General features: G+C 39.5%; 2 protein-coding genes across 16 annotated transcripts in view; one reads left to right on the top strand and one right to left on the bottom strand.

The window, feature by feature from the left end:
* The window catches only part of LOC113412345 (uncharacterized), a 34319-nt gene extending 5181 nt beyond the window's left edge, over positions 1-29138 (bottom strand). The window contains exons 1-5 of one of the 6 annotated variants that reach the window (XM_087949637.1): positions 28966-29138; positions 23650-23782; positions 10616-10678; positions 9537-9588; positions 7961-8599 (exon numbers count right to left, since the gene is read on the bottom strand). In XM_087949637.1, coding sequence (XP_087805763.1) covers positions 8581-8599; positions 9537-9588; positions 10616-10678; positions 23650-23782; positions 28966-29049 — 351 coding nt within the window. In that variant the 5' untranslated portion in view covers positions 29050-29138 and the 3' untranslated portion in view covers positions 7961-8580. Of the gene's footprint in view, positions 1-7960; positions 8600-9536; positions 9589-10615; positions 10679-13754; positions 16459-21533; positions 22153-22189; positions 23016-23649; positions 23783-24036; positions 24074-28965 lie in introns of those variants that run through there. The other 5 variants (XM_087949636.1, XM_087949635.1, XR_015746485.1 and 2 more) reach the window with 5 other exon arrangements.
* A 46606-nt stretch (positions 29139-75744) lies between these two features.
* On the top strand, positions 75745-143308 carry ITPRID2 (ITPR interacting domain containing 2). 10 transcript variants are annotated; one of them, XM_087949627.1, is made up of 19 exons: positions 75745-75859; positions 76534-76911; positions 78191-78236; positions 97199-97248; positions 98258-98314; positions 100960-100999; positions 102213-102308; positions 105150-105358; positions 106354-107027; positions 117471-117543; positions 123295-123386; positions 126501-127700; positions 129607-129684; positions 130922-131049; positions 133560-133710; positions 135227-135292; positions 136454-136843; positions 141237-141360; positions 142156-143308. In XM_087949627.1, the coding sequence occupies exons 2-18, from the start codon at positions 76698-76700 to the stop codon at positions 141345-141347; spliced, it is 3675 nt and encodes a 1224-aa protein (XP_087805753.1). In that variant the 5' UTR covers positions 75745-75859; positions 76534-76697; the 3' UTR covers positions 141348-141360; positions 142156-143308. The 10 variants fall into 10 exon arrangements, with proteins under 10 accessions (XP_087805753.1, XP_087805751.1, XP_087805760.1 ...); XM_087949625.1 differs by having other exon boundaries at positions 102210-102308; XM_087949628.1 differs by lacking the exon at positions 75745-75859 and having other exon boundaries at positions 76419-76911.
* Positions 143309-144179: the final 871 nt, after the last annotated feature.

Genomic DNA, 144179 nt, shown 5'->3' with positions numbered 1-144179 from the left:
GTTGGATGTACATGTACATTATATTATTGGGGTTTACAGTATTTTCATATGTTGAGCAGGAAGTAGGACTTTGTCCTTTTTTCTGCTTTAAAAGGCATTTCTTTCTTGTTCACTTTGTTATCAAATCATTATCTGAAGTTGTGGTTACTTCTCTCAACAGATTTAATTCCAGTTTCTATTTCTTCTACTCCAACCTTTCTCGTGTTATAGAAACTCTTTAAAATGTTCAGATAAATGCTCAGCTTCTGATGTAGGAGTCATACAATTACAAACATGTGAATATTTATGGTAATAACTTCATTTTAAGAAGTTTAGTTATAAACCTTGCTAAGATGTTTAATTACTGGAAATGGACTCTAGTACTATTGAGGGCATTCAGTTTTTTGTACTTAAACAGATACGGTTAATGTAAATTGTTTCTCTGCAAGCACGAAGAATACATTTTTACTTTCTAAACAAAATCATTCACAGCACTTTTCCCTATGGTTATCTGAAATATGGTTTGTCCAAGTAACCCAATTTTGTAGGTTCATATCACACATTGAACCCTTAACTAACAACAGAGGCAAAATACATTCAATATGCTGGGCTAAAATATGGTTGACTAGTTTGTCATTGTAGTGTGCTGTGCAAATAAAGTTGGTGAATAGAAACCCACAGGTATCATGGGAATGTTTCATACTTAAATTTCTTGAAGGGTGGGAGAAATCCCATTGGTTTCTACGAAGCTAATGTGCGCTATGAAGTTTGTAAATCTTCAATTTGTCTTTTCTGTTGGATTTTTGAATTTAATTGCTATGATTAGGGATCCCCCATAAGGTGAACAGTAGAGGAAGAAAGAGGGAGGCAGTCAGAGCAGGAAACAGATTGTGTGGTAAGCTTGTCAGGTCAGATTGGCATGTGCAAAAAACAAGAGAAGTTCTAGGGAAATGAGCAAAGAAGAGAGGCACATGTCTTTTATGAGGGCTGGAAGAATAAGAGAAGATATGCTCCTAAGGCACGCCAATTTTTTTCAACTTTCCATTTCTCAATCTTAGAGGGGCTCCAATGTTGTGACATGCCTTGGGGATTGTAAAGATACTTTGATTACTTTAATAAACTTAGTTTGTGTTTGGTAAGTATACATAAATGTATAACTTTTTAACATTTTGTTTATTTCATTTAAGACAGGTATGTTACAGGTTCCATGAACTGAGCCTGAGATAAGACTACCATGTGACTAACTATCCCCATTTTGGCCATTCTACATTAGATCACTTCCTTTTTTGAAAGCTCCATTTACTGGCAAAATCTACTTGGATTACATTATACCCTGTTTCTCCAACAATATGGCCTCCCCCAATAGGAAGTCCCAGAATGTTTTATAGGCATGAAATGAAATTAAGCCCTTCCCCCAAATTAAGGCCTATATTAAAACGTGCGAAATGGAGGGGAATGGTGGGGGCTTGCCGTTTGGAAAGTACTTTGTTGCACACCGGATATGGTGCTGTCTGCGTTGACCCGATATGAAGTGCCCCACCAATGCCGAGGTCAACACCCAAGCCGTCGCCGCCCGCCCGCCCGAAGATGCAAGGGGGGAATTAAGTCACCCCGAAAAGATGGCCTAGCCATTTTTCAGGGCTCCAAAAAAATAAGACCTGGCCTTATTATATGAGAAACACGGTATATCTGGATGCATGACCCTTTGAGGTAGGTCAGATTAGGAAACCATGCTGGCTAATACTACTTTTATTTGTAAGGTTACTAGAACAGAATCTCTATCAAATCCGAATGCCCTTTTCATCTCCCATCCTCTACCTTTGTGAGCACTAGGGAGGGTCTTTCCTGAGATGGTATCTCAAGTTACAGTTCTGTCCTGCACTCAGATTTCTTTTACTTTGTCTTGATAGTGAATCTTCCTCTTCTTCCTCAAGGTCATTCCTTCTACCCATTACAATGTGTTACAAAACAGGGCAGTGCATCCTTACACCACCACCATCAACATTCTAGCCATTGTCTATCCACTGCAGGATGAAGGCCTCTTCCACATGTTTCCAACCGATATGGTCCTGAGCTTTTTCCCCCCAATTGTGCCCACAACACTTGCTGATGTCATCAATCGGCTTTTTTTAGGTCTCTTTCGTGGATGCTTTTCATGAAATGGGATCCATCCTATGACTGCCCTCAGCCATCAATACTTCTTTCTATGTGACCAGCCCTTTTCCATTTCAATTCTTTTACTCTCTTGATGGTATTGTATACCGATCCAGATGGATCTTGACAGACTAGAACACTGGGCCATATCTAACAAAATGAAATTCAATGTAGAGAAAAGTAAAGTCCTACACTTAGGCAAGAAAAACCAAAAGTACACATATAGGCTGGGTGAAACCAGGCTCAATAGCAGTAACTGTGAGTGGGATCTTGGGAGTCTTAGTGGACAACCAGCTAAATATGAGCCAGCAGTGTGCAGCCACCGCCAAAAAAGCTAATGCAATCCTAAGTTGTATTAACAGAGGGATACAGTCAAGATCAAGGGAAGTACTAATACCACTCTGTAAAGCCTTAGTAAGACCACACCTAGAGTACTGCATCCACTTTTGTTCACCACATTATAAAAAAGATGTTGAGACTCTAGAAAAAGTACAGAGAAGAGCAACCAGGATGATTAGGGTACTGGAGGCTAAAACATACAACGGACGGTTGCAGGAACTGGGCTTGGCTAGTCTAGTAAAGAGAAAGACCAGGGGAGACATGATAGCAGTCTTCCAATATTTGAGGGGCTGCCACAGGAAGGAAGGGGTCAAGCTATTTTCTAAAGCGCCCGTAGGTCAGACAAGGAATAATGGATGGAAACTGAACAAGGAGAGATTTAACCTGAAAAAACTTTCTGACAGTGAGAACAATCAACCAGTGGAACAGCTTGCCCTCAGAAGTTGTGGGAGCTCCATCACTTGAGACTTTCAAGAAGAGATTGGACTGCCATTTGTCAGAAATGGTGTAGGGTCTCCCACTTGGGTGGGGGGTTGGACTAGATGACCTACAAGGTCCCTTCCAACTCTGATTATCTGTTAACAGATCTGTTAACTGTTAACCTTTGTTTGTTCTCTAATCCACGTGCAGAATTTTCTATCTTGTCTTGTGATGCTGAGCGTGTATCTTCCCATGGCTTGTAGCAATTGTGAGGTCAGTATTCATGTTTCACCAGCATAAGTTATGGCACATGTTTGTAGCATTCCTACATCTCTGAATATATCTCTTTATGAGCTCTCTTCTCTGTTGCTGGGTTTTGTTTTTAAAAAGTGCAGGATACACTTGGTCTAAGTGGTGCATTTCAGACCATTTTTAAAAAGGAAAGTGTAAGACCAGGACTGTCACCCCACCCCTAACTTTGATTTCAATCTTAATACATTTGAAATTCTTCTATGAGCTGTGTATATTTGATATAACTGTTCTACCTGTATTTACTATTTCCCTTTCTTCTATCATATTAAGCATTCCAGTTCAGCATCATTTTTGGAGGGTGCTGGTGTTGCCCTTTCCTTTCAGTTGTTTCTATTCCTTCATCAGTAAGAAAATATTAAAGTGGGGTGCACAGACTGCGGCATCCAAAGGGGAACCGCAGTCCGTGCACCCCACCTTAATATTACCTTACTGATGAAGGAATGGAAACAACTGCAAGGAAAGGGCAACACCATCCCTTTGCAAATGTAAATACCAAACGTAGACAAGATCACATGAAGTCAAATATCTGTATAGTTCTCTACCGATCCAATGTGTAGGACCCATCCGCATATGAAATCTTAAGATGAGCAGAAGAGAATCGTAGTCCATAGCTCTGGATTTCAGACCTTGCGTGGTTTAAAATCCTCCCTATGTCAACTAAAAAGATACTCCTTTGGTCTTTTTAGCTGCCAGAAAAAGATGGGAGAAAACAGTGCATTCTTTAAGTACCTAGATAATTACCATGGCAGCCCAAAGTTGTCAGAATGCAAGAATATTACTGGAGAGCGTGTGTCAGCCTTCAAGATTTCTTTCCTTTGCTTTGCATCTTTTGGCTGCCATAGTAATGGGGGAGAGGAGGGGTAAAGAATTGTGGGAAGTGAGCTGGAGGCTTTGAGAATAAACTGTATAACTTGTGGGGAGGGGAGTTTCTTGTTTATGCTTCTTTCCTGTGCTATGTGCAAGTGCAACTCTTTATCAAAATAGGCCAAGGTCAACGGACAGATGCCTGCTTCACCTCCTGAAGATGCCCACATGACGTTATATACAACTTTTGATTGGATGGACAGATTGAACTATTGTGGGTGGGATCGTTACCATCACTTTGTAGATGTGATTTTCGCACTCATTTCCTCAGATTCAGAATTCCTTTGATGCTACCACTTGATTTCCAGTAAAAGATATCTTTTCTCTAATTAATGGAGTCTAAGTGTTTCTTTCTTGGATTTTGAATGGAACACCGGCTGACAGCGTGATTGATGACTCTTGGGGATGGATGTGTCCCATTGGAGAATATACATCCAGTGGGTGGGGGGCAGACCAGGGTCAAGGAGGAAATGAACGATGTATTTAGTATCGGCTGGATCCAGCTAACACCGACATGGCCACTTCTAATAAATCAATTATATTTTCTCTGAGAGATGCGGTTAGAGACTTATGATGTGAATGGGGGTGGATTTGTTGGAGTCCTCACACCTTATCTCACAACTCTGCTAGCAGAAGGCAAGTCACAACAACCTTTAAATTGTTTTGCACCACCAGTCAGGCCAAAGTTTGTTTACACAGAAAGGTTATGTGACTAAGTGGTTATTATGAGCTGGAGAACCAAAGCAGCTTTCAAAGTTTGTTTCAAAGGCCAGCTTGCTTTTCTCTAGGGACTGGAGCTCTTCAAATAATCAGAATTTCACAAGGTAAAATGTCAGGTTGCCTTTCAACATTTCCATTTTCATCCAACACCATCACTGTTTAAAAGCTTAAGAGAAATCTTCCATTCAGAGCTAGGGCTCCCAGATTACCATTCGGTGACTAGACAAAATAAACCTTCTCTGTTCTAAAGCCTACTATGAAACCTGCCCTTGGTGGTATCTGAAACACACACACACACCCTTCCCAGAGAATGTCTTGATATAGCTTGGGAACTTTTCAGAAAACACATCCTTCAGATGGCTTTTTCTATCGGCAGCTTCCAGTGACATAAGTAGTCCTTGACTTACAACCATTTTTAAGCAACAGCTGCAAGTTACAACAGCACTGAAAAAAGTGACTCATGACCTGTCCTCACACTTATGACCATTGTGGCATTCCCCCCCACCCCCCCCCCCCCCAGGCAGGCGCTTGGCAATTGATATAGATTTATGATGGTTACAGGGCCCAAGGATCATGGAATCGTCACTTACAACCTCCCCAGATGGCTTCCAACGAGCCAAGTCAATAGAAGAAGCTGGATTCGCTTAACAACCATGTGATTCACTGAACGACTGCAGTGATTCACTTAACAATTGGGTCAGAAGAGGTCATAAAACCAAGTGCAGAAAAGATCATAAAACCAGGTGCAAAAAAAGGTTGTAAAATCAGGTGTGATTCACTTAACAGCTGCAAAGGGAATTCTGGTCACCACTGTGTTCGTAAGTTGAAGACTATTTGTATTACCTTTGGAAATGGATTGTTTCATTTTTCTAGGCTGCCTTGAGATTTAAATAAACAAGAAAAGATATTTTTTCCATACATAATATTTACAATGATGTATATTTGGTTATAGCCCTTTATGGCCACTGAAAACTTGATCTGCAGAGGGCAAGTAATCTCTATTATGTCAATTGCTCATTGTTGGTTATTCCACCAAGCAACATGTTATGCACCAACCATTGTTCCCAAATTTCTCTTAGGCCAGGAGCCCCCAATCCCTGGTCCATGGCCCAGTTCTGAGCCACAGCACCATTCGGAACTGGGCCTCGAAAGGGCTGGGTAAACGCATGCATGTTTTACAGTGGTGTATTAACCATTATGCAGACTAAGCATGTGCTTAGGGCACCAGGCCCAAAGGGGTCGCCCCAAAGTTGAGAATATGGCTTCATTTGTTGTTCTGACCCAAACCCTTTTCTAAAAAACAAACACGAACCAAAGGGAAGAGAAACCTTTTAATGATTCTTACGAATCCCCGGTTAAAAGGCTGCTGCAAACTAATTAATTTTGATAAGCACAAGCCTCACCAAAACTGTGCAAGGTTGCCAAGAATAACAGATAAGGTTACCTAGAGTCTTCAAATACCAATGAAGATACTGCAATGTCCACGACATCTTTGCTTCCTGCAAAGAACGTCCGATTCACAGCTGGCTTTTATCTTCCTGAAGGGGGGGCATTACTTTGCAGACTTACTCCCAAGTTGCCCATGCTGCTGCAGCTGCTCTTTCCTGCAAGCAGCCCTGTGCGCACGCACACTTGGCACAGGCTCCCTGGGAACCTCCTCATCGCTGCTGCCAGCCACCACAATCTCTGAAGGCAGCAGTCCACTCCCTGATAGTCCTGGCCCCTCATCTGAGTCCTCCCTCTCCTCAGCCGTCTGCACCTGCTGCTGGCTAACCACAACATTTGTACAGTATGTACAAAGGAGAGTGGCACCAAGATTTGTCAGTGCTTAGGGCACCAGTGAGCCTTAATCCACTACTGTTGTACGTGCACATGTAGCTGCATTTGTGAAAACAGGACATGTGTGAAACCATCCCCATCCCACCCCCCACGCTGCTGCCACTGCTGCTTCTGCTCAACTGGAAAGGTGGGAGACCGTTGCCTTAGGTCAGAGTTCCCCAACCTTTCTGGTTTGGCAGCCAGGAGGGGAGCCCGGGGGAGGGGGCGGGGGGAAGAGGGAATGGTTTTGTTGGAGGGGCAGGCGCATGCATGTGAGCATGCTTGTGCACGAATACTTGCTGCTCGTGCAAGTGGGGCCTTGAGTGCCCATGACAACACTTGTGGGTCACAGCCTACAGGTTGGGGACCCCTGCCTTAGGTTATCTGTTTGAAAGCAAATTTGCAGTCTCTCTCTCTCTCTCTCTCCCTCTCCCTCTCTTTCTCTCTGTGTGTCTCTGTCTCCGTCCCTCCTCCCTCTCCCCCTCTCCCCCTCTCCCCCTCTCTCCCCCCTCTCCCTCTCTCTCTCTTTCTCTGTGTCTCTCTGTCTCCCTCCCTCTCTCTCCCTCTGTCTCTGTCTCTCTCCCTCCCCCTCTCCCTCTCCCCCCTCTCTCTTTCCCTCTCCCTCTCTCTCTCCCTCTGTCTCTTTCTGTGTCTCTGTCTCCCTCCCCCTCCCTCTTTCATCCCCCTCTCCCCTTCTCTCTCCCTCGCTCTCCCTCTCTGTCTCTTTCTCTCTGTGAGTCTCTGTCTCCATCCCTCCCCTCCCTCTCCCTCCCTCTCTGTCTCTTTCTCTCTGTCTCTGTCTCCCTCCCTCTCTCCTCTCTCTCCCTCTCCCTCTCTCTCCCCCTCCCCTCTCTTTCTCTCTGTGTGACTCTGTCTCCGTCCCTCCCCTCCCTCTCCCTCTCCCCCTCTCTCTCTCTTTCTCTGTCTCCCTCCCCTTCCCTCTTTCATCCTCCCTCTCCTCTCTCTCTCTCTCTCTGTCTCTTTCTGTGTGTCTCTATCTCCGTCCCTCCTCCCTCTCCCTCTCCCTCTCCCTCTCTCTCTCTCCCCTCTCTCTCTCTCTCTGTCCTCTGTCTCCATCCCTCCCCTCCCTCTCCCTCTCTCTCCCTGTCTCTTTCTCTGTCTCCGTCTCCATCCCTCCCCTTCCTCTCCCCCTCTCTCCCTGTCTCTTTCTCTGTCTCTGTCTCCCTCCCCTCCCTCTCTCATCCTCCCTCTCCCTCTCCCTCTCTCTCTTCCCTGCCCCTACTAGTGGCAGGATGTGCATATGGCAGTGTTGTGTTCTGGCTCCATTCTGAAAGGTTATTCAGAAGCCAGTCTATCCTCTGCTATTTTACACATTAACACTTGCTCTACATATATTAAACACTTTCACAATACTGAAAGCACAAGCCATACTGCTTGTACCTTTTCACTACTCCCCCCGCCCATTAAATACCACGAGTGAGGAGATCTTGAAATGTAGAATTGATTCAACAGCAGTAATGCTGGTGTTTTTCCGAATCTGATAAATCTCACTAATACCTAGGTGTTTACATGAAGTGGTACTTCTGTCTAAACTTCTTGTTTATATTAGCATCCAAAATGAGCAGAAAGTACATGTAGAAGATGTCCATCATCCCTTTGTTCATGTGGCTGTGGAAAGCTATGTTTGTTTTTCATATGTTAAAAAAGAATAAAGGAAAGCAAAAATGAAAGCAAAACCCATCCACAATTCTAAACAAGAACTCTCTTCATATACATGTGATAGAAATTATAATTTGGGTTGTTTGGTGTGCATGTGTATGTATTTCTTTCCATTATTTTAATATAATTACAGAGTAGCATAGTGGCCTAGAAGTGAAGACTCTCGCCTCTCACTCAGAAAGTTGAGAGTTCAACCCCAGGCAGCGGCAGATGTTTCTCTATCAGGGCAGAAAGAGAAAATAATTGCTGTGAACTCTGCGTAGGTGTGAGGAAGGGCATCTGGCCAGTAAATGCTCAGCTTCTTTCAATCACTCTGATTCCATCCCAAAACAAGGTCATCAAAATGAAAAATTCCTATCATCACAATTGCATATCTCTAGGTGGCTGTAGTTTACTCAATAAACCATTTTTAAGCTAATATATTTTACTGCAGTGTGCAAGCTTGGTTAACATGTGAGATAGCCTCACTGCAATGCACAGTTTCTCCTTCCATCTGCCCACCACAATCAGCATTTTACTATTATTCAAATGATAATACATTTTCACTAAGGCTGAGTTACAATTCATATTGTGTATATATATATATATATCTTCCTTCCATCTAAAGTTTAATCATAATAAACATCAGGGAAAGAAATCATCTAGGATTTATTAAACCATTCACCAAGATTAGCGTTCAGATTAACATTTTTCATTATGTGGCCAAGTTAATAAGTTTGATTCTCAGCCAGTATTTACTACAAATCTTCTCCGAGCCCCATTAGTCAGGGCTTTTCCCAAATAATGAGGAATGAGGCCATAAAATAGCTAAGCAAGGAGCTCCACCTACAGGGTAGCTTTAAAAAAAAATCTCACTGAATTAATAAACTGATTTTCTAGGATTTATATCAAAATATCTCATCAGTTTGTGAAATATTTCTTTCTCTACTTTCTCAAGAGGACAAGATTTTTTTTAAAAAAAATGATATCTCTTATAGGTCAAGAAATTGATCTTAGGCTTATTATTATTATCAAGAGTGTTCTCTAAAGCCACAAAGAAGCCAAGAACCTCAGTCTGCATTACAGGTTCCAAACCAACCTCATGCTGCTAACAGAATGGGCCCTTCAATTTCATTTACCCAATCTTGTGTTTATACGATACGTTCACCCACAGTTAACACCATCAGGGTTTACTTATTAACCCAACTGGTTAATCTAACATATTGAGCTACAAAGGAGTTAACCTATTGCCCCAAAGTAGTCTTTCTTACCTGGGGCTCCATGGCAGCACAAGGGTGGTAAGGATTCCATAAGATATCTTGACTGGAAAAAAAAAATAAGCATCATTTTTTAAATGTTAGCACCACACAATAATAGCACTTAATGATGGAATTTTTACTTCGTTTCCAGCCTGCTGCTTTGCTGCTGTAAAAATAAAATGTCAGTTGTGTAGATTAGAAATGAATGGAAATTGTGAATGGGGTTTTTATTGTTGTCGCTGTTGTTTTGTCATTTTCCCAAGACCAGAACATTATTTCAAAGGTTTACCTTCAAGGTAAAATGTTGAGATGAGAAAGGCTGCACTAAGGCCATGATATAGTCTGTTTATATTTGGCTTAATGTAAGGTGTACATTAGTAATGTAAATCACTGGTTGAATTATGGTTTGCAACCAGTGCAGTGCAGTAATTATCTTATTGGATTGGACCTGGAAAGGCCATGCTTTAGGTTTGTCTTCAACTTGTAGAAATTTATTGGATGACTTGAGGTCGAATACTCTCAGCCTAGCCTACTTCATTGATTTTTAATTTTGGAGATAAATGAATTTAAATTCCCATGTAAGTTTCCTGGACCTCCTGAAGAAAAGGGGCTAGTCAGAGGTGGTATTTGCCTGTTCTCCGAACTACTCAAAATTTCTGCTACTGGTTCTCCAGAACTGGTCAGAACCTGCTGAATAACATGTCTGCTGCCATCTGTGGCAACTTATAACATTAGAGGTATTACTTTCCTTTAACCCTTGTATTACTGAACAGATGCTTTATTTGCCTCTTGAAATTCTTAAAGCAGGGCTGTCAGATGTGTCATGTGCTGGCCATGCTCATGTCCGGTTTAGCGAAGGGGAAAAAAGTCATGATACGTCATGTGACAATGCTGTGATGATTCAAGTTTGACACCCCTGCCTGAAAGGGAAATAAATCTGCAGTTTCATTTACTAAAAGCTTCTAATAAGCAGCTTTGGTAACCCTCAAACCTTTTAACACACCTCCCTTTTTAAAGGGAAAAAGCAGGGGTTGTACCATGCTGGCCCTCTGTTCTTTCTTTCCATTTGACTGCTTGGGAACTATACTTACCTATGACAATGGGATAATGAAAAGTCCAGCCTGTGAACAGATGCTTGCCAGATATGTCAGCATCTGGATAAAGAACAGAACTCTCATCAAGATGGAAAATATAACAGGGGTCTAAGTGGAAGGAATGCTTTATAAAATGTAACTAACATAAATATTATAGTAAATTAATAACCTGGCATTCCAAATTATAAATCCAAATGTCCATTTTTTCCTGGTCAAAAAATGTGCCTTGAAATCATCTCACCTTTGTCCCCAAGCAGGCAATACACAGATTTGTGAAAGGAAATTAAATATCTCTTATTAATTTTTCAGCCTCCCTCCCTATTTGCATGTTCTTCTTATGTCCTCAGATGATGCTTTTAACTACTCAGATTAGCATCATTTTGTTCTGGTTGACAAAAGCCTCAAAGAAAATGATAGAATGCCAGAATATCAATGTCACCATCTTAATCTTGACTGTTAAAAATAAAATCAAATGAAAATGTTTATTTGCAAAATAAAATGTTGCAAATCGAGAAGACAACTTTTATTTTTTTAAAAATTCAGACTTGGGCTAGGGCAGTGGTAGCTAACCTTTTTGGGCTCCTGTGCCAAAAATTGTGTGCACGTCTGCATGCTCGTGCTCACATGCCAGCACCCAGAAGGCAATGCGCATGCCCCCATGCCCCCTACGCATGCGCGTGCAATCCCCCCACCATCACCCTGCACTGCACTGCGCCTCACAGCTGATTTTCAGCTGGTTTGAGGCCTTTTTTTGGCCTCCCAAAAGCTTGAGGAAGACTTCTTCAGGCTTCTGCAAGCTTTGTAGGCCAAAAACTAGCCCTATTTCATCACTTCTTGTTTTTCCGAAATAAATGGTAAATACATAAATGAAATAAATAAATACATCCGATTCATTTTAAAATGAATATACTTCATTGATGCTTCGATAACCCAGCTGAGTGAAATCCTGTCTTTTAAAAAAAAATCTATTCAGCTGAACATGCTTCAATCCTATCTTTTCCAACTTGTTTCCAACATCAGCACATGATGTTTTAAAATGCAGTCACTTGGTGGTGCTGTAATAAATATGTTTGTGTTTGACCTTAGTATTTTTTTCCCTTCCTTTTTCTTATCTGTTGGTCGCCGCTAATCTAAAATGGTTCATGTCTCCTTATTTCATGTTTAAAGTAGAGGCACATGGGATTGGTTTTGGATGTTCTTGATACTATCTCAACAACTTTTCATTAAACAAACATTCAAAAGAATGATCACTTGGGAACATTGTCAGTTTAGCAGATTGGATTAATGTTGGGGACTTTCTTGCTAGCCACAAAGAAGACATCTTTGATAAGCATTTATTACAATACGCAAAATTCAAAACACGAACCCATGTAAAAAAACATTTGCCAAGGACAATTGCTTGCAATTGCAAAGCAAGATTAATAGCTTCTAATAGATTTTGATTTTCCTTTTTGGGAAGGAGGATGTATTCCTATTACAGCTGAATTAGAACATGTATTTATGAAAACAATTGCACAATCTAATTTCTGAATATTTTTGTCTCCTAATGTAAGCCTGACATGCCTCACCAGAGTACTCATTACATACCGGTTGACCTTGACTTACGACAATTTGTTTAGTGACCATTTGAAGTTAGAACAGCGCAGAAAGAAGTGACTTATGACAATTTTTTACACTTATGACCATTGCAGCATCCCCATGGTCACGAGATCAAAATTCAGACGCTTGGCCACTGACTCATATTTATGACGGTTCAGTGCCCCAAAGACATGAGATTCCCTTTTGTGACCTTCTGATAAAGTCAATGGGAGAAGCCAGATTCACTTGGACTTTCAATGCAGGAATTTTTTTTTCTCTGTTGTGACACAACAATCATTTATTTTCTAGAAAACACAGAAAATAAGCTTGGAACTGAAGTGCATTTCTCAGCAGCAGAACGCTATAGCTGTTAGCAAACCAGACCTCCACCAGAAGGTTTTAAGCTAGTTGGAACCTATTTGATACAGGACATCAGCTCCTTAAAAAGCGATATTGAGTTTTAGTAGTCTATGCTGGTTTATATGAACTAGAGCTGTGATGGCAAACCTATGGCATGTGTGCCACAGGTGGCACGCAGAGCCATTTGTGCGGGCATGCGAGCCCCAGCCAAACTTACCTGTATTGCGCATGCACGCACCTCCAAGCTGATTTTTGCCCCGTTTGAGGCCTTTTTCACCCTCCCGGAGGCTCGAGGGAAACCTCTGTGGCCTTGGGAGGCTGAAAAACGAGCCTTGTGGAAATACCGGAAGTGCTGAAATGAGCCCGTTTTTCGGCCTCCCAAGGCTGCAGAGGCTTCCCTCGAGCCTCTGGGAGGGTGAAAATGCTTCAAAGGGGCTCCAGAGGCCCACTGGAGGCTGAAAACGGGCACTTCCGGTATTTCTGGAAGGCCCATTTTTCGGCCTCCCAAAGCTGCAGAGGCTTCCCTTGAGCCTCCAGGGAGGCAAAAACGGCCTCAAATGACCCGAAAATCAGCTGGGAGGCGTGCACATGCGCAGTGCAGGTAAGGGTGTGGGCAGGGGTGTTGCACAGAGTGGGGCAGGGTATATTGCATTGTGGGTGCCAGCACACGTCTGCGCTGTCGCAGGCCCACACACTTTCGGCACGCCACAACAAAAAGGCTTGCCGTCACTGAACTAGAGCAATTTTTTAAAAAACTTGTGCAGCTAATTATTTATAGATGTTTTGGGTTTTCATTGTTTGCAATTTACCTCATTTCCTGGCCAGCTGTTACCAAATCTAAATGTTTCTAAGCTTTATCCCTTATTCCTTAGAAAAACCCCTGGAGAGGATATGATACCTCTTGAGGTATGGTACATAAGATGAATGATTGCAGTTGGATTCCTATATTGACCAGACCTTTCTTGGAAATAGTTAAAATATGCGTTATACCTACTTATGAGATAGAAAGTATTGTATACCCAATCTTTAGAAAGGGCAATAAGACTGCTAATTAGTTCCCAATTCGACTTCTAGTTATCTAGTAGAGTAAAGCAAAGAATGAAGTTGTGGAACCTGACAGAAACCTAGAAAGCTAAAGTAAGTAATATCTGTATTTCAAATGGGTTTCTCCTCAGGAATATTTTCATTGGATACCATGTTCTTGATAATTATATTTATTAGAATGATATAATATTTTCCTACTTCTTAACTGCTCATCTCCCTCAGAATACATTTTTCATGAACTGTGTACTTTGGGCCTAGCATGAGGTTGCTATTAAAGTACTATAGTAAGGATGCCTTTTTCTTCTTTTTCTATATTGCAAACTGTGATCATGTGAATGATGAAGACAAGGACTATTAGAGATTAAAGTGTAACTGATAGCTGCATGTTGCCAGCTGTTCCCACAGCAATGTTGAAAGATCTAAATTGATCTCTGTGATTTATCTCCTCCCATTCATCGCAAAGCATGTTGTTTGCTAGCCAGTAGTGCCATGTGGTAAAAGCCTCTGCCATATGGCCCAATAATTTTTGTTTGGAGATGTGAGCTCTTAATGCTGTTGGATGTTTGATCTTCGCATTTCCCTGGCCTCAGTGGATGCAGGGATCCATTTGCAACCTTTCAGTCATTCAAAGTTTTGATTTTAGTTTTAGTTTTAAAAAGCCCTAATCTTTCAGCTTCTGTTTCACACTATATGTAGTCCTCAGTTAATGCCAGTCAAAGTTAGGGCAATGCTAAACAAATGGATTTAGAGAAGTGTGTGCAGTTTGAATATAGGCAAGCACTATCATTTCATGAGCTTTCGGAAGGCTTCAGGAACCTTTCATGAAAGGGCTACTACATGTAATTTGGAGAATGGTAGGCATTCTTGGGAAGAAAATCTGGCCCAGCTTAACACGCTCCCCTAGAGTCGGGCTAGGTGTGCCTTGTCAGCAGAAGAAAAAGAACATGGCAAAGGTCAGCTTGAAGCAGCAGGGCACAAAAAGAACAGGCAATGTCTAGGGCTTTGCTCTATGGTGCTGTGGAAGTTGATTGGGGTGCAGGAGAAGCAGCACTAGCCAGCTGAGATCACTGAAGGCCACAGGCCACTAATTCAGCCCCAGCGCTGCTGGCACTGCCACCTCCACTTGGGAGAGCTGTTGTACAGGGCAGCCAAAAAGGTAGAGAAGTGGGGTGTGGGGAGAGATAAGCAGATGGGGGAGTCAAACAGGAGACAGTCTCTTATGTTACCTCTTCACTTTCAATTGTTGTTTTTTGACATTTCAATTCCTCGCAGCAATCATGAGCTTGATCTTTTTAAGGTTTACTAAGAGGCCAAATTCCTCACTTTCTTCTTTAATCCTTGAAGAGGCCAAATTTGTAAACCTTCTTTTGTAATCCTTTTGATCAGATGTTTCAGGCCTTCTTTGATTTCTGAGAAGAGAGTTGTGTCATCTGCATATTGAAAATTGTTGACGTTTCTTCCTCCATTCTTTACTATGAACTTTGATTCTTCAAATTCCAGCTTTCTCCTTCAGCATACAGCTTGAACAGGAAAGATGAAAGAATGTTCCACACTCCTTTCTCTTCTTGAACCCATCAGTGTCTCCATACCATGTACACACAGTGGCTTCCTGATTTCTGTACAGTGGCTGCAGCAACTTTACCAGATATGTTGGCACCCCAGGTCTTCTAGGCCTATCTACATCTTGTCATGATCAACACAATCAAAGGCTTTCTTACAATCAATAAAGCAGATGTGGATATTCTTTTGATATTCTAAGATAATTTTTTCATGATCCAGTATAGATTTGCAATATGAGTTCAATGTCTCTGAATATCTGATAATTCCTGATGGTAAGTTATAAATACGTTTAACATAGCAACAGAGTGAATATCTATGCAAACACTGTTATAAATTAAAGTTTTACACATCAGTTCATCTTCCACCAAATTTCAACATTTTCTTTCACAGAGATGGGGGAAAACATGCTCAGGATTTCAAAATTTCCAGGAACTTTACATCTCTTACCCCCTCTTACATATTCCAATACTGGTATGTGACCAAAGAGACAAATAAACTCAACAGCTGAGCTTAGATGATAGATATTTGTCTAGAATCTACAGGACAGGAGGACCAATTTCAAATGAATATGTCCCCAGGTTCATAGTTTGTGATGTCTTGGTGAAGATAATTTACCTTATACTCAACTTTATGAATGTCATGGTGCTATTATGAGAGGGAGAGCCTCATGAAGTCCAGGATTTCTATCTCCAAACACCAGCCTTAGAAGACAGCTTGTATCTTGAATCTGAATGAAGTCTCCCAATGCCAAGATATTTCCTTAACTTCTTTTTACGCCTGCACTGCCAATGTACCAGACTGGAGACCCATATAAAAATTAGTTAGGACATTTGTCTTCTTTCAATTGATTAGCTAGTAGAGGGTGCTGTAGTGGCTCATGTGGTTAGGATGCTGAGTCAAAAGACCATTGAGAGGTCGACTGCTCAGCAGTTCAAACCTGAGAATGAGCTGTGTGATGGAATGAGCTCCCATCAATTTGCCTTAGTTTCTGCCTACCTACTAGTTCGAAAGCATGTAGATGCAAGTAGATTAATAGGTACCACTTTTGTGGGAATGTAACAGGGACATGAATCTTCCTCAGGCATTTCCTGGGCAACAGTGATATCACCGGGTAATCCTTTCAACCTGGAAGCCTCTTGGTAGGTGTTTCTGGCACGAATGTAGTAGTAGTAGCCGGTAGAGATCTCGAACAATTAAGAGAACTATTTATAATTTCTACTGGAGCAGAAAATGAACCACACTTGGAGGGTATGATCAGCAGAGAAGGTCCCATGAAGCACCCATAATCTTTCCAACACCTGTGAGAAAAAAAGGATATTTATATTGCATTGAGGAAAATAAATTAATGGAGGAAATGTGGAAGAAGGCTTCTCTCTACCTAAGCTTTGAAATAGTAATTTTGACATTTTATTTGTCAACATTTTTATAGCAAAAATACGGCTGAATTCCCCAATGCTTATAGGACCTAGACTAGCGGTCCCCAACCTGTGGGCCGTGGCTTACTACTAAGCCGTGGCCTATTCACAAGGGGCGGGTGTCGGTGCTTGCAGACCCACTCACAGGAGCAGTGGGCATCAGCACTCACAGCCCTGCTCACACAAATGAAGCTGTATGCAAGCACACACACGCACATGCCCCTTGCACAAAACCATCCCCTCTTCCTCCAATCCCACCCACGATAGATCACAAACCCAGAAAGTTTGGGGAACACTTGCTTAGACTATAAAAGACTGTTTGTTTCTAGTGCCTGAATTTAATTGTGCAGAGTTAAATACTCTACTACGGACCAAAAATATTCTTGATCCTGTTTTCTTCTCCTTTCAAGAGAAAACTTATGCAATTAATCCTAAATAATACTTAAATAAATGTATTAGTTGCAATCAACCATTGAAATGGTAGCATTAATTTAAAGTAAAGGCATTTAAATGTATAGCACTGTACGTCAACATTCCTTTGAAAGTTGTTAGCAAAAAGGGTGTATTTTTGTGTTTATGAAGAAACCCAAAATGCAACAATTCCAATAATTAATGTTTTAAATGAAATTTATGTTCTGTTTTTCTTTTTTAAAAGCAATCCCACGATAGGTTAGAACGGAAATTTTTTTTAGTTAAGTAAGCGGGTAGATCAGGGATGTCAAACTCAAGGCCCGCGGGCCAGATCTGGCCCTCAGGGTACTTAGATCTGGCCCGCGGGGCCGCCCTGGAAATAGTGAAGGACATGTCTGTGGTGTTTCTGCCAGTGAAAACAGGCTCCCAAGCTCTGTTTTCAGCTGCCACAGCCTCCTGCAACCCTCTGTCAATGAAAACGGTATGCAGCCCTCCCACCCACGGCCCTCCTGAGTTCAGTTTTCATTGGCAGAGGGTTGCAAGGAGGCTGTGGCTGCCAAAAACAGATCTCAGGAGCCCATTTTCTCTGGCAGAGCACTTGGCCACCACAGGAGCCCCCGACATGAGTGACATTGAGCTGTCTATGCCCCCCTGCCCCCTTTCCCCCCCGAGGTCAAACACAACCCTGATGTGGCCCTTAATGAAATCGAGTTTGAAACCCTGGGGTAGATTCTAAAAATGATAAAATGGTTACTTGTGAGTGTATTTATTCAGTTGTTAGAAATGTCTTTTGAAATATAGAAGTTTGTAATAAATTAATAAAATCACAGTACACTAAAATAACTATCAGAATAATAACAGTATTTATTTGTTTGTTCATTATATGCATGTGCTATCCATCTCATCCCTGCAAAAAGACCCTGGACTTTGAAGAATTATACTTTTATAACCTCCAGCTTCATTAAATTTCATCTCACATATTAATCAATCAAAACCTCAACTGTTCAATCTAACTATGTGAGCTTATCACCCTTAATTCAGCCTTTCTAAGACTGGCTGTGATAATTGGGGAATTAAAACAATTAAAATCTCACTTCTCTGAAGAGCCCCTCATTGAAAACATGTGCCCTTACTGTAATCCTTATTATTCCACCTATCAAATGAACCTAAAACTTTAGTTGATTAATCTACCAATTAAATAAATTACAATTTGTCCCCCTAGTTCTTATATAATGGGAACATCAATTCTGACAATTTAATTGCAAGGTTTGATCCTTACCTTATTAACCTGATAAACCCCATTCTCATCACAAGGCAGAACTATTCTGGGAATATTCTTGTAATATTTCCCTTGAGGCCCACCTTCTTTTATTGGAATAACCATAGCTGTACTTTTCTGCAATTCTGCCTCATATTTACCCCCAGGGAAAAACTCAAGTACCCATACACGAGTTATATAGAGAACCATATCCCTGTCCACTACCCTTGTACTTTGAAATGGATACCATTGGCAAATCTGTGCAATTTTTTTCCTAAGTTTTTTTTAATGAAATACAAAAACAAAAATGAATACAAAAAAAATATAAAGGGGAAACAGCTAAAAAAGAAACAAATATACCAAATGTGCATTTACAGGCATACATGTATCAGTTAATTGAAGCCATGATACATTACTAACATCTATAAGGGATCTTTATTTAAAACATATTTAAGCATTTTTAAAAGACATTGTAGTTTATTTTGATGTTCAAGGCACAGGCTCTATTTTTTTTTTTTAAAGAGGCCAGTGGATGGCCATTCAATCTCACAAATGAATAGGAGGAAAAGGTGGTGTACAAAGAATATCCTGTCTCAATATCTCTAGCAGCTTTGCCACACCAGACTCTGGGTTGTACATAAGCAAACATCATAGAATGATTTCAGATTAGTTCTCCAGCCAAACATGTTTGAATCCATAAACTGATATTTATTTTTCAGCTGCCGGAAGAGTATTGAAACAAAGCACAAGGGTGAATGATGACGTATCTTAATACAGCAAACATATTTAGGGTTAGGCCTGAATCTTACTTCCTGCCATGATTTTAAGGGCTTTTAATCTCTGTTTTTACACTTAGATGTGCTCTTTGTCCAGCCTGATTTCTTTCCCTCCTACAAACATGATACAGTTCAGGTCTGTGGATTTCTGCCCTCATCATGCTGTTACTAGGAGTTCTAGGACAAATATGTAACCTGCATTTTCGGAAGGTGAAATGCAGTATTGTTGGGGGCAATATGCTGACTCTGTAAACCGCTTAGAGAGGGCTGTAAAGTGGTACATAAGTCTAAGTGCTATTGCTATTATAATTAGCAGTCATAATTAAGAGGAAGATACATGAACTTAATGCTGTGAGAGCAAACAGCTAACAAAAAGAACGATTTTGTCCCTCAGAAAACTACCTAGCTTTTCTCCTCTTCCCAACTTGCAGCTGCCACATAGATTATGCACCTATGCAACTTTACCCAGTTATATTTTAGGACTTTGGAAGATGGTAATAGTACAACACAATCCCTTAACAGAAAACCAGGAACCTCTTTTCCGTTTTAAAAAATAAATAAATTTTATTAAGTTTACAAATTTTAAAAACATAAAATAAAACTTTATACATTATCAACATCATAGAAATAAAAAGAAAAGAAAATGGCAATTAGGAAAAGAATGAGGGAATATGTAAATATCCCATGGAGAAGATTGATGTGTAAGGATAAAATATATCGATTTATAGCAAGAGTAAGATGTAATGGTAAAGGAATAAGTAAATACATATACTGAAAAATGTAAGGAGATGCAAAAAATGTCTTGATGTTGATAATAGGAACCTCTTTTCCTATTGTGGGCCATGTTCCCACAAGAGTGAAATGGGCGGCAAACAAGTGCAATAAATAAATACCAGTAAATATCACTCATAATGTGGTGTAATGCAGGGTGGGATTCAAAATTTTTAACAACCGGTTCTGTGGGCGTGACTTAGGTGGTGGGTGTGGCTTGGTAGTCATGTGACTGGGTGGACATGGCTTCGTGGTCATGTTATTGGCTGGTTGTGGCCAACTCAATATCACTCACATCGAGGCACGCATCTCCTCCCCTGGTCTCTCATGACTGTGGGGATGCTGCAACAGTCGTAAGTATGAAAAATTGTCATAAGTCACTTTTTTCAGTGCTATTGTAACTTTGAATGGTCATTCCACACAAGCAAAGTACCAGCAAAGGAGGGGGAAAAAACTCCAGAGATGTTCCTGAGATAGGAAGTCTAGTCCTGCCAAGAATGTAATAAGGGTTAACGGAGAGGCAGTTTCTGTAAGCAACACCAGAATGTTTCCTTCCTGCCTTCCTTACAGGATTAGGCCAGTAATTTCTTCTAACAACCGGTTCTCTGAACTGCTTAGAATGTTAACAACCGGTTCTAGTGAATAGGTGTGAAGTGGTAGAATCCCACCCCTGGTGTAATGGTGTGTGTGAAGGACGTTGGGAGACAGGAGGAAGAGTTGCAAACTAGACAACTGTCATGCAAAGAATATCTCAGCCCACAGAAGGAAGAGTGGTGTGGGAAGCAACTCAGAAGAGAGCCTCCCTAGAGTTAACATCTCCTAAAGTACCTTCACATAATACTTTGATACCATTCTCGGACTAGTGCCAATCCTGTATGTTCTCATATTGACATTGTGTATGGGTAGATGAACTGACTGAGAGATGATACAACACACAGCAATTCCAGTTTGACTGCATGCGGATTTGCATAAGAAGACAAGTGCCCACATAATCTGTTTTATATAACTTCCCACCGGTATAAAACATCAGATTTTCAAATCCAAGCATTGGTTTGGAAGGCTAAATATAAAATCTCTCCAGAAGTACTTAATATCCACAGCTGGATTTCTTTTTAAAAGAAGTGATTGACATTTAAACCAAACATGCTTTCATAATTCTGTTGAGGTTGTCTCTCACAGAACTTGGGAATAAAAGAAGAAAAAACTTAGGATAATACAAGCCTGAATTCACTTTGCTGGTTATTCTACCAATATAAAGTGTTCCTATCTTTACCCGCTTACAACTCCCCATGTTGAAAAAAAAAGAACAGATGAAAAGAGCAGCAAAATGTAAAAATACTAGTAGAAGGAAATAAAGGATATGTATGATGGATATCCTTGATTAGATGCATAGAAGGTGTCTGAAATTGCTGGGCTATGGACTGACTTTGTGAACAATAGTTATACCACCTATTTTTAGGAATGCCATCTACTTTACCAACCTTTCATACAAACTCATCTACCTGTTTGCTAACATCCAGCCTTCCTTTCTGTTCTTTCTCTTTCTTCCGTTTCTTACTCTGTTCTGTCTTTTAATTGCTGGCTGAATGGCAGACAGACAGACAAACTCTGCAAAGTCTTCCATACAAAGTTTCTTTATTAGGTAACAAGGCATCCTCAAATATAACTCACGGTTATGTCGAGATTCATCTAATGTCCAATTCTTTGCATAGCTGACTTCATAGTGTAAAAATACAGTGAACTTTCATCTCATAACGATGGAGCAAAGGGTAAGACACCAGCACGCTGCTGGGGTCCAAGCAGGAGTAAAGGAAACTCCCCCGACCCAACCAAGGGTCAATTCAGTGACCAATCAGGATTACAGATGTGACCACATGACATGAACTACATTTCCTATGATGCATTAACTACATTTACCATGAGGCATTGCCTTAAGGGGACAGTTCCCAATTCTAAGTTAACTATCTCAATTCCCAATTACCTATATACTATCTGGACAGCACATACTCGCTTCCCTTTTTCTCTCTTCCTTTCTTTTCCTCGATCTGTATCCCTCCTCATCTGTGTCTGCATCCCTCCACACTTCTCTGCAGCATCAAGGCCTTGATTATTTGACAACTACCAATATTAGACAATGCTGAACTAGATGCACCACTTGAAAGAGAATTGAGGGCTACAAAAATGGCTCTTGGAGTGACATATGACTGAGGATAGCTAACAGCTGGATACTTTCTTGAAAATGGCCAGATGAGATAAATGCTATACAATCGTAGATTTCCACATAAAAATATACCACCACCTCAAATTGGGGCCAATTTGCAGCAAATAACTTAGAATCTTCTTTGTGATCTGCTTCTGTACCTTGGAAGGAAAGAAGAGATACCATTTCTTGTCTCAATCTATGAATTAACTTACATATATTTCATGTTTTTCTCGGTGAAACACATATTGAATAGGAGTTGTTCATAAAAACAGGGCTGTGCCAACTTGTTTAAGCCATTAATATAGGGCTCCAGATAAAGCAGAGCTTATCAAAACAATTTGCACAATAAAACATGAACAAGCAGGAGGTAATTTCAGTTTTTACCAAGGCATATACTAGAAACACAAAAGCAGGGAAGAAATTGGTCTCTGTTTTCCAAAAATGCTGTGTTTTTAAAACCATGTTAACAACTCCATAAATATCTCTTGAGAAGTATGAGTCAGCTAAAGAGGAAAGCATTCTGTGGTTTGGGAAGACATCTGGTTTAGTTAGGGAATGCTTTATACAAGCGTCTATCTTATTTAGGAAATCAGGAAAAAAAATCTGTCTCAGAAGAGTGGAAAGAACAAATGCATGAAATCCCACTAGTCTGCCCCAACAAGCATGTTTACTTATTTGAAACAGAAATGAGAATTCAGGAAAAAGCAAGGCAGGTAGAAAGAGGTCCCAAATTAGGAAGTGGGGATCTGAAATGAATTGAAAAGAGGAATCTGATGACATGCTTTACTAAGATGGTCAGATCAATGGAAAGGTAGACGGAACCAGCGCTAGAACCAGAATTTTAAAAAGCATTCACCATTTTCAAGGAATAAAACTGTTTCTTTAAGAAACTGATAAGTTTGCAAGATGGGTGCTTGGCCATAAACTGTTCTCTGATGGATATAATCTTTTGCATAATTTGACTTCTGAATGGCTTTTTTGGAAGGATGTCCCAGAAGGTCCCAGCTAAATCATGAGGGATCTGCCAGAAGTTAACACCAAGAGGACATTAGTATGTTGGAGGAGCTACTGTGAGCAACTATCAGATTTTAATGCATTGATCTGGTTTAAGAAATTTGTTTGTGGGTGTCTGTATTAACTTTCTAATCTGTAATTAATAAACCATTCTGTTTTAAGAGTACTGCAATCTGTAAGAAAGGTAAAAATAAAAAAGTCTTTAATAAAACCTTTATTAAAAGATCAGTTCCTTTTTGTGAAAAATTAAGAGCTAGTTTTAACCTATTTCTTCTGTCAAATACCATAAATAAATAAATATGGAGATTTCTGCAGCACTTGATAGATATATACAGTCTTTTAAAAAAACTTGCAGCTCACTGCTATAAAAATGAAGAATGAATACTTGGAATACTTATTGGAATACTTTATCAAATTCTTCATTTTCTACACCAGTACATTTCAGGTTTTCCTGAAAGAATTTATGTGACATATACTGATGCACCAGAGAGATACTGTAATATTTGAGAAAGTAGGAGATATGTGATCAAATAGAGTACCATTTCTGTACTGCTTGAGAGTTTGTTACATAGATAGCAGCAGAGAAAGCTACATCTCCTCTATATGATAGATCAGTGGTTCTTAAACTGGGGTCCACATACCCCTGGGGGTCCGTGATGTTGTCCCAGGAGGTCCTCGAAGACTTGAAGAAATCTTATGATTTAAATCTTGAGTTAGTCTTGAGACTCCATGGCCATGGTCTGTGGCCACAAAGGTATTTAAAGGGGGTCCATCCTGAAGAAAAGATTGAGAGCCACTGAGATAGATCATTTTGCTGGTGTTGAGGTATAGAAGCAGGAGTTAAGTCACACTGAACTCAGGATTTGGTCTCAAGGGCCTACAAATATTCTATTCATCTCCTATCATCTATGGACCAGGTTAATCCGAAACATGCCAACAAAACATGCGTATACACAGTACATATCATGACCATAACCATGAATTCCAGTGGTTGGGAAAGAACCATAGTTCAATGGTAAAGCACATACATTATAAGGAGAATGTCCCAGGTTCAATCTTGAACTTCTGAAATGAAAAAAAAAAACACATTTTAAATTAATCTGTACTTTAAGTTTAGAGGGTGCAATGTTTCTATTCCTGAGAGCTCCTCTTTATAGAGTGTGGTTAACTTTATAGAGTTGGCGGTACCAAAACAAAGAAGTGGGAAGGATGAGGGCAAGCATTGTATTTGTTTTAAATTCAGTTCAATTTAAATTAACTTTATTCCTCACATTTATATAGTCCCGTATCTCACAAATGTGTCTCTGGGAGGTATACAATAAAAATATTAGCTCATAAAAACCAAACTTTAAAAAGGTTTCATAATAAGAATATTAATATTATTTTAAAAGACTAGGGAAGAACATCTTCAGTGATACAGATAATGTAGCCTTTTCAACAAATCTCTGTTACCAGAGATCCCCACGCCTCTTAACATAAGCACATTTTGAGGGAATTCTGGAAGGGTCAGTCTCACTTCATGGAGAATTATGTTCCAGAGGACCTGTCTCTTGGGTCCTTCCAGTTGCAACTCCTTAATTAATCACACCACAGTTATGTAAAATGTTGACTATCATTCAGCACTACCAATGTAACTTAAAAGCTCTGGGGGCTGACAAGAGTTCTAGAACAATGCTCTGTGAAACCTTGAAAGATAGGAAGGCTCTTTTTCTCAGTCTCTGGAGAGTTTGGACTTAGACATAATTGTCAGACAGAAGACTGAATTATAGACTAGATGATTGACAGTAAAAGCTGCCTACCTTTCTCCCTATACAAGATTAATTATTACATTAATCATTCTGGAATAAATATTTGGTTATGCAGAGTATTTGTTGTGTGGTTTTGTTTGTACACATAACATACCTGAGGGCAAAAACCCAACACATCTGAAAGGCATCCATTTGGATAATATAAATCTGCTCTTCAGCTGCTGTTGCTGCTTCTGTGTCTAGATCAAACTTTAAGCTGCCAGAATGAAGCCACCTTCTTGGCTTTGTTGTTGGCAAAAAATAAGTCATTATTGGTACATGTTTCTAGTAGTAGCCAACATAACAACAGATGGGCAGGACTCTGTCTCTCCCCATTCACATGGTTTTTAGCTAAGCTGTATGAGTCAATTTTGTACTTTCACATTGTGTTATCATGCTTTGTTCTTTTGTTCTTGGTGTAATGTGTGACCCCAGCCATTGTGATTATGTTTGGGTGGTCTGTAGATTCAGCTAATTGTGCCTTAGTTAATAAAATATAATTAAACAAACAAATCACATATATTATTAATACATGTGAATGCTTCCCCTTTCTTTGGAATAAGCTCTATTAATTTATTTGTCAGACTTATTTGCAACAAATAAATGTGGGGACTATTGAATACAGTACCTATTCAGGCATTTGGAAAGCAAAACCATTCTTAATTTTATTAACTGAGTTAAAAGTATCTCACTTAGCCATGGTTTATTTAATCATTATTTGTTGACTCCATCAAAGCTGTTTGGTTTAAAGCTAAATGCTAGGCCAGAAACTATTATTTACAAAGCACATTATCTGGGCTTGTACAATGTACTAAGCAAAAAAGAAAATTATTAATTTTAATACTTTTATTATTACATTTTTACTTATGAAGATAGCATAGATTACATGCCATATATAGAATAAAATAGAATTCTTTATTGGCCAAGTGCGATTGGACACACAAGGAATTTGTCTTTGGTGCATAAGCTCTCAGTATACATAAAAGATATAAGTGATAAATCATGGTCATAGTAATCATAAATACATTCATCATGAATCATAAGATACATCACTTAGTGATAGTCATAGGATACTAAATAAGCAATCAAATTCATACTCGGAAACTAAATAAAACAATATAAATCATAAAGATACAAGCAACAAGGTTATAATCATAAGTAGAAGGAGATAGGTAGGATGAGAAGAATAATAGTAATATAGTCTTAGTAAATAGTTTGGCACTGTTGTGGTAATTAGTTGTTTATCAGAATGATGGCACGTGGGGAAAAACTGTCCTTTTGTCTAGTTGTTCTGGTGTGCAATGCTCTATAACGAAGTTTTGAGGGTAGAAATTGAAACAATTTATGTCCAGGATGTAAGGGGTCTGTAGATTTTCACAGCCCTCTTTTTGACTCATGCAGTATACAGGCAGGTTGGTAGCAATTTTTTTCTATAGTTCTAATTATCTGTTGATGTCTGTGTCTGTCTTGTTTAGTTGCAAAACCAAACCAGTCAGTTATAGAGGTGCAAAGGCCCTCAAACATTGGCTTCATTGCTTCTAGGTAGTTTATGGAGAGAAGGAACATTTGGTGCTCCAGTTCCTAAATTACCACTTGGACAGTGCTATATATTTAAGAAATATATGCCACTGTGTTAGAAACAAGGAACTACACTGGAAAGTTGTATAACTAGTATCAAAAAAGCTATAAACAGAAGCGGTTAATAGAATACCTTGACAACCCCTTGCAAATAAAACAAAAAACAAAATGTTGACCATGCTTACAATTTCTGGTATCTTCCTATTTAATCCTGCAACTTGAAATATCTTAAAATATTCCACATGAAAAAGCTGGATTGAAATCCTATCAAATAATTTTGGGGTTTGCTTTAAATGGAGCTCTATTTACTTGATGCAGACTTTGGCTTTTGATGTTGCTTTGCCTATTGGATATTGTCTCTGCTTCAGTGGACAAGTAGCCATATCAGAAAAAGACACAAATTCTATTAATTCACCATAGGCGCTAAAGTAAGAAAAAGGAATGCTATGCACAATTTTCATGGCATAAGCACATCTGAATATAGGGGAGTCCTTCTGAGTAAAGATGCATAAATTTGTCCAAATTATTGCAGTCTACATGTCTATAGATAAACTGTATCAGGGACATGACTTGTTCAACTCAGTCAACATGACTCTGACTAATGAATGAATAGGTATCTGCAATAATAGGGTAAGAATTTTAATCCATCACACAGGATATTCTAAAATAGTGAGGGGAGCAATGTTTTATTTGGGGACTGCACTTTTTATTCAAAATGTTTTTTCTCCTTATCAACATAGTAGAAAAAGTGGCAATACCCATGAGAGGAGTTTCTTTTTCAAATTATTTGATGGTTTAATCATTTTTAGAACAGTCTATATTTACACTTGTCAGATTTAATATGCCTGATAGGTTTTTTTAATGAGAAAAAGAGGAGGAGGAAGATTGTACATAAAATACGACAAAAGTGCAACAGATCCAAAAGGTGACGTAGGTCTCATCGTGATGTGTTGCAATTAAATGAATTATTTCACGTTGATGGCAAGGTTATTTGTCTGAAATAAGACTTTTTAGGTATCCAAATCTATATATCCACGATAACAAAAGCTATGTAATAAATTGATTGCATTCAGTAAAAAAAGGCAAGATGGTATCAGGTGGTTTTATTTTGCTGCATTAAACTCAAAGCAGATGGAACCATCCACTCCATTACCTAATCGCCAGTTTGCCTGGTGTTTGCTGAGTTTTCCCATCATGAAATTGGATCCAGCCACCTTCTTGCTGAATTTGCATAGACTGCATTTGCCAGAAATGAAATAACTTTTAACACTAAAAAAGGAGACAAACCATTATGCCATTGACACTGGCCACAACATGTTTGTTCACTGGTGTGTGAGAGATCTCTGCCTTTCTTTTTCTTGGGGCAACAGAGCCAATCAGATTAACCACTAAGTAGAACCATCCTTTTTGTTAGATTTTAGTCAAGACATCCAGATCCAAGTTTGATTTCAAGATAAAGAGAAGTACACAAATAGGACTCGAAACATCACCCATCTGCAGAGAGCATCTGAGCAACAGATTGAGCAAGCAATCTTTCTCACTACTCTGATGAGATGCATTTTAAAAGTAATTCTTTTAGTAACTCACATTTGCATTTATACATATCAAACAGCATATGCTAACTGTATCCAAATTTCTGCCCTCTTGGGGAAAAGACATAACTGTCGCTAGAGTTCAAATTGAACACAGCCAGTTTGGAAATTATTGCTGTATTGAATTCACATTGCTGTGTGAAATTATAAAGAGGCTCTTTCCTTCTACTTGGCAAAATCTGAAGAAGATGCATTTGGCTTAAATCTCATCCCAGTGTTATCCCTGATGATAACAACATAAAGATGTATCTGAAATCTTTTCATAGATCCATGTTAAGTTCTAGTTTTTAATGCATTTCTCTTTTCAGGATAGCAGTATGTCAAAAGTGAATAGTGCCAGAGACAAAATCAGCTTGAATAATTGCCCAGTCCTTCTGAGGGAATGTTTTATGTGTTTGTGTGTGTGTTTGTGTGTGTATACACACTCGCTGTTGTCTTGACAGCTCATCATAAATCACTTGGAAAAATGTTTGGATTGCTAAAGAACCCTAGCCTGTGAAATTTAGATACATATTTGTATTTTAAAACAAACTTCAGCGATTTGCAAGTTATTGTTACTATGGTCAGTTCTAGAAAATGGGCTATTGTAATCTGCTGTCTGGGGTAAAGAAATTACTGGCTGAAACAGAATTAATAATAAGGTCATAATTACTGTTTTTCTTTCTCCACTTCCTTGCCCTATCAAAATAAGGAAATATTTTTATGCCTAATCTTTGTTGTACTTAAGTGTTTTTCCTAAAAACCTATATATTGCTTGAAACAGTTCTAGGACATAACAAGATGAGAATGGCACGTTTTATTTTCATTATAATTGTTCTTGAGATTATAAATACATGCATACACATAGTCTTTAAATAATTAAAAAAAAATGTTTTGGTCTTTACGGCACAAAAAAAAAACAACCATAAAAATCCACAGGGGCTTCTTTCAAACATAACATTTACAAATTTATGTGGGTGTTCCTGTTAAAACAAAAACTTCCCATCAAAATGCAACTGACCTGCCATTTTGTATCTCCTTCCATGCATATTGCTCTGTAGTCTTCCAACCTGAGATTTTCACAGCCCATGTGATACACCAACATTGAGAAGGCAGTCTGGGAAAGTTGGGGAATCCGCAGAATTTCACCTATTAAGATTGAGTTGGCTGCTTTGAAAGGAAGAGGAACAGTGAGTTGTGAAAACTCACTGTTACACTAGAGGTCATACTTTGTTTATTTGCTTGGCAAGAGAATATTAGTCATATATTGATGTCATCTATATGGTGGCTAGGACTCAAAAACAACTTGATTGCATAATCAATCAATCCATTGACATCAGGACTGGGAGAAAAGGGTACACCTTTTCTGGCCTGTTTGAAATGGTGGGGAAGTTTAATAACTTATTTGATGCTTATTTATTTCATTCTTTAAATCGATTAAGCAAATTACAGCTAAAATGACAATTTATCCTTCAACTATAGCAACACAATCTTGGTGGGGCTGCAACAATAGAAGCCTGTGCAACCCTGCATCCCATTGTCATGGCTGTAACACTGGGAGCGTTCTTTTATTAAAGTTTTCTTATTATGCTTTTCTTCTCTCCCAATTATTCCCTCTTTGGTTATGTCCTTTTCTGGATTTTAGTAAAGTTTTATTATTTTGAGGGACGCAATTTTATCATGGAAGCTATGACTAGAAAAGGCCTAAAAGCCGAGGCCTAAAATATGGCCTAGACAGCAGTTCTCAACCTTGAAGATGTATGGATTTCAAGACTGGTTGGGGAATTCTGGGAGTTGAAGTCTACACAACTTCAAGCTGCAAAGGCTGAAAAATCCTGGCCTAGAATGTAAGCGCATGGAAATACAGGTGGCAATATTGCTCTTCTGCCCACCCATTAAAGGCTTAAGAGGACAATGGTAAGAATCATTGCCAAGGAAGGCCAACAGGAGCTATATATTCTTCCCATTTAGGATTCATCTGATGTGGGCTACATAAATCTAGAGCACTGCTAAATGGCAGCAAAAAACTATGGGTTTTCTATATCTCTTTGCTGCTATCTACTGGTTGTTCAGCTCTAGTAACTCGATTGTCATTATCCTGGACTTCTGACACTCTTTTAAAAATGTACCTGGTTCCAATGATGCAGGGGAAAAAAGTTTGTGTTGGCTGAGCTAACCTGGTTTCCTGGGATTTGAGAAATTTTAGCAGAATGTATGAGCCTGTGGTTGCTGATTAACCTTAGGGTGATATGTTTGTTAGAGCTGACTCATAAACAGCCCACACTGAACTTGTAACAACGCAGGTGACTCATATTCAAACCAAAAGAGGTTTGTAGCTACAAATCCTCCTCTGCAGTTTTCCCCACCCCTCTTTAAATAACAAATATGCATTGGATTTTCCTTAACACTGAAATATTTACCAAATAATCAGCTTCTGGTCACATTTGATTTCAATACTTTATATTTAATAGTTGGAATCTGGCCATAGTTCCATGTAATGCAAAATGCTGTTTACAGCATGTTACGTGATAGACAGTGGCATTACATTCTAACAAATATATTACCTCAATACTTGTGAGTTTTCGTACTTGACTTGTTTATAGCAGAAACCAATGTGGTATAATGATTGCAATGCCTAATCAGAAATTGTCCTCTTAAAAGTTTACAAATTCATAAATGTTAATATGATCTTAACCCAACTATTTCCTGTGGATTGATGTATCTTGCAGATTAATTTTGTTATCTGGATGAAATTTACCATATAAACTTATATAGACACCAATCTCACAAATGTAGTGCATGTATGGTTAAAAGCCAAACAAAACAGACATAAAATTGAAGCAATATGTAATTAAGGATACTCGGATGAAGCTTAGGAAATGGAGATAATTAAATTAAGTGGAGATGAACATCCATGGCATTTCAAACCCAACAAATCATAAACTACTTATTTCAAAATTGCTTGAAAGCAAAACAGCACATATCTGAAAATCTGCATTTTGGGGGTACGCACATGCATTTTGGGCATTCAGTGCCAAAAAGGTTCACCATCACTGACCTAAACCAACCTTGGGCAATTCTAAAAAAGCTAAACAGGATCTGATCTATTTAGCATTTTTATGGGAGACCACTAAACTCCCTTGGATGTAGGCTAGACAGGGAAGTAGAAAAGACAGAAAGCAAAACCCACCAAATTCATAGTTTCCCAATTGTTAGCCTGATACCTTTAAAGTTACATCAACCCAGCTCTCTTATCTCCACATCTGGACAGTTCAGAAGGTAACCTCTGTACAGGTAGCCTGTAAAGAGATCATTTCTTCTGCTTTTATGTACAAGCCAAAACAAGCAATGAAGCTCTGTTGGCATTTTTGCCTCCTAGTGCTTTTCAGAGAGCTCTAACCATGGTTATTATTCTAACTGCAAGAGCAAGGGAATACTGTTGGGAGGGACCTCAACATGTTTCAGCTATTTTTAGGTCCTTGCAATTCTTTTTAGTGGTTGAAAGAAATGGAGGCAAACCCCACAAGAGGTCTGTCATCCCATCCACTCCCCTCTGCAGTGGATCAACAGCTATAAAGCTCCAAGATGTTACTTCTGGGAAGAGCCTTCTGAACTGAAAGGCTTTCTAAGGGGAGAATATCCTTGCCTCAAATTCAGGACTCTGAATTCCTTCCAGCAGGGCAACCAAACTGCCTAGAAGATCAGTGTTTGAACATACAGGTAGTCCTTAACTTACAATAGTTTGCTTAGTGACCATTCAAAGTTACAACAGCACTGAAAGAAGTGACTTATGACCATTATTCAGTTACAACCATTGCAGCATCCCCATCATCCTGTGATTTACATTCAGATGCTTGACAACTGACTCACATTTATGACCATTGCTGTGTTCCGGAGTCCTGTGATCCCCTTTTGTGCCCTTCTGACAAGCAAAGTCAATGGGGAAACCAGGTTCCCTTAACCACCATGTTACTCACTTAACAACTGCAGGCATTCACTTAACAAACGTAGCAAGAAAAGTTGTAAATGGAGCAAAACTCACTCAACAAATATCTCACCTAGCAACATAAATTTTGGGCTCAATTGTGGTGGTAAGTAGAGGACTACCTCTATTTTAAAATAAAAAGCTAATTTTGCTACATTTTTCATCACACCACAACTAGGCTGGAAATGAATCGACCAGAGTTGATTTAAAGTTAGCCTTGTGACCACAGAGGTCCAAGAACAGCTTCCAAAACTAGGTTGATTCCTCTTATGCATTCATTCCCTTCCCTTAAAATATTTCTAGCAGCATAGCAAAAGTAACATTTAACCCTCTCTCCCTCCCCCCTGTATTGTCAAAGCTACCAAACCTAAGACGCACCCCTCAAGGCCTGACTTTGGACCCGCCCCTCTTCTGGCTCTAGACCAGGGATAGTCAACCTTTTTATACCTACCGCCCACTTTTGTATCTCTGTTAGTAATAAAATTTTCTCTAACCGCCCACCGTTTCCACAGTAATGGTGATTTATAAAGTAGGGGACAAAACCCCCACCGCCCACCATGAAAGCTGGAACGGCCACTAGTGGGCGGTAGGGACCAGGTTGACTATCACTGCTCTAGACCATCCCAGACTGCAGGGAGCCGGAGGACACAGACCGAGGATCTCCAAGGAAGATGCATCTAAATCAGGGGAGGAGTGGAAGGGACTGGCAGAGGGAGGAAATGCAATGTATTATACACCCTGATTTTGATTTATCATTGGGCCCTCAGAAGCGTAGGGAAGGGAGAGACGCAGAGCCAGTCAAGAAAATAACCCGAGCCACTGGGAAATGCATAGAAAACCAACGGCCTCTGTATGTTTCCAAAGACCAACGCGGGGTTTCCAAACCAAAGTATGTCGTCTCTCTCTTGCCCCCTGGTTCGGCGCCTGACGTCTCTCGCTTTGCTTCGTACCGTCCTTTTCGACGTAACGGACCGCACACGACCAGAAATCACCGACAATATCCCTGGGCGTACGCTCCCAAAGCCCTCCCGCCCTGCCTCTCAATCAGCCCGTTGAGAGGCGTCGGTTTCTTCGAGGGAGTCTGCAGGGGATGACGGCTCCCATTGTTTAGTGCGGTGCCGGCCGCTGCAATGTTTGGTAGCTTCGTGGGCGATTAGGGAATGGTGGTGCCTCCTCCCCAAACCGGTGGGGTACAGAACGCTCCCTCAGGCGGGAACGGAAACTTTACAAAGGCGGGAAAAAAAGGCTTTGATTCGGGGACTGGCTTATCTGGGCTTTTGAAAATGGCCAGGGAGGCAATTACGATCGAGGAGTTCTGGGACAGCGGCTCTTGAGTGGCAGGGGAGAAGATTTGTACCTCAGGATTGAACAGTGGGCTCTTTGGTGCTCTTTCTGAGCTTGGGTGGTTTTCTTGCAGACATTTTATTACCGTACTGTTCGGTTGGGTAAGGAAACATCGGCAGGAAAAGCAGTAGAGCACCAAACATCCCACAGAAGTGAAGAAACGCCGTAATGCCCTCCCTCTTCCCCCTCCCCCCCCCGTCCGCGCGCGCGTGAAAGATATACACCCAGGGACAAATGGGGTTCAGAACCACTCAAATCTGCTTGATATATTTCTGAATAGATGAAAATAAAAGCTTAAGCAGTGTTTTGATCCATCCCTAAGTTTATGCTGAACAATAAAACAAAATTATTTCAGGGCTTGCTTATTTCAGGGCTTGCTTATGGTCCTTCAGATACACATCCCTACTCTGTCTGTCTGTCTGTCTATATCTATCTATCTATCTATCTATCTATCTATCTATCTATCTATCTATCTATTATCTATCTATGTATCTATCTATCTATCTATCTATTTATCTATCTATCTATCTATCTATCTATCTATCTATCTATCTATCTATCTATCTATCTATCTATCTATCTATCTATCTATCTATCTATCTATCTATCTATCTATCTATCTATCTATCTATTTATCTATCATCTATCTATCTATCTATCTATCTATCTACACACACACATCCCTACCTACCTATAATAAATACAATATATACTACACAGAGAGAGAGAGAGAGAGAGAGGGAGAGAGAGATTGCTTCCCACATACTGCTGCGCACATAAGAGAGGAAGTAGAAGTGATGATCACCTCTTGGCAGTTGCCATATTTTTAAGGCAACTGTCAGTCTGGGGCATTTTAGGAGATCTAAATCCTCCATTAATTCAAGAGAATTTTGAAAGGCTTTTCTCTATTCTTTAAGAGTAAAGGGAGGGGAACCGAATTCTATCAGTTGTTTTGTTATGATCATTAATATGTATATTGCAATACAGTGTTCACGGAACTTCACAATAACAGGAAAAATATATATACTGTATTGAACAAATAGCCTAAATTTCACCTTGTACAAGGCAAAAGGAGGCAAATTCTTAAATGTGGCATCTGGATTTATACCTTATGCTAAGCCATGATCTAGTTTACCATTGTTTGTTAAGTAAGCTGTTATTAGCAGGTTCACATGTGGCTCCAAACAAAAACCAAACAAGCACATCGTAGCCTAATGTATTAATTCAAAATTACTTCTGAAGATCTGTAATTCTATGCCAAATATTGTTCATTTTGCAGGGGAGAGGGATGAAAGAAGGAAGCATATCCAAGGTATGATGGTAATGCAGTACTCGAAATGATGATCAAGAGAATTATAAAAGAAATATATGTACAAAAAGTATAAAAGTATGAAACTTTTGACACAAGTTCTGAATCATTTGATTCAGGAGTAGTGGTAGAAGTGTCACATTTACTGTAAACATGGGGCTCTCAGATAAACGTCTGGAAGCATCCTAAAGGGATGTCAGCTTCATGCCCCCAAAATTCTGGTATACCAGAAAATAGAGCCATGTAAAAGCCTGTAGCTCAGGATAAATTTTTTTTCCCCTTCTCTTTGTACTACAAGTGTGCTTTGTTCCACTGAGGTACTTTGCCTCAATATTCAAAGAGGTTCTGTTATATTGAAGCAACAAAGCAAGGTTAATCTTAGTTGCTGTTCCATCTTACATCCAGCTGATGTAAAGAACATGGCCCTTCTGTTCCAATGTTTGAAAGTCCTAAACCATTTTCTTTGTTGAAATGCTTTGAAGGGATACTTTGATTTAAACTATATTGAGATGAAATGTGCCTCTGAAACTTCTCATATTTCATTTGTGTGAATAAGACTCTGTTCCATTCTTCACATTTTTGTAAAAAAAATGCACAAAAGTCATTTCCCTGATATGCTAGAACGGATGGAGAATGATAGTCTTTTTATGACTTGTGGACTTCAAATCGCAGAATTCCTGTGCAGACTCAGGAATTCTGGAAGTTGGAAGTCCACAAGTGATAAAAGGGCTATCATTCCCCACCTCTGCCTTAGAAGCTCACCAACAGTTAGGAGTCAACATGATTCAAACAATACAACTCATAATGGCTAGATTTTTTAAGTCAGAAGCAAAAGAACCACATTGTAGCTTTTCTATGACATGTGAACCATGTCATTGACTTGGTATGTTAGGTTCCTGATATGTATTTTATTTTGATGAATCTCAGCCAGATATATTTGGGTTAAATCTCTGGAACCCGCAGCCGTCGTTTAAGGGCTGAACAAAAACAAAAACAGATCATAAGGACATAATTAGGCCTATCACATCATCTTCAACTTCTACAGGAACTATTCTGTCACCAACCTGGACTTGATCTCATTGTTCTATTGTATGGTGGCTAACAGACTGTGTTCTTCTGGCATTATACAAAAGGCCAAGTCCCTTTCTTGTCAGAGCCAGTGAATAGATTGCTTTAAGTTTGCTTGGTATACATATGACCCACTTCAGCGTGCTTTTTCTCTCCCTGCCCTTCCCCAATGACTTCACCATTCATTCCACACCCGAGATGTGACAACTGATACAGGGAGGCCCACAGCCTTATTCTTTCCTTTTCATGAGTCATCTTAAGTATGAGTCAGTAAGTCATTATGTGTTAGGGAACTTGGGAGCTTTTGAAAAACACTGTTGGTTTAGGCCTAATGATTTTCTTCCTGCTAAGGGTGTAGTTTTTCATGGCATTTTTATTCTCAAGTGTTCCCACTCCCCATTAAATAAATAGAGGAAGTAACACTCTTTTCCTCTTTAATTGTCCTTGCTTTTACTTCTACTACTTAAGTCAATCTTAAATTAACAGAACTGAATGATATGTTCTGCAACAACAACAACAACAACAATAATGAACTTCCAATAAGCTGAGATGGAAGCCTCACACTTATCCGTCACTTATTTGTCCTTCTGTAGAAAGATTTCACTTGGAAAGACGTATTCCTGACTTTGGACAAGGTTACATTCTGACTAATAAGTGCCATCTGTCTCCTCCTTTCCTACTGTGAGACGAGATCTGCATTCTTACCTCCTCAGGGTAAAATCTGTTAGAAGGTGTTCAGTCAGCTCTGGCACTCTAGGAGAAATACTGTAAGTGCCAGATGACCATTTGGACTATAGCAGCCATTTATGCATCACCGGAGAAAAGGAAAAGTGCCATTCAAAAATAGGACAAAAGAGGAGACAGACAGAGGTAAAATGGAAAATATAATGGACATCAATCTCACCAGTGGTGGGATTCAAATTTTTTTACTACCGGTTCTGTGGGCATGGCTTGGTGGGCGTGGCAGAGGAAGGATACTGTAAAATCTCCAGTCAGGTGGCATTTGCCGGTTCTCCGAACTACTCAAAATTTCTACTACCAACTTTCCAGAACTGGTCAGAACCTGCTGAATACCATGTCTGAACCTCACAAAATGTGACCCTTGTCATCTTGCTCCATCACTCTGTTGCTGAAGTAAGAAGTGAACCTTTCCATGCTATTTTGGAGGTGGGGGCAGAGTATGTCAGTTTCCTTCAGTTCTTGCTTTTTCTTCTTTAATAGGCCTTTAATCTGGGATGAAGATGAAAACTGGGCACCTAGAGCACTTTTATATTTATATTCTTGCCTTAATTATTTCTGAGTGTAATTGTTTGTACGCAATTCCAGATCTGAAAGTTGGAGTGGTATATAAATATTGTAAGATAAATAAATTAAAACGTTTACTTCACCATTGTGAGTTTTCATTTTCTTTTTGTAATTATGTTTATTTAGGCACAACCTTTCGCTGGGCCTTTAAAATTCTACCTTCTCCTTCCATGGATAGTTAGATAAATACCTTTGCTTCATCCAACTTCATTAGCATTTTAATTATTTTCTCATCCCTGGATGTCTCCTTCTTGACTCATTTTTCTCTCATTCGCAGAAAGAACATTCCTGGAATATCTTTCGCATGGCTGCTATTGTTAGAATGAAGAATTTATATAATGCAAAAAAAAGTCACAAAATATTACATTCTGGACATAGTTATATTAGATTTAAAATTTCAAAATGAATTTGGTGCATTTTGCAATATAATCTCTCCTATCTTTCAAACAATGGCTTTCAGAAGAAGAATCTGTTGGTTTTGGCAACAAGCAATACTTTCTTTCTATAGGTGTGGTCTTATAAACCTTCTATTTTCTCTCAGGCATAGCCTGCTATAGTTAGAGAAGGAGAGGGGTGTGCTATATTAGCATACTCCAAACCCTCGCAACTGATTGGTCCGGACGGACAGCGACCTGATTGGTCGAAACCCCGGCCGTGATTGGAGCGTTAGGAATCTGCCGCGATTGGCTGTGCTGATCGCGGGAGATTCAAAGCGCTGCCATTGGCCGCCCAGCTGCGAGCCAGCCCTATATGAAGGCTGCCGCGGCTTGTGTTCTTTAGACTGTTCTTATCCTAAATAAAGAGCTGAACTCACTAGAATGGTCTCGCGTCTCCTTCGAACCGATCCCCCCCAGATCTAACAAGGGGATTTCTGAAATATTAAGCTATTGGTGGTGAAAACAGTCTATCATTAAAACTTTGAATGTGTTTCCCACAGACAGCAGTGTGTATGATATGCTTGTTCTCAGTTTCCTTTCTGAATTTTTTTAATGGATTAATGAAAATATGTACACATGGCCATATGTGTACACTTATATGTACACATATGGCCACCGAAGTTAGAGTGGTGCTGAAAAAGGAGATTAATGACTGGTCCTCAAAGTTGCAGCCATTGCAATTTCCCTGCTGTCACATCATCCCAATTCAGGCATTTTGCAACTGGCTCACCTCTGCAACAGTTGCAGCATCCCGCTATCATGTGATTGCCACCTACAAACTTCACAACAGCTTCTGACAATCAAAGTCAATGGGGAAGCCAGCAAGTCTCATTCAAGTGACATACTTAACTACGAACGATTCCTTAATGTCTGCAGCTGGAACTGATGCTGTTTTATGACTGCGTCACTTAATGATGGAATTGTCAATCCCAATTGTAATTGTTCCGGGAGGACTACCCATATTCACATAATCAGCATAAAAAACAGCCTTCAGAACGACCTTTTACACATCTCATTTTACAAGCGTTTTTTCAACATTACATTGATGTCTATTATTTCAGGGAACAGTTTCCCAAGTCAAATATCAGCATGCCGTTATTGCTGGCATATACATTGGGTTCCTCTTTTATTTTTTTTAAAAAAATTATTAGTTTTTCTTAAAATCATTTTTAGATAGTAAAAACAATATGAAAAATGTGTGTAAAGAAAAGGGATAAGTAAGTAAGAAATAAAAGAAAAAAGAAATGGCTTCTGATCTTCATAGCAGTTATAAATACTGTTATACTTGCTCCCCTATTTGCATATTCTACCCCAGGAGTGTCAAATTTGATTTCACTCAGGGCCGCATTAGGATTGTGTTTGACCTCGGTGGAGCGGGGGGGGGGGGGCGTGGTCATGGTGCGCATGACACAGGATTTAGGGCCTCCCGAGCTCTGTTTTCACTGGCCAAGGGCTGCAGGAGGCTATTGTGGCTGAAAATGGGACATGGCACACCTAAGCCCCCTGAGCTCTGTTTTTGCTAGCAGAGGCACCATGGGCCAGTCCTTTGATGGTTCCAGATCTAAGCACCCTGGGGGCCAAATTTGGCCCATGGACCTTGAATTTGACACCCCTGTTCTATTCTTTCTAATCCATAAAACATGCTCATTTTCCCCGTTTTCAGCAAAAAGTCCACAAAGGACTTCCAGTCACTGACAAATGTTGTCTTTTTGCTACTCAAGCAAGTTGGTTTTATCATCCCTACAAATTTTCTCATCTTTACCAACTGTTCCTCCATGGTGTGTATTTCAAGGTCTTATCATCTTTGAACGTATAATAATCTTGCTACAGTTATGTACAGAAACAATTGCACATAAGTCTTTACTAGTTGTCTATACATTAATCCTAGCAAGAAAAGTTCCAGCTTAAGCGGAACATTAATCTTTAACATTCTTTGTATCACGGTGTATATTTTAATCCAAAAATTTACAAGTCCACCAAGCATGATAAAATGACCCTTCATGCTTTCCACACTTCTTATATAGATTTGAAGTATCTTTATGCATGGAAGAAAAAATTTTCAGACGTCATATGCAACAGTACATCGTTTATTAAAAATATTTTAAAAATTATAACATTAGTCTTTTCAGTCACATATTTTCCCATTGATCCATCTGTAATAGCTAAAGTTCTTAGTTTGGTTTTTCTTTTTTCTTTTTCACTCTATACTCAGCCTTTCTACATCAGCTAAGCTATAGTTATTAAAACAGCAGATGAGATTAATGTGGGGGTCAGAGAAAGGGTTTAATGAAAAATAATGCCTACAATGCTGTAAGTCACCAATAGATGGCAGTACTTTGAGATAGTCTTTGTCCTTTCATTTCAGCTGGCAGGAAGTTACTGTGATAAAAATGTCTTGCTATTTTTTTGTGAAGTTGAATCCTGCAGTAAGTACTCATCAGTTCTATTTGAAATTGTAATTCAATTCCAATTGAAATTCACTGTTGTATACAGATAGTCTATGATTATTACTGTGTTGATGCAAATTCTGTGTTTTGCTGGGCCAAAAAGGATAAAGAGATAAGATGGGCAGCCAATAAATTTGATAAACAAACAAACTTTATTGGGAAGAACCCATTTCAGTGATCAAGAATTAACTAGGCAATTTGTGACCTCAACCAGCTTTTCAGTAAAGAAATGTTGAAGAACCAATTAAGGATAATCAATGGAGTATTCAAAGAAATTGTTGTCAAACTTGGCATTTCACAGGAATGCTAGGGTCACATAACGAACGTCTTTCAGTATTAAATAGTTCGTGCAAAATCAGCTCCTTCTATGTAAACAGCAGAAATTAAAGAAATTTTATTAGACTACAGGAATAGAGATGGGGAAATTGTTCATAGCATCAAATGAGTTGATCATTATGACCCAGAATTGTACAATCAGTGTATGGAATATCATCACAAAATTTCACTTGTTGTGGGAGGGAGATTCAAAACTCACTTTGGCAGAAAAAAATTATTACAGATAACCCTTGGTTTACCACCACAACTGAGATCAAAATTTCCATTTTTAAGCGAGGTGGTTTTTCTTAAGTGAGTCACATCTGGTTGTTAAATGAATCATGTGGTTATTAAGCAAATAACCACATGATTCATTTAACAACCTGACTTCCCCCATTGACTTTTCTTGTCAGAAGCTGTCTGGGAAGTTTGGAAATGGCAATCACAGGACCCCAAGGTACTGCAATTGTTGTAAATACATGCCAATTGCCAAGCGCCATGTGACCCATGTGACGTCCATAAGTGTGTTTTAGTGCAATGCACAGTATATGAAACATATTTATATATATATTGGGTTAGAAGAAGGCTTAGTGGGTTTGTTTTCCTTTTTCACATCTGCAAGTAACTTCTGTTTCCTGGCAGGGAAGCAAAAAAGAGGAATGAAAGATGATTAATTTAGTGTCACTCCCAGGAGGAAAACCATTTTTCTTTATTAGTTCAACAGAATCATAGCTGTTGGCACAGAACTTCAAAGTATTAACTTTGGGGTGTGGGAGAGCCGAAAGAATGTTGGCAACTAATCTGATTTACTTAATTATACTATCACCCTTCATCAGTTATGTCTAGATGCGCACGTGTATGTATGCATATGAAGCGATTTTTAGAAAAATGAATGTCCCTTTGCTTGTTTTTTTTTTTTTAAATTATCCTGAAAGTTTTCAGTAAGAATGATGAAAAGCAGGCCCAGTTTATTTCCTACATAAAGAATAAAACCTGGATTTGAAGAGATCATATTTAAAGATGGAACAGTTTGAGAACATCTATAGAGTAAATGATTCAGACAAGAACAAGCTTGCATGTAAGACAACTGGTTTGCTTATAGAAAGGAATTTGGCTGCTCTTTTTTTATGAAGGAAGTGAATGTGGTTGACTGAGCCAATTTGTTTGATCTTTTACTAGTTATATACTCTGGAAGAAAAATCCGATCCGGTCCCAAGCCTGGAGAAAGACTCTGGAATGGAGGCAGGCTGCAGGAAAGGAAGTCTATTTGGTAGCCAGAAACTAGTGACAGCAGCATGTTTCTGGGGTGGCTGACAAAAGGGGGTTGAGGGTAGGTGGGCTTTTATACATTCTTTGGGGCTTTGTGACTGAGATGCCTGTTCATGTGCAAAAATATTTCCTTCAATATTTTAATGGCTGTTGCCAGATTCCTATGGGGTCATTTAGGGGTCATGGCTGGCTCTACAGGCAAGAGGGGAAATGCAAATCCTAGGTGTTTGTCTGAGCTAATCTTGTCAGTTTTGGCTTGTCTACTGTGTTGCTTATTTGGGAGTCTCTTTGCTTATGAATAGATTGGCCCAGTCTTTCTGAATGGGTATAAAATCTCCATTCCTAAAGACCAGCATTTTCAAGCTTCTGCTTGAGGCTGTTTTCCTATGGCAGGAAGACTGTGTCTGCTTTCTGCCTTTGTTAAGATTGTTCTCCATTTCTCCTTTCCAGGAACTGTTCTATCCTGCCTCTTTTTCATGTTAAGAATAAAGAATATTTTAATCTGGAGGGGGGCCCTTCCTAGAAGGAAAATGAAAAATTATATGATCCAAACAAACTCACGTAGGCACCATATATAAATGGGTGTTGATTCCTATTTACAATAAGGTCAAAAAAGCAAAGTAGGCATTGTGAAATCATGCCACAAATTCCATCATGTCATTGTGAGGTTTTACCCAAGTACAAAAGAGGCAGAGTTTGTGGCCTGACACACTCATCACTTTCTCCTCCACAGATGCCTATGGACACTTATATCATATCAAATAATGGCAATGAACATTTTATTTATTGAAAGATTTATGAGACTGTACCAGTTTTTTTCTAGTACTGAAAACTTTATTGGGAGAAAATATGGGTTAGAATTGATCAAGAAACAGTATAGTTGTACTTTATGGATGTTCTTAATGTAAATATACAAATAATAGCTAATGCAGCACTTTAAGAAAACCAAAGGCGTCTTTAAGTATTACAAAATTCCAAATCATAAATCACCAACCTGGTAGTTACACCGGTTGGATCCCACCCCTGCCTATGTTCCAGACAAAAAGTGTTGCCAGGGATGGGCTTCAAAAATTTTAGCCAAGGGTTCTGTGCCTGGTTGCTGGGTGGGCATGGCCATGGTGGGCGTGGCCTAGTTGGCCTCCTGCACCATGCCCAGGGGGAGCATTTTTCCCCTCCCCAGGCTCTGGAAGCTTTTCTCGAGTCTCCGAGAGGGCGAAAACAGCTTCCCCGGGCTCCAGAGGTTCTCTGGAAGCCAGAAATGGGCCCATTTCCAGCCGTCCCGAACTTCCAGGAGACCCATTTTTCGCCCTCCCTGAGCTTCCGTGTGCACCCTGCACTTACCTGCATCCAAAACAGGTCATGTGGGGACTTCTGGGCAGGGTGGGTGGAGCCAGCCAGGAGTGGGATTTGGGGGTCTCTGAACTGCACCGAATTTTAGCTAGGGGCTCTCTCCAACCCCTGAGAACCACCAGCAGCCCACCCCTGAGTGTTGCTAAGGAGATTGACTCATATGTTATAGAGCAAAAACCATTGTAGATCTTTTCCATTTTCTCCTTAATAGGTTTTTAATAGGAGGAATATTGAATATAGAGAGCCAGTTTGGTCTAGTTGTTAAGGCACCAGCCAGAAAACAAGAGATCATGAGTTCAAGCCCTGCCTTAGCAATAAAAGCCATCTGAGTAACTTTCTATCAGTCACATTCTCTCCACCTGACTCATCTTACGGGGTTGTTGTTGTGGAAAAAATAGGTGGGGGAAGGTGTGTTGGATATGTGCACCACCTTCAGTTATTTATAACTGAAGGATGTATATAAATAAATAAATTGAAGAAATGATAGGACAACATAGAACAATTAAATATAAAAAATGATATTCTCTAGCTCCCACACATTCCTGCAGAATTATATGGACAAGGCATGGCAATTTTACAACAGTAACCTCATTTCAAAGGATCTACTCATGTCCTTTCATTTAGAAATCAATACTGATCTCATGTAATTTGTGATTACTGTAATACTATTTACATAGAGCTGCCCTTAAAGGCCACCTAAAGCTTCAGCTGGTCCAGAATGTAGTAGAACAAGCATTAATGGGTATGACTCAATATGGCCATGCAACACCACTGTTTGCGAGCTGCACTGGCTGCCAATTTGTTACCAAGTGCAATTCAAGATGCTGGTTGTTACATATAAAGCCGTACAAGTTATAGGACCTGGTTCTATAACTGTGATGGCGAGCCTATGGCACATGTGCCACAGGTGGCACGCAGAGCCATTTGTGCAGACACGTTTGTCCAGCCAAACTTACCTGCACTGCACATGCATGCGCCTCCCAGCTTATTTTTGGCCCTTTGAGGCCGTTTTTGCCCTCCCGGAGTCTCGAGGGAAGTCTCTGCAGCTTTGGGAGGCTGAAAAACGGGCCCGTTTCATCACTTCCGGTATTTCCAGAGGTTCTGAAGAAGTTATAAGGCCCAGTCACTTGAGGGACTGCCTGTTTCTCCTAATATCTCCCCGACCAATATGATCCTGAAGGCTTGCCACACTCCAGGTTCCTTCAAGTAAACAATGTCATTTTCCAGGACCTTGGAAATGTACCTTCTCTGTTGGAGTCCCTGAAATCTGGATGGTTCCTATTCTGTTGTTGCTTAGAAGAGCCATGAAGACCTGGCTTTTCATCCAGATTTTGGGTGAGGGAGAGGGAGACTCCTCGCTTCATCATACTTGCCATGTTTTTATCTTTATTTTTTATATTATTGATTTTATTGTAACTACTCGTATTGTTGTGAGCCATCCGTAATCGTTAAGGGTCAGGTGGCATACTAATTCATTGCTGTTGCTCTTTTCTTACATGCATTCTGGTCATTGTGACTTATCACCATTTTCATTTCACTGTGTACACACGAACAGGAAAAATTGCAAAGAAGGATCTTGACAAATGTTATATAAAATCCCTTTCCGTCAATACAGCTTCTCTTATTATTGTATTAGACATTTTAGCAATTGTTGCCCTAGAAATAACAAGTTTTTGTTTTAAATCTTTAAGGAGAATATACCAGAGAGAGATAATTTAGCTGTGGAAAACAAGAAAGGATGCCATATCCACCTTTTCCATATTTGTGACTTGATTCAGAAACTCCACAGATTTTTGCACAAATGCTCCTTTAAGTCACTGAAGTAAAATGAGTAGACATACAATAACTTCCTTGTTCTTTTAGGAATGGGAGCTCTAAACTGCAGTTTAAAAAAAAAACAAAGGAATAAAGCAAAAGAATGTGAAGACTTCATTTCAGGACTATTCAGCAAAGTCCAACTACAGTACTGTATGATCATGAACCTCTGATACAATATTCTGAATTTATAGCTCTGGATTCTTTTAGACTAGATTAGGGTAGGGTAGGGAAGGGTAGGGTAGGGTAGGATAGGATACGTTAGGTTGGAAGGGACCTTGGAGATTTTCTACTCCAACTGGACAATTGGTCCCCCTTTTTTAGCAGAGGCCTTTTCTACCAATGCAACAATTGTGACTTGATTGAGTTTTGCAATAGTGTCTTACCTACTGTATATGTTTACCGATCACCATTTTAATAGTAATGTAAACCAAAACATTGGCACATTTTGCAGGTTTGAAAATATAAATCACCACAAGAAAGAAATTGTTGTTCTTTCATTAGTACATCAGCCCTACCACATATAAATATTTTCTACATCTTTGGTGGGAAGGCAAGGTTGCAAAGGGGACAGAAAAATTGGAAGGTGCTTTCCAATCATACCAGGTTATGTTTTTGGAATCTGAGGGCAAAATGCCAGAAACAGTTTAGAAGACAGGTGTAGGACCTGTAGCTCAACAAAGTGAAGAGACTTAATATATTGGGTCAGCTCCAGTGATGCTAACATCTCCCAAACTTCTAATTTTTTTAATTCCTCCTTCTTCACTGACAAGCTGAAATAGTATATCTGACTGCATCATATGACCAGCGAGATATGATTCAACTTCTTCTGTATTTCACAACTGGTTTCTTCATATAGCTACTCCAACCTCTGTTATGACCTTTCTTCATGTAATGTAGCTTAAGGATTAAAAAAAACCCCTTTCTTCTACTGTTCTTCCTAATTAATATTATACAAGAGAAAGGATAGTCACATGACAACAACCCTTCAATTTTATCCCCTTTTGGGGAGTTTTTGAGGTGTAGGGGGTGTGGAGGTTGGGGATTGTTTTTGCTATAATTAGTATATAATATATGGTCTACTATTGAAGACTAACCAAAGTACTGAGTTGCACTGGCTTTTAAAGAAGAACATCACTCAACTGAATTTGGGCAGTTTGTTGCCAAATTTCCATAGTATCACTTGATGGGCCCTGGGGGCTAGCTATGCAGAAGGATTTGATGAGTATTAAATCAAACACCCTGCTTCTTTAAGGTGGGGGAAGTGAGATGCAATCATTGCTTCTTGCCATGGAACCACAAAACACTACCTTTCTGTATTGCATACTATTGTAGTATGCTTGGTAACTTTTCAGTTCACTTCAAAAATCCAGAAAACTCTTTCTTCTTCTTCTTCTTCTTCTTCTTCTTCTTCTTCTTCTTCTTCTTCTTCTTCTTCTTCTTCTTCTTCTTCTTCTTCTTCTTCTTCTTCTTCTTCTTCTTCTTCTTCTTCTTCTTCTTCTTCTTCTTCTTCTTCTTCTTCTTCTTCTTCTTCTTCTTCTTCTTCTTCCTCCTCCTCCTCCTCCTCCCTCCTCCTCCTCCTCCTCCTCCTCTTCTTCTTCTTCTTCTTCTTCTTCTTCTTCTTCTTCTTCTTCTTCTTCTTCTTCTTCATCTTCATCATCATCATCATCATCATCACACACACATATACTTCCTTTATTGAAGTAAATAGAGAACAGCCTTCTCTCTTATAAAGTAGGAAATCCTTATAAAGTAGAAAAACTTAGCTTACTTCTAAAGTAGACATTGTGCTGTGAATGTGATTTCTTTAAGCTTCGTCTGTTGAAAATAGTCTATTATTTTCAACTTCCCCTTTGGCCATAGTACACAATGTTAAATGTTAAGGGTGTCATGTACAACTAACATTTATTCCAGGAAGTTTTCCATTTTCAATCTTTCTCAGCTTTCTTTTCTCTCCCCTTCTCCCTAAATTTGCAAGTAAAACAAAGTACAGCATCACTGGGCTTCATCCTGAACATGGTTTGTTTATTTACGAGGCTTTAATTTGATAGTTACTATTTTGATAATTGGAAATAGGTTCCAGTTTCTATTAGCAGAATTTTAATTACAGTCTACAATAAAAGAGAAATTATAATCATATTAAAATAAATAGCTCCCTGAAAGGAAGATGGAAAAAGAACACTGCCAGCTACTCTAGACACATTCACATGGAAATCATTATGTGCTATGGCAAAACACAATTTCTCCTAACTATGTGGCAGGTTATAGTCTAGATCAGTGTTTCTCAATTTTGAAAAATATTATATCCTATTTTGGGGGAATTTGAATTCAACAGGAGCTCTTGTTTTAGGATGTGCTGCTCTTAAACATAAGCCAAATGCTAAAACAATACTGAATTATTAAGTCATAGAGCTCTCAATTAGAGGGAAAAAGACTGATACTCATTTTATAATTGTCTTATAGAGTTTGGGCTTAGCCTAGCTATTAATGAATACTAACACCTTCATTATATGTGAAGTAAAAGTGAGACACATTGGAAAATATGTGATATACAGAAGCCTCAATTTCAACTGCATTTTGAGGAAAGCACCTGACAGCAAAGATAAAATTCCCTTTGTTTTTAAATATAGAGATTCATTTCTGGCCAGGTGAAAAACTGACCCAAGAATAACAAAATCCCTTCCTATCATCTGTATCTTGCTGTTTTCCCTAGTGGTCACAGAAACCTTACTGGTCGAAAGAGGTGATGCAACCTACCATGGTTCCTGCATCACGAAGTTGCAATTAAAATACTGAACAACAAAGGTCATTAAACCACATTAGTAGATAAACCAGAGACTTCTCATAATGGTAGACAAGATTGGAAAATTTACCCATAAGATAAAGCTTCGGTGATAGCCACATTTTTCTCACATTTCATAGCATGGTAGGTTTTATTTGCCAGATAAGGACCGGATAACCTATGAAGAAATATGTGTAACCCACCTGGGACGGCATGGAGCAGAGATGAAGGGACCTGTGGATTATTAGATGAAAGCCAAAAGAGAAACATGACCTGATCCTTTCCTTCTATTTCCCAATAGCTGCTATGAGTGAGAGCAATCCGACCTGCCAGAAATATGAACCGATTGGTTGGACAGGGCTTTAGAAATTAGGTGGAGATTCACAGGGGATTCAAACTAGGAATCAACCAACTTGGGCACTTCCTTGCTCTGACATGCAATGCAAAGACAGCTGTTTGCTGATTGTGAATGTCACAAGCCGAAGTGCCCACATAAGAGGTAAAACAATTCAAGATGGTGGGCTCAACCACACAAATTTAAGTCCTGCCTCTTTTTTATATGTGCCATGTTCATGAAAAAGGCAGGGTTTCATACACAGTCACAGGCACCATCTTAATCTCGAAACAGTGGTGGGATTCAAATTTTTTTACTACCGGTTCTGTGGGCATGGCTTGGTGGGCGTGGTGTGGCTTGGTGGGCATGGCTTGGTGGGTGTGGCAGGGGAAGGATAAGGTAAAATCTCCATTCCCTCCCACTCCAGAGGAAGGTTACTGCAAAATCCCATTCCCTCCCCACCCCACTAACCTGCTTTCCAGCTCCGTTCTCCTGTGCAAAGCAACAAAAGAAGACCCAACCAATCATCTGGGACTTGGGAGGCAGGGAATAGATGGGGGTGGGGCCAGTCAGAGGTGGTATTTGCCAGTTCTCCAAACTACTCAAAATTTCTGCTACTGGTTTTCCAGAACTGGTCAGAACCTTCTGAATCTCTGCTTGATACCATCTCTGCTTGACCCCCCACTAAATATCTTTGATTACAAGAGTTATATTTAACAATAAGACCCAATCTTTCAAGCTGGCCTTCTTCTTGGTAGCTTTGAAGGATACTTATTTTTAGGTCCTAAAAATTTTACTATTCCTGGCAATACCCTCTGTTAAGGCCCATTAAAGAAACATAAAAAGTTCAATATTAAATAATTTTATTTAAATCTTGTATTAAACTCAACCACTCATCTTTCCATCACTCATATTTTTATTCTCACCATCATGCTCCTTTAAAAAAAATTATCACGTACAATAGATATGCATTCAGGAGTCTGAGTTAATTAGGGAAATACAATATGTTTTACATATAAGCTCAAGAATCTTCCAAAACCTTGTGGAATAAAAATCTGACATGATTTATAAACATTTTATATTACAGTAATGTCTTTGTTTAAAAATAAATTAACTATTTGGCATCCACCTCTGGTAGAAGTAATGTTCTTCATAGGGAAATGTGGAAAATATGCACTTCAGTTTCCCTCCTTCCTTCCTTCCTTCACTCTGATGAGAACATTTTTTAAAAAATGAAAAAGCTTACATTTTTAAATACCAAATTGGAATTTGTCTTCTCATTACTGCTGTATCATGCAAGCTACACCTTCCAGTTACACTATCCAGAGTCTTTTCTGTTTAGGTTACAGCATTTTCTTAATACCCGCTATCATAATTTCCATGATTTGGCAAGCTTTTAAACAAACTCTATTTCTAAAAATTCTGCTCATTTCAGTGCTTCATTCCTTTAATAATCTTGTTTGTCATTAATAGATTTCAAATACATCAAACTGATAGTTGTGTAATAAACACAGCCTCAGGAGAAAGGGGAGACAGGAAAAGGAAGTTTTTCAAGTCATTAAAATGTCTGAACTGCATATTTATAGCACTAGTCCAGTTTTAGCATCAGCGTAATCTGATAAGACAGAAGTCATCGGCATATAAAACTGACCCAATACAAAGTTTTCCACCTGCCATTTGCCTTTGGGTAAGTGAACTTGTCACCTCATCTTCCTCATTTAGGTTTGTTACCCAGGTTAGCAAAATTGAAAAATAGATGAGGCTTTAAAAAAAATTCTATGAACATTTGTAGACAGATATATGCAAGCTTCTGAATTGGAAAACGACTGGGAAACAGTTTTCTGACAAAGTTTCATAATCTTGATTATTCCATAATCAAGATTGACCACTAGTAGACATACATACATACCGTATTTGCCGGCGTATAAGACGACTGGGCGTATAAGACGAGCCCCCAACATTTCCACTCAAAATATAGTTTTTGTTATATACTCGCCGTATAAGACGACCCCCCACTTGGAGGCATGCTTTTCAAGGCAAAAAAAGTCGCCTCATACGCCGGCAAACACGGTAAGTTGTAACACTTGGGGTATTCTGGATATAATTCTTGATTGACACCCCAACCCCTTTCCCCAAACTTACAAAGCCACCAAAATGCTTTAGAGAGGCAGCTTCGCCTTTCTCAGGCTGGCACTCAATTCTCTCCCTTTCTTTGTGACAGCCCCGCGTGCGTGCCTTCGGGACTCCAAGGGGGGGGATGGACAGCTGCCAACTCACTCTCTCTCTCTCTCTCTCTCTCTCTCTCTCTCTGTGTGTGTGTGTGTGTGTGTGTGGTGTGGAGGGTAATTCGGCTATCTCTGGCCTCCGCCGGTTTTAAAGTCGCTTGGCCGGTTCCCAAGTCGCAAGCGCGCTGGCCGGGAGACGCGGCGCCGGGTGGAAGCTCGGTGCAGGGAGGCAGATCTTTCTCTCTTAAGCGGGAGGGGAGGAGGGGACAAGAGGAGGGACGGGACGGGACGGGACAGGGGCGGGAGGAGGCGCCGCCTTCTTCCACCGCCCACCGGACCCTTTTCTTCCCAAGGGGACCCTGGAAAGCAGCTCGGGAGCTGGGTGGCCCTGCCCAGCGGGGTCCCATCAGGAACTTCCTGAGGACATCCCCCCGCCCCAAGCACAGCCCTCCCGGTCTTTCAAAGAGGGAGGGAGAAGCGGGAGGAGCAAATTGCCGCCCCGCCCCGCTGCCCAGAAGGAGGGCGCCACAGTCCACCACCCCCACCTTCTCCCCCACTCCCGGGCCATTACACGGCTCGGGCTGGCTGGGCGAAGCGGCCCGCCACAGACCTCCCGCTTCCACCCCCACCCCACCTCCAGATTGGCCTCCGCAGCGCCCGAGCCGGGCGGAGGGTGGGTGGGTGGTGGGAGGAGGAGGAAGAGAGACTCCGGCTGGGCTTGAAGGGGCTTCGCAGCTGGGCGGAGCTCCGCCCGTCGCTTCTTGCACCAGTGACACTGGATTTACCGGCGTATAAGACGCCCCCCACTTGGAGGCATGTTTTTAGGGCAAAAAGTCATCTATACGCCGGCAAATACGGTAGTCATATTATTATTTTTTGTTTCTGCGCGCGCACACACACACAAACATTCCTGTCCTAGAAGAGGATGGTACTTATTCTCTAGGTGGTTTGCAACATTCACAGTTGATATAAAGAGAAATGTAATCCTCTCCCCTTCCTGCTGCTTAAGATCATTAGAAGCCATCTCTATCTAAACTTAATGCCTGTCACATAAGTAGCACCACAATTTGCATGTTGCTCCACTGCCAGGGCTCTTGTATTATGGGAAGACACCCAGATGCTTTCCGATTTTCCATCTACCATTCAACTGCACTGTGGTTTAAAACAAAGAGCCACAAAGATGCCTGAGGGGGAAGAAGCTTTTAGGGGGAAAAAAAACCTTGAGTTTGTCAATCTTTGCAAAGAATGGAGAAGAAAGGGGTAAAAACATTTCCGTATCCAGGGCAGGTGCTGAAAGGCAAACCCTGACACTTTGTGCTTTTTGCAATCTGTCATAAAACAACAGGGTAACAATCCCACAGTTGTTATCAAGGGAATACATCACATTCTGCCCACCACAATCCCTATTGTGAAAGAGATTAGAGAGCCACAAGGACATTGCAGGGACTGTTAAGCCTTTCTAGGACTGAACTCTCCCAACTCTCTGCTGTTGCCCTGAGGGGTCAACACAATGTTTCTGGTAACAATGACCCCACTGGCACTGTATGCTATAATCATGTTGTACTGTACAGCTTCAACAGTGCAGCTAAGGTTCACTCCCAGGCCCAAAGGATAGTTTTCCACAACCCAGAGGCTCTGCCAAATGACCGAACACCTGTAAATAATAACAAAGAGAGAAGCAACTTAGAACTAAGGAGAAATTTCCTGACAGTTAGAACAATTAATCAGTGGAACAACTTTCCTCCAGAAGTTGTAAATGCTCCATCACTGGAAGTTTTTAAGAAGAGATTGGATAACCAGTTGCCTGTAGTAGTATAGGGTTTCCTGCCTAGACAGGGGGTTGGACTAGAAGACCTCCAAGGTTCCTTCCAACACTATTATTCTATTCTAAAGGTACCTGGACCAACATAAGGTACAATGATCCTGATCATTTCAGCCTCTGCTCTGCTGTTATAATTGAACTCCATTTTCTGTGTGGTTCCACCATTCATGTTATTCATTTCTTTCTCTATTATTTCTCTCCCCCACCCCCAACATCACTGTGTTCATTTGCATCCACTGTGTCTTTTATTTATTTGTTTATTTGTCAAACATGTACAAGATAACAAGTACAAGTATGAACATAAACAGGAACAAAGGAAGTAAATACAGATAAATGGGGACAGTAAGACAGGGACAGGTAGGTACGCTGGTGCGCTTATATACACCCCCTTTAAGGACCTCTTAAGAATGGGGTGAGATCCATGGTAGACAGTTTGAGGTTGAAGCTGTGAGGGGTTGAGGCTGCAACAATGGAGTCTGGTAGGGCATTCTAGGCGTTGACCACTCTGTTGCTGAAGTCGTATTTTCTGCAATGGAGTTTGGAGCGCTTTACTTTGAGTTTGTATTGGTTGTTTGCCCATGCATTATTGTGATTGAAGCTGAAGTTGTTGTTGACAGGCAAGATGTTATAGCAGACAATTTTATGAACTCTTTCACAGCTGAGATAATATACAGTCCTATCTAGCAATCCTGATTTAGCCAGTTTTGTTTGATTGATGTTTACGACCGAGAGCTCACATTCTGCAGCTAAACCATGATTTCATTGTGGTGCGGTGAATAAAAGATGGCTTGCAGAAACCTAACCTGAAAGTTAGCCAGAAATCACGGTGTACAAGCCTGTCATGGCAGGTGACCAAGCCATGACCAGCTGCACCAAAATGAAGCCAACCGCAGCACAACTGTGGCTTAGAATGATGAGTGGGTAAAAAAGTTTCCAAGGACTGAATGCCCACCCGTTTTAACCTTAGCTGAAGACTGCAAATACTTGAATATTTCTCACGTAACTGCCCCGATTGCATTGGCAGGGCTGCTTCTTCTTCGTGCAGTCCTCGCTGCTTGAATGTTAGCAGGACAGGCCTGCTCTACTTTGCTTAGAGTGGTTGCGGCAGGTTTTCTCTTGCAAGCTTTACAAGATGCTTGGACCTGTTTGGGAACGGCTTTGCGTGTAGCCAATGCATTTTTGCAAGCTCCAGGGGAGAAAATCAAGGCCTGTCGATAGCAATTCAGATGTAGCAATTCTTTTCGTAAAAGCCTATAAGTCATGACCAGGGGAAGACATCATGGAACGTTTCCGCCACTCTGTTATTTCTCAGCTACTGTATCAATTCCAGCGAGTTAATGATTAAAGGGCGTTTGCATCATTACAGGAAGGAACATGTGAGGCTGTTGCTTCTATGGAACACCTCTCATTCTTTAATGAAAATGTATTTTGATTTGCATGCCATTCTTATTTCCTTTCGCTATTAAGGCAGAGATAAAAACTCTCAATCTGATTTCACTGGTGAATGAATAGAAGTATATGTATAATGCAGCCACCGTAGGGATGCCATCACCAGAAATCATACCGGACTTGAAGCCTTCTTTACATGCAGTTTTCTTGGCATAATTTATAGAAGTGGTGGACCATTGCTGCCTTATGGTATTTCCCCCCCACTCACAAGCTAGGTTACAGCTCTGGAACCTGAGGCAATTGTCGCATCCAAATTCTAACCAGGGCTGATCCTGCTTAGCTTCCAAAGTCAGCCACAGTTAGCTAGATGCTGCTGCCTACTAAAGCTCAGACCCTCTTTAATCCTATCAAGGCGCCCTATTTTTATTTTTATTTTTATTTTCTGTACTAGGTCACTAGAGCATTGCGCTACCTCTCAGCTGCAAATTCAGTTTCATAATTAAGCTATATATAGTGGTTTGAAATACTTCCTTTTAATAACCAGGAACATATACCGGCATTTCTAGGGATTGAACGATCAAAAGCATTGGACAAGGCTGTTAGTTTTATCACTCATTTGTGTAAACACAGGCCGAGGAAATAGGGATTTCCCACAGATGGTGAAAGTGCACCTTAATCTTCCTTAGAGAAAAGCATGCATTAGGGCTTAAGTCCAGGAAACCTTTATACTGGAATGTCTGCCCTTGAACGTGGCATTTGAAACCATTACACACTACTGCATGGAGATGTTTTAGCATTAGTCCCTCTCTAAAAGATGACTTTTAGAGATAGAGGCTGTAACCAGCAGAATCATTTCGGTCTAGAGGGCAAACAGAAGATCAGTTCCAGTCTTGCTCTTGACACAAACGCTTCACGTGGCCTTGGGAAAAGTCACCAAATCTCACTCCTTGTCGTCTTTGTCTTCTTCTGGAGAAAAAAAACACTGGCTTTGCAGGAACGTGGACTTCGATGAAATCAGTGAAGGAGCATCGTGTTGCTGTTGTGTTGCGCACCAGCACTTCAGACTATCAAGAGTTAGGATATGATAATTTGGCCTAATGGAAGGATTGGGGTAAAAAAAAGGGAGATGAATCAAGATGGGGATTGGGTGGGACGTCAGGCTGGAAATAATGAGAAGTTAATCTTTATTTGAGCTCAAAGCAGGTTTGTTTGTGTCTGTTTCGTAGTAGCTGCATTGTGTCTATTCAGCATAACAGGGCTATATGTATATGTTCCCCATTTAGGAAGGGGAAAGCTTAGCCTGAAACATTGGGGTTTTTCTCTTCCATCTCTAACAATAACAAAAAGCTTTTATGCACTCAATATCTATTCTTGTGAAATAGATGAGGGTGTTCCATCTAAGTACAATAGCTTCCCCTTTGAGTACTAATGGATCCTTCCTTCCTTCCTTCCTTCCTTCCTTCCTTCCTTCCTTCCTTCCTTCCTTCCTTCCTTCCTTCCTTCCTTCCTTCCTTCCTTCCTTCCTTCCTTCCCGCCTGCCTTTCCTCCCTCTTTCTCATATATTAAAAAACAGATAGAGTGCCTAAAATGAACAAAAAATAACCACAGCAGTAAATACAATGGAGGAGTAAAGACAAACATGATATTACCCACCAAGTGAATATATCTCAACCTATCACAGAATTTTGAGAAACCAGCATATTCTCAGAGATTGTGGGGATGGTGCAGCCTGGACCTCCGAGGAGATATTCATCCAAAGAGCAGGCCCTGCAACGGAGAAGGGCTACTTCCTATATCCCGTCAGAGGACATTGCTTAAAGGGTGGGACATGAAGGGCAACAACTCTGTCAAATTGCATGGGGTGGGCAGAACTGATGGGTGAGAGACAGCAACCCTCAAAGCCAGGCCTTATGCCATGAAAGGGATTTATAGGCAATAACCAGCTATAGCAGATTGGTTCTCCAGCAAGTTCAGTCACATTGTGGTCTTGGGCTGAAAACAGAATGACCAAATGGGAAGGACCTTGGAGGTTTTCTAGTCCAACTTCTGCACAAACAGGAAACCCTATGCCATTCCAAATAGTCCTGTCTCTTCTTAAAAACCTCCAGTCATGAAGCACCCACAACTTCTGAAGGCAAGCCGTTCCGCTGGTTAATTGCGCTTACTGTTAAGAAATTTCTCCTTAATTCTAGGTAGCTTCTCTCCTTGATTAATTTCCATGCATTGTTTCTTATCTTGGTGCTTTGGAAACGTCTTCTCTGTGGCAGCCTGCTGAGTGGACGAGGTAGTAGGATTGGGTCAGAGGTGGGTATTCAGCAAGTTCTGATAAGTTTTGGGGGAACCGGTAGTGGAAATTTTGCGTAGTTTGGAGAACTGGCAAATACCACCTCTGACTGGTTCCGCCCCCATCTATTCTCTGCTTCCCGAGTCCAAGGTGATGGGCTGATCTTCCTTTGTTGCCCTGCACAGGAGAACGGAGCTGGAAAGCAGGTTAGTGGGGTGGGGTGGGAATGGGATTTTGCAGTAACCTTCTCCCAGGAGTGGGGATTTTGCAAAATCCTTCCCCTGCCACGCCCACCAAGCTACACCACGCCCACCAAGCCACGCCCACAGAAGAGGTAGTAATTTTTTTAAAAATCCCGCCACTGGATTGGATTCAGATTGGAGAGTGCTCAACTTTCCCCAGCCCTGCAGTCTAGGAGGAGCCTAGGTTTCCTATGCATATAACATAGTTTCTTCCCACTGCCATCATTCTGGAGGACCATATTTTATTGGTCATTTACCTGCTGAACTGCTTTGGAGAGTGCTTACATGGTTGTTTAATGAAGTATGAAGCTCTTGGACTTGCTTTGCGTTGGGGATTTCAATACCTAAAGTAGCTTTGTCCTTGCTGATAATCCCATTGCTACTGGGGTCTAGCAAAGTTGTGGCTAGGCACAACCTGACTTTGTGATATATAACATACAGTAAAGAGTACATCCAAAGGAAGCCCGTCCCACTTACAGTTCTTCAGACTAAATCAACCCTACCAAGATTAGACGAGTTCACAGGTTGCACTAAGCTAAAAGGCTATTTTTTTTTTGCCTTTATTTCAATTGAGGAATAGACTATTCCATCTGAATATACGGCAATTTATAATGTGTCAGAAGGGGAAAATTACTACGTGCATAATTAGAGAATTATGTTCCAAAGAAGTGGTGATGGCAAATGGGAAGCACAGAGAAGTGATGGAAAATTTGAGGTCCTGGTATATCCCAATGGGTAAATGGCATTGGGATAATACATTAAGTACAAATGAAAAGTCCTGGCTCACCCACTACTTTTTAATCTAGTTGTAGATATTGAAAGTGTGGTCTTAGACCAGCTAAAAGTTGTGCTTGGGAAGAAACATGCAGTAAGGAGTATTTATTACAAAGAAAAATTATTGTAATAATTGCTCGTAACACAAAGTGCTACTCTGAAAGATTAGGGAGCCTATTTTTCTTTCTCTCTCTCTCTCCCCCATTCTACTTAGAAATACAGTCTACCGAATGCAAGTGAGACTTGTTCAGAAATAAGCGGCTAAAGCTTTCCAGCCTGAGAAATGTCGAGCGTGCATTCTTGTTTGTAAATTTAGAAGTAGTCTGTGGAGCATGAGAATTGTAGGTTTTATTTTGTTTAAAATAGAACATATGACTAAATCAGTCTTCCTCTGTTCTGGGTAATTGCTATGCATGGTCTTCTAAAGAAAATGGATTTAATGGGAATAGGAATACAGTCATAGTAACTGCCTTCAGCATTTGCTCTTTGTTCAAGGGATTTGCTAAAAAACCTTCATGGGTTTTGCTGAGGTAGTTTTGTAATATTTGTCTAAGGCCTAGAATTACAATGGGCAGCCTGTGAGTCACGTATGACTCGCTGGAATTTTTATGCTGTTTTCAACATGCACAGCTACATTCTCCTAGTTCCAGCAGCATCCACCCCTTGGCCCACACAGAGCCCCTCATTCTCCACGATTCTCTGTGCCTCCCTCTTGCCACCCACCATGTTTTGGGGTCTTCTTCCCCATCGCAGCCCTTCTGACCAGGCTCTCGTCTTTTTCCCTCCTAAGCCGCCATTGTCTCTCCCCGTCATCCTGCCATACTCTCCTTCCATCTCAAGTGGCATCATAACATTAGTCCTTGACTTATGACCACAACTGAGCCCAGAAGTTACGTTGCGAACTGAGAAATTTGTTAAGTGGGCTCAGCCCCATGTTACAACTGTTCGTGCCACAGTTGTTAAGTGAATCGCTGCAGTTGTTAAATTAGTTACATGGTTGTTAAGCGAATCTGGCTCCCCCATTGACTTTTGCTGGTCAGAAGGTCAGAAAAGGTGATCACATGACCCTGGGACACTGAAATCGTTATAAATACATGCCCGTTGTCAAGCATCTGAATGTAAATCACGTGACCATGTGGATGGAGTAATGGTCAGTGGTGGGATTCAAATATTTTTACTACCAGTTCTGTGGGCGTGGCTTAGTAGGTGTGGTGTTGCTTGGTGGGCGTGGCAGGGGAAGGATACTATAAAATCCCCATTCCCTACCCACTCCTGGGGAAGGTTACTGCAAAATCCCATTGCCTTCCCACCCTACTAACCTGCTTTCCAGCTCCGTTCTCCTGTGCAGGGCAACAAAAGAAAACCCAGATGATCAGCTGGGACTCGGGAGGCAGAGAATAGATGGGGGCAGGGCCAGTCAGAGATGGTATTTGCCAGTTCTCTGAACTACTCAACATTTCCTCTACCAGTTCTTCAGAACTGGTCAAACCCTGCTGAATATACCACCTCTGGTAATGGTCACAAGTGTGAAAAAGTCATTTTTTTCAGTGACATTGTAACTTCAGTGACTAAAGGAACTGTTGTAAGTCGAGGACTATCTATATTTAATCAATTTAATGTAATGTTTGCCCTGGGCCTTACTTTTTAATAATTTCAAATGTGGTCCCTCCCCTTCTGAGTGTGGCTCCTGGCATACTTTTCTAAGGTTGGGTGCCTCTTGGCTGATCAAAAGCTGTACATCACGATTTGGAGGCCCGAAAGCCCTTGTTCCTTTCTACACAATGACTACTATTGCGCACAGAGATGGTGCAACGTTTTCCCATTGTTAATGCTTCCTCAACCATGCGGAGAGAGCCAGAGAAGTGGTCTTGAAGCAAATAGTCAGAAACTGACATGTAAGCAAAAAGAACAGAAACATGCCTTAAGTTCTTGGAATGGAGATTGTGTTAGGAAGAGACTTAAGTTGTTCCCTCCCTGACTCACTGGGGTATTAAGGGGGGTGGCGGGGAGGAAAAGCACCATTAGGCATGTACAATTCGATGATTAAAAAATCTTTAAATTAAACAATAAGGTATAATTCTAATCTTCCTGTGGGGCTGATTTTTGATCTGGTTTTACCTCATGGAGATGACACTGCGTGCACACATAGCACTGGGGCAGAGGTGGTATTCAGCAGGTTCTGACCAGTTCTGGAGAACCAGTAGCAGAAATTTTGGGTAGTTTGGAGAACCGGCAAATACCACCTCTGACTGGCCCTGCCCCCATCTATTCTCTGCCTCCCAAGTCCCAGCTGATTGGCTGGGTCTTCTTTTGTTGCCCTGCACAGGAGAACGGAGCTGGAGTGCAGGCAGGGGTGGGATTCAATTTTTTTAATAACCGGTTCTGTGAGCGTGTCTAGGTGGGCGTGTCTAGGTGGGTGTGGCTTTTTTCCAGCAACCGCCCCCCTAGTTTTTTTTTGTTTTTTGTTTTTGCCTCCTGGGCCTTAGGGAAGCCTTTTGGTGGGGTGCTTTTGCTCCCAGGTTTCCCTGGGGCCCAGGAGGGCAAAAAATGGAGCTCAGGGGGAGTGTGCAGCACCCCCCCTACACTCCATTTTTGGGCCTCCTGGGCCTCAGGGAAGCCTCCTGGGGGGGACGTTTTCGCTCTCAGAAGGCTTCCTTGGAGCCTAGGAAGGATGAGATGCTTTGGTTTAGGGGGTGGATGTTTGTTTTTTATCTGCAGTCTTTTTTTTTTTAAGGTTTGCTTGTGTGTTGTTACGGTTTAATTACGTAAAGTGCCCTGGGAATGGTGGCCTAAAACCCTTTAGCTAATGAGTGAGTTTAATCCAATGCTTTCAGATTTCTTGCTTATTATGTGTATAAGGCCATTTCAAAGCAGGATCACATATTGCTTCACGTGTGCACATTCGTCAATGCATGAGCTGGAGAAAGTGAAAAGCTCTTTGCTGACCTTCCGCTTGCCCTGCCTATTGACACAGGAAATGCTTGACACATGTAAAATAAGCTCTATAATTCTGAAGAAGAAGAAAAGGCAACATCCACAATTCATCACCACCCCCACCACTACATTATTAAAAAATACTGTATACCAGTGGTGGGATTCAATTTTTCTTACTACCGGTTCTGTGGGCGTGGCTTGGTGGGCGTGGCAGAGGAAGGATACTATAAAATCTCCAGTCAGAGGTGGTATTTGCTTGTTTTCTGAACTACTCAAAATTTCCGCAACTGGTTCTCCAGAACTGGTCAGAACCTGCTGAATGCCACCTCTGCTGTATACCCCAGAGATTTTCATACTCTGCATCTTCTCCACCATGGCTGTCACCAGGACTGCACCATGACTCCTCCCTTCCATTACTCCCCCCTCCCCCAGACATAATGTGTTGGCTCTCCATCTACTAAGAGATGACCACTTCTTGACATAATCCATCTCTACACCAAGAGGGATAGAAAATTCTCCCTTCAGCTCATCAGGAACAGAATTAAGGGGAAGCATAATCCTTCTGTCAACGCAGCCCTTTCTTTGATAAACCATCTTTTCTGGTTTCATGGCAAAGGAACGGGAAGGGAACACCTTATATTTTTAATGGATTCAAAAAGACCTTGCGAAAGTATTTAATTAAGTTTCCAAGCAGTGTTTCCAAATCATGGTTTGGCCAAGTCAGAAAGGAGGTGCTGTATATTGTACCATTATTAAACGGATTTTATAACCACATTAATGCAAATAATTAGTGCAAGACATGTTGAATTAAGAGATCTTTCCTTTCAGGCTATGTGCTAAATCTTAAAAAACACAGCCTTAAAACCATAGATTAAACAAAGCTGTTTAGTTTAGTGAATCTTTTGACAGAGCTGGGAGTAGTTTGGCAATGAGGTTTAAAAGATCTGCTTTAAGAAGAAAATCTGCTGTTATTTCTGTTATATTGTTTATTATTGTGCCTTTACTCCAGAGACTCGGAATCACTTAAGTTGGAATCTCCCTTCATTTTCATAGTAGCTATCTAGAGAAATAGGCTGGACTGAGAGAGTGATGGGCCCTAAGTCCTCAAATGAGTTTCCATTAATGGACTGAAACTTGGATCTCCCTAATCCTATTCCAACCTCTTCAGTGTGATTGATTTGTTGATTATCTGCCATGAATCAATATCCTAGTGACCCACACAGATTGATTTTCTCCAGGCTTACCTGTCTCTAATCTGTTCCTTCAGTTCTTCCATTGAGACAACCCATCACTGCTATAATGGAATCCATCCACCTTGTTGCTGATTGTCCTCTTCTTCTATTTCCTTGAATCTTTCTCAGCAATATAGATTTCTCTAGACAGCACAGTCTTTACATTATGTGTCCAAAGTATGATAATTTGAGCTGGGTCAAATTCGAGTGAGAACTCTGGGTTGGTTTATTTGATGATCCATTTTTTTTTCCTGGCTATGTAGCCTTATAAAATACCTTATCTTTTGTCTAAAGGAAACTTCATTATCTTCAAGTATTATTCAGAAAGAAAGCAAAAAAAACATTTAATGTCTAATAGTGGGTCCAAATCCAATATCAATAGAATGATTGCAGCTGGTAATCTAAGATAATCTTCCCTATCCTGCTGTTGTCCGGCTGTAACACTCATCAATTCCAGAAGCCCCCAGCCAACACTCATCCTGTTTCTGAGCATGTTAGCAGAAGTCTGATATACCTAGAGAGCACACATTCAGGAAATGATCTGATCTCAGCTACATTGCTGCTAATTGTATGATCTCACAGAAGAATCTTTCACATAATATACAAATATGGTACTTAGCCGTTGTCCACTTGTTCTTTGCAAAACTGATGGTCTGGATTAATTGATTGTGACCTCCCTCTGAATAGCAACAAATTGTTTATTTAGTTCCTCATTACATGCAATATTTATCACTTAAATTAGAAGGAGATAAATAAAGGATGAGAGACAAATTCTCATGTCCATAATCTCATGCAAGGGCAATCATTTCTAATTCATTCACATAATCCCATCAACTCTCCTGCATTTTCCTAGAGAAGAGCTATCAGTAAATATTAATAGCAACAGCAATAGCACTTAGACTTATATATCGCTCCATAGTGCTTTACGGCACTCTCTAAGCAGTTTACAGAGTCATCACATTGCCCCCCAACAATCTGGGTCTTCTATTTACCAACCTCGGAAGGATGGAAGGCCGAGTCAACCTTGAGCCAGTCAAGGTTGAACTCCTGGCTGTGGGCAGTGTTAGTCTGCAATACTGCATTCTAACCACTGCACCACCATGGCTCAACAGATGCATTTCTTCATATGCCTGGAGTGGGCTGACAATGGATACTAAAAACAAAGGATTTGGATAGGTCCAGCAGCTCTTATCTTCCTTGGAAGGTCAACAAAGGGGAATTTAACCAAAGCCACAAATCCTACAAATAAATAAATTACAGGAATTCGAGTGCATCTGTCTCAATAACTTTTAGAAGACTGGCAAAGTATATTTGTTCATGCAAGTTAAATAATAAATGGTGTGGTTTTGCTGATAATTTAAAAACAATTGAGAATCAATCATATTTGTTGCAGTTTAACCTTGTTTTGCCAACTTCAAAGCCAATTTTAAAGTATACTGTAAGTGTAAGATGTCTAACAATATAATAAACAGTTGTATCTATTTGGGTCATAAAATGCTCACAAAATAATATAAGACTATATAAAATGATGGGATTATTTCCTAGCTAATATCTTGCAATTACAAAATATTGTAAGGAATTATAGCCTAATACCTTTTAACATACCAAATGTAGCCCTACTCAAAGGAGGATAACAACATATTCTCTCCATGGGAGATTTCTTATTGCTGTTGTTGTTCTTCTGCCATTTAAAAGCAATTGAAACTGTGGATTGACTGCTACTGTACTGAAAATTTTATGATGGAATTCATTTGTCTCTTGTATTTAACTCCATTTCTAAGCCAGTTCTTGAGATGCTGATTATGTGCCATCAAGTCAGTGTTGGCTCCTAGCAACCACATTTTTTTCCTGGAAGATAAACCAAATAAATTCTACACTTTTACACAATGCCATCTTTGAAGTTGTTCAGTTTTGTTTCAGATCATATAATATTTAGAAACCGATAGTGAAACATGACAATTATTCAATTTGATTGGGAAGAAATGTTATTTACCTTTTAGTGCTATTTTATTTTATATTGCTCTGTTCGGTAACTAAAAAAGATATATGTTTGTTTACTTACATCTTTTGCAAATTACTTCTATTCTTAATCATTTCAACTTACGTATTTAACTTTTTAGCCCTCTGGTTATTTGCAGGGTCTTTTGCTACAATTATTTTTTTTTCTAATTAGTTTTTTATGCATATCCATTTCAGTCTGTAAAACATATTATAAAACGGTATACGGTCCTGACAATGACTATAATAGAGATGTTCTACTAAAAGGTCTTCATGCATGTGATGAAGTGAGCTGTAGTTCATAAAACCTTCTGCCTTTTAATAAAATTGGCTAGAGTGAAGAGGTGCTACTAGATTCCTTCAGATTTTTTTACCAGCCAGGGTGAATAATTCATGAGGAAATTACTTCAAGATTGAAGGTTCTCACCAATGCCACAATTTTCTCCTTTGCTTGTACAAGGCACTCCTTGAACTTCTGAAAAGACTCAAGACAGCTTTTCCCTTGAAAAAGGCTCAAGACAGCTTTTCCCTTGAAACATCCCATGTTCCAGATGGTTGAGAAATGAGGGGAATGTAATTCATTTTTGCATTTTACCTCCCCCCCCCCAAAATTTGTTTCTAAGAGTTGCTAAAAGAATGTGCGTGTGAAGACTGAAACGGAGATATTTGGTGAAATTCCTCAAAGGAAGAGAATAGTTTCACACCCACACTGCATTCCCTAGTGCCCCATGGTTAAAGGCAAAGCAAGCCTGTTCACTTCAAACCGCTGGCTGATTCATAACACAGACAATGAGTCAGAACTTTCTGGGTTTAAGAGAGCAGCATCTGAAATCTAAGGCCGTGATAAGGGAAGTGGAGGAAAGGAGAGGTTAAGGAGGAGTGATGGCCCCAGTTCGTGGCTGTTAGAAAATTAGCAGCAGAGACATTTGCTCTCAGTAGTTGCTGTACATTGCCTGTGGTTTTATGCAAACATGGCATGGCTTTGTGTACAAAAGCATGTTGTCTGCGAACAGTAACCAGGTGTTGGCTTCAGCTTTGGATTCCATAGTGATTGTGTATATTCTCATATATTCTCTTTCCTTAGGAGCAGAGCTGCATGACCAGAGGACCCCAGGTGTACACAGCAATAGCAATAGCACTTAGACTTATATACCGCTTTATAGTGCTTTACAGCCCTCTCTAAGCGGTTTACAGAGTCAGCATATTGCCCCCAACAATCTAGGTCCTCATTTTACCCACCTTGGAAGGATGGAAGGCTGAGTCAACCTTGAGCCTGGTGAGATTCGAACTGCCAAACAGCTGGTGATCAGCAGAAGTAGCCTGCAGTACTGCATTCTAACCACTGCGCCACCAAAGCTCAAAGGAAGCTTTTGGAAACAGTTCTAAAAAGTAGAATCTAATGGAAGCATTTCTGACCTGTCCTGCCCACCATAATTTTTATTTATTTGTTAGATTTATATTGGGTGACAGTGACTCATTCTCTCCCCTCTAAGATGGGCTACCACAATGCACCCTACTTGGAGTTATCTTTGAAGGCTACGTGGAAACTGCAGTTTGTATAAAATGCATCAGCTTCCTGCCAGTGGATGACTGCTGCTAGAACCACATAATACTGATGGGTGGGCACTGCATTGGTTGTCTATAGACTTCTCTGTACAGTTCAAAAGGCTGGTCATTACCTATCAAGCTCTGCATGGCTTGGCATCTATGTATGTACAGAATTATCTACCTGTTCACTGCATATGTCCTATCTAGGACTGTTGAGTATCATAGCCTTCCCTATAAATTTGCGAACAGAGAGCTAAGAAACAATGTTTTTCAATGTATGCTCCATCCCTATGGATCAACCTAGCACTGAAGATTTGGAAAATACTCTCCTGGGTAGGCTTTAGTGTATTTAACATTGCTAGGAGAACGCTATTATTGTCAGAGTTTTAATTAGTTTTGGTTTTATTATTTTATAGATGCACATAAATTGTTATGTTGGGAGCTGTTTGGAAATGCCACTCAGGCAGGAAGGAGGATTCAAACAAGGGATTAGCCTTGAAATATTGTACAGCCACAAGGGATCCAGAACTGTACATCTCCCACAAAGTTTCATAGAACTTTATCTGTTCTCTAAAAGAGGCAGGCAGTCTTGGGAGATTCCTGTATAACAGGCGGAATATAATAAAATAGTTAGCTTGAATTCTTTGTGTATGGATCTGATTACTTGTGCCTGACAGGAACTATTGAAGTACAAAACAAAGCAATTCCCCATTTCCTCCATAAGCTCAAAATGGCCCATATGCTTTGTTTTCACTTTTATTACTCCAGTGCAGAGGAAAGATGGTTGAATTTGCAATTCTTCCCCCTAGCAGTCACTTAAGAGTTTCCTGGGAAATGAATGCATGCATGTCCTTCACCTGTACTGAAAATATGGAAGCAGGGAGACTAGCAATTTATTAACTCTTTATGTGGAGCAGCACGTGATTTTATACTGCTGATAAAATACTGCTGATTTTTAAAATAATAGAATAGGAAGATAGGTACATCGGTACACGGAAAGAGGTAAGTTAGTACATGGAGAGGCAGATGGATTGGCAGATGTTAACCATATGTAAATGGTTACATACCATTTCTGGAAAAAGTAGAAAAATCTAGTCGTGATCAGGAGGAAAAATTCATTTGATTTCATATGCGGATATTAATTAAAATTAAGCATATTGTAGCTGATGCAATTCATTTTCAGTCCCATATTTAATCATTTCCCACTTTTGAGATATGAAAAATGACAACCTGTCAGGAATCTTTTAAGGTACCTAAAAGTCTACAGCTAAGGATCTTATATATACACCTTGCTTTTATACAAGTCAATGGTCAATAAGAAGGTGCTGACAAAATGCCCTCGATTTCCTTATTTCCTTGGCTAGGAAGACAAGTTCTGCCTTTGGATAATGTCCTCTTTATGAAAGAAAACCTGCACAGAGGGGCCCTTCATGGGAAACCTCAATGGGCTTCTTTCAAATGCTGATGAGAGCAGTCTGCATAAAACAGGAGCCTGTAAAAAGCTACAGGTGGATTAGATCCAACTTTAGCTAAAGCAACAACAATAAAAGGGGACATTTGCGTCATTTGTCTTTGTAACTTAATCTATAAACAATTACTGGCAAGTGAAAAAACAGGACAGCAGTATTTGGATTCATAATGCCAAGTTGGTGATTGTTGGCATATATTGTTGACAAGTATATTGCTGACACCTGCCATTTTTAAATTTTTTTTAATGATTAGCAAATGTCAAAAGTAGAATCAGTTCTTACTGCTATAATAAACAACAGCTTCTAAAATGGAAAATATTTGTTGCAGTATGATTTGCACAGGGTATTTAAATGTGTTGGTGTGTGTACATGTGTGTATCAATTAAATACCATAGAATATTAGCATCTATAAAGAATGAAAAAGGGTGTTTATAGACCAATGAACTAATAGTCCAATATATTAAAATCTAATATTTTAACCAAGAGCCATACTGAAAATCATTCTCTCATCACCCTCTATTGTTATCTCTATTTACCCTCATATATGTTTTTTTCTCTCTCTCACACAGGGGTGATTACTTTTTCCTGAACATAAATCATATAATGAAGAATGATATAAAACACATAAAAAACACATTTGATGAAGAGCCGTGGTGGTGCAGTGGTTAGAATGCAGTACTGCAGGCTACTTCTGCTGATTGTTGGCTGTAGTTCAAATCTCACCAGGCTCAAGGTTGACTCAGCCTTATATCCATCTGAGGTCGGTAAAATGAGGACCCAGATTGTTGGGGGCAATATGCTGACTCTGTAAACTACTCAGAGAGGGCTATAAAAGGACTGTGAAGCTGTATATAAGTCTAAGTGCTATTGCTATTTACTGATGTGTCAACATTTGGTACCTCAATATCAATCCTTCCTTTCCAACTGAAACAGCCCCATTCATATAACCTTAACTCAAAATAGGCATCCTTTTTACTATCAAGAATTATATGCCACTGGAGGTGGTTCTCTGGCTACATCAGGGCATGTTCAACATTGGTGGATCCAGACTTTCATTAACCCATTTATAGCACTAGCATTTAGACTTATATACCACTTCACAGTGTTTTACAGCCCTCTAGTGAGTATATTGCCCCCAAGAACATTTTACTAACCTTGGAAGGATGGAAAACTGAGTCAACCTTGAGCTGGTGAGAATCAAACTGCTGGCAGTTGGCAGAATTAACCTGCAATACTGCATTCTAAAGGCTGCACCACCATGGCTCTCATGCATACTTTTCTGCGCACATTCCCCCTTCTATTCATCCATTCATATCTTCTATCAATTCTCTTCATCTTTCTTATACATATATCACCAAAAGTTATTCCCTTGGAACCATTCTAAAGGCAGAATTGCTGAATCCATCCTTTCAGGCACTTAGCCCGGGCAGGGATTACTCCTTATATACCAATGACTGCATGTCAAACGATCCATCTGTTAAAATACTGAAGTTTGCTGATGACACAACATTGATTGGTCTCATTCAAGACAACAATGAATCTGCATACAGACAGGAGGTTAAACAACTTGCCTTGTGGTGTAACTGGAACAATCTGGAACTGAACACATTTAAAACCGTAGAAATGGTGGTAGACTTTAGAAGAACCCTCCCATACTACCACCTCTTACAATACTAGACAACACAGTATCAACAGTAGAGACCTTCAAATTTCTAGGTTCTACTATATCACATGACCTAAAATGGGCACCTAACATAAAAAACATCATCAAAAAAGCACAACAAAGGATGTTCTTTCTGCGCCAACTCAGAAAGCTCAAACTGCCCAAGGAACTGCTGAATCAATTCTACAGAGGTATTATTGAGTCTATCATCTGCACTTCTATAACTGTCTGGTTTGGTTCTGCAACCCAACAGGACAGACACAGACTTCAGAGGATAATTAGGACTGCAGAAAAAACAATTACTACCCACCTGCCTTCAATTGAGGATACTGTGTATACTGCACGAGTCAAAAAGAGGGCTGTGAAAATATTTACAGACCCCTCACATCCCGGACATAAACTGTTTCAACTCCTTCCCTCAAAACGACGCTATAGAGCACTGCACACCAAAACAACTAGACACAAGGACAGTTTTCCCCCCAAAAGCCATCACTCTGCTAAATAAATAATTCCCTCAACACTGTTCAACTATTACAAAGTCTGCACTACTATTACTATTAACCTCATCACTCCTTATCACCCATCCCCTCCCACTTGTGATTGTAGGACTGTAACTTTGTCGCTTGTATCCTTACGATTTATATTGACTGTTTCCTAGTATGATTTGATTGTTGATTGTACCCTATGACTATCATTAAGTGTTGTACGTTATGATTCTTGATTCTTAATGAATGTATCTTTTCTTTATGTATACTGAGTGTATTTACACCAAGACAAATTCATTGTGTGTCCAATCACACTTGGCCAATAAAAGTATTCTATTCTATCTATTGTATTCTTAGAAGCCTGATAAACCTAATGGTGCCCAGATTTTCATAAAGTTGTTCTCATTGTGGTATGGTGCCCACAAGATGGATCTTTGTCCTGGTACACTTCCTGGCAACTCTGCCTTAGGGCATGTTATCAGATTCTAACAAACAGTTAGCTAAGGGGACAAATAGTTTATTTATTTGCTATGGGCTCTTTTAGAAGGAGAAAAATCAGTAAGTAGATATATAAAATAGCATAGATTTCCCTGGGCAACATACAGTAGTTTTTACTCTGTAAACCATAATAGTGAATCAAACTCAGAGAAAGACTAAGTAAGATATATTTGTTAGAAAAATTGGTCTTGCTTCAACTGAGCTCGTCCTATTTTCTATGCAGGCATATATAAGAGGTAGGATGAGGAAGGTTGATAAGCTAGCAAATATGAAGTGTTGGTTCTGCAGAAGGGTATTAAGGATTATGATTATGGAGTATTGATGATAGAAGGAATCAAAGCCATTTATTGCAATGCCTTTAGAAGTAACAAAACCAGTTCTTGTCTCTGATGATGGCGGAGTGCAGTATTTCAACTCAGTAAAGCAGTTTGTCACTGAAGCTTCTCAAATCTGGCTCATCCTTTTTTGTAACTGTAGGATGTAATTTTCTTGTAATGCGAGGGCAGTTTATGCAAGACCCTGTGATTATCTCATGAAACAAAATCTACTTTCCCAACCTATGTGAGTCTCTGAGAAGGCCAGCAGGCTGACGTTGAAAGTGAAAGCTCCTTGCTCCAACACTTGTCTCCATCAAATATAAATCAGATCTGTTGTCTATATAATTATATTATATACTACATATTCCATAAGTGACATACAATATGTAATATGTAACAAACATAGCAATAGTCTTGTATGCAGCAATTCTGCCTTCTAGCAAAGTCTAAATAAAATATTTAGAACTTTTATCAATCAAATTTTATAGAATTTTTGACAGCTTATTTGTGGTGTGTTTTTTTTAATTGCAAAAGGCTTGCTTTTATGGCTATAATTTATAACTCGTCATGTTCTGCTCATGTTAAGTAACCTTTACTTGTAAATGTGTATATGCTTCTTGGTTTGAGCATAGTTATGGCACCAAATGACTTTGTGACTTTGTTATTTTAAATGGCACTGAACTTGTATAGGAATATAGAGATTAGCTTGGAGAAAAAGGGCAGTGACCATTAGTAAAACATGAACTTAGGTCAGAAAAAAAGGAACATGTGAAAAAAAAACTCCTCAGGATTACTCCATAGTCACTCTTTTTTGGGATACGGTGAGAGGAAGGAAAGGGGAAACACTGCCCCGCATTCAAGATTCTGTGATAGCCTACAGCAGGGGTCCCTATACTATGCTGGCTGGAGAATTCTGGGAGTTGAAGTCCACAAGTCTTAATGTTGCCAAGTTTGGAGACCTCTGGCCAACATAAACAGAGTTCCTATATTTTGTATGGTGTATGCGACCTGACCTGGCCTAGCCTACCTTGAAGGGCTGACAGAAATTTAGATCACTTCATATGTTCTTTCTCATTAAATAAGTTCTGTCTTGGAGAGGCGCTTATTTCACCTACAATCTTTAGCAGGAGAGAAATACAACTGTTTAGATTGTGGGGCTACATAATTCATATTGTACAACTCATATTGTACCAATGAGTTATTAGTCCAAAACTTCAATATCATTTTTTTTCCTTCTCTTTCGCCGGTCTCTTCTGTTCCCCTCTCATAATTCACACTCTTTTTTTAAACAGACTAGATGCCAATTATGTTCTAGTGAGCTAGCCACTGCAACTATTTTCTGTTTACATGGCTTCATCACAATTCTGATAACCTTTTTCAGAATAACACTAAACGTCTAAAACTTGGCTTGTTGATCAAACTATAGAAGTGAAAACAGGGGAGCCAAACAACATATTATAGCGTTCTGTTATTCCACTGAAATATGATAGATAATTCTGGAGTCTTATTCACATTGGGCCAATTTTCTAAAATATCATTCTGTAAAGGACTATAATATGAACAATCAATTACTGAAAGTCTCCACCCTTCTAGATGCATGGAAGACTCTTTCCCCAAGCATTGGCATTGAGTGAGCCAAAGTGATTGTTGGTGGGCAGTGCTGCTTTAGGGTCATGGGCACTGTTTTCTGGAGGGTTTAAATGGTTTCTTGTTTTTATTGCCGCTATGAGCTGCTCATAGTTATATTATATAAGATGGGTAGCCATATAATCACCTAAATAAATAAACCAAATAAGTAGGAAAAATGTCATGAAGCCAGTTTTGGCTATATGTTTATACTACTAGAGGAAAGGTAACAAGTGTTAGACTTCTATTTCAGCTGCAGATCTTTATGCCACAATGAAACAAAGCAGTCTGGACCTGAGTGGGGAATCCACAATATTTTTATTTATATTATATTTTGCTGATGGCCACAGACTCTTGGATGGTACTTTGCAGAGCTGAACAGATTTAGTAATGAAAGATTGCTTTCATTCATGAACAGATTTGGGACAAGATGGTGGAACTATTATGTTCATAGGCAAGGTTCTTTGAGAGAAATATGTTTTGGCTCTTGCTCAGTTTTTACAGTACAGGAGCTGTGTTTATGGAACTGTGAGGCTGAGAAGGATGCAGAGCAGACCAAACCAGAGAGAGTACACATAAGAACGGTGGCTAAAAAAACAGAAAGCAATGGATAAGGTGAAGAAGAAAGAAAGTGGCAACAAATGGAGGGAATGAAAGAGTTGGGCTGAGTCTGGAGAATCTCAGTGAGCCCGTCTCTCTCAGTCCAACCTTGAAGTTTTCCTCATTGTTGCTATGAGGAAAAATTGAAGGAAAAAGTACTATTATGCTGTCTTGAGCTCCTAGAGGTGAGATGCAAAATAAAGAAACCAATAAAATAGTCTACAATGAGAGCGAAATTCAAGAGGGCCAAAGATTGTACAGAAACGCGCACGCGCGCACACACACACACATGCATGCACAGAGTACAGTATTTATATAGTATGTATGTGTATGTATACACCATCCATCCAGCTTCTGCTTTCAGTGCATCACTGTCGTATTGGCTATACTATAGGAGCCTTCCCCTGCCTAGTCTTCCAGATATGATAGTCAGCATGCCATATTGCTTCAGCCTTTTCTAAATGCAGATGGAATGATAGACATTTTGAAGAATCAGTGATACTGCTTCATTCTTTTTTCCCCTCAAGCAATCTGCGTTCTAGTTTTCCAATAGAGCAGCGGTGTCAAACTCAAGGCCTATGGGCCAGATCTGGCCCACCGGGTACTTAGATCTGGCCCATGGGGCCCCCCTGGAAACAGTGAAGGACTGGCCCACAGGGCCTCTGCCAATGAAAACAGAGCTGCACATGGCCCCCCCAAGCTCCATTTTTGGCTGCGATGGCCTCCTGCAGCCCTCTGCTAGTGAACTCCCCACCCCCGGGCTCTGTTTTTGCTGGCAGAGCGCATAGGCCACCTCAGGCACCCTGACATGAGTGACATCAAGCTGGCCACACCCACCCTGGCCCCCGAGATCAAACACAACCCTGATGCATCCCTCGATGAAACTGAGTTTGACACCCCTGCAATGGAAGATTCGTTTCAGGCTGCTTCCTATGAAGAAAAATAAATGGTTAATCCAATGTTCATAATGTCCCTTTGTCTTGGTAGGTTTGTGCTATGCCCTTGCAACAGCCAACTGATGAATTTGATTCAACAGCTTGAATCAATCACAAGAGCAGAATTAAGAACTTGAAATGCTCTTGGTGTGGTACTCGCAATGTTTCAGTCTCATGAGAGTTGAGCTGAAACTCTTTGAACACACATGCTGATTAAATGATCTGACAAACTAGACCACAGCTTCTGGGGATATGTTGGTCAGCTGGCTACTATTTTATCCTGTGTCCTTTATTTAAACTTCAGTATTTGGCTTATGCAAATAATTGCTTCAAAGCCATTGCTTGGCCAAAGGGAACTTGTTTCTTTTCAGAAAAAGAATTATTTGTACTTCAATTAGCAAAACACACTGAATTCATTGACTATGCTGGCTCCAATCCAGTGAAGTATACACATACCAGATCCAGTGTTGAACTAAGATCTTTAGTTTTTGTTTTCTTTTTAAACCAAAGTGATTCCCAATCTTCCACATATTCTATGTTACAAGCTTTATTTAAAAACCAGACAGTTTAAGTCAACATATTACGTGACAAGAAATGCATGAGCTAATACCAAGATCCTTTGGTTATGCATGCGGCTGCTGTTTAAAGAGATTTTAGGAAAATGTCTTAGTGAGATGCATATATAATATGCCAGGAAATGTTTTGTTTATGAACTAGTAAAATTAGTAAATGGAAGTAAATAAAGCATGGTATTGAAACTAATGTGTCTAAACATTATTTATGTGTAAACAAGGATGCACTGTTCATGGTTTCTTGGCTATAAGTGTGTTTTTATGTTCTTCCCATGCTTATGAATCAATACACTGAGGAGTAAAGCAGATTGATAAAAAGCAGGGGAAAATGAAACCAGGAATTGGTTTTAAAAATGAATTAATATTCTTGCTCAACTATATTTAAGTTTCATATTTTTTTGCATATGTTGTTTTTATTGTAAAATAAATTTTATTTATTTTATTCTTTTATTTGTAAAATATTTTGTGAAAGCCAGCATCCATGGAAGCAGATACTTTATGCATACTCATTCCTTGTGACAGCCATTCTTTGATGCCAAGATTTCAAAATTTACTCAGCTCAAAGACAGTAGCTCTCATCATACCATGCCATGCCATACTGATTTTTAGCTTGACTTTTTATTACTAAAAACTGACCAATAGCTATAAAGCACTGTAAAACCTGTGCAGTATATTAAGGATTGGGACAGTCAGACAATCAGTATCTCTTGGTTCATCCTAACTTTTATTGTGAGGAATAATAGGAAGAGAGTAAATGAATCTGACAAATCATATTAATCTCACAACAGGATTTAATGAATACTGAATGATACACTCAATGTTCTCTACATCCTGCTTCCACTTCATTGCTACAGTTGTAACCTAGCTCCCTATGCTCCAATTTCAGGAGACATGGAAGCAACAAATAATAGCATGGTTTGAAAAATATGATTATGTCTTAGAATTTTCTGTTTTAGATATCACTGATAAGCTAATTATTTACTTCCAGTTGCTTCTACTTTCCCTCATCTAATTTTCATATTAACTTCTTGGACAGTTGAGAACCTTGGAAGGTTAGTTGGGAAGGAAGGAAGGAAGGAAGGAAGGAAGGAAGGAAGGAAGGAAGGAAGGAAGGAAGGAAGGGAGGGACATACATCACTCATAAGTGTTAAATGGATGCACCAAGACATGTCCATCACTGCTTGTACCTCTGCATTGTGGTCCAGTTGAAACTTCCAGGCAGTCTTCAAGATAGAGTCAAGTCATGAAGTAATCAGAGCATGAATGACTGAAATGGAAGGAACCACTATTTGGCCGAGGGGTTTTTCCATCCAGTAGCAGGAAAGGGTGCTGATTTAGAAAGAGCAGGAAGAGGAGGATGGTGGGACAAATGACTGATGTGGAATCCCCTGGCTGCCATATGACTCTTGTTCATGCTCCTATATTATACTCAATTTGACCTTAGTCAAATTGGGGGTGGGATGGAAACAATAACACTGTGTTACAATACTGTGGCTGGGATTTTAAAATCTGGTTGCTGTAAATCCCCAATGCTGAGTGTAAAGATTTTTTGTTTACAAAATGATGGTGACATTAGTATCTTTTAAGTTAACCTGGAACCTTCTTATGAAAAATCAGGATCTAGATATTCAGAATAGTGTGTTAATTGTAAATGTGTTACAGTGGCTAAGATGTTTCCCTAGGCCTGGACCAGAGTTTAAACCCATCCTCAGCTGGTGCAACTAACTGGGTGACTCTGGGTCATTTTTTCTCTGTCACTGTCACTTGTGCTCACATGACTGTGACACAAGGGTTTCTCACAAAGTTGGTTAAACCCAGGGGTGGGATTCAAATTTTTTAACAACTGGTTCTGTGGGCGTGGCTTAGTTGGTGGGCATGGCTTGGCGGTCATGTTATTGGCTGGGCATGGCCAACTCAATATCACTCACATCGAGGCATGCATCTCCTCACCTGGCCTCTCATGACTGTGGGGATGCTGCAACAGTCGTAAGTATGAAAAATGGTCATGTCACTTTTTTCAGTGCCATTGTAACTTTGAATGGTCATTCCACACAAGCAAAGTACCAGCAAAGGAGGGGAAAAAAACTCCAGAGAAGTTCCTGAGACAGGAAGTCTAGTCCTGCCAAGAACGTAATAAGGGTTAACGGAGAGGCAGTTTCTGTAAGCAACACCAGAATGTTTCCTTCCTGCCTTCCTTACAGGATTAGGCCAGTAATTTCTTCTAACAACTGGTTCTCAGAACTGCTTAGAATGTTAACAACTGGTTCTAGCGAATAGGTGCAAACTGGTAGAATCCCACTCCTGGTTAAAACTCAAAAGGGGATGGATTCTGGCTCCTTTGTTTTTCAATTTTTACATCAATGGTATGGTGAGATGTCAAGTTTTAGTGTTCAGGTTTCTATCTCCCTCAGCTAAGGGATCACAACATTGCTCTGCTGCTTTATCCGAATGATGCTGTACAGGTAGTCTTCACTTAACAATCTTAATTGGCAAGTCCATTACTAACATTAAGCACAATATAATGTAGCTACTCCACTTAATGAAGGTAGTTCTGGCAATCTCAGTTGGTTTCATTAGGCGAGGACCCACCTGTACGCAAGCTATTCTTGAAAGAAAATAAGGGACTGTCTCCATTCTAACTTCTCCTACCCACCTATCGCTGCCCTTTGGGCTATCCTTGCCACCACTACTATACCGCAGGAATCTTTTGCATGCCTTCTTTTACACTGGAGCACTGAGGTATGTGTGAAAGAAGGCCCCAGTAGTGGTGGGCAATGTAGTAGGTGCAGCAGCAATGGGCAGGGGTGGGGGCAAGGACAGCTGGCAGCAAAAGGTAGATAGGCTACCAAAAGCTGGCTGTAAATGTGGATAGGTCTGAATTTTGTTCATGTGACCACAGGGGCAATGCAACAACTGGAATTTCAAAGACCAGTGATAAGTCCCTTTGTTCAGGTCCATTGTAACTTTGGTGTTCTGAATGTAAACAATTACTATATGAAGTTAACTTCAGGACCAGAGAGAGGCAAACAGGCTGCACGAAACAAGGCCAGAAAGGGGCTCTCGATTTCTCCTCCCACCCACCTTTCCCGTTATTCGTCCCTCGCCCCAATCCCCTCTCAGCAGAGCATCGAGCTGCAAATTCTTGAGGCAGTTCATCACGGGCTCAAGGTTGACTCGGACTTCCATCCTTCCGAGGTCGGTAAAACGAGGACCCAGATTGTTGGGTGGGGGGTAATTATGCTGACTCTGTAAAAAAATAATAATAAAAAAACCCGCTTAGAGAAGGCCGTAAAGCACTGTGAGGCAGTATATATAAGTGTAACCGCTATTCTCCGACTGCCGGCTAACCGGACCCCCGACCCCTCCCCCGAGGCACGACCAGGCTAGCCCGGGTTGCCTCTGCTCCCCGTCACGTGAGCAGAAGCCGCCGCGGCCGTCGCAATGCTTGCCTCCCGCCAGACGCAGTATGAGGAAGTCGGCGAGAGGCACCCTCGCCCCGTTGCCGAGCGCGCTGCACAGGCCAAGGGAAGCGAGTGTCGTACGTGAGTTTCAAAGCCTGTCAAAGGATTCCTTCGCCCGGGATTGAAGGGTGGGTGTCGGTAGAGGCGGGCGGATTCGCCCCCTGCAGCAGAAGCCGTATCAAAACTCGGGTCACTCAAAAGGCGGGCAGGGTAAAGGCGGGGAAGAAAATAGATTAGAACTTAATGAGGGTCCGCGCCCCCTGCCTCGTACGGGGCTTTAGCCTGGTTTGGCCGGGAGTATGCTTTAAGTTTTTGTCCGGGCGCTTTCGCTTCGCCGCCGCCGCCCCCCTTCGGCTATAAGCAGGGAAAGCTTGTCCTGCAAGCCCTGGAAGGAGGGGGAAGAAAAAGAGACCGGGATGGGGGGAGGAAATGTTGGGTTTTCGGCATTGCAAGGCGGAAAAAGAGGCTGCGCCTATTGCTCGGCCGGGATGCTTTCTTGCCAGCTGTGCTTTTAGGGCAGATGTTGGGGCGGCGGCCCAACCCTCCTTTCGGCTTGCTTCCCCGGTCGCCTCGGCAACTCCGGAAAGGATCGGCCTTTTTTTCTTTTTCTTTTCTTTTTCTTTTTTGCGCGCGCGCGCAGGAGCTGCGGAGGAATTCAAGCCGAGCCCGCTTGCTTCCTCGCAGCCCGGCTCGATTGAGCGCCCGCGAGAGACACCCGCCTCCGGATCTGCTTTATTTATTTATTTTCCATGCAGGTTGGAGGCGTTTTGGCAGCAGCAGCAGCAGGAGGAGGAACGGCGGCCCGCCCGCCCGAGCCGGGTCGCTTGCGTGAGGAGGAGGAGGAGGAGGAGAAGGAGGTGGCGGGGAGCCCCGCGGTGTCGGGAGGCCAAGCGAGCGGTAACTTAAGGAGGAGCCCCCAATGGAGGAAGAGGAGAAGATGGTAGCCGCCGCTGGCGAGGAATGGCAAGGTGTGGCGCAAAAGAGAAAAGCCTGGGCTAAAAGCAGGGACTCCTGGCAAGCGTCGGAGGCCGAGCGCCTATCTCCAGAACCGGCGGATTTGGCCGCGGAGGAGGAAGAAGAAGAGGAGGAGGAGGAGCTGTGCGGAGCCAAGTTGCCCTTGACTGCGGAAGGAGGTCAGTCTCTGCAGGCGGCGAGTCGCTTGGTCCTCTCTCCCCGCGGCTGGCGAGGTGCAAAAAATAAAAGAGTCTCGGGGACACCTGAAAGGCTGAAGCGCAGATTTATACTCGGGCGCTTCCCGCATTCTGATGCGCGAGGCGAGGATGGCGCTTCTGACGGGCGTTCGATGACGTCCGTTGAAGTTTATAGCTCAGGAAATCGGCTTTAGCCTTTCACATGCCAGACCCAAGACTTTGCCTGCTCCTGTCGGGACAAATCCGGGAGAGCAGGGTGGGAAGGACTTCTAGGTCCCGCTTGTCGAAATGATCCTCTGCGACTTTTTTTTTTCCTTTTGGAGAAAGTAAGCTGTGCTGACCTTGGGGAGAAGGTTGCTTCCCCTCAAACCTCTGTCCTGGTTAGGCTGGCTTTTATATAATTAATATAATATAATATAATATAATATAATATATTATATTATATTATATTATATTATATTATATTATATTATATTATATTATATTATATTATATTATATTATATTATATTATATTATATTATATTATATTATTTATTATAATATAATATAATATATATGTATATATATATGTGTGTATATATGTATATATATATTGTGTGTGTGTGTGTGTGTGTATATATATATATATATATATATATATGGGTTTTGTTCGGTATTCACGTCATAGTTGTTCTTTAGTGTAGCACGTTTCAGCAGAATCTCATCTGCCATCATCAGGCTTCTGTATTGTGTCCGTCTGTACAGAAGTGATGGCAGTAGATGTGACGGAAAAACAACAACCACACCATACATAATACCGAAAATATATATATATATATATATATATATATATATATATATATATATATATATATATATATATATATATATATATATATATATATATATATATATATATATGAATGACTAAGAATGCTCTTAATGTGCTGACTGCACTGTATTGGATCAAGTATTGTTATACTATATTGCATTGAATTGAATTAAAGGGGTCTCACTCCCTGAGGGTATTTATATAGGATTACACATCTGATGCTTAATTGTACCTCCCTGCTGTTTTTCTTGTTCCTAAATGATATGGGAATGAAGAGATTATGATCGCTTCCTTTGTTCCCAAATGATGTGCATGGATTAATTTGCATTGCAGGTAACTTAGTTTAAGATTCTGTGTAGGCATTTTTTTTTTTAATTAACCTGGTTCATCAACTAACTCTTTTCCCCTTGGATTTGTTTTACTCTGCTGCCCTCCCTCTGTCCTGCAGGCGCTATTCCCAATGAAAAGATTGCAATATGGCTTAAAGATTGTAGGTAAGCATTTCTTGTGAAGTATTGTGCAATGATTAAATGTGTTCCCCCCCAGCATTAAGCACAGACTGGTTTTGATTCCCAGCAAGTACATGGGTAGAATATAATACTTCATTGTGATTAGAATGCTGCAGAAGCAGCTTTGCTTTTTGTGATTTTGTGTGTATGAGAGAGAAAATGAAAACTGCTTTGGCAGTTCTATTGGAACTATATTGTTCAGTAAATAGCAGCTGTTTTCCAAGGTTTAAAGGTCTTGTGTTTGTAAGGTTTCTAGCTCATTGTAAATTTTCTTGAAATATAATAGGAACAAAGGAAATATTTTTGGTTGCTGTTTTGCTTTTTCAGCTGGATTTTAAATTCGTAGAACTGCAGACTTAAATACTTCTATCAGGAAGGAAGTTCTATTGCAACCACTCGGGTTTTCATCAATGTTTGTGAGCAGGTTTTAAGTTAAGAGAACCTGTGTTTGTTCACTTCTAAGTAAACATATATCAGATGACATAATCTGTTTGTTTGTGTGTCAGGTGTTCAAAGGATTTAATTCATATTTGGAACAAAGTTTATTAGAATAATGATTGCAATACTATGAAGTTGGAGCAAACTTTAACACAGTTGGTGCTGGATTTAAAATAGAAAGCTTCACATTAATCTTTCTGCAAACTAGTTAATCTTGGTTCTCACCTTAGCTTACAGAATTATCAAAAAAAGATAAAAGGAGAAAGGCAGATATGCTGCCTGATCAGGGTCATTATTGAAAACGTAAGTGTTTTTCTGCTGTTTAAATTACACATTTTAGAAGGCCGTGTCTTTTTTAAAGTAAACTTTTCATTTTTTTTAATTATAGGGATAACTTTACAAATGAAATGTTAGCAAATAAAGAAAATGAATTTTGGTTGAAATCATTGTATTTTTGTAGGTTGGGGTTATTTTTATGGCATCTAAACATGCTAAATACTTCTGATAGTCTTTCTCCATCCTCATTCTGCAATAACTTTTATACATAGATGTAGAAAAGAGTTTACTGTGCAAAATACAATTCTGCTTGAAAAACTAGCATAGAAAAATAGCACTTTCCCCCCTGTTAAGTTATGCACTCAATAGTTCTTGACTGGGGATGGAGATTGCTGCAGAGCAGCCATGCAAAATGGTTAGGGCTAAGAGTAGATTTAAATGCTGCAACTATTTTTTTTTTCTGGGTTTGGGGGCAGTTTGTGAGTTTTTTTTTTTTAAAAAGCTCTTCAATTTATTTTTGTACCTTTGTGATAGTTTTGTTGCATAACTCAAAGTATATGCCATTGTTTTTTAGCCATTGTGATCAGAGAGGATACTCCCCCTCCCCTTTTTATAAGTAAATTAATTGAAGTACATACATAATATATGTTATTATCAGCCAAAGAAGAGTACAACTAATTGTGCATTCCTATTCAAAAAGCAGTTTTCCATTTCAATATTGAAACAAAAGGATTTTTAAAGTATTGTTGGTAGTAGCTGTTGTGATTTATTGCTCATGGAAAATTATTCTAACATTCTAAACATTTTTGAATGAACCTTAAGTAGTTTTGTAGATAGTGGCTATTATGATTATTTTTCAATCTTTCAACCTGATGTCACCTTCTGTTGGAAGGGCAGAAGTTTACCTGGTAAGCATGACAGCAGTGCAGGGAATAGCCAGCAGAGATAAGTTAGCAACAATCTGTAGTTTAAGGCAATCCTTAATTCTGAAAAATTAATCCCAGGTTTTTTGGCTAAAATATGAATAAGGGATTTGAGGGCACGTGTGTAGCAGCAACATAGTGTTTTTCACAGGTTTTTTTTGTGGATTGAAAACAAAACAACTTCTGTATTTCCAACAGTCCTTTGATGTTTTATTTAATACAAGCTGTTACAGCATTCTACTCAATAAATGCACCCACCTCTCTATTGTGACCATATTTGGACTCTCTGTTGAATGTAGCATGAAAGTTATTGCTTCCTTTGTCCCAAAATGTCTTCTTGTGTAATAAAAGCAGCCTTATCTTTTTTTGTTAAAAAGGATATTGTCTGCTATGGCCACTGAAAAAAGAGAGCTGTGTTTTTTGTTTTGTTTTTCTTTCTGGAGGAAACTATTTCCCTAATATTAACTGAGACAAGGGTGCTGTGTTGTCAGATTCAAGAAAAACATAATGAAACTCCTAAAGTCTTTGCTGAGAAATAATCTAGAAATTTTGAAAAACTTGAAAATCAACTGCTTTTATTTTATTTTGTTCAATTTCAGGACTGGGTAATCTTGTTTTTGCAGAATTCTTGTATTCTTGTTAGCACTGATATGATCAATCTTTCAGTTTTGTCTTTATCCAGAACTTTTACACATGTGTTATAATCCTTGTAGTATATTTTGTCCCTTTTGATGTCTTACTATTGTATTTATACAATATGAATATGATTATTCATATGAGTGACTGAAATAATCATATATAATATAATTATTTCAGTTACTTATGGAAACAGATAGTCATATACAGTCTACAAGTAGGAAATTTAGCACTTCCTCATTCAAATCCCAGTATGAAAATTTCCAATTTGCTTGAAAGGAAGGCTTCTGATTTAATTTCAGCAATGCTGTGGGCAAACCTTTGAGATGAAAAATTATCCTGCAAAATTAGCAATATTAACAGTGAGCTAATGTGAATGATCTGTTAGGAGATGAAACAGCCTTGATGAAGCTTCCAAGAGTTGGACAAAATTCAGTTTCTTAAATATATGGCCACTAGGAATCCCATTTGAGATTGAGCATTAACTGGCATTCATAAGTTTTTAAAAGCTTTCTTAGTAAATGGGAACTAAAACTACTTTTTCTGATTCTAATGTGGTATAAACCACCTCAGAAAACCAAATCTTGATAGGTTACATACACATTTGTAGAATAATCAGTTAATGAATAATCCGGACGCGTTAACAGTTACTTTGATAAAGATCTTATCTTTTTCTTTTAGGATGCTATTTAACTGTCAATAGTCTCAAACATCTTATGATTCATACTGAGGAATCTGGAATTAAAAAGGCTTAATATTTGTGTTGGACTGACAGCTTGAAATTTAAATCTGGAACATCTCACCAATTGTAAACTGTAGTAACATCCAGAATGTAAATGAGAAAGAGAAGGTGGAACATTGCATTTTACTTTCTGATGACTTGCTGGCTCATTTGAATGATCATTCACTTTTTATTTTTACAGAGCAAAAGACTTGTTAGATGAGTAGACTCATCTTCTATATGGTCATGTTATGTAAATGATGTTTTTTCTAGAGAGAATTTGTTCTTGTTCTCCGGGCATTTTGCTTATCCACCTACTTTTTTGAACAGAATCTCCTTTGTTTTTTGTTTTTTTTAAGGATTTCCTGGGCCATCTTTAAATTAACAAGGTGAATAGAAAGAGGCACAGTTTCAAAGGCCAGTTCTCAAAAGTAGCATTTTTTATGCGCTAGATCAAGTACTTGGTAAATCACTTCTGAATCTGTCAATCTAATTGCAGTGTGGAATAGCTTTCCTTTGCCAGTCTTTCCCAGCTTGGTTTTCTCCAGAGACCTTGTGTGACGGGGTGAGCATTACTTGGTTGAGGATGATGGAGATTGTAGTGTCATACAGTTGGGGAAAAGCCCTTGCTTAAATGGAAGTTCTAAACACATGAGATTCCAATAGCATAAGGGAGCATTATGCTTTGGGAAATTGGTCTATAAAAAACTTGGTTAAAATGACTAATTGGAATAGCATAAGACATTTGAATATTGGTGCTGAGGAAGATTGTGTAGAAGATGAAAGTTTTGGTTTCATGTGCCTGGTTGGCAACCAGGTGAGTGATCTTGGGCCAGTCCCTCTCTATCAACTTAACCCTCCTCATAGGATGGTGGTTATGGGAAAAATAGGAGAAGGAAGTGTGCGTGTGTGTGCATGCACACGTGCAAACCACACACACACACACACACACACACACTTTTTAATAAAGGCTGGATAAGAAAAATCTAAAATAATGTTTAGATGTTGTTTCACTTTGATGCATTCCATACATAGTAGTTTTTTTTCAACAAGGAAATCCAAAGAGTTTTGTGGCACTTAAAAATCTAATGGATTTATAATATAATCCTGTGCATTTTTCCTGTGTTGTAAATCTCACTCTACCAGTGTATTAACCCCTTGCTATATATATATTAGCACCATGTCTCTAAACAGTCTGTGAGTCTGCATCTGTTGATGAGACTTCAACTAAAGTGTGTGCTGTAGTCCATGTTTTGTGATGCTTCAGATGGACAACAGCCATCACTATTCATCAAAAAGCACAATCAGATACTTTGTTTTGTCTTCCTTCCTTTTGGGTAGAAAGAAAAAAAGATGGAGGATTTGATTAAAGAACACAGGACAATTAGAAATCCAAGTCTAGATGCTGTATAAAATCCTGACTTTGGGGGGGAAGGGAGCATGCTGAGAATAATCTTTTTTCTTTGAAGTGGATTTTGTTTTGCTTATGTTTCATTTTGTAATTGCATGTCTTTTTTGCCATTGATTTACTTGTGTGCAGCAGTCTTGTTGGAGATGGGTGGTTTTAGAAATAAATTAAAAATATTCATATTTAATTCTGTGAATCATGTATAGGATTCCATTCTGATGAATGTATGCAAACTTACGCATTTATTGTCAATCTGTGTGTGTGAGAGAGAAAGAGAGAGGCATAAAGTTTTATATTAGAATGTCTTGAGTGTATGTAGATGCTATAAAATGTCAGTGTGGTCTGACGCTGAAGCCACCAAAGACAGCAGCCAAACATTTGGCTGGTTAGTCATGTTTTTTAAAATGCACTGTGGTTGTGTTCCACCCTTTCTCTAAGGAGCTTCAAATGGAGCATATGAGAGGACTGTCTCATCTTATTATCTGTTATAAAATGTCCAATGGGGTCAATCATATTATTATTTCCCTAGCCTCCAGTTCTATGGTTTGCTTGCCCTATTAGTTATCCAAACTCCCTAAACTCTGATTTTTATCATTTCCTAATAGTAGCAGACAGTGTTTCTCTGTATTCATATGTCATGTTTTTACAGATTGCTAAATTTTAACCCTCCTTTCCTCTGAGAGCTAAAGATGGTACACAGGTAATACATACTTAGTACTGTTTCCTCCAGTTTTTCTCATACAATAGCAACTCAGCGATTTGCCCTGATTCACTCCATTTTTCCCTCTAGTTTTTGGTTCTTATATGGTCCCTATATACAGGCAGTCCTCAGCTTTTAACTATCCATTTAATGACCGTTTGAAGTTACAGTGACACTTGAAACAAGTGATTGATGACTGTTTTTTACGCTTACAAGCATCCCCATGGTCTCGTGATCAAAATTTGGATGCTTGGCAACTGGCATGTATTTATGGCTGTTTCAGTGTCCCAGGGTCATGTGCTCACTTTTTGAGATCTTCTGACAAGCAAAGTCAATTGGGGAAGCCAGATTCACTTAACAACCGTGTTGCTAGCTTAATAATTGCAGCGATTTACCTAACAACAGTGGCAAGAAAGGTCGTAAAATGGGGCAACATTCACTTGACCGTCTTGCTTAGCAGTGGAAATTTTGGGCTTCATTTTGGTTGTAAACTGAGGTCTACTTGTAGTTTCCTCCATTTTTTCACTGGCTTAGCATGTACCCATTTGCCCAGCCTGTGCTCTCCAGAGCTGCAACTCCTATAATCTTCAGCCACAATAGAAGTGCTTAACAGGGTTAATAGGAATTGTACCCTAACATATCGAAAGTGCCAGGGTGAGGCATGTTACACTATACTGAATGGCAGAAACTTTGAGATTACAAAATGGGGCCTTTTCATCAGCAGATAGGAGAGGCTAAATTATCTGAGACATTTTGCATATTGTGGTTTTTTTTATTTTATTTGTGTTGGTGTAGTAATTAAGGTGTGGCTTAAAACCACAGGTGAGGATTCTCACCTTAGGTGTGTAAGCCAGCTGGGTGACTAGGCCAGTCACTTTCTTAGCCCAATCTACCTCACAGGGTTGTTGTGGAAAAAATAGAAATAGGTACCTTGTGTTGAAAAGTTTATATGTTTTATATTAACCTGATGTATGTATGTATGTATGTATGTATGTATGTATGTATGTGTGTATATATGTACACACACACACACACACACACACACACATACACAGTGGTGGGATTCAAATTTTTTTACTACCAGTTCTGTAGGCATGGCTTGGTGGGCGTAACATGGCTTGGTGGGGGTGGTGTGGCTTGGTGGGCGTGGTAGGGGAAGGATACTGTAAAATTTCCATTCCCACCGCATTCCAGGGGAATGATACTGCAAAATCCCATTCCCCCTCACCCCGCTAACCTGATTTCCAGCTCCGTTCTCCTGTGCAGGGCAACAAAAGAAGACCCAGCTGATCAGCTGGGACTCGGAAGGCAGAGAATAGATAGGGGTGGACCAGTCAAAGGTGGTAATTGCCAGTTGTGTGTGCGTGCACACAAACACGCACACACAATTCTAATAGCCATGAATGTTGGCGTACTAGATTAGATTAAGATGTTTTGTCAGTCAGCAAGAAAATGCAGTGAGGTTGCATGCTTTTTAAACACATCATACCCACTACATAATATTCACAATTTTTGTGGACTTCTTTCTTGAATAGCTGTATGGCAGACTGATACTCTCAACCTGTTTGTTTTGCTCAGCATATGTATGTCAAGAGAAAATGAAATATTGCTATTATTAAAGGGAAGATAGAAAATTGACACTCCTGCAGATTTCAGATGTTTAAACCTCCTCAAGACTGATTTTGAAAAACTCTTAATCTAAATATTTTGCTCAACTGCATATTATTGAGAATGACAAAAACACCGTACATGGGTAGAGTTGTATCTGTGTTATATACTGTCATGGATTCTCCATAAGCACTCATTGACAGGGATGTTGTAAGGGGACTTAAAATTTTGTCATCAATTGTTAATTTTTAGGTGGAGATGTGGAGCTTCTCTGCAGAATCAAAGTATCTCCTAATAGAGCAGAATAATGCAACACAATTAAGAGCTCAAAATACTCAAAAGTTCTGAGCAGATATTCTTCTCCTTATAGTAGCAACTAGTATTAGAACTTTGAAGGAAGCTGAATGATGCAGAGGTGGTATTCAGCAGATTCTGACCAGCGGAAATTTTGAGTAGTTTGGAGAACTGGCAAATACCACCTCTGAGTGGAGATTTGAAAGTATCCTTTCCCTTTCACGCCCACCAAGGCACACCCACAGAACCGGTAGTTAAAATTTTTGAATCCCACCACTGGAATGATGTCATTATTTTAGGCACATGTCACAGGACTGAAATTGTTTCAGCTAGATTTAGTTGTGTTTGTCTGCAGGGTACAAAAGCAAAAGAACTTCACTGACTGTTAACATGCTTTGGTCCTGGAAATTGGCAAATTTGAATAAATAAATAATCCTGACAATACACTGTATTCAAAATGTTCATGAATAAAAAAAATATACATTAAAAAAAAAGAAAATAAAAGATTTCCTTGGGCTAAACTGACATCTTAATCAGTGTTAACTATGTCCGACTCTGCTTAGCTTTTTCAGTCTGAGCCAGGGTCAGCTAGATAATGTTACCTGCTGTGACAAAGCATGTTTAAGCCTCGTTTCCATATGTTTTCTTATTTGAAAATGAATCTCTGTGGGACTTCCTCCTGACTGAGTAAATATGCAAAGAGTATAAGCCATCTAGTATCTTAAAATTAAGTTGCATCCATACCAAAAAAATGATGAAAAATCTTGGTTTGATATGCTTCTTCATACGTGCTGATATAAGAAAATATTGGAGCAAGTACAGTTTTCTTTTAAAATAAATAATTGCTATCTTTATAGAGTTATAACATAAAGATGTCTTCAGCACTTACAGTTCTCCTAGATCCAATTTTTTAAAAGTATGTTTGGGTGTACTTCTACCATGAAAATTATTGTTGCTGATATTATTACTTAATACTATACTGCTGATAAATAATAGTTGGTCAGTAAAACAGGAAGACTGTAATATAAATATATATGTATAAGCACATTAATTCATTAAAGACCATTCAGAAGTTACAACTGGTACAAAATGCGAAAGTCCAGGCACTTCACAGTAGGCCGATGTGTCCCTATTACTACATGAGCTGCATTGGTTGTCAATTAGCTTCTAGGTGTAATCTGAGGTGCTGGTCAAAACCTTTCATGGAATAGGATCTAGAAGACGGCCTATCTCCAATTGCATCTGCCTTCCCCAAACATTTGGGCAGACTGGATGTGCTTCAGGTCCCTCCAGTTCAATGCTGCCAGCCTATGGGGCTGAGAAACCATCTCAATCACAGGCCCTATCCTCTGGAACAGCATCTATCCCCCAGATATGTATGGTGCATACTCCTGGCATTCCGGAAAGCTCTTATAACCTGCTTCTGTTCCCAAGCTGGGATTAATAATTAGTTATCTGTTGGTGGGCTCCCTCTCATTTTGTACTGTTTGTGCTATTTGACAGTCTGGACTACCTATTGGTGTGGGTTTAACAGCTAACCATTCATTTTATCCCAGTTCTAAAATACTCTCCTCTTTAGCATTCAGCTATTCTGAGCAAAGTGTCTTAGTGAAAGCTAGCAGATGTGATAATAATGATAAATAGTCAGTGATAGTGCTGAACTATAACTCCCAACATCCTTTTTTTTCTCACTGAACTGAGTGGGAGTGCTAGGATTTATGGTTCAGAAACATTTGAGAGTCACAGATTCTCCACTAATCCAGTAAGTGTTCAGTTTTGGTAAGAATGGATCTTTTCTATTTCCAATCCATCATCAATTTAGGAGGAGGAACTGCCATTTTGTCTGTGTGAATTTATGATTATTTTGGCCCCATATTTGGTGCTTTTCATCTGAATTTATAATGCATTTCCTTGCAGTGATATCAAGGCTGGGCAGAATTTCCTCTCTTGTCCTTGTGTTCTAAATTTGTGTAGCTGTTGTAGAAAACAAGCAGTTTCGCTGGAACTTGAATGAGTTATTTCCTGATAATAAGTTGAGATGGGGGTTAGATTTTTTATAAATAACTTTTTTACTGGAATATTGTATGAAAAATTATTGTTAAAGCCTTTGGAATCCAGCAGGACATTTATTAGTAAATAAGTTTTTAAAAAGCATTCAAATACTTGCTTAAGTTAATACAGCAAATTGTATAAGCCTTGATGAACTTTAAAAGTACTTGCTTGCCAATTTCCTTTCTTTTTTAAACTAACCATATCCTTAGATTTTTTTTTAACCCACATTGAAATATAAACAAGGAAGTCCTCCACCTTAAATGTGGAGTGATTTTTATTATCTGAACTTGAGAACCTCTTAGGGGGTGGGGTGGAAGAGCCTTCATTGCCATGGCAGAGGAGAAAAAAAAAGGGGGAAACATATTTTAATTGGAAAGTACATAGGAAATGTGTAAATGTTTCCAGAAATGGGCAGTTTGTAAACTGTCTGCAACAGAACAAATTGGATGTCTTAATTATAGCCTGGGAGCAAAGTAACACTTTAGTCAATGTGAAAAGTTGATATCTTTTAAATCCCTAGCGAGAAGGATAAGGAAGACTGAATGTATTGGTTACTTTTCATTTATAGGCACTGTAACATAAACAAGACTAGGTTGATATGTTGTTTCATACAGTTTATTTTAAAGGATGAGAAACATTTAAATAATAATAGCTCAGTGGTAGAACATATGTTTTGATGTAGACCAGGGGTGTCAAACTGGATTTCATTGAGGGCCGCATCAGGGTTGTGTTTGACCTTAGGGGGCTGGGGTGGGTGTGGCCACCTCAATGTCACTTGTGTTGGGAGCACCTGTGGTGGCCCGAGTGCTCTGCCAGTGAAAACGGGCTCCTGGGTTCCGTTTTTGGCTGTGATGGCCTTCTACAACCCTCTGCCAGTGAAAACGGAGTTCAGGATGGCCACCCGCGGCCCTCGCTTGCTCTGTTTTCAGCTGCGATGGCCTCCTGCAACCCTCTGCCAGCAAAAATGTAGCTCAGGAGGCCTGTCCACGGCCCTCCTGAGCTCTGTATTCGCTGGCAGAAACACTGCAGACCGGTCCTTCGCTGTTTCCAGGCCTTCGGGCCTTGAGTTTGACACTCCTGATGTAGACGGCCTCAGGTTCAGTCCCTGCTATCTCTAAAACAGCTGGACTTGGGTTTAAAAGTCTGGTGATCACTGCCAGGCTGAGTATGATACGGTATTCAATAAACCTCTTTTTATACATTGAAAAGGAAGATGAAAACTAATACGAAGTAAGAAAAAAAATTGAAAACAAAACTTAAAGTGCAAGACAGGGAAAAAAGAAAGCAAAAGGATGCAAGATGTGGCTTCGGATCTTCTTTGTAACAGCTAGACAACTAATGATCCTTTGGGTCACCATTTCAGAGAGATTTTCTTATCTAATCAGAGAAACAAAATGACCAAGGGCAAATCTGCCTGTTTTGATCACATTCCCAGACACAAATCATAAACACTAATGTGTATTTGTCAACTAGAGTTTTAAAATTTTTGGCCACAGAACTTTTTTTTTTTTTTTTTAAGAAACCCAGAATTCTTGATCAAGAAGAAACCCTGCTATGAATGAAAATTGGCCGTATTTGAAGGGGTTTTTTTTTTAACCGTTAATATCTGGCTAGTAAATCTGGCTTTACTATCTCATAGAACCCTATGAAGTTCTTACAAAATGTTAAGGGGTCCATGGAATTTGAAAAATCCAGGATTAATACATTTGTGGGTTCTCTTGGAACTGCTATCATTGATCTTGGAAACATATGGATTTAAGAAGTACTCTCCTGGCTGGCTTAGACAGGTATTTGGCTGCAAACAGGCCAAACTGGACTTTTCTTGCATCGCAGAGCTTTGGTTTTCTTTGCAGGCCAATTAAAATAAAGCAGCTGTTGTGTAACTGTTCTAATATACAGCAGATTGGACAGAGTTTTTTTGTTTATTTGTTTTCCATTAAAGAGTGCCTTTGCTACAAATACAAAGTGGAACTTTGCTGCCATTCATGTTTGGTTACTTTGAAAAAAAAAGGTCAAATGCCCCATAGCCCCATAGTTATTGGATACAGTATCCTATTAGCACTGATTCATAAAATCACTGTGTCATACACAGCAACCTTTTCCATTTTCGCTGGCAGAGGTGCTGTGGGCCAGTCCTTCACTCTTTTCAGGGCAGCTCTGTGGGCCAGATCCACACCCTGGGCCCTGAGTTTGACACCCCTGTGCTAGAGCATTACAATCAAACATGAAATGGGTTCTGCAGCTATGTGAAGACATTTTAGTTTCCCAGTTCAATCTGTACTTCCAGTTTTATAATAATCATCTTTCTCTATTCTGCCTTCCACTTCTGAGTGTCTGCTTAACAAGATGCAAAGGAAAGATCTCCCAGCCTCCTCCCCATCTGTAGAACAAGTTATTTTAACCAAGTGCAAAATAACCAAGATTTTTCCTCCTCCAGAACTGGCCTTCCTTTTCAGCCAAATAATTCACTGCAAAGGGGCTCAGCGGACTCAAGTAACTGCTGTGAAGTAACTCATTTTTAAATATTCCACTTGTCCAGCTGGACCCTCTGAAGGCTTTTTATGCACATAAATTGCCTGTGTTCAAAAACACATTCTTTCTCTCTCTCTCACTGCTTTAATTGTAGTGGGATAAATTACAGGGCCCCCCTGTGTATAGGAAATACACGGAGGCTGTTTGACAGAGTGGTTTTGCTGGTAGCTGTTAATCGGCTCTAGAGGTGAAAGGTTTGCTTCTGGGAGAGAATGTCAACTTCACTTACCATTTTGCTACCAGCCAACACCATGTATCATTGGCAACTGCCTAGGAAGGATCTGGAGAAACTCTGGAGTGACCATTAAGGAAAGAGAATTGGAAGAATTTTAAAAGAACCATTAACAGCCAATGGTGTAAACAGTGAGTGCCTTTGTTTAAATTCTGGGTTGGAAAGGCTGTTGCTTAAAAACCTTTTAATAAAAATCCTTTCTTTTTTTTTCCTCCACTGAGTCTTCTTTCATTGACATACAAAAGCTCAAGAGTTTCATCGGATAGCAATTTTCAGGGTTTGGACACTCTAGCTAAAGTGCCTTGGTGATTTGATATTCCCTGTCCACATTCAAAAGGAGGGGATGGGTTTAAAACACTATTGCAGTTGCTTTAGTGATTGCAGTCAACGTCCCCTTAAAATGAAGAGTGAGACAACTCTGTTCTGTTCTGGAGATACAAATAAGGCAACTGACACCAAGTTTTGTAATGGCATTTGGCTTTGGAAATGGGATGAGCAAAAAGATTCAGGAAAGACTACAAAAATACAGTAGACTAGCTATTTTCTTACTAAATAGGTTACTAAAATACCTAGTAGCTGAATTCATTGCATTGAAATACCACTGATTTCACAGGAACCTAACTTCATGAATAACTTAATCCCAGTCAGCAAATTCTTCTTGTTCTGCTTCTCAGGTTTTAATCTAATTTAGAATGTAAATGTTTTCACACCTGAGTGGAGAGTAGACAACGGGTGGTCTTGCAACCACAATTTTCACATGCCAAATTATTGGCTGTGCTGATTGAAGATATTGGAACTGGTTCGATAATATTGCAGAGGCAGTAGATTGCCTAACCCTGTGCGATGCAGTGAATGAACAAGGGCAAAAAGTACGACAGCTTCCTATCCTAATTGAGGGGAGAAACAAACCTTTGGTAATCCTTTTCATATTGCATGCCTTCCCTGTATGACTAGTAGTATAATATTGACTTGTGCTGCTTTGTTACTATTCTACTTCACTCAGCCCAGTAATTAGTATGGGATGATAGCATCTTTAAGGACTTTGAGGACATGACAGCTGGCAGAAAGCCTACGGAGGTTACCAGAATGCAGTAAGAGATTCTGCTCAGGGTCTTACTCTTAAATATGAACTCTTGAGTTTTTAAATTTATGCTAAAGTTAACATGAGTTTTAATTTTCTCTTGTCTTAAGAAAAGTTCTCATTTCTTGCAACTTTGATACTGTTCATCAATACTTAGAGCCCCTAATCTGCAGACATGGGACCTACTGGCTTCTAAATGTTGCTGGATCTCAACTCCCATCTGTGAGGCCATTAGCCAGGGGTGATAAAAATTGTAGGCCAAAGTTCTCCTGCACTTTTAGAAGAATATTAGACAAATTGGAAGTCAGATCAAAATTTCAGCTGTAATGGACAGCTGACACATGATTGTTTTATTTCTGGAGAATGCTACTATTCTGAAATAATATTATCTTTGATTAGTATGCTATGTAGATCAATAAAGCATTGAAACAGAGGGCAATAAAAGATTTGTGGTAAAATTCCATTGATAGAAAGGTTCTGCCCTTGTGAAGATAGTAATATTGAAACATGAATTAATATTCTATTATATTGCAATTTCACATATACAAAGAACTCTTAACTCCTCTTCTAACTCCATTTCTGGGATAGACTGAATAATATATAAAATGTATTAATAACTCTTGCAGTTGCAAAGTTTGTTTTGCAGCTTGTAAAACTTGCATTTTACTGATAGCAAAATAGTGCAAGCATTTTTGTGTATTTTTTTATCTTGTATGCTCTATTTTGTACTTCTATTCTCTTGGTTTTATTTATTTTTACTTAGTCTGGATCACTGGCCTCTAGTAAGGCAGGGGTCCCCAACCACCGGTCCGCGGACCGGTGCACCGTCCGTGGAACAAGTCCTACCGGGCCGCTGGCTTGCTGGGCGCCGCCATCTTGTTTTGATGAAAAAGTGCTCGTGAGCTTTTCCGGTAGAAAGCCATTTCTACCCGGAAAAGCTCACCAGAAAGCCGCCGCATCTTGTTTTGATGAAAAAGTGCTTCCGGTGAGCTCACCGGAAGCACATTTTCATCAAAACAAGATGGCGGCACCCAGCTGATGTCGGTACCGCGCCATAAAAAAGGTTGGGGATACCAGGCCGCGGCGTAAAAAAGGTTGGGGATCACTGTAGTAAGGGATTTGATTTGATTTGATTTGTCAATGACCATTTTACTTCAGCTACAAGTAAAGGTTATGTATGAATCAGAAATAAGCTGAAAACAAAGAGCAGTCTGAAAACCAAAATTGTCCATGTTGGGCCTGAAGAAGACAACAAATCTTTAGCACATGATTTTGAAGTATGTGATGCAGAGTAGCAAGAAACTTTTCAATTCACAAAACCCAGCAAGCTGAATATTATGCAGAGCAGTGAATAAGGGATGGATAAGAGACATTTTAAAAAGCATTGGATTGCTTAGCCATAAGGCTACATTTAAGTAATAATTGAAACTAGAAGCCTTTGGCATTAAGTTAGGCATAGAATTAAACATCCAGTCGCTTCTTAAAAGAAAGATCACAGTGACATGCATTCCTCTTACTTTAGTGAAATACATATAAAGAATAAAAATAACCACCTACTGTACATACATGTATCAACAAATGTATTACTTTTTTAAAAACAAGTTTTATTCAGTTTTTGCATTTTAACATCTCTTTTTAGTGAACAGCATGATTACAGGTTTCACATATACATACAAATAGGACCATAGTTACATATTCAATTTTTGTATTCAATTTCTTATCTTAACAATGCTTTTATACATTTTCTATTTTATTATATTATTCCAAATGCTTATCTCATTATTTAATTCACTTATGTTAGCTTCATAATTATTATACTTTAGTACTTTTAACTGTCACATTTGTATATTTCATCTTAAATTCTGATTAAAAACACTCCTTCTATAAATTGGTTTCCCCCTAAAATATTAGTTTAAGTGCATCACCTCTAAGTTACATATTCATTAATTATCTCCCCTTTTAAATCCCATTAAACACTTGACATTTTATTACCTAAAACATTAAAATTAATAATCCCTTTAAAACTACATAGCCTATATAAATCAGATTCTGTATGTTTTTTCTCCTTTTTAATTTCATAAGATTTATTTACAATTTCAAAAAAAAGGACATATTAATCTACTCATTTAATCCTAAACCCTGATGTTAATTCCATTTCAGCTCTCCTATATCATTTCATTTATTTCAATATATTTAATACACGTATTCCATTAATTATTCCATTCATATTTAGACAAAAAAGCCTGCATTCCACTCCTAGAAATATTTCAATATATTTAATAAACATATTCCATCATTTGTCACAATTATCTCTAAACATAAAGGAAAAGAGCATTAGATTCCATTATCAAGAAATAACAGTTCTGTTTTCCATTTTATCAATCTATATTTCATAGCTATAAATTTATTTATACCCCCAGCACCTTGGATAATCCTCTCTCTAAATATTAATCAACCATTATCTCTATGTCTAATTAAACAATTTTCCCCATTTTTTTTTTACAATTCCCATGTTTCTTTGTTCCCAAATCCTGTTTCTTATCCTTCTTTCCCCTTGTATTTTCCCCTTTATTCTTTCACTCCAATTTTTATCTCCTTCTCTATTTATAGCTTCCTTCCACCCTTCAGATTTCTGCTGATTCTTTTTCCCTTTTTTAATTTTTTGGATATTCCCCTCTTTATTTAACTTCTTAAAACTCCTATATTTATTAAAACTCCTATATTTATTTCCAACTCTTTTCTTCTTTCTATCTGGAGTTCTTTGTTCTCGATGATAATTAAAGTTGGCCCATTCTATTATTTGCTCCACCTCGTCTTCTGTCTTTTGTCTTTGTTGTTCATACTCTGCAATCACATTTTCCATAAATTTTAAAGCAAAGCCCAATTATTCACCTCGCTCTTGTAATATTTCTTCCATGCTTCTAAGTTCCATTTTTAATGCCAGAAGAGATATCGCCATTTTACAACTTTCTAGTTAGCAATTTAATCCAAATAGTGTCTTTGAAATTAATTTCCAACAGTCAGCTTTTATTTTCTTCCTCTCAAGTTTTAGTCCTCAGCTAATCCAATGCCAAATCCATGCCAGAATCAACAATTACTCCAAGAGCAGAATCTTCCTGTTACTTTCTTTGTTTCAATGTTTCAATTTTTCAAAGTTCTTGTTTTATTGTATCAATTTTCCTTAAAGTTTTTAAGAAACAGTCTTTTAAAAGAAGGACAAGTTAGATTTAAATTAGATGGCACTCTTTGTTATAACAGATCTTCACCCCTACTTTTCCCCCCAATTATTCAGGGCTTTTTAAACCACAGTCTTCCAAACAAAAAGATCAAATCCAATTGGTATTTAGTTCAGCTTTATTAGTGCCTATATAGAATCAGAATATACTTATCCAAATTGATTAGATGATTCCTTCTTCCAGCTTCTACTTTTCTCGGTTCAAAGCCCCGTCGCTGTCAAAAGCAATTCACACCTTTTTCTCTCTCTTTCTCTTCGCTGCTTTAAATCCTTTCTTAAAAATTCTTTGAAATATTAATCCTGGGGGTCCCTTCCATTTAATTATATCATCCCATTCCTCCTGCTGTTTGCTTCTTTCTCTTTCCTGCACAATCTTATTCCAGCTTAATCTTCCCCTTCAGGGTGGCCATTTTAGACCACCGCTTCAGGTGTCTTCGGGAGGGAGTAATTGCCAAGCCGGGGGGGGGGGGGTTGTGACTCCCCTCTACCCAGCTGACGGTCTCCCCTTCCTCTGCTGCCCCTATGAGGCGGCTTCTGCCCCAAATCTGGATCGATCGGGGCTCTCCGACACCAAAGCCTGGACCAAAGCCGCGCATCGTCACGGTCAGCTTCACAGTCTTCGGGGAAGTTCAAAACCGGAAGCCTAACAAATCTATTACTTTTTTATGATCACTATATCTACTATATCCCACACTTGGCAAAACTCAAAATAAGTGCAGTTGAAATCTGGGAAGCTGTTTCCATGCCACACCATTTTTATTTGTAACAGTGTTAATGAAGCAACATTAGGAAAGCAATTTATGGTTTCTCCCCCATGCTTCTCTTTTTCTGAATGACTTTTGCAAGGAAAGTCAGCTCGTCAACTGCCTGACCAATTTATTTGTATGACCTTAGAAATAATTGCACAAAATGGCTGTTACGATTTTTGGATAAAATAAGCAAGCAGCTCTATGGTGGCAGTTTTATGTGCTTATTCAAAGGTTTCCTTCTAGATAAACGTGTAAAATTGCAGTCTAAATAATCTACTAAAGTGTATAGTAAATTGTGCAATTTAATTACCATGGTAATTAAAGATTATTTTACTTCAAAATATTTTTTTTATCTGTATGATGCGTTATACTAAAGGATTTAGTGTATATGCATGTAAAAACAAATCCAAGATGATTCTGTGGGTCCTTCTTTTTAATTGGAGAGCTGAATTGCCAACTGATTCACTAGCTGCGGTATTTCTTGTCTTTATCCAGTTTAATGTGCAGGTGGTGAGGGCTGGCCTTGTTTGCCTGTGTTCTGTGAACACTTTCACTTGATTTCTCCATACCAGCAGGTGAAACTTTTCACAGCACAGAGGTAAACAGACCCACCTGCTAAATTCTGTGCAGCAGGCACCTGTTGATGGGATTAGAGCAGGCCTGGCTAAGCTGGTTTTCTGTTTTCCTTAGCTGGCAGTGCTGTTGAAGTCCTAGAGTTATCAATTGTTGACCTGGAAATAAGGCCTCTTCTTTAAAAGCTGCCACAAGAGAACAGATGACACACAGCTGTTGTATTTGTTCCTGCCAATATACATTGTATTGTAACACAAAAACCAACACATGGATAGAGTTTTTGGGGCATTATGAATTTTCAGTTGTGTCTTCCAGTGGTATAAGAGCTCAGGTCCTGGGCTCCTATCTCCATTCTGCAACACGGAGGGGGGCAGAGAGAAGGAAGAAGGATGGGCGCTTCTTCCCTTTTACAGTAGTGGGCCCAAGGCCCCATAAGGGACTTTGATCATCTGGAGTCACTGGGAAAATATGCCTTCTCTGGCTAATGAAAAGAAGAGTGGACTGGCAGCCACGGTGCCACTATGATAGATTTGGGAGTAGCAATAAAGGGGGAAGATGTGAATAGCATCAGCATCTTTCCTTCCAACTGCTTCCTCGTTACAGCTTCTGCTGGGGCTCTTTGTGACTTGGTTCACTGTTGTAAATATTGAAGTCATGGAAGAAGGAAGAACTCATGATTCTCTAGGCCAGTGGGCTCCAACGTTTCCTCCCCTGCTTTCATTGTTTGGCAAGATAAAGTCCGTTTGCCATAATTGGGGCAGAGGGTAAACAGACAAGCAGACTATCATATCTTCAGGGTTCACATCGGTGTTACTGCTTTAGTGACTTTCAAAAACTCCATGCTCATTGATTTGGCTGTTGGCAAGCCTACAAAGGGTTCATTAATACAACATTATGATCCACTTGGTATGTTTCTAGAAATAAGCTCCACTAGATGCTTGTTGTTTACTACAGTGGTTTATCATTGTAGTCTAAATTGAACGGCAGAATATAATAAAATGACAAATCTTGGCCACATAGGGCTATGTGGGTGAGCGGGCCCATTTTACATCTAAAGTGTGCTTATTTTGTCCACTCTTTCCAAACTGGATATAGGAACATGGCAGAAAAGTTCTAAAATATGAAAGAATTTTCAATTAATGTATTTTATCTCTGAATCATTAGGGCATTTAAAACATGACTAATTCTTCACCTTTATGTTGCTGTGCTAGCCTACACTTGAGAGCTTGTGCAATCTTGCTCATGCTTATTTAGAAATGAGATCCAACAGAGTACACTTCTTGTAGTTACGACTTAATTGGCTTTTGCAACTAGTATCTCTATAGAGACTCAGTTTTCTCAGAGTGGACTTTGTAAGTTGTATGTGCGCGTGCACGCACAGTTTCAGGAAGAGGAGTTGGCGGATGTGAAAAAGTCAGCTTTTTAAGGAAGGATGTGAAGAAGCAAGTTTTAAAGGAGTCATGCATATTTTAATCTCTTGTGGTTTTAGAACACCATTGGGAGCTTCCTTGGATGAGCAGAGCAACCCAGCATTAAAAGGTAAATATTTGGCACTTTCTGACTTCTCTGTTTTCTTGCTCGTTAGACAGAAAGTACAAGAATAATAACTCTCCAAAATGCAGTTTGGATTGAAAGCTGTTTGGATGTTGTGAAGAGAATCTTGGGTCCCTGCTCTCCCAGTACTGTTTCTAAACAGGAATGGGATGTACTTAAGTACTTACAGTATTCATGTCTCCCTCATGCTAAAGCTAAGTGAGACTCTTGTGTAGATATGCTTGTTGGAAGGATATTGTGAAGTAGGTCAGCCTTTCAATACACTCTTTCTTGACTGGCTCTGACTGAACTCACCACACCTGAAAAGTTACCACCTGCACAAGCCAGAATGCAAAAGTTCAAAGTACGACAAGAATGTGCAGGTAGTGACAGAGCTGAGAAGAAGCCTTTGCAATAGCTGGAGTTCTTTCATTTCATTTTCCAGGGATGAAAGGGAATGTTTGTTCCCAGATATTTAGGCTTGAAACTTTTGGTAAGTAGTTTCAAAACATTAAAGCTTTGTGCCATGTTTCATGTGAATCAGAAGTACTAAGTTATGTGACATTTGTAGATAGGAAATTGCTCTTTTTTCCCTTCTTTTTAGCTTGACAATATCTCTGGGGATTTTCTTTATGTCTTATAAGATTTGTCATTTTTGTTCAAAACTGCCAGTGCTAACAGTTTGGGCCTTGATTGCAAAAAACCTGTAAACGTCATTACAATTTTGTACAATATGCGAGTATATGTGGTGGTTAAAGTTTGGGATTAGAACAAGGACCATCTTTAAGCCCATTTTCAACCATGGAATCTTAATATAATTTAGGTAAGTCAGTATTTCACAGGGCTATTGTGACAAGGAAAGAAAAGTGGAGAAGGGAACGCTATAAAGGAAAGATGAGATGCAAATAAATAGACATACCTAAATATGTTTAGTGTTTAATTTACAATTGACAGTATTGCTGGAAAATAACTACAAAAATAGATTTTGATTTTGCCAAACTGATACCTCTTTTAGGCATGCTGGTGAGGAATGGAGGAAGTTTTGAAGATGATTTGTCTCTGGGAGCAGAAGGTGGGTGTGGCATAAAGCATATGTTTTAAATAAATAAATAAAACTACTCTGCTTTTCTAAAACTGAACAGTGTATTTTTCTTCTGATTGAATCACGTGAGCTTACTTGTTACTATAAAAATGTAGGAAGAGATCTTTGAGAAAAATGTCAGAAATCTTTCAGTAAAATATCTGCAAATCTTTTTCAGTTTTCTAAATGAGACAAGTATACTTATGACAAATTATGTTTCAGTGAGACATTACAACTTTCTTGAAATTTCTTGGAGTTGGGTATATTGCTGTAAAAATAATTATTTTGTTTTCAGATCAGTTATCTTATTAAAATATGTGGGCTTGCTCTTCATCAGCTGAGGGATTTGTTTGTTTTAAACCACAAACCTTCAAGATTCAGGATATTGAATCATTTATTCCCCATGCTTCATTTGGGTTTCTATGACCTGATTTTATGTAATAATAAGTTATAGGATATAACTTAACTAAACATTTTGTCCAGTTATCCCCATTATTAGTTTCTGTCTAACAGCCCATTATTGCAGATAGGATAGATACTTCTTACTATAGAAGAATAAAACATTACCTGGAGAGACTGAGTTGCTCGATATTACAAGCCTGAACAACAAAAGCCAACCACACATTGCTATTTCAAAGCCTAACAGCTCCTAACTCCATTCACCAATCTAGTCTCATTCTGACTTCCTTGCCAGCACAGAGGGAAGCATGAGAAAGCATTTTCATGATTGTGAGAAAACAACATTGTTTTTACTTTTCTCTCCAAGACAACTTCCATGGATGCATGAGGCTTTTAATTTTAATAGCTGTTAACCAATAATATAAGTACCCTACAATGCAGTGAGCAAAATAGATGGTGTCTTGTTTTCTGTCCTTCAGTGGCAAGAGTGGACAGGAAGTTTCTGGCTAGCTGACTTGCATTAGCAGTTGGATCAGGTATTTGTGTGGTCCAGAACAGCCTTCCACATGCATTGGGACTGAAAATTCCTCAGCCATAATATTTGGAACTAGAAAAATAGGATGGGGAATTCTTGGAGTTGGAATCTCAGCATATCAAAGTGGGATTAATTTGGGAAAGGCTGCTTTGGAATATTACACGTTGAAGAGACTCATCTCAGCCTGCTAGTTTATCTGAAATATTTAAGAATGGTTCTAAATTGGGTCTGTCTGGTATTAATTTGAATTCACACCATCACAGTAATGGGATCAGATTCTGGCAAAAAGAATTTTGAAGATGTTAACATTTACTGAATTGTTTAAAAAACATTTTATGGAATTTATAAACACCAAATCAGAGTATATTGGCATTAGGTTTCTCGCAACAAACTTGGATTAAGGTTCATTGTTTGAGTTTACTTGATTTCTGTTCATGATTAATCATGTGGAACGTACAGGAAGATTTCAAGAATTAGATGCCAGGATATGATGAAATGTTTACGGCTTTTCAGACACTGGAAAGTGGAATAATTGGTACTAGTAGAGACTTTTCTGTTTCACTACTATCATTGGCAAACACTTTTTTGTGTGTTTGCAGGATTTTTAAAATCAAATTATATCTATGATAAATCTAAATGTTTCTAGGTATGCCACTTTCCTTGCATCTCTCCTTGACTTAAAATAAGTGTTTTAATTATTCAGCTTTTGTTTATAAACAAATCTTTTTAGTATCAAAAGGATGCTCCTAGTTTTGATTGTAGAGTCCTGATTAAATTAAATATAGGCCAAGATCATCAAGCTATGATTGTGTTAATCATAAAACAGAAATCTTGTACCTCAATTCTCTTATTTTTAACCCAACAGAATGTTGGGAGGTAGAGAGGCTTGGAACTCTCCATCAGCAGAGAAACTCTGACAACTCAACAGAATGGGGCCAGACTTGGTCTTTGGAAAGAAGACAGCAAAGGAAAGAGAGTTGACAAATGGGCTGGATCAAGTGGGGAATGTAGAGCGAAAAAAAGAGATCCCATTGAATCTCTTTGGGTAGCAGCCTAGAAAGATGCTATGGCTGTTCCATTGTAATGCTCTCCTTCTCTCCCCCACCCCCCCACCCCCAAATGCCATGATCCAGAACTGAGTGTATCCATTCTGCCCTGGGCTTCCCATAGCATATATAAGCATAAATATTGGGAGATGCAACTTAATCAAGAGCAACCGCACACATAAAGAGGTATACTTTCATTTGACAGAGAAAAATATAGATGTGTCCTATGGACACTGGTGGTAAAAAGAATGAAGAGAATTATCTTGTGCCAAATAAATATTTATGCAAGGGACTTTCTAGAAATTCTATTATTTTCTCAGGCTCAGAATGAAAGAGGGTCAGTCACCTCTTGTTCACATACAGTATTTATCCACAATTACATGGTGATTTGTAAACCATGGTCTATGACTTAACATATTGCATGAATCCAGCCAATTGAGATTTCTCCAACAGTTCATTGTAAAAAACAATTTGCCGGCACATGCCTGCAAAATACTATTTATAAAATAAAAGTGATTGAATTGCTTGTTATTTCTGTTAATGATTATACGAAGCTGGCAGTTTTTAGTAACAATTCCAAAGCTTTTTGTTTCTATAATTTGTAATGTACAGATTTATATTCATTCTCTCTCTTTTTTTCCTCTCCCTTTTTCCAGCTAATCAACTGCATCAAAGCATTGAACAAATGGAAATCTGGTAAAAAAATCATACTTTTTTTGTTTTGGAATAATGTCTGACATGAAGTTGGTCTTTCTATAGGAGCATAATTCATTTTAATAGTTTGTCATCAAGACTATAAGCTGATGAGACACAGATGCGAAGAGCTGTTTTTTCTTTCTTTCTGATCAGCTACATTGTTAGCCTTGGATTCTGAGTGAGATGGTCTACTTTTTACCCCCATAACCACAATGCAGATCCCAAACTGATAAATGGAACTTCTACTGCCTATTGTGACACCTTTGTAAAACTTCTCTCCAGGATCTGGTGAATGATGATGGAGTCTAGTAACTGCATCACCATTGCATTACTGTCGTTACAGAAGGTTTCAATACAAACTCCTTGTAGTTCCAACCATTGAGAAAAGGCAAGAGAAAAGGCGTGTTTCCAAATTATACAGAAATATGAAAAGCCCATTTGATTTGGATAAAGCACACTTACCTGTCATTCTGATTATAACTCAGTACATAATTTACTTATCAGCCAAAGATGAGTAACTTATAGTCTTTGAAACCTTTGGGGTTGACCCTCAAATTCCCCAAATTGTACATCTAAATGCAGTGTCCCATGTTTTGAAAAGAAGCGGTAGTGTTGGTTTAAAATCAGCTTGATGGAATAAAAGGGGGAGGATGGTTTTCCTCCCCTGAACCCTCTTCCTTGCCCAAAAATGGAAAATTCTGGCTCTGCTTACATATCTGAACCCCACCATACCTTGCATTGGTTTTTGTTTTTTTTTGCCTTCTATAACGCTGCTCTTCATCGAGCCAATAACGTGTGACTAATCAGGTCCACAAACATTTCCCACTGTTGTGCTCTAGCAAGCAGCAGTCCAAAACATCTGGAAGGAAAAGGCTGTACTCTTCAGCTGAAGAAATAAGCGACACTGTTAAATTGCTTGTATATTCAATTTCTTTCAAACTAAAATTCTGTGCTGAGCTAAAAAAGCAGAACTTTCATGCAGTTCTCTGGATGTGGTAAATAGAACTAGGTGGGGGTGCTCTTAGCAAAAGAAACAGTTGTGGGGTTTGGAGGGGATCATGAAGTCACAGTGAAAAGCTGCTGTTCTGCATTGCAACCAAAGTGAATTTAAGAAAAACCGGAGCAGTAGAATGTGGGATATTTGGGATATTCTTGAATGAAGAGGCAAGCTCTCTACCCTTGTAATTACGAATTCCCTTTGTGTTGTCAGCAGCAGTATATTGGCAAAGGACAAGAGGCTTCAGTTTCATCAGAGGGGGAGAAGTATGAATTCCACTGGCTCAGGAAAAAGCAGTGCAACTGTTTCTAGGTAAGTAAAGGATTATTAGGGCGGAGTAAAGAACCAGGGGCATTTTTTTAATTCCACCTCTGCTTTTCTTTTGGAAAAAAAGAAATAACATTTTATACATTTTTGTCACAGTTCCACGTTTCTGCAACTTGATGACATCTCTTTTTGAAATACATTAAATAGGGTCACCATTGGAATTTCATGATCTTTCAGCACACTGCATGTTATGGCAGTATGCATGTTCCTATGTCTTATTTGTATATGCTTTGCATTTAAATTTAATAGGATCGACAAGTGATAAGAGTTCAATCTCTTGAATTCTGGTGATAGAAATGCACTATCTTTCAGTTTATCCAGTCCAGAATAAATATACCACGGCAGTTATGTGGGTTATGAAAACTGTGAGAGACACAGACTCCTTTCCTCAGGGGTGGGATTCAACCGGTGTTAACTATTGGTTCGGTGGCTACGTTTTGCTGTGCGCGCATGTAAAAAACCTTAAGCTGTGCCGCCCGAACAGCTGAAAAGCACTGCGCACAGGTACACAGCATTTGAAAAGCCTCTATTTTCCTGCTTTTTCAATCTCAGCTGTGCCGTGCAAAGCAGCTGAGGTTGAAAAAGCAGAAAATAAAGGACAGGTAAGAGCCCAGGTGGGCAGCTGGGCCAAGCAGCAGCAGACACAGAACCAGTTCAGTGTCTGCTGCTCTTCAGAGCTACTGGTTCTATAGAGTCGGGCAGAACTGGTAGCATCCCACCCCTGCCTTTCCTAAAGATTTACTACTTCCTGAAACTTACATATAGACTTCTATATTTGTGTGAGTTTTAAAATTCTTTTGCTGCCAGTGAAATTTAAGGGTGGGGAGGGGACACTCCATAGAAAGTAAAGGAAATCCATAGGAATAGTTCCATATTGTGTTCTTCAAATTTCTCCTTTGAGTTGAGATTGATTCCCGGTGATGTCATAGACATATCTATAGTTTTCTTGGCAACATTTTAAAGTGGTTTACCATTGCTACTTTTGGGTGGTGTTTCTTTAATTTCCCAGTCTAATCTGCAAATCTTGCATTCTCTGAACAATTCGTGGAGTTTAGTTCTCAGATGTTTTAGTATCCATTCATTTCCCTGTTGAATTAGTTTTCTACAGGCTCATGGCAAAGCAGAGGAGCTAAACTTTTCCTCCTTGATTTCTGTCTTCTTTTCTTGCCAGGATGGCAGGCTGGACTAGAAACTGCTGACAGTTGTAACTTTTGATGTTCGGTTTTTTAATCTATGAAAATTTTCATAGATCATTGGTGTAATTTTGTACTATGATTATAGTACTATAGATAAAATGTATTTGGAAGCAATTCCACTTGAAAAAATTCTTATTGCAGCTGGTGGTAGCACCTGGTTAATCTTAGCTGACCTCAGAAAGCTAGAAAGCATAAGGTTCATATTTGGAAGAGAGACTACTAGAAAATCGAAAATAATAAAGGAGAATTTTTGTAGCTCGGGGTTGAAATGAGGAGTCCTTGGTGCTCTCTGAGTTTAATTGTTTCCCTGCAGGTGTTTCATTAGCCAAACTAGGTAACATCATCAGTGCTAGTCCTAGCACTGTATTGATGAAGCTACCTAGTTTGATTAATGAAACGTCTGCAAGAAAACAACCAAACTCAGAGGCCCAAGGAGTCCTCAAATTGAAAACATTTTGAAAATGACAATGAAAACCACTCCTATTACCAAAATAACTCTACACTGATGTATTCATGCAGACGACCTCATCTTCTGTAAGGGAGAGAGCAGGTCTGTGTGGTTCATTCTGCAGTTCTCTGGCTGCCCATGCTTTGGAAGGCAAAAATTTTGAGCAGATTACCTACTATATCTCCAGGCACAATTTGGGAGCAAATCAAGTAGAGTTTAAAGTACATTATATTACACACCATTTCTCATATTGTTATTACAACAATGCTGGATTAAGGTTAGTATGCAGGAAGTTAGGAGCGTAATCCACGCCCTATATTCTTTTAAAAGAGAAAAGCTCCTTATTGAGGCTATGCAGGCTCTTTTTACAAAATAAACCAGCATGAGCCCAAGTCAGTCAGTGTTAAGTATTTTAAAAAGAGATTGGTAGATTATCTCCAACTTGTAGACAGACCTAACCTAGTTCAGGCTATCATTGCCTTGTATTTAAGAAATAAAGAACTGGAAAGGACAAGGTGCCACACATTTTGCAAAACATTTCGGTTGGTTGGTTGGTTGCCCCTTCCTTAGAATCCAGATCTTGCAGGATGCAGTGAGTTTGCTGTCGAAGTACAGAACACATCTTACTGTTTTCTAACAATGCAGTTATAGCGAAGACTGGATGAACAAGCAAAGTCTTCTCAGAGCTATGTAATATGAGTAGGGCTTTGCTTTCAAGGATTGAACTCAGTAAGAAGACAGTCTGCCCTTGTATATAATTTTTGATTGAAAACATAGATTTAAGCATCCTTCTGGGCAAATTCTGCTGCTCATTACTATCCAGACTAAATTAACAGTATAGCTCAGGAGTATCCAGTCTTGGTAACTTGACTTATAGACTTCATCTCCCAGAATTCCCCAGCCAACCCAGTGAATCTTATTGTAGGTGTGCTGAGAAGTCGTGTTGAGATTAATATAATTATGGGAGAGTGCACAATAAATATTTCAACATTTATAAATATATTTTAAGTAATATCACAGAATCATAATGTCATCTCCTTTCGTCTCCTTTAAAAGCTAAACATTGCAGCCATAATCTTTTAATCTAGGTATTCAGTTTAACAGCCTTACAGATTTCACCTCTATACTTAACCAGACAAGCAGACTATATAGTGGAATTATTGTGTTATTGTTTTAATCTAGTGTGTCTGAACTACTGGAACTCTATGAGGAAGATCCTGAAGAGGTTCTCTATAATCTTGGATTCGGACGTGATGAACCAGATATTGCTTCTAAAATTCCATCAAGGTTTTTTAATTCATCATCTTTTGCAAGGGGAATAGATATCAAAGTGTTTCTGAGTGCACAACTGCAACGGATGGAAGTGGAAAACCCTAATTTTGCTTTGACAAGTATGTTTTTCTTACTGGGCAATATACACATTCAGTAAACATAAATGCATAAAAAATTGGAATGTTCCTAATTAATTTCAAAAGTTGGTTAGGGAAAATATGATATTACTTGATTAATCTCCTTGTTTTTCAGATCGGTAAACTAGAAATAAATAGATCTAATGCAAAGCCCTTCTAATTTTAAACCATCTGAACCTAGTCACTTGGAGAAGAATGTTGTCAAGGCAGCTAACTATCCCTTTATAATTTACCCTTTCATTCTGCAATGTGAAAAATCAGCCTCTCAAATGATAGTGAGTATGTAGATAACTGTAGCAAAACATTAGGAGCAATTGACCAGCCTTTTCCAGCCTGGGTTGCTTGGAAAAGTTTCACCCCAAACCTTAGTTTCTCTTTCTAGAGAATGATGGAATCAATTCTAAACCTTTGGTACCATCCTACTCACAATTGTCCGTGGACAGCAGAAAGAAGTGGGAGTAACATGTAGCCTCTGGAACTGGAATGTGAGAAAAAGTTCAGAGATGGAGGGGAGCACATTTCAAAGACAGTTCAGTAAGGAGATAGGTGCTTTTATTTGGTAGAAAAGTGATGGAAGGAATCTCATGATTTTCTCTTCTCCCTCTGAACAGTTTCTCAAAGATGTAACTCGCTGTGCATTAATTACTTTGGTTTATATACTACAGAGGTGATACAGAGTAAATCTCTACTGAACATTAAAACAATAAAAACAAAACAATATATTTTCCTTTGACTGATTCAAATGGCAGATGTGTTTTTAAGACTGATCCCATGACAAAACAATTCAAGACCATCTATTTTTCCTCAGGGAATACTACAAGTAACATTTTGGAAGTCAGAAATCGGGCTTGGCTTTGGTGCTGATGTGTTTCTGTTTTTAACTTTGCAAGTTTCAAGTTCATTTGTTGTTTCAGTATTGCACTTTTATAGTGCTGCCCTTTGTTCTTTTTATCATTTGGTTTTGTTTTTTTTGCCAGGTCGCTTTCGTCAAATCGAAGTGCTTACTACTGTGGCTAATGCATTCTCTTCCTTGTACTCTCAAGTTTCTGGCACTCCCTTGCAGAAAATTGGGAGCATGAATTCAGCATCTTTCAGCAAAGAGGCATCCAGCCCACCTCCTCTGACACGAAGTAACACAGCGAATCGTTTGATGAAGACCCTGTCTAAACTCAACCTCTACGGGAACCCTCAAGCAGGGGATAGTGGCAGTAGTATATCCACTGAGAAGAGCAAAACTGAAAATGGGAGTGAAGAGCCAGAAGTGAAAAATGAAGTCAAAACTCCAAAACACTTCAAAGCATCTTTGTTGGCAACAGTAAAAGAAGAAGCACCTTGCAACCAGTCCGGCCTCTTAGGAGCTCTGGATTCTTCAGAACTTTGTCCTAGCGTTCCACAGGAAACTCAAGGTTATTCTATTTCTTATAAAGATCAGCAAAAAAACAACTCTTTTGGACATACTGATGGATTTCATGAAAAGATTGCTGCTATGAACTCTTCTAATCTCACGGGTGATACTCTGGAATCAACCAGTTCTGAAGATAAAGATGCCAGGGCAATTCAAATGGCTGATAAAGAGGCCCCTGTTCCGCCAACCATTCCATCGATTGCCAGCCTCATGCTGCAGCAGAAGGACTCCTTTGAGATGGAGGAGGTATGTGGAAAGAGATAAGGATTATTGTTGCTTTGATGTTGTAGTTCCTCAAGTGTTGATGTCCCTTCATATTCTGCACAGGCTTTCTCTAGTCCAATATCTAGTAGATGTTGGTAGAACTGTGTAGAGAACTTAGGAGAGTTGTCATCCCTGTAGACCACACAAAGGTTGGATACAGAGTTTTGATAAGCTGCTAAAATGGTTCTTTGGATCCAGTATAGAAGATCTCAAACTACGACTTTTAAACCTTTACAGTTTCAACCCTGATCCATTTTAGTGAGTATTTCAGCTAAAGGTATGCTTATAAAAAGGGATTGGAATTGTGAAGGAAGATTATATTCTTCTGAAATATGTGTGAAGGAAGATTATACTTTTCTGAGATACTCCTGTTTAAATTGTGGGTAAAAGCCAGCCAGAGATACAGTGTGTTTGTTATTGTTAGTTACTGTTAAAGATAGGCAGCCTGTGGCCTCTTAGTTTTATTTGTTTAGGTTCTTTAGAATTCCATATGATCACAAAAACTGACAGCATGATTTGTATCCATTTTAGGTGGGAATTACATAAGAACCATATTTTAAATTCTGAAACAGGCCTGTCAACCTGTTGAAATTTAATTAAAGTTCCTATTCCAGTATGGGTAATACTGAGTTAGATAGACAAGTGGATGAATTTAAAGCCTTATCCTTTTAGGTCAGGAACAAGCAACCTGGTGCTCTCCAGATAGTCTGGACTGCAATTTGCACCATTACTTTCTGTTCTTTATGCCAGCTGTAACAACTGGAAGTTGGTCATAACTTTCTAGAGAGCTCCAAATTATATATCATTATTCGAGGTGTATTTCAAGTTACTGGATTTCATTTCTAAAGCTGCTAATGATCGGATACCGTTTGTGTTTCTGTCCTGACTAGCTAATAACTTGACCCATGTGACAAGTCTGAGCAATTCTAATTTTGATGAAAGCACTAAAGTGGTTTTATTTGCCTCTCAGCTGCACAGCTTTTTATTTTTTATCCAACCCTAGATCAGGGGTCCCCAACCCCTGGTCTATGGACCTGCACCTGGCCGCAGCATGCCAGAAAACGGGTCGCGCAAACAAGCACAGCCCCACCCGCAGGCTGTAGGCAGCAAGGGAAACCTCTGGTCTGCGGAAAAACCTTTCTCCATGGAACCAGTCCCTGGTGCCCAAAAGGTTGTGGGCCACTTCCCTAGATCTCTTCTGGAACTGTAAAATATTTGCTCCCTATGATGTTCCCATAACCATACTAACGTAAGAGGATTTATTTGTTTACAAATTTAAGAATTTAGAAATACACCTGAAATAATGTGACTAAGTTATGTTTATTGTTTTACGATTAGTTTACAGAAGTGAGGAATCGAACTATTAATGGCAAAAATGAGGAGGACAGTTCCACTTTCTTCTTTTTTTTGTTTTTTTCTAATTGTCTTGTGCATAGAAAAAACACTATGAGACAGAGCGTGGAGTGCCCTAAAGGCCTGTTTTTCTTCTTTCCAAGTTTGCCTTTGGAATGTTTTCTTTGCACATATCATGGCTGAGATATCCAGGGCACAGTTTTCCAAGCTGTCCCAGAGCCCTTGTGGCTGGGGCTTCTGTCGGAAGTCTGCTGCTGTCAAGATAGCCAGCGTGGGAGAGTGAGTCAAGGCACAGCTTTCCCAGGAGTTCTGGCCTCTGCATTCTCAGCCAATCGGATGCATTTGTGCTGGCATCCTTATTGATATTGGCAAAGGAGACGTGGAAGGAACAGGGCAAAGATTGCAAATAAAATTCAGGCAGGGTTCTGACCCAGCAACCCGCAGAGAGGCGGGGGAAGGAAAGGGATCAGCCCCCTTATCCCACCCATCCTAACTGCCTAATCCCCCAGTGGGAAAGGGAGGACAAGAAACTCCAGCACAGCCCTAGGAGCAAATGAAGTCATGGAGCCGCCTTTGCAAACAGAGACCTAGCAAATGGCTTGTAAGATGGATGTTTATACGCATTGATAAGAGTAGTAATTTTGCCTTGCAGAGACATCTGTGTGCTTTTGCCTTTGGGTTTGTTTTGTTTAAGGAGTATTAAAAGAGCTGCTGTTGATGTTTCAGTTGTGTGATGTATATAGTTTTAGAGATTGCAGGACAGGTATATTTGAAGCTAGCAACTTGCTAATGAGTACATATCCTGGCTTCCCCATATTTTAGAGTTGGTCTATCTTTCAATTGTCATATCCTTACAGAAATCTGCTTTAAAAGGAGATATTTGCTATGGATGCCCCATTAAGGAGAAGTGTATATTCTATGTACGGAATATATTATAATAGAATGTTCTATATGTCTTTGCTGCTGTTTAATTCTGCTATGCAACCCGCTTGATTTTTGCTCTAATCTTGCACTGATTTTTTTACCAATGGCATCCGTATTCCAGTATTTGTCTTTTTTCTTTCCTATGGAAGAACAGGTTCAAATGCATAGAGCCCATTTCTGATTCTGTGTAGATTTTAGTATCACTAACTTCAGTTCTGAATCAGATGGGAAGAGAAAAGTAAGTGGCATAATCTGAGTTTGCTTCTGAACATTTCAGCAAAATTGCAGTTCTGGTGAACTGGCATGCAAGAAGCTGGGTGTTTCTCTGTGGAGAAATGCTGATTAAAAAGGAACAAAGGGAAACCCCTGAAGACTCATTTATGAAGCAGTTTAAGGGCGTGCAGGCTTAGCTTTGTGGGATCTAACTTTGCTAAATAAGGTCCCTGTCTTAACCCTGAAATTCAAGTGCAAAGAAACAGCTTCAGATTAGAAAATAAACTTTATTGTTAAAATATTTACTATGTCTCTGACTCAGTGTCTCAAGTCAGAAGCTTATTTTCTGTACTCAAAATGAGATCAGAGTTGAGTTGCACAAAACCGTGCCCAAAAATTTCTTTCATCTCTACAGTCTACTTAGAAAACAAAAACTTTTAGCAATCAAATGGAAATCAACCAAAAATATACCAGTAGATCCTCTAATTCTGTTGTCCAGAAATAGCCAAGAAGTAGTATAGGTAATCCTCAGCTTACGACCACAATTGAGTCCAAAATTATTTGTTAAGTTAGTTTTGCCTTGTTTTGTGACTTTTCTTGCTACATTTGATAAGTGAATTGCTGCAGTTGTTAAATTAACAACATGGTTGTTAAGTGACTCTGGTTTCCTCATTGGCTTTGATAGTCAGAAGGTCGCCAAAGGTGATCACATGACCCTGGGACACTGCAACCATCATAAATGTAAGTCAGTTGTCAAGCACCCAAACGTAAATCACGTGACCATGGGGATGCTGCAATGACCATAAGTTTAAAAAAATGGTCATGTCACTTTTTTTCAGTGCCATTGTAACTTTGAACGGTCACTAAATGAATTATTGTAAGTCGAGGACTACCTGTATGCCATAAGAGAGCTGTTAGAGCACACATAGAAAAACAGAAAACTTGATCTAGGTCCAAAATCTCCTTTCCAGAGATTGCCTACTGCTGCACTTTAGGATATAGCCTTGCTCAACTTTCAGCAGAGACATTAAATAAATACTGTCTTATTGCCAATGTCTCTCCTGGTAGCAAGGTATTTACTTACCTCTGTGTATTCCACCTGATCAAATTTGCCAGTTGTTCCTCATGCAAAACTTTAGTAAAATTATCTGTTCTCAAAAGTGATTGGCTTAGTATACCTCTTCATCAGCTTCTTTTCCAAGAAGTGGCTTGCACAGACACAAATGGGCAACTGTTATGCTTTTAAGAAAATACAATGCCTGCGCACTCATGTATGAATGCTTAATTTTGGGGGTATGAATTGACTTGGGCTGCGCAAAATCATTTGGAGGATTGCAAATAAATGTAATTTGTGGAAGCATCTGTTGAATCATGATACCAAATCAAAAAATTATTTGCAGTCCAAGATGTCGTGATCTTTTATGTATGAGTGCTTGATCAACAACGCATACACAAAATGAGTAGTGTTTGAGTTGTAATATTGTAATGCACTTTTCATTATTTAACTCCTTGCTTCTTCCTCTCCCAAGTACCTGCACATGGTAGTGTTTGCATGCATATGCAAGATCAGACAGTGGGGAAACTTTCATAGCAGAAGTGAGGAGCTCTGAAGATATGGCAGGCCTTCGTATTGTTGAGCAAGTTCAAATTGTTACTGTTACTGACCTATCTGTCAGAATGGCTTTATACATAGGATTTTATTTATATTCAGGGTTAAATCTCCTCTTCGGAATATTTCTGAATCTGTTCAGATGTGACAATTGGCTGCTGTCCCTATGGCTGATCCAGGATGAGCAGAAATAGACCTCCCCGCCCCCAATCTATCTAAGACAGTGATGGCGAACCTTTTTGTTATGGTGTGCCGAAAGCGTGCATGTGCCAGCACCCACAATACAATGTGCCCCGCCCCACCTGTGCATGTGCACGCAACCCCCCTTACCTGCACTGTGCATGCACGTGCCTCCCAGCTAATTTTCGGCCTGTTTGAGGCCATTTTCACCCTCCTCCTGGGGCTCAAGGGAAGCCTCTGCAGCCTTTGGAGGCCGAAAAACAGGCCCATTTTGGCACTTCCAGTAATTCCATAGGTGTGCCATAGGATCGCCATCATGGATCTAGGACATTTAAAGGCCCTCAGATTTGTTGTTTGTGGAAGAGAGATACAGAGGGACTGGAAACAAACACTTAGGTCATGGCTATACCGCCTTTCTGGGGAGTATATTAATGGTGTTCAATCTATTTTGGGTTAGGAGTTGGAACTTCTGTTCTGAAGATATTACTGTAAATTGCACACTGAAATATCCCTATTTTGTTTCCTTGAATCAAGCTCAAGATATTTTCATTTCAATAGTATTTATTCTGTTCATTTTAAATAGTGATAACAAGAACACAATGCTAGGCTTGTTTCCTAAAAGGAAGTCGTTTGATTTTGGATTTTCTATTTTAATATATAAAGCAGTATTGTCTGAATGTATTGTATGAAAAAGATTAACTAGGCGATTTTATCACCAAAAACAACTTAGAGCTAAGAAAATGCCTGAAAATGGAGTAGTTACGAAATAAGGAGGCCAGGTCTCTTAAGAAAGCAGTGCAGACTTTGGAGTCTTAACCAATCTGGAAACTCCTAATAACAGTTTTAAAAGGTTATCTTTCTTTTTGGTTTTATATCAGAAAAGTCATATTTTTCTTTTCTTTTCTTTTTTGGTTTCACCTCTTGTGATTCTTTTTCTTATGTTTTTATACTCTCATCTCGGAATGCTTCTAACACTATTCCTGCATGACTCTTATTAAACAGGTACATAAAACTGAATACATTGCAATCTTTTTTAACTAAAGTTTCCGGTCCAACCAGTATGGCCATTGGGCAGAAACAGTGGTCCAAAATATTTGGACAGGGACCTCAAAACTCCAACTCCTGCCTTATCAACATTAAGGATACCAATAGGTTGTTGTGTATGATCAAGGGCAGAGTTTCCAGTCTTATACAGGAAGTATGTGTGGATAGTTGCCTATGAGTAGGAATTCTGTGTAGGGTTCCCCCCTCCAGGTGGCACCCTGTGGATGTGTTCCGTAATATGTCAGGGTGAAAGACTAACTATGGGAGCTTGGCCTCCTTGGAGGATGCAGGTTGAGTAAGCCTGACATGGATGGTGTAGAAGAAGTAATAGTAATACATACGTATATTCAAAAAGTCTGAGCAGTTATGTGGTTCCCTTCTTACTGGTATTCAGAATTAAGTCAAAATCCACTTGCTACAGTATTGTGGCTGACAATGAGGCTGTTGTTTTGGTATGTGTTTCATACTGTAATTTAATCATTCTGCCTTAATAGCAGTATGTATAAAGACAACTAAATGGGAATATTTCCAAATCAGCTTTGCAGGTAAGTCCATCATACCTGCTAGGATATGGCCTGTGTGGTGCTTAAAGCTGGCGCATGGGGCCGCCCTGAAAACAGTGAAGGGTCGGCCCACAGTGTCTATGCTAGTGAAAATGGAGCCCGGGGGCTGCACGCACTCCCCTCCATTTTTGTTGGCAGAGGGCTGCAGGAGGCCATCGCAGCTGACAGGAAAGGAGAAAGAAAAAGAGGAAAGACAAAGAAAAAGAAAGGAAGATGGGAAGAGAGCAAGGAAGGGGGAAAAAGGAAAGAGGGGAAGGAAGAAGAAAGAATGAAGAGGGAAGGAAAAAGGAAGAAAGGAAGGATTCCCCCCCCCACTCCTGCCTGGGCCACCGCAGGTGCCCCTGACATGAGTGACATCACGCCACCCCATTATCCCCCTCCCCAGGTCAAACATAACCCTGATGCGTTTGACACCCCTGTGCTAGGAACTTCCCATGTTTGGTATGGAGAGCTATTTCTCTATGCTGGGCGAACAAGAGTGTCAGATGCATCCAGTCCAATCATGCAGTAGAAATTCATACATTTCCCCACCTGCAATTCCTGACTGATAGTAGAGATCTGGTGAGTGCTTAATCTTCCTTTTAGGGAGTGACAAATATTAATTTGTTCTGAGAATCCAAAGAACCTTTTAAAAGAAATAGAAATAGCCTAGAAATAGCAAATTTGACGGATTACTTAGCTATTCCAACTTGACAATAAAGTTGCATTAGATTACATTTTGGAGCACACAATTCTAACTCATGAAAATTGGAGTTCATGAGCCTACAATGTAATCGGCAATCATACATACTGGCTAAAGCTTCTGAAGACAAGAGTTCATGGAAGGACTCCAATATATCCCCATATATAGTGTAGCTCTTTTCCTCAAAGATAAAACATCAGTGGGGCAAAGGCGTGTTAAATACATATTAACTCCAGTGTCAACATGAAGCTAAAGTGAAGTAAAATTCATCTCTCAAGTCAAGCTGAACTCCTACTTTGTAATTTTTTTGTAGTTCTTTGGAATTTATAGAATTATATTCTTAATAGGAGAAGGAAAAGACAACAGAAATAAGCATTCCAACATTTTTGGTGTGGTAACTATTAAAATGGATTTTTAATGCAGTTGATCTTCATTTTCCTTCTCTTATTTTAAATATTACTAGGGATTTGCTGAGCCCTGTTATTCTTTTAGAATTTAGATAGTGTCAATTAGTATTACTTTTGGCTACTACCTGGACAAGTTCCTGCAATTTTCTTTCCAAAAAGTTGTTTGCCCTTGCCTCCTTTCCTAGGGCTGAGAGAGAGCAACTGGCCAAGGTCATCTACCTGGCTTCATGCCTAAAGTAGGACTAGAACTCATGATTATCGAGCTTCAAGTCTGGTGCCTTGATTATAAAGGCCTACTCTGTCCAGATCTCCTCATGGTCTCAGATCATCAAGGAGACATATTTTACAGATCCCACCATCAATCCTTCTGATGTCATCAACAGGTTCAGCCAGTATTTAGTCATGCTGTCAAAAACAAAGCATCTTAAAATTATTTGTCTTACTGTATTGGTTACATGTATTTATAAAAATACCACCTTATTTTTTTATTCAGGAGATAGCCAGTTTTTAAAATATTCACTTTCAGGAGTTCTTTAACTTTACAATTCTTTTTTTTTATTTGGTTTTAAAAAAATAGTGGCCCATGTTTATATTTAAAAAAATCTTTTTCTTAATAGCATGAATATGTGCCAACTATGAAATCATGTGTCTTAGATTCAGTGTTTAGGTATACCTAGGTGTTTCTGTGATGTAACAATTATATAATAATACAATGTTTATATTTTTAATTTAAAAAGCAAGTGTTCTGACCTGTTAGTTACATCGTATAACAAATGTAATGTTTAATGTTTTCATGTTTTTCTTCTACAGTTCCCTTGAAACAAGGTGTTTTAGGCAAAATGTGTGAGGCTTGATTAATATTCTTTTTTACTGTCCCTTGGAACTTTTGAAAAACCAGAATAATAATAATCACTCATATTAAAATGCCTTGAAATTCCCCAGATTGAAATTGGAATTTTAGAATTAAATACCCTAGAGTTTCAAGTTTATATTAATTACTTCCTCTAGGTTAAAAAAAAGTGTGGAAAGATTTTGTCCTTGCAGTTTGTCTACACATTTTGAATATAACCTTCTCTGTAATTAAAAGGTCTATTTATAGTTCCATGTGTTACTAGATTTCAGAGGGTGTTTAAAAAAGTGAAGACATGTTTCCTATGTCTATAATGATGAGAGGACAAATAACAAGGAAATGTACCTAAAAGCCAATGGAATCAAATAGATTCTGTGCTTTATTTAAGACACTGCTTAAATTATTTAAATTCTATTTAGATCACTTCTATTTTATTTTAAAGCTTCAAAGGTGAACTAGTACATTTCAGTGCCTGGGAAAAGGTTCTGAAGATAAAATGAAGAACAGTAAAATTATTCAAAATAAAAATGATTGAAAAAGACTACAGTTTTTGAAGAAGAATCCAGGATCTCGGGAAAGTAGATATTTGGGCAAGTGGAACTGAAAGTGAAAGTGAAAACAGTATAGGTGGTCCTTGACTTGTGACCATAATTGAGCTCAGAAATATGGTCATGTCATGGTCATTAAGCAAAGGGCTTTAATGAACACAATCCCTGCTCTCCCCTTTGCAGTTGTTAAGTGGAACACGGGTTTCCACTCAGGGAATGGAGGAAGCGCTAGGAGGCCTGCACTTCAGCACTTCCCCAGCTCACATGTGGCCTCCCCCATGCTTCCCTAACGCTGAGGCACCACATTCTGCTTCCCATTCATCTGGGTCCCATCTACCCTCCAATGCCTTGATCCATCATACTACCCTGTTTCTCCAACAATATGGCCTCCCCCAATAGGAAGTCCCAGCATGTTTTATAGGCATGAAATGAAATTAAGCCCTTCCCCCCAAATTAAGGCCTATATTAAAACGTGCGAAATGGAGGGGAATGGTGGGCGGGCTTGCCGTTAGGAAGTACTAAAGACGGCCTAGCCTTTTCAGGACTCCAAAAAAATAAGACCTGGCCTTATTATATGCAAAGATTGCTTTTGGGAAGGCGAAGCACCTGATCCACCATGTGACTTTCCTATATGGAGGCAGTGTAGTTCCTTCTCAGAAGTGGGCACCATTTTGAAAGCGGGTGCAATTCTCGGATTGGGAGAATTGCAGCCACTCCCAGGATGGTCCTGCTCCGGGATGGCATGAAGTGGTCCCTGCCAATCCCCAAATGGCACCTGTTTCTGGGACAGCACCATGCTGCAGGAGGGCTACCTGGTGAATCAGTTGCTTTTCTTTCCCAAAGGCAAAACACAGAGACTAAATGGATTATGTATGATGTAGTCCCTTTATATATAAATGGGACTTCAGCCAACATCTTATGCTCCTATCAGCTTGTCATCTTATGCTCCTGTCGGGTGTATTGTTTGTAGCATGTGGCTTCATAGTATTGTTCCTTTGTTTATTGAAAGGAGACAAAATATGAGTTTTCAGCGTAGAACTTCAGTGCGTTCATAATTTCCTAGCTCTCAATTGCTGTTAAACATAGCTATACTTCCTTGGTTTGGTAGCTTTGGATCAGACAATCCAAAATATGCTAAAGTTTTAATGTTAATTGGATTTTTTCATGAAGAACAAGTTAGCCCAGAGAGCTGCTATCAGCTGTCTTGTATGCACACCATTTGTTTTTCTCTTTAAATGAAAGCTTCCTGCCTAGTTTCCTTTTGCCGTTTCCTCGGGGGACATGCAAACTGAAGCTTGCAATATTTCCCACTGTAAGACATTGTATTACAGATTTCAAATAATCACTGGAGGATGAATCTGCCGTATTCTGAAACAGTAAAAAGATACACAGCTAAACTAAAAAATGAAAGCAATCTGGAATAGCTTAATTTTTCAGAAGTCTTATTTAGGTTTGAAGGTTTGTGGAGCACTGAGAAAGAAAGTTAGAACGTTTATTTGGGAGATCGAATAGAAACGTTATCTTGAATATAGTTTTCTCCTTTCCTCTCTTCTTGCTGTCCACATAGCCCTTGAACAAGACATTTGTGAAATGTACAAACTAGCTATTATGTTTTTCTGAGTTTCAGTCAGCCTTACAGCTTTCTTCCCCTCCCTCCCCCCCTCCAACTGAGCTAACAGCTTTCTGTATTTGTTTGCCTAAAAGTTTTCCAAAAGGAAACCTCATATGGGATGTGCTGCTGAAGTTTTTTTTTGCTCTGCATCATTGTTCTTAAAAAAAGCCTTTTATCCTAAATTACTGATGTCATGGCTTTTCACATTTTATTGTTCCTGTGTGTTCCAACTTCAACATTATCGTTCCAGGAAGCCTGAAAAAGAAACACCATAATAATAAACAGCAATAATTGACTCCTTTGGCTTTCCAGAGTTATTATATTTGAGATTGTTAATTACTAAATAGCCAATTATGCAAGATATAAATTCCATGCATATTCACTAGAAAGCTTATTGCCTGCAAGCATAGGTTTAAAAATGCACTGATTTTCTTCTGCAGATTCAAAGTACAGAGGGAGAGATTCCACATGCTCCTAACACAAGTCAGCGGGCTTTAAACAGAACAAAAAAAGGTGAGTAAATTTATTTTTCCTTGTTCCTCTTGAAACATCCCAACCACTAAATGTCGACCCAAGTACTTTAAGCTTTTTAAGTAGTGGCCCACCCATAAGCTCCTAATCTGCCCTTTAATTAGATTTCAGATCATAGTGTCGTCTTCTTGTGAAATGACATCCTAAATGACAGAGGCTGGATCAGACTTGTAACCTTAATTGAAGGTTTGGCGTTTCTGACCCTTCACCAATTACAGGGTGGAGAAACTGAAGTGGTGCAATATATTTATATGAGTGAAAAGTGCCCTATCATTTAAAATGACTGTTTTGAACTTTAATAATACCCCAAACCGAAAAGCTTTTTATCATTCTGCTAGTGCTGACGATGCAAAAGTCTTCTGTGTTCGGCCATTGAGATAATGTAACAGAGGAGCCCGAAACATTACCATAAGACACAAGCGTTAAGCCTCAAGTGTGTTCAGTGAGGTTTCCTCCATAGTAAGACTGTTCTAGGACTGTACTTTCTATTTCCAGATCAGAACATGCGATGACTGATTATAGCAATGCTCATGTAGTTTTTCCCTTTTATTGACTATCCACATTAATTGCATCCCTCTGCTGTTCACTATAGGAGAACAAACTGGAATGGGGAAAAAAGGTCCCATGTCTGGAGTAATAAATGATATAAACTACAGTAGCAAAGAGAATAGCTGTCCACTCCTTGATCAGCAAATTGATCAACAAAAATCATATTTTTCTTGACCATAGAATGAAACATAGCTCTAATTTTGCTTCAGAATATGAGTTGTTAGCAGGTTGAGAATGCAGTATGTATATTTTCATCCTGGCTCACATATATCTGACTAAACTACACTTAGTTATAAGTGTATTTAATAAGCAGTTACTACTAGACTAAATCTCTGACTTTGAGCTTTTCAGGCTTGGTTTTAAACCCTGTGTGAAAATCCTTGGCATTTGTTTGGATAGTATCTCATTCAATCTGTTAATTATCTTTCAATCTGTTTCCACTGCTTATTTCATAAGTCTGTTCACAACAGATATATTGTTTTTATCTGTTTGCTTATGACTTGCCTCCAAAGCTGCTGCTTTGATTTTGTTTTCTTCTTCGTTAAAGTAATAATATATTTTTCATAGCTTTGTTCACTCAAAGACCAGACTGCAGCTGCTATCAGCAACTTATTTAATAGGGTTGCAGTAAAATATGCATTATCTCATTGCTTTGCTTCCTTGTTTAAAAAAGCCTAGGCATAAAGATAAAAATGTTAGCATTTTTATATTAAATTCATAGAATTTTAAATTCCATTTATTTGTATTAACAGCAGGCCTTTTAATTTACATTGTCTATTTTATGAATAGTGTTTCTTTCTTAATATAAGTGTTCATCATAATCAGCTTAACTTAGTAACACATTGCTCAGGGAGGAAAAGCTCAGTTCTCCAGTACAGTTAATATGATGTTCCTTTTAGATAATGAATTTTAATTAGAGGAAAACAAGTTTATCTTTTGTGTGTTCAGCATTGGTATTTGTCATTACATAACCCAAGTAGAGGTATGTTTTTCTCACAAGGTTTCCTTTGGTGAAGGACAGACTGGAACAAAAAGTCTCATTTGCCTATGTACTATAATATGAAGTGTTGCTATGCATAATATTCAATATTGTTAAAGAAATGTTGATTCAGGAAATCATTGCTATTTTTATTCATGAATGGCCTAATGGGTGTATCTTATACAGGCCATGATATTTGCCTTACTGGCATTTGCCAAAATTCAAATACACATTTAAAAATAAATTATCTAACTGTGCAAGGAAAAAATGAACATTCAAATATCTTAACAGTTTAGAATAGAAACATACTTTTGTCAATCTGCTTTATAGTGAGTGGATTTGTTTGATTATCGGGGACATAATATCTTCTATATTGGCTAGTGGCAATTCTTAAAAGATTTAGCTTCCTAAAATTCTTTAATTTGGAAGAACCCTGAACCAAAGCTGACCTTTTCCTAGATGCAAAGTATATACTCTCTAGGATGAATCCGTGGGACTATACACTGAAATTTAGGATTAATTCAAACTGGCATTTTGTTTGAGCTAAATTAGAAATTATGGCCTTGATCATTATTTTCTTGTCACTTCCTTCTAAAAAGCTCAGGTCTGAATATGTAGATGTCTTCTTTTCCATGTTTTATTTTTGCAGCAGCCTCACATGTTTCATCCAACCATATACCCCACAGCCATTCTTTTATTAACAGAACTTCATTATTCCTAGTCTAACATCTTCCCTATTCTACTGTTGATCCTACCAAATAGTAAACACACATACAGTGATTTTTCACACGTTCCAGTCTTCAGCTTTTGCTATTTCTTATAAATGTTGCACAGGCTATTGGTTGGCCTGACGTGACAGTTGGAAGCAGTACAGAAGAGGGAAGCCAAATGATCAAAGGGCTCAATCATGGTTAAAATGTTTGAGACGGTTTAAAATCTGGGATATATTTATTTATTATTATAATGATTCAGATACATATAACATCATGCACGGATGTGGAGAAGAAGATGAGAATGTCTCCCTCTCTTAAAAAAGTAAAACTAAAGGCTATTCAGGATAAGTGTCCGGAAGGAAATCTAAAACACAGAAGTTCTCACAGCTCATAATTAAACTGTGGAATTCGTTATCACAGGATGTGGCAATGGCCATTAACTTGGATGGTTTTAAAAGGGGGAGGGGATAATTAAGGGCTAATAGTCTTGAACATTCAGTGTTACCTAGGGATATAGGACAGCCTACCGCCAAATACTAGTTGCAGAGGAACAATGGCTAGAGAAGGGTAAGTCTACATTCTGCTTTTGTAAGGCGGATCTCAGAAAAAAACAAAAATAGGTGTATTGGTCCCATCTGGCAGGGCTATTATTTATTGCAATCTGACATATTCAAAGAGAACAGATTGGAGAAAGCTTTATTATTGATCAGATGCAGTGAACATAGTGGGACATTTCAATGAACTTTATAGGATGCTTTCTGGGTGGAAATCTTCAGATCATAACATATTCATATCAGAACTACAAGGGCATGCTTTAGCACAGAGTGGAATGAGATTGGGTTATTGATTCCTTCCCCTTATATTTACTTAATTATTTCTATTATTGAAAAGACATCTGCATGGCACATTCTATTTATATACGTAGCACATTCTATTTATATATACTTCTGTTTGTGGGCATGCATGCCTAGACAGATACAAGTATAAACACAAGCAGGCTTCATTTGTGGAATGCTGCTTGTTCAACAGAGTGTGTCCACTAGTGGAAAAGTCTGAAGCAACTTTCATGAAATTCTCCCCAGCCCACTTCTTAAAACCTAAACATCTGCTGTTCTGGGTAAAATTGCCTCTTCAGCTCTCCCTTTTTGCTGCCAGTAGTAAATTCCATTTGTGGCATGCTGCCAAAGGCAGAAAGAAAGGCTAGATTCAGCCCATTGTATCCTGAGCTCTTCAAACCTTAAAAGCCCAGTTAGGACCCTTTAAGGACTTGTATTGTGTGAAGAATGGCTGCCGTTTCAACAGCTCTTCAGTGTAAACGATCCATGACCATTGTTTCTGGAGCGTTATCACTGTGACAATGCAGTGCTCTATGTTTGGATATTCTTCTTCTGAGCACTCTTCTTCTTTATAATAGAATTCCAAGCATATCATCTTTGCAATATGAAAATCCATTGGGAGTGGGGGTGGGGAGAGAGAGAGTCATGCAAACTGAGCATCAAAAGTAATGAAGGGCCTTGCTGTGTTTTATTTATTTTGATTACAAGAGTGCCATCTGTGTTACATTTTAAAACCACACAAAATAAGGCCAACATTCTTCTAATAAGAGAGAGGAAAATTTCCCTCCAAACTAACTGCTGTTCATCTTTCAGCTATGTATTTGTGTAAATAATCAGATTATTTACACTTAGAAGCAACATAATAATGTCTGAGATTGTGTTTTCAATACATAAACATTGACTTTAATTTGCCCTTATCTAGTCTGGAAGATTATAGAGCACTTGGAATTCTCCTTCATTTGTTCTGATTTTTTTAAAGCTGTTTTTGATCTTAAGGATGTAAAACACTTGAAGTTTCTGGTAGTTTAGAATTGTCTACAATCCACTTATTACTCTATTCTTTATAAACCGTACAGTTTTTGCAACTAATGTAGTCTAGGAGCCCAAAAAGAGGATTGCAGTTGGGCCATCAAAAGCTGTACATTTTAAATGTGCCTTCACAAGTCCTTTGTTGAAAATCACCACTCTGTGGCTTTTTTTTTTTTAATACGCTGGACCTGTGAGAATGTTTTAAAGTCTGCCCCACACAGAACATGGGCTATTTTCCAAAATGCTCTTGCAAGTTGTGGGTGAAGATGCAGCATGCCTGATTTGGCTTGAAGGGGATATAGGTTCTGCCCAGTTCTAAGCCTAGCCTGCTTCAACCCTAGCTGAACAATTGAATTCGTTTACCCTCAGAAAAGCACATGACTTAAATGGCTCTTTAAACAAAAATTAAAAATATAGATCTACTTTTTCTAAGTAAAAAAAGTACTGAAAAGTTCAAAAATACTTAAAACATTGAGAATGCAGTACCATTCATTCATATTCATATATGTATGTATGTGTGTATGTGTGTGTGTGTGTGTGTGTGTACACACACACACACACACACAATCTATATTTATATCCCTATGCTGCACATGGAGACAGTATCCTTTTAAACATACAGTATGCCACTGAAGCAAAAATTAAAAATAATTAAAAATACACTGTGTGCAGTTGATATTCAATTATTTAGTACATTTATAAGCCTCACATCTCATATACATGACTGGATAGCTCTCAGTTAAAACAAAATTAAAAGAAATTAAAAAAACTCCTTTGTTAAAATAACAAAGATGTAGGAGATGAGCAGGTTGAGCCTGAAGGAGGTGTCAAAGTGTCATCAGTTTTGAGTCGCTTCCTGCCTACAAGAAGTCCATCCCACCTTGAATTACATTGACTCTTATCTACCACAAATTTGCTTTGACTGTTAGTAGTTCAGATTCTTCTATAGCATACAATAACCTATAGTCATTTGAATTGCCTTGCTTCCTGATTTCTTGTACCTGACCCCCCCCCCCCCATTGATATAAAAGCAGATAAGAATACTTATAAATAAATACTCAACCTAGTCATGAAAAGGCTCCCCCATGATATCAACATCCTAGATTTCATGGCAAAGCCCGGGTTTTAGTACCCTGCAAAAAGTCCAGCAGGCTTGGAGCAAGTCTAGTTTCTTGGGTGTGTGTGTGTGATGTTTCATTAATTAATATGCTAATTGTGAATTGAGAGAACTGGGTTCAAAGTCCAGTCGTAACCAGAGAATTTCATTAGCTCTTTTTAGGTTAGGCCCTAACACTCAGTACTGTTCACTCCAGAAGTTTGTCTTGAGAATAAAATGAGGGGTGGCCCCAGCACCTTAGAATAAAGTGCCATCATAAAATGTAAAGAAACAAATTAACCATCTAAAGGCCCAATTAAGGGCTAAACAGAGCCAGAGAAACAATCAGGCTTTGTCTGAAAGCTGAGAATGAGAGCCAGCTTTTGGGTTGGTAGGCCAGAGCTCTCTCAGCTGAATGAACAAATGCACGTATCCTCTTGCCAGCTAAATGGAGAATTGTGTACACGTTGGAAAATCTGCTGAGCCTTTAACATTTGTCTCCCTTCCCGTTCCTCTCATCCCCACCAATAGATCAGCTCTTACGATCAGCAAGTCAGCATTCTGACAGCAGCGGCTTTGCAGAAGATTCTTCCACCGACTGCTTCTTGCTCAATCAACTGCAGGTAAATTTTTTGGATTGCTTCATTTCTACTTTTCCCATGCTTAGCAGTCTGTAGTGTGAGCAAGGAGACCCTTTGGCATTCCTAGAGGAAATGTGAGGAAGATCTTGTTTTCTAGGATTCTAATTTAGTAGCAGGACATTTCCTTTGTATCTGGATGGTTGGATTGAACTGCAGCAGAACCTTCTAGCTACAAGACCTGATATTTCTTTTTTTCCACCGTGATTGCAAGATGTAATCATCACGCTCCAGGTTCAATACCATCAGCAGCATAAAAATGCAGTACCTACAACCACATATATCACTGAATAGGAAAGAGTCTTTAAAAGTTTAACATAATCAGCCAAATATTTCTGGAAATGCCAGCGTATTTTTTTGACCCTAAAAGTATATGTCATGGCTTCGTAAACTTCTTTGGGAAAGAACACTGAGTGACATTGAAGCTGATACCAAGAAGGCTATGTTACTGTTGAATACCTGCCGCCTAAATCAGGAGTCAACAACATATTGCTTTCTACCCTCTTTCCGTTTTCCTGTGTTTTATTTAGTGAAATACTGAACAGAAGCATTATGACCTGCAATTTTTGGGAGATGACTCACTTTATGACCCATTAAGTTTGGAGATGGCTCCAGCAGAAACCCATTTTATATCAGTCAAACTGAAGCAAGCAGATAGATCACCTCAGAGCCAGGGCCGTGTATAAAATACATACTAGTAAATGTATATAAATAACAGACTTCATTTTTTAAATATTTTTCATTACCTTGTGGGGCTGTGTTATTAACTGTCCAGGGCTGCATGTGGCCAGCAGCCTGGACACATCTGCTTTAGAGCAGTGATGCCAAGGGAGTGTATGGACCTGCTTCTCAACCTGTGCATAAGCCATCCTTTGAGCCCAAATATCTCTGCTACATAGCAGACCCCGCCTTTGCTCAGGATAAACAAAAGGGAACCAAAGTCGTTTAGGGTAAATTGAAAGGAAGGGTGAAAATTATGATTAAGACCCACAGTTGCAAAGTTTTCTATACCCTGTTTTTCTGCTTTAGAGAAGGAATTCGTTGGAGTAGTGAGGAAAGCCAGAAGGAATTTTCTTGAGAATCCATACTTTTCGCCAGGGTAGACTGGTAAAGACAGATTTCTAAACAGGCTATGCGACCGAAAAATAGATTTATTAAAAGGATCTGAGTAATTTTTTAAAAAGAAATATATAGTATAGTTATTAAGGTGTTTACTCAGGCATAAGACCTGTTAAATTCACTGCTTGGGAAGGATTTGATATTGCTGACAAATTAGAAACACAATCAAAAATAGGAAGTCTAGTTGTTGTTTTTTTTAATTGTGGATTTATTTCTCTTGCTTTTGGCTTGTTCCCTTGACTACCTATATTGAGAGGGAACTTCTCATTCCACTGTAGTCATGCAAGATTGAACACACATTCACACACACACAAACAGAGAGAGGGGGAGGGAGGGAGAGAGAGAGAGAGAGAGCACAATCTCTTTGGATTATGTTTCTCTTTGATTCCCTCCCATTCCATAGTTGTATTTAGGGCTGCAGGGTCTCTGTGTCCTACTTCCTGACTGTTACTTCTTTGTCTTAACTCTGCTTGGTTTCCTGCTTCCCTGGAGTAAATGGCATAAATAATGGCTCTGCCTGATGCCTAATAAAGAAGCCAGGAGGACAACAAACAAAGTGTGTGGGCAAAAAAACCCAGCCTCCTGAACTTCGGGACTCCATGTACCCAGTTCTTCTTTGGAATGGGAGATTGTGTGTATAACTCATGTGCAGTGCCAAGGACACAACGGGACAGGGTGGACCTCTGTATTCAAAGACAAATCACTCCTGTCTGCCAGATTTTATTGGTAAAGGCAGAAAGGAGAAAGGCTCAGAAGGAGGGGAACCTAAGTTAGCAGAAGGGCAAGAGGGCTGTCCTTCTGTTTCCAGTCTACTTGGGACTTTAAAGGGCAAAGTGGATAAATAAGTAATGAGTCTGGAAATAGGAGATAAGCAGGGTTGGGGGAATACAAGTGCATTATATTGCGAGCTTCTCTAGAATTTCCCAACCACCTTTAGATAATGTCAAGACTTCTCAAGTGAAAAGTAGATATATTTTGTTTGTTTTTATAAGCCTTGATAAGAGTTTTCAAAGTTAGGCCAATGATTTCCAGATTTTCATAGCTTACAGCCACCAATATCTTTTACAATCAAAACCGGGAATGGTTTTTAAGTTGTTTTTTTTTAAAAAACATTATTAGTGAAATTTAACAAAGAGAAATAAAAACAATATATAGGTAGTCCTCGACTTATGACCACAATTCAGCCCCAAATTTCTGTTGTTAAAGTGAGATATATGTTAAGTCGGTTTTGCTCCATTTTACGACATTTCTTGCCTCAATTGTTAAGCGAAGCCTCACAATTACTAAGTTAGTAACATGGTTGTTATGTGAATCTGGCTTCCCCATTGACGTTGCTTGTCAGAAGATCACAAAAAATGATCACAAGACCCCGGGACGCTGCAACCATCATAAATCTGAGTCAGTTGTCAAGTGTCTGAATGTAAATCACGTGACCATGGGGATGCTGCAATGGTCATAAATCTAAAAAACTGCCAGAAGTCACTTTTTTCATTGCCGTTGTAACTTTGAACAGCTTCTAAGTGAACTGTTGTATGTTGAGAACTACCTGTATATATTTTATATGCGGCCTACTGACCGCCACACTGCAAATGCAATTGCAAAACACTGAATTGTCCAGGAAAAAATGGACCCTATTGTGCCTGTCTGAAAAAAAAATGCCCTGAGATGGAGAAAAAACTTGTCTGGAGTAATGAAAACTTGGTCCATAGAGGTTTAAAGAACGGCCTTCCCCGAGTCTCTGTAAAATTGTCAGAGCCAGCCAAGTGTGTAAGCAGCTGCCTGGAAAAAGTAAAGAAAATGAACCCCAGTGAACAATTTATCTTGAAATTGAATTGCATTGTTTAACAATGTATGTTGTGGATTTTGTAGAATCACCTTTTTCATGGTGATGAAAAGAGACGAGTGCTCCTGTTTTATATTATAATGTCATCAATCCTTCTTTCCCTCACACCGCCATTTCTCCATGTGTTCTCTCCTCAGGGGCACGACTCGCTGCAGGCCATGGGAAGCAGCGCTGATAGCTGTGACAGTGAGAACACTGTGACATCCTACAGCGAAGAGCTCAAGACGCCAGTGGCTGAAGCAGAGTGCTGTTTCAATGAGCTTGATGAGGAGAATTTCCTCCTCTTGGAAATGAAGCAGCAGGAGAAAGAGGAAGTATCTGAGGTGGATGTAGGAGGAGGCCAGGACATGTTAGAATGCCAAGACGGACTTTCTTCAAGGGGCAAAAAGGAAGAGTTTGACGGAGGAGGCTTAGAAAAGAGAAACGAAGTTGCTTCAACCCGTGAAGCAGAATCGGAAGCATTGGATGGAAGCAGCGAAGAGAGTGATATGGATAAGAGCAGCGAATGCGAGTTCCCTCCGTATAAAACTCACCATGTTCTCAAATCAGTGTCATCTCTAGAAAGTAGCTGTTCCTCTCCTTCTTCTGTGGAGCGGGTTAATATTGCTTTACAAAGAGCCCAGAGAAAGGACAGCGCGTCTTCCAGTCCCAGAACAGATCGCCCGCTGCTCAAATCAAAGGACCTTCTTTTTAAGAAGAGGCATCAGGTCTCAGAACTGGGTTATCCTCTGAGACGCTCCCAGTCCCTCCCAACCACTCTTCTCAACCCAGTGCGAGTTGTCTCCTCGGTGAATCTCCAGCTGAACCCAGGCAAGCAAATGCTATGTGGCCCTCCTTCTTTCACCTATATGTATGACACAGAGGATGGTCCTGGGAAGGAAAATACCCCAGAAGAAACATCCTTTGGAGACGTTGACAAGAGCTCTACTCCTTTATGTAAATCCACCCTCCACATTGCTCCGTCACCCATGAGGAAGGAACCTTCCCAGCCTGTTGAAAACAGGGGGCCGGATGAGTTCATTCGTAGCAGAATCCAGAGCTGCCCTTTGCACCTCCCGCCGTGCATGTCTCAGTCTTCGTGTTCTCTGCATTCTCTCCATTCTGACCTTCTGGACCGGCACTTCCAGGGCCAAACAAGGACATTTAGTACACACAGCATCCCAAGCACCCCTGGCTCTTCCTGTGGGGGATTGCCCTCCCCTTTTGGCTGTCCTCATATGTTGAGGCACGTTGGACACCCCCACCGGTTTCCTTCCACAAACCCTCCTTCCACTGTTGAAATGCAACTGAGACGAGTCTTGCATGAAATCAGGAACTCCTTGCAAAACCTCTCACAGGTAAGGGAAAGTGGAATAGGTTGCTAGAATCCAGCCCTTCTCTGTTCTTGAACCAGTCATATATGCTGGATTGCAATGCCCACCTTCCCCACCCATATGGAGTGGATCATTCTGGATGACGGGAAAGATTGCCCAATATAACAGAACAGTTGGATTCTATAGCTTAGAAGGTAGAATAGGGTAAAGCGTATTAATAGCTTAGAGCTGACAGGGGAGTGTTACATGCTGCCATTATTTTCTTACTTAGATGCATAATCTTTGAGATCAGAGGGATGTTAAGCAGATATTTCATATGTCAATGATTGTGATGCTAAGACGAGAAGTTTTTGGCTCAAGAACAACCACTAAACTAAGATTTGAGTATCCAGATCCAGATAAAATGCCTTTTTCCAATGGCTTACACTGCGTCTTAACATATACAAATTAAAGTTGAAATAAGTTAATATATATATAAATTATCTTTTTATTTTTTTTCTCCTTGGACAAAAAGCATGGATCAAGTACATCAAAGAGGATGAAACGCAGCCTAGGGCAATTTATGCCAAGCAAATTTCTAGATAGCATTCATAAAACTGAAAAAAGGGGCCCATGTGGGAATTCTGGGATTGTGGCCCATGTTTTGTCATGAAGACAACTAACCTGAACATTTTGAATATTGTATTTACTTCTCTGACTAATACATTATCATTTAGTTACAACAGTCTTCCTTTTAGCAATCTCCTTCCACAAAGCATGTCAACATTTTTTCTCTATTTGTACTTCATATCTCTCTCACATAATTTTTCTGTCACATGGCAGGATGGTTGCCAAAGGCTTGTGTTTGGGAGGGAAGTTGAAGAGATCGAACCTTTTTGAACATAATTTTCAAATATAAAATTTCTCATTTAGCATATAAAAGAACTGAAGTGGCATAATTATTTTTCCTATGGGTTATGAAACAGAAAGTGAATAGAGTTAATCAGCTGTATTGTGAAATCCATTGATTGAATGTGAAATTGCTTTTGCATTCTGTTTACGGAGTGTAATGTTTTCCTTGGCATCTTTAGTTCATAAAGCTCCAGGGTATACTGGCCTAGCCACATTTAAACAACTCTAGGAGAGCATCTACGTGTGTAACTTATTTCACAGATAAGTAACTCCATGGGTGGTGTTTGTTGCTATTTAGGGAAGGATGGAAAGGGTGGAGAAGGGTTTTCAATCTAGAACTATTCCTTTGCTTAGTTGAAGAATCCTGCAGCTGTCTGTATAATTGCATCGGCTTGTGTGAGGGATTACTATTTGCCTATATTTTCAAGTGCTAGAGCAATAGCAATAGCACTTAGACTTATCTACTGCTGCACAGCCCTCTCTAAGCAGTTTACAGAATCAGCCTATGGCCGCCACCAATCTAGGTCCTCATTTTACCGGTCTCAAAAGAATAGAAGGCTGAGTCCACCTTGAGCCTGATGAGATTTGAACTGCCAAACTTCAGTCAGTGGCAGTCAGCAGAAGTAGCCTGCAGTACTGCATTCTAACCACTGTGCCACCGTAGCTCATAGAACTTCTTTGCACATGTCAACACACGCAGAAGTCTGTGATTCTGCAACAGAGGCAGAGGCAGTCTGAAGGGTAATCCCACATCTGCCAACAGAGAAGGGATGGAGGGAACTTTGCTCATTTTGAGGGAGCTGAGGATCAAAGATTGGGGGCTGAGGATCAAAAATCTGTTCCTCATTTCACCACTTACACATCAGTGGAATTCACCAAGCAAGTTGGGTTCTAGAAAAGTGGAAGGTGCAAGACCCAGCGCTTCTTTTGTAAGTCCATGACTCATTCTCACATTGTTTGCAGTGTCAGGGCTTGACTCTCATTGCCTCTGGGGATTAAAATTATCTGACAGGTGTATGTTTGTTTTTCTTCTCCCTAGAACACTATGATGAGAACTCATGACTTCACTGGAGCCTCTTACGGCACTCAGAGATCATCCATTCTACCTCTCTATGAAGTAAATGGCACTTTTCTTCATTTCATCTATAATAGACAAGCTTAGGAAAGAGATGTAAAGATGTCCATGTTATCTGTATGTATATAGCATGAAGATATATATCAATGAAGTCTTTTTGTGATGAATTTTAGCTGGCTGTTGCCTTACTTCTCAAAAAGGAATAAAAATGGATTGATAACATATATTGGTCATACTTTTACCATATGAATAGTCCCTGATTAAGGACTACTTATTCAGTGACCATTTGAAGTTGCAGTGGTGCTGAACACTGAGAGCATATGCACCAAGACAAATTCCTTGTGTGTCTAATCACACTTGGCCAATAAAGAATTCATTCATTCAACAAATGGTACTGATCCTTGAAGTTCCAGCCATCACAGCATTCTTATCAGAGGTCTCCAAACTTGGCAACTGTAAGACTTGTGGACTTCAACTCCCAGAATTGTTGCCAAGTTTGGGGACCCCTGATCCTTATGGTCACATGATTTGGGCACTTGGCAATTGGCTCTCATGTCAGATACAGTGTCTCGTGGTCATGCGATTTCCCTTTGTGACCTTCCGTGCCAGCTTCCCACAGCCAAAGTCAACGGGGAAGCTGGTAAGGAAGATAAAAAGTCTCTCTGGTAAGTTACTCAAGCCATTTCTATCCCAAAGAGCCCCCTTTAAAGATCTCATTCACCATAGCACATAAGCCCCCTTGCCCACGTTCCATATTGTAGCCATCCATGCTTGCATGGTGCCACAGCATCCCCTGCTCAATCACACGCCACTACACTCACCACCCATTCACCTGCCCGCAAGCCGCCATGGACTTGCGATTTCCTGCTGGCTTCCCCAGCAATAAGTCGCAAGTTGCAGTCAATGTGAAGTCCTGGCATACGGATGGCAGTGGAGACTGCTAAGGTTTCCATGGCTAAGTGATGCAGTAACATGACATCACACTTTACAACTCCATTGCTTAGTGACCCATACTCTGATCCTAATTACCATTGTTGAGTCAGGAATACTGTGTTGAGACTATTTTCATCTTCCTCTTTCTGAGGTTTTTTTTTTTCTGGAATGAAGAATTCTGTAGTAGGTGCTAGAGGGAAAGAATGTCAGCCTACAAAGCAGGATTTTCAGTTTTTCTGACACACACATACACATCCCAAGTCCTTATTACGTCCAGGAGAATATATTGCCAGGATATTGTCTTTCAAACTGGTGCTCAAGTGTGTGTTTGGGTCTGTTTTTCTAGAATACATTCCAAGATCTTCAAGTGGTGAGAAGGAACCTAAACCTTTTTAGGACTCAAATGATGGATTTAGAATTAGCCATGTTGCGCCAGCAGACAGCTGTTTATCAACACATGACCGAAGAAGAGAGGTAATTGTGGCAATAAAGAATTCTCTTTACTCTCTTTTACTAAAATCCTCCCATACATTACTTTCTCTGAGCACTTCCTTGTCCCTTCCAGGTATGCAATCTTGAATTAACCTTAAACGTGGTTTGCCTTCTTATTGTCCATCTAAACAAAGTAAAAATCTCACTGCTCGTCCTCCGCTCATACAGTGTTCTGCTTCTGTTGCTAAAACAATTTTTTGTGATCACAACTGATGTTAAATTGCTGCAACTATTCTCACACTGCATTTTCTTTTCCTGCCATCTTTCTCCTGTACATTCTGCTCCAAATACTTCTTGACTGGATCAATTTTGTGTCTTTTGCTATGATCTCTCTCGGTAAGTTTCTTTATCATTGGTTATTTATTCATTAGTTCAAATTCCTGGTTCTTTGGATTTGGGATGTTTCCAACAAGAAGGATCCCAATCCTGTGAGAAACTTCTTTTTATATCCATACTGTGTTGGATAGTATGTATAGTATTTGTACAAAGATATTTTAAAACATATTTTTAGTCAATCTTGAATGGAAAAATGAAGAAGATTTCATTATCACTTAATTCCACATAGATTCCTGGCTGTAAATTAGGCCAAAAAATGTAATTAAAAAAGACTTGTAGAAAAAAAGGCAATGACCAATCATTTTCATTTTGTTATCAAGAAAACTGCCTGGACAGATTTAAGAAATCACCAAGAGTTGAGCTCAGTTTAAGGGAAATTGTTGTACGTTTTTAAAAGATTCTTCCAAGTTCTCATACATACCATTATATTATATCTGTGAAGCAATCTGGGAAACTGTGAGTGATCTGAAGGCTATCTACTTGGGGGGCTAGTTATTAATTTAACCTGAATCACTCCTTTTTATTCACAAAATGTTCTAGGAGGAAAACAGCAATATATTAAAAATGTTTTATTTCTAATTGAACATCCCTTTCTAATTTAGCCCTTTTTAATTTAGTTTGTTGAGATATACTAAGTTGGCTCCATTATGCATTGAAACCCTTCAAAATAGTATCAAATCCGATTTATTTCTCCAGATGTCCCCTGAAGGGTCAAAAATGTTACCTGGATTATGTGCCAAATTACATCTGTGCAATTGCTTAATCCAGCACATTCTCTCACCACACAATTTATGGTCAACCCTCTTCCTTTTATCTGTCATGTACTATACTTGGTACTTGAATTACATTCACCTCAAATGCTTTCTGAAAATTATGTTCTTTAAGTTCCTTTAGCCTTGCATTAATATCAGTTCTGGTAGATTGTTTGACTACTGTGATAAATATCATGGCTGTGGAAAGTAAAAGTCCTTTTATGTAGCTCCTAAATTCTGTTGTACAAATCCTGAATCCCTCTCTGACATAATAACTGAAAATTGGCGACATGCCGTCTACAAGTAATCCCCAGGTTACGGGGGTTTCCTTAGCGCACGTTCAAAGTTAGGTGAAAAGTGCACCCTAGCGTTCGTGAACATGGCCTGAAACTACAAATCTTGTAGCACCACGGAAGTTGTTTGCCCCTATGAACAACCGCAGAGGCTCTGCAACATTTGTCCTGCACGTTGCCAACTGAAATGGAGCTTCTCGGGCGGATCCGCCCCTCAGAAGCTCTGGGCGTCCAGTGGCCTCGCCTGTTGCCAGCTGAAATAGAGCTTCTTGGGGTGGATCCTCCCTTCAGAAACCTCGTTTGGGCATCCAGAGTCCTTGCCTGGCACATTGCCAGCCAAAATGGAGTTTCTGAGGGGCAGATCCACCCCTCAGAAATAGCGTTCGGGCATCCAGAGGCCTCGCTCAGCCTGTTGCGGGCCAAAATGGAGCCTCCAAGGGCCGGATGCTGCTCTCCAACACTCTGTTCGGCCCTTTGCAGGCCTCTCCCAGGCTGTTTCAGTAACTCGAGGACTATCTGTATACAGATGTAGCATAAGTTCTAAATGTAAGCTCTTAATAAGCCTCCCCCCGCCCAAATTCTTATAAAAAACAATCCATGAAATGAAAAGAATCTTGGACATTACCTCTGTGTCCTTGATGGGGCCTCATCCACTTTGCACCATCATTTCCTCTTATCAGCATTTCATCCTTTTTTCAGTGCAGTCACCTGGGGTAGAGAGAAATGCTGGTGATGTTCTGAAACATACTTCTAATTTAAGATTTTTGGAAGGCATTACATGGTCATGATTATCAATGTACCTTTACCTTGGACAGTGCATTATAAAAATAATTCTAGATCGCTCTGCTCTGCAGAAAATGATGTCTTTATACAGTACTGAACATTAAATATTTAGCTTGTTTAAACAAATTTAAAAGCTCAAGTCTGTTATAATTAGGTAGGTTGGACCCATTTGAAAGAACAGGACCCACTCCTGTTCTTTCACTGATCTCTTCCTGTGAATGTCTATAATCTGCATGTTCCGTGAGTTAAGGCTCCTCAACTGTTTTAGATGATTATCAGTATTTCTATTCATGATGGTCCATACAATGAGAAAACTCTTTTGATTTAGATATGAAGCTGACCAGCTCCAAACTCTGAGGAAATCAGTTCGAATGGAGCTTCAGGAGTTAGAAATGCAGTTAGAGGAACGTCTGCTTGCTCTCGAAGAGCAGCTTAGGAGCATGCATGAGTCACCTCCTTACAGACAACAAACCTTCATGGTGGGTATTGTGTTTGGTCATTGTCTCAAGCATCTTGTGTTTATCAGAAATGTATAGTTGCTCAGTACAAAGCAAGGACATGATATTAGCCTGATTGTTTCTACCCAAAGAGGTACAAATTTCCTGCTGCCTGACAGGAAGAAGCCCTGTCTCGGTCCGATCTCATTAAAGACGCAATTTCTATCCAACTAAAGAATACTTTCAGGGTAACTTCTCCATAGGAAAAGTAAAGCTGCAGTGTAGGTGGGAAGTAAGGTTTATGCTCCTGCCTCCAGTTTTTATTATGCCTCCAGCCTGTGCAGCTGATGAAGTGAGCAATTTGTTTTGGGATACAGAGAGTGAGCAGGTGGATCTGCGTTTCATAGCTTAATAGAATTTAATATTGGGAACATTGGCTGGAGGCATAATACGAAATAATATTAGGAATGTTGGGCAACCCGCACAGATGGGGAAGACGTGCAGATTCAGGTATAAATCTTGAGGGATTTGGAAGACTGGGAGTCTAACTCATCCTAAGGTTTATTTTTCTCTCGGTATAGGCTGAAGAATCTGGTAAAATGCTGGCCCAGTTCCTGCAGATATGCGGCTTTCTTGTTAAAATAATGAACTCCCGATGTAGACATAATCTAAATTTGTTAAGATCATTAATGGTTCGATTTTATTATCAGTTATGTGTTACTGTATTAGAATTGCTTCTCATTCTGTTACTCAATAACTAATTTGTGGGCTAGTCTAGTTCTCTTAAGTTCGCTGGATCCTTAATGTGGAAAAAATGGAGCAAAGAAAGTTTTATGTAGGGAACCAGAAGAAATTAAAGAAAATACGATTCATTGATGGACAACTTAAACTGTTATAGATAGCATAAATCTGTGGAGTGCACATTTATCAAATGTTACCTTCAATACAGCCAGGTTATTTTTTTCTCCCTGGAAGAGAAACAGTCAAATATGAGACAGATGAAAGAACTTGGGGGTAGTGGTGATTGGGATGAGTGGATGACAATTTAATTGCTTATGATGTATTAAATAGTTTCCTTTCTTACTATCTTTATAAAATTACCTTTTAATTTCTAAAACAGGCTGCACTTTTTCATTACAGATAGTCCTCAACTTATAATTGTTTGTTTAGTGACTGTTCAAACTTACACCACTGAAAAAGTGACATCATTTTTTCACACTTAAAACCGTTGAGCATCCCCATGGTCACATGATCAAACACATGGCAACTGGCATGTAATTTATGATGGTTGCATTGTCCCAGGGTCATGTGATTGCCTGTGCGACCTTCTGACAAGCAAAATCCATGGGGAAGCCAGATTTAACAACCATGTTATTAACTTAACAAGTGCAGTGTTTCACTTAACTGTGGCAAATGTCTTGCTTAGTAATGGAAATTTTGAAAGTTGTGGTTGGAAGGCAAGGATTACCCATATAATGCTTTTTCGATCGTCCTTATCTCAAAATGCATGGGCAATTAAACAATGTTTAATCTTCCTCTCCTTTCTCTTCCCTTCCAGGGCATGTATGGAAGCAGAAGCATTGATAATTTGTCGTGTCCTTCTCCGTTGAATGTGATGGAGCCAGTAAGTAATCTTGTATAACCAAAGCAGGAATGTGCAGAATCACTAATCAGAGTTGATTCTGGGAGGATTGCTATAAGTAGGACTATGCATAATGTCATGGGTGTGTACACGCAGCTCAGAATATGGGAGCAAGCTGTTCTATTTGATTTCAGTTTTAATTTAAGCAGGTAAATAAATAATGAAGATAAGTATTGATGGAAATGGGTATCTGATGATTTAGAGCAGGCCTGTCAAACTGGCGGGCCCATGAGCTGGATACGGCCCACACAGACTATGGCCACCCCAGCTCCGCAAAGGCAAAAAACATCTCGATACATCACAATATGGCCTGATACATCATGATACGGCTCGTGATGCGATTGGGTTTGACACCCTTGATTTAGAGGCTGAAATCCAGTATAGGATTTCTCTTGAAGGAATAGGGACATGTGATTTTTGCTTGTTGAGTTTAATCTCCTTCCCTTCCCCAACAAACACATGCTTACTCGAGCTGTTCCAGAAAGTTGGGAAATCCTCCATAACAAAATAGGATGTTCATTATTGTTTAAATTAACTTTACAGAAAATCCTGGAGCATTTTAGAAACACTATAAAATATTTGTAAAATAATGAAGATAAAAGATAAGACGAAAATATTTTTTTGAAAAAATCATCAGAATTGAAATGCAGAGTTAGTGATTGACGCTTGTAAATATAAAAAGATGCTTCGGGCTTCTTATGGGACCCCATTCTTAAGACCAAGTGCTATCTTGGAGTTGACTAGTTCCTTGTCACTAGGAAAGTAGTTTCTGGAAATTTTCAGAAAGCAGGATTTTCCTAGGTACCTAAGAAGCCAACCTCCACTCTGGGGGCAAGATTTTCATAGAAATCACTCAGAAAAGGCTCTTCCCCCTAGATTCTGCCAGTCAAAATCCTGCAGCCGATGGGATCCATACCACACTCTTTGTGCCAGACTAGATGAGACAGATCAGTGTAAATTTAGATGAGACATTTCCTCAGGTAATCTGGGCCCGTTCCAGTTATTTTTATTAGTGTTGTTACTCTTCATGAAAGTTTTAGGGTGCAGGGTTGTTACAGGTAATTTATGACCCCCAAATAAGATACTATGTTTATGCTCTTGCTATGGCGACTGTGTGATTCTTTCCACTCCCTGAATCCCCAGGTTTCTGAACTTATTCGAGAGCAGTCATCTCTGAAATCAGAATTGGGGTTGGGACTGGGCGAATCCGGCATGCACACTCCTCCACCGGAAGGCTCAGAATCTACATTTGAACACTGCGCACATTCTGATTCCTCTTCAGTGTGTTCTAGTCAAGCCAGCCGAAAAGCCCATGGGCAGTCATCTGAAAAGTGCAGGCCACCCAGCCAAAAAGTCTACCGGGCAAGTGTAGCCTTGATGCCCTGTCCCCCAGCAAGAGCAGGAAGCGGGCAGGAGCCCTGGACATCCAAGTCCACTGCGGAGCAGAAACTTGAAAAGTTGCCCTCTAGGCCTACAACTGAGGAAGTGTCCAAGAGCGTGGAGAACGAGGAACTGCAGCAAGTCATTCGAGAGGTGAGGACAGAGATTTGCTACACGGAGGATTGTGTGTGCTTGCTTTTATGTATGCTTATGCCATCTCTCCCTTTGAGTCAGAGGTTTTACCTAAGTCTGAGCTGAAAATTAGTAGCAACAGCACTTAGACTTATATACCGATTCACAGTACTTTACGGCCCTCTCTAAGTGGTTTACAGTGTTAGCATATTGCCCCTAATAATCCTCATTTTATCGACCACAGAACAATGGAAGGATTAGTCAACCTTGGGTTGGTGAGGATCGAACTGCTGTCAGTCAGCAGAATTAGCCTGCAATATTGCATTCTAATGACTGCACCACAACGGTAACTAAAAATGGGCAAAAAGGAATGAAATCGGACAAATGGATTTTGATGAAAGGGTCAGAACATCTTCGGAAAAAAATATATTGACCAGCTAGTCAGTTACAACTGGCTAATTGAATATTTTTTAAATGTAACAGTTAACTAAGCTATTGTTGTTTATCCACTAAGAGATGCTAAGTGGATACAAGTCTCCCTCCCCCTTTAGTAGCAGCCCAGAGTTTCTGTGGGAAAAACTGTGCAGAAAGAAGGAAAGCTGAATTTAACAGTAAAAGGAATGAAAGAGGTCCTCTAGTGCAGGGGTCCCCAGCTGATGTCGGAACCGGGCCGCGGCGTCGAAAAGGTTGGGGATCCCTGCTCTAGTGGAAACTTCTATGAATCAAGAGTTGCAAGGATATCCTAATAAGTACATAAATAAATATGACTGAAAATGCTGTATTTTCTATTCTACAACCTAATTGCATTGTTTCTGTACTTAGTACCTTATTAACTAAGCAGAGAAAGAATATTTGTTAGCCATTAACTCAACCCAGTATGGAGCTACCCAATTTTATTGTTTGGATGGAGAAAAAAGCCAAAAGCCTTTGAAGTACAAGAATCAGTTTAAATAAAATTAAAGGAAGACTTTTATATTCTTAGTTTCAGAATATATTCACATAATTGGAAACCAGCAGTGTTGAAGTAGTCCAGCCATGATCTATGTTCTCCTATGGCTGCTTCTGGGATGTTAGGCCATTTTTGGTCAGTTGTGGTCATTAGATTTCCAAGGATTTGCAGAATTGGATAAGCAGCAAATTCTCAGATCTTTGAAACAAGTTATGCTGTACCAGAGTATTAGTCCATCAGGCAATGAAGTAGGTTTACTCCACCTGATGCTGGAATTCCAGAGAATTCAGCTGCATGCAACCACATGCTTTGTAGTTGCCCTTACCATTATATAAGTAATACTTCATTGTACTTAAAAATAGGATTGGTCACTACAAGGACCTTCAAACTAAGAAATTTTGGTAACTAGTTGAATGCATTTCAGTCTCACAGAGTAGACTTTAATCAATGGTTCAAGTCATTTTGATTGAGGATAGCAAGAAAGGCCTGGTTGAGGGGTGCATTGTCCAAAATATAGTTTCAGTCTTAGCTGACAGGGTTGGCTGTCTGTTCAGTATGAGCGGCAGGGAGCTTTGTGTTGTACCCCTTACCTTTGTGTAAGATAAATGATTGGAGCAGATTGTTTCATGTTGTTCATGCAAATTGTGTACAGGCTGATTCCTACACAGTTAGAAGACGGTCAAACTATCCTAAAGACATGAATTAAATGGATTACATTTTGATTGGTATTATGGAGCTTAATTCCCAATGGCCATGCTTAGAGATTGATCATTCTCACTTTGAGACAAGTGATACACATTATCACTGATTAACAGCATTCTGACTGTGCTTCCTTCGGTTACTCCTGTCAGGCCAGGCTCAAATAAAACCTAACACAACCTGCCTTGCATATAATTTCTTCTCAGGGATGGCTAAGCCCTTCTTCAAATCTGGACATTATTATATAATTAAGTTATACTGTATGAAAAATGGCTGTTTTGAAAGCTGTCACATGAGGTTGCCAAAACGTCATGGCATTTAAGGGGCAAGTTGGATTCATGCAAGGGGTGCCTACTAGTGGAGATGTGGTGGTGGATTGTCTGGGTTTCAAACAGCTTTAACTGCACCATGTTATACATTTTTGTACAGAAGTCCTATTGAGCTCTCTTGGTTGCTCTCCAGGTAAGTGGGTGGAAGGGTGCAGCTCCTGTCTCGCAAATTCCAGAGTTGGTCAGCTTGCTGAATGTCGTATGTGTTGCCGGAAGAGGGGGTGTTGGGTGCCATGTATGTCACTGTATACTTGAGTGTCTCATAAATATCCAAAGCTTTAGCCAGCCTATGTTGGCTTTCAAACAGAACGGCTCTCTTACAAGAAGGCTTATAAATATGCATTCTTGATATTTCTTCACAATGTTAAGCTTACAACATACTGATGATTTGTCTCCTTATGTGTGTTTGAATTACTTTGTTTGTAGTGGGGCACGGTGGAGGCCATACAAAAAAAACAGTGTTTCAGAGCATTTTTGAGTGGCCTGTAATGCGTTTGAGCTTTTGACCTCTCTTTACTAGAATGAGAGAAAAAAAAGTCTTCTGACCCTTCAAAATAGATGAGTACATTCCTCCTACAGAAAAACATTACGAAATAAAGAAGGCGAGATATGTTCTGTCTGTACATTTGAAAAACTTACATTCTGACTTTTTATTTATGGAATGGAACAAACCACAACAAAAAAGGAGTAAAGTCTTTTATAAGTCGATGGATGCTGAGGTAAAAGGAAGGACTGCGATTTTTAATAATGTCTGTGAAGCTTTTTTCAACATTCTGGTGCACTGTTGCAAATGGTAATGGAGGTTTTATTAGAGAAAAATAATGTCAATGTGCTGAAACATCTCCGTTTTCTATAAGCTTTTTCCAGAAGCAGAAAGGGTTTATTTCATGCAAACTGATTATCCTTTGTTATGCAGAGTATTGGTTTTCAGAAAATACGGGAATGTGATCCTCTTCTTCTCTGCCTTCCCCCCTCTCTTTTAGTGTCCTTTTAATATATTCAGCTATAGTTTCTGGCCCAAGGCTTGTTCTTTAGGATTATTTCCAGTAGAAAAGTTGTATGCCTTATATCTCACAGTGCAGACCTATATCTCAACCAGCCAGCAAACTTCAAGGCTGAGGGCTTACAGCTTCCTACCAAGGTCACACAGGAAGTCTGGCTGTATGTTATTAAGCTAGGAGTAGAACACAACTTGCCTCTTCTCAGAAAGATTCCTCTCTTCCTTTAGTCACCCACTGTGCTAATTCAGAAAGCCTTTCCAATGATAATTCCGGAATGTACTGTTGATTTCCATTAAGTGTATTCATAGTCTTGTTACTCTGCTACTCTAGAGGAGCCTCCAGAATCAGTGAGGCTAGAACTAAGAGCCTTTGATTCTGTAAAGGCAATTGAACACTTTATGAAGGCAGAAAAGCACAGAGCTGTGTGTCAGATGGGTCTTGTTTGATGGGTAAAATGATATGGAAAGGGCAGCCTTGAGATCTCTTCCTCTTAACTATTTGGAAAGGGATAAGCAAACTGGTGCCATCCCCTTGCATTTGTTTGCAGTTCCCAGGGGTCCCCAATCAGGATCTTTCATGTCCAGGGCAACCAGCTTTGTTTTTCTGCCTCAAAGGAAGGATATTCCTACGGTAACTAGAAGAGAAAGGAAACCAGTTGAAAATGGAATGTGTTAATTTAGTCACTGACATTATATTTGCACATGGTGCTATGCTAGGCTTTGCACACAGCATACAAAAAGCTTAATCATGTTTGGAGACCATAGCAGTTGGGATTGTACAACACACTAAGGCCATTAAACCACACAGTGATTTACCCTCTTACATAAACCTAGTTGGTGGTGTAACTGGATTACTCTGTAGCTATCAGCATGCAATATTTTTGTAGCAAAAACAGCATCAAACATTTTGGGGATGCAAGGCCACATCACTTGGGGGGTGTCTTTGTTTTTTAACTGTGAGATGGCTGTTTTAGGGCTTATAAACTACCCTCTACCTCAGAGGGCTAGGAAACAACTGTTAGTTTTCAGTGGCCTTGGTCCAAGGAGCTCAGAGCGCTGGAGAAAAAAAAAGGGACTTGAAGACTACAGGTTGCCTACTGCCAGTGGAAAGGTGTTTACTGATTTGGCTCAAGAAATGATGTACCGTATTTGGTCCTACATGGAAAACCTGGCCATTTTGTTCACTATGGAACTGCTGTTTTTTGGGTGAGCCTTTGTGTTAACCCCTTTCTCCAAATTTTGAAACTGCTGAGATGGGTGAAGGTGGAATGAGCAGGAATTAAAAGACTCCTACCTCTTCCACTTCACTCCAAAGTAGGGAATAAAAATTGAGGAAAAAAGGATTTCCCAATCATAACCTATGAGGCCGGGGAGCTATAGGTCTGTAAAAACAAAGTACTATCTGTAGAGACAATAACTTCTGATTTTATTTTTTAGATCAAGGAGTCCATTGTTGGTGAAATCAGACGGGAAATTGTAAGTGGGCTGTTAGCAGCTGTTTCTGCCCCAGGCCTATCGTCTAATTCTAAACAAGAAACCCAGCCATGAATTGGTACTACAGGTAAGATCTTCAGTTGGTTGCCCATCAGTTGGCCTGTTCGATAAAATGGTGAAGGTTTATACATAATCCATAGGAGATTTCTAACATTTCGACTGTTTATGCTCTGTCTTTGTGAATCCTGCCAAGTCAGCATTGCTTTTAAATGGCCACTTTTAAAAATCCCCTTTGAGTGGGGAGAACTGTATTAAACTAATGTCAGATTGAAATTACCAGAAATTGGATTTACCCTGTATAAAACAAGCCTTAAAGACACAATAGCAACAGTATTTTCCTTTGTGATACAGTTCTTCCTATGTATTTCTGCATACTTACACACCTGGGAATATTATAGAATGGAGACATAGTCTACTGTAAAACATGTTGTCTGTAAAACATGCTGTCTCTTATCTTTCCTTGGTTTCTCAGTAAGGGCTGCAGTTAATAGAATGGTTTTTTTTTAATAACTTTACAGAACATGTCTGAGCTGCTTTAAAGTAATTTTCTCTACCCATCAAGAGAAACATATCCATCATTATTTATCTTGACTCTGGAGAAATCCATTTTTAATTTTCTAGACATATCAGAATTCCCCAGAACAAAATTAGCAAATGTAAGAAGAGTAGTAGAAATCTCACATTTAAAATTAAGCCACAAAGTGTCCTGTTCTCTGATTAAGTTTCCAAAGGAACCTGTCTGCAACTACTCTTGAATCCAAGTATAGATTTTTAGAATGTTAATGTATATCCCACTAGTGCTTTAAATAACTAAGCATGTGTCTTCCTGACTTCACATAATGTGTTTGTTTCTTTTCCCAAGGGTTTAGCATGTGATCCAGAGGACCTTATGGATGTCTCCTTTTGGGATACGTAGACGGATGCATCTGCCTGCTCTCCTGATGCCAGAGGAGGCTGCTGTTGTATGCAGCATTGACTTAAGTGCTGCATGTCCTCCCATTTCAGGTCTATGTACTAAGATCAAGGCACTTTTCATCTTACTGATGTGCGTGAATGATCAAGAGAATTGTGATTATCTTGCAGGCCTTAATATTTATTTGTGTGTTCCTCTTAAGACTTGAAGATTTCTGGGCCTTCCCTGGTTATAAATAGCCTAGGATTGTTAATAGTTTCAAACAACAACAACAACGAAAAAATCCCCGCTGACCTCTGTGAGGTATTTAACTGTGCAATAACTGTTTCACTTTGAGAGCTTGGAATAATAGTTTCCACTGCTGTGGAAATCAAGTGCCACTTAAAAAGAAGAGAAGAAGCTGTTGTACAAAGGAATGCTTGGGAGAAGCTGTCATTTGCAGAGAGTTTAGAAAAACACATGAATTTACTTAAAACTACTACAGATGCTTACACTGAAAGCCTGATCGTTGTATAATAGATAACTTTTTTAAAGGAAAAAAAAGATTTATATATTTTTCTGCTTTCTTTATCCTTCCCGTTTTTCTTGGGACATTTTTTGTTTTTGTTTTACTTAATGTATGAACTACTCTGCAATTATATTGAGAAGTGGTTTTTAGCCATTTCCTCTGCCGATTAAAAGAAGTCTGGAAAAAACACTAGTTTAAAAGGCAAAACAAGTGGCATGTAACAACATGGGCTTAGCATTAGACTGCTGTTATGGGGAAACTTTTTCACTCTTTTTTTCTACGTCCTAAAGAAAACTACATTCACCACAGCCAATGAAAATGGAAGCAGGTGTTATTCTTAATATACAGTTTAATACAGTAATGCTCAAAAGTTGGAATATAGCCATGTCTTAAATGCTAATCAGCTACCTTACATGTTTTTTTAAAAAATGTTTTCAGCTAACAAAATTAAGATTCTGTTAAATAATCAGTGACTCATTAAAATGTAACAATATTGGGAGAAGTATGTCAGAAAACTGCATTGGGAATATATACCCAAGGGCTAAATCCTTTTTAAAAAGGCTATTGTGCCAATAAAAATATTTATTTTGCCTATAGATGTAATGATGTGTCTTCTTACATTTTGATTCTGGAGATCAAAATATTTTTAAAAAATTTGGGAGTCCTAATTTCATCCATAACTTTGATGCCATTTCTAGTTATTCAGGAGCTGTGGTGGCACAACGGTTAGAATGCAGTACTGCAGGCTAACTGCCCACTGCCATGTTGACTTAGCCTACCATCCTTCTGAGATTGTTAAAATGAGGACCCAGATTGTTGGGGCAATTATGCTGATATTATAGACTGCTTAGAGAGTGCTGTAAAGCACTATGGAGCAGTGTATAAGTCTAAGTGCTATTGCTGTTGCTACTCAAGTTTTCTTTATTGAAGTAACTTTAAAGAGTGTCTCCTACAAATTTATTTGACCTTCCATAGACTCTGTCACCATGAGTGTGACTGCATGGATACTTAATAAAACCCAAGCCAAAGGGATAACTTGTCTTGGATAGAGTTACCCAACCTCATGAAGCAGGTAATTATGCTTGAATCACACATATCTCAGTAAGGAGAACCTGCTATCGTCCAGAATTTACTGAACCCACAACTCCTTACAGCTCCACTTAGAATGGCCAATGATCAAGAACTCTTCAACAATAATTCAACAAACTCTGGAGGAGCTGGATGTTCTCCATCCTCACTTTTTTTTTTAAAGAATGACCACATTGAAGGCAGTGACAAATTGCAGGAGCATGCTGCTCATTCACTAAAGAATTAGGAAAAATGCTTTATGTCTACATCCATCCAGGTTGATGCTATTATAGTATCAGTTATTGGATTTTCTGTTCAAGCCTCAACACATCCCTAATATTTCCCAAATTCCAAGTTTTCTATACTATGTGTCAAATTATTTTTGAATTTATAAAAG

Source organism: Notechis scutatus, chromosome 1 (genome assembly GCF_049901735.1).
Source record: "Notechis scutatus isolate UNSWTSFEM ecotype Mainland chromosome 1, rNotScu1.2, whole genome shotgun sequence".
Classification (NCBI taxonomy): Eukaryota; Metazoa; Chordata; class Lepidosauria; order Squamata; family Elapidae; genus Notechis; species Notechis scutatus.
This window is presented reverse-complemented; position numbering and strand designations above follow the sequence as displayed.

Excerpts from the sequence above, each read along its gene's own strand:
- ITPRID2 (XM_087949625.1), top strand. The coding sequence starts at position 76,698 with ATGGAGGAAGAGGAGAAGATGGTAGCCGCCGCTGGCGAGGAATGGCAA. Across the intron at positions 98,315-100,959 it reads TTTGTCTCTGGGAGCAGAAG|CTAATCAACTGCATCAAAGC; the intron begins GTGGGTGTGGCA and ends CCCTTTTTCCAG. Across the intron at positions 127,701-129,606 it reads CCTTGCAAAACCTCTCACAG|AACACTATGATGAGAACTCA; the intron begins GTAAGGGAAAGT and ends TCTTCTCCCTAG.